The 140,585-nt window shown below is 41.2% G+C and overlaps 2 protein-coding genes and 16 non-coding genes across 24 annotated transcripts in view; 12 read left to right on the top strand and 6 right to left on the bottom strand.

The window, feature by feature from the left end:
* Window positions 1-2,291: 2,291 nt before the first annotated feature.
* On the bottom strand, window positions 2,292-2,363 carry trnat-agu. The gene has a single exon. It is a non-coding gene; the product is annotated as a tRNA-Thr (tRNA).
* A 19,305-nt stretch (window positions 2,364-21,668) lies between these two features.
* On the bottom strand, window positions 21,669-21,740 carry trnat-agu. The gene has a single exon. It is a non-coding gene; the product is annotated as a tRNA-Thr (tRNA).
* Window positions 21,741-22,703: 963 nt separating this feature from the next.
* On the top strand, window positions 22,704-22,776 carry trnat-agu. Its single transcript has one exon. It is a non-coding gene; the product is annotated as a tRNA-Thr (tRNA).
* A 733-nt stretch (window positions 22,777-23,509) lies between these two features.
* On the top strand, window positions 23,510-23,581 carry trnat-cgu. The gene has a single exon. It is a non-coding gene; the product is annotated as a tRNA-Thr (tRNA).
* Window positions 23,582-25,666: 2,085 nt separating this feature from the next.
* On the top strand, window positions 25,667-25,738 carry trnat-agu. The gene has a single exon. It is a non-coding gene; the product is annotated as a tRNA-Thr (tRNA).
* A 934-nt stretch (window positions 25,739-26,672) lies between these two features.
* Window positions 26,673-26,744, top strand: trnat-agu. Its single transcript has one exon. It is a non-coding gene; the product is annotated as a tRNA-Thr (tRNA).
* Window positions 26,745-27,175: 431 nt separating this feature from the next.
* Window positions 27,176-27,248, top strand: trnat-agu. Its single transcript has one exon. It is a non-coding gene; the product is annotated as a tRNA-Thr (tRNA).
* A 2,134-nt stretch (window positions 27,249-29,382) lies between these two features.
* On the top strand, window positions 29,383-29,454 carry trnat-ugu. The gene has a single exon. It is a non-coding gene; the product is annotated as a tRNA-Thr (tRNA).
* A 796-nt stretch (window positions 29,455-30,250) lies between these two features.
* On the top strand, window positions 30,251-84,275 carry rhbdf1b (rhomboid 5 homolog 1b (Drosophila)). 7 transcript variants are annotated; one of them, XM_034217140.1, is made up of 20 exons: window positions 30,251-30,525; window positions 55,960-56,101; window positions 56,603-56,736; window positions 57,019-57,165; window positions 64,242-64,350; window positions 65,623-65,829; window positions 68,029-68,151; window positions 70,947-71,089; window positions 71,233-71,487; window positions 72,038-72,149; window positions 72,281-72,355; window positions 72,698-72,859; window positions 77,292-77,392; window positions 77,590-77,653; window positions 77,809-77,903; window positions 78,015-78,090; window positions 78,932-79,032; window positions 81,373-81,526; window positions 81,923-82,146; window positions 83,180-84,275. In XM_034217140.1, exons 2-20 carry the CDS (start codon window positions 55,988-55,990, stop codon window positions 83,373-83,375), a joined length of 2,592 nt encoding a protein of 863 aa, XP_034073031.1. In that variant the 5' UTR covers window positions 30,251-30,525; window positions 55,960-55,987; the 3' UTR covers window positions 83,376-84,275. The 7 variants fall into 7 exon arrangements, with proteins under 7 accessions (XP_034073031.1, XP_034073030.1, XP_034073032.1 ...); XM_034217139.1 differs by having other exon boundaries at window positions 64,242-64,473; XM_034217141.1 differs by lacking the exon at window positions 57,019-57,165 and having other exon boundaries at window positions 64,242-64,473.
* Window positions 50,168-50,261, top strand: trnai-uau. Its single transcript has 2 exons — window positions 50,168-50,205; window positions 50,226-50,261. It is a non-coding gene; the product is annotated as a tRNA-Ile (tRNA).
* trnai-uau lies at window positions 52,535-52,628 on the top strand. The gene is made up of 2 exons: window positions 52,535-52,572; window positions 52,593-52,628. It is a non-coding gene; the product is annotated as a tRNA-Ile (tRNA).
* trnai-uau lies at window positions 54,222-54,315 on the top strand. Its single transcript has 2 exons — window positions 54,222-54,259; window positions 54,280-54,315. It is a non-coding gene; the product is annotated as a tRNA-Ile (tRNA).
* Window positions 55,157-55,250, top strand: trnai-uau. The gene is made up of 2 exons: window positions 55,157-55,194; window positions 55,215-55,250. It is a non-coding gene; the product is annotated as a tRNA-Ile (tRNA).
* trnai-uau lies at window positions 58,802-58,895 on the top strand. The gene is made up of 2 exons: window positions 58,802-58,839; window positions 58,860-58,895. It is a non-coding gene; the product is annotated as a tRNA-Ile (tRNA).
* trnai-uau lies at window positions 78,205-78,298 on the bottom strand. Its single transcript has 2 exons — window positions 78,261-78,298; window positions 78,205-78,240 (listed from the first exon to the last, which is right to left on the bottom strand). It is a non-coding gene; the product is annotated as a tRNA-Ile (tRNA).
* Window positions 78,711-78,804, bottom strand: trnai-uau. The gene is made up of 2 exons: window positions 78,767-78,804; window positions 78,711-78,746 (listed from the first exon to the last, which is right to left on the bottom strand). It is a non-coding gene; the product is annotated as a tRNA-Ile (tRNA).
* trnar-ccu lies at window positions 82,692-82,764 on the bottom strand. The gene has a single exon. It is a non-coding gene; the product is annotated as a tRNA-Arg (tRNA).
* A 55,920-nt stretch (window positions 84,276-140,195) lies between the features above and the next one.
* Window positions 140,196-140,585, bottom strand: part of foxj1b (forkhead box J1b) — a 4,643-nt gene continuing 4,253 nt past the window's right edge. Inside the window, exon 3 of the mRNA XM_034217147.1 lies at window positions 140,196-140,585. This exon is cut by the window's right edge and continues 1,679 nt beyond it. The gene's annotated coding sequence lies outside the window, so the exon portion shown is untranslated.

The raw sequence follows: 140,585 nt of genomic DNA, 5'->3' as shown, positions 1-140,585 counted from the left end.
ATCAACAGTATAGTGGCGATATGCTCCAAGTGGAAGCGATTCACACATTAACATATCCAACATATCCAGAACTCTGCTGCCCGCCTCCTCACCCACACCCGCTCCCGAGACCACATCACTCCCGTCCTCCAGAACCTCCACCACCACACCCCTTCCCGCTGCCTCCGCTCATCAGAAGCCAACCTCCTATCCATCCCCATCCGCACCAATCACCGGACCTGGGGGGACAGAGCCTTCTCCGTCGCTGCCCCCTCCCTCTGGAACTCACTCCCACAACCCATCAGAGACTGCACTGACCTCACCACCTTCAAACACTCACAAAAACTCACCTCTTCAATCTGGCTTTTAATGTGTGATTGTTTTTGTATGATTTGACTTTATCTTTAACTATATATTTATTTGTTGTTCCTTTCTTTTCTTTTCTCTTCACTATATCTGTAAAGCGTCTTTGAGCACCTGTGAAAGCGCTAACAAATTAAATCTATTATTATTATTATTATTATTATTAAAGCAAAGAAGAAGAAGAACTCCGCACAGTTGATCTCTTCTCCTGGAACCTATCCTGCTCCAGCGCAGGCTAGCTGTTAAGTTAAATAAGTCGAATTTAGTTATATAGCCCGTTAAAAATGAACCAGCTTCGTAGGACCGGAAATCCCAGAAGTTAGCTTGCTAAACGAAGCCCCTGGACTGTGACGTAAGAGTTTATTTTTCATCATGGCGATCTGGAATGACGGAACCGAAGACCAACTGATCAGCTTGATCCAGGAGAGGCCAGGGCTGCAGTCGAATAGTCCATTTAGCTTAGGAACCTTCCTAACGGAGTGAAATGACCCGGAAGTCCCTCAGTGGCAGCCATGATAAGTGCCGTTCAAATTCTCTAGAATGATAGGAAAGGAGGTTTGAAACTTCCTTTATAACCTCCTTTAGCTTAGGAACCACTGGACCTCCCTAACCGAAAGGAGAGGAGAAAAATGCTGCCCCACAATGCCTTGCAGCCGCAGCATTTGACGTCACACAACAGTCGGCCGTTCACGGAAACAATCGATTATGACGGAGAAATTATATCATGAAAGTTACGGTGCTTATTAAGCTTTTTAAAACGTATGTGGTAAGTTGCCAAAGTGCTTTGTTTTGAACGTTCATCAGTATTATAATCAAAAAGAGAAATATGAACGTTAGTTTTTACTGAAATTATCAAATAAAGTCAACATTTCACTGAGCTGTGTGGAGTTTGTTCAACTTTTAAAAGATGTTTGAATGGTGATGTACACAGTGATAGGTGTTGTGAGTTTCCATAGTTTCCCCACAGCAGCAGACGCACAAAATGACGTCCGCTGGCGCATCATAAACACGTCGGATAGTGAAAGTGCAGTCGGATTCTCTAAAGCACCGCAGTCTCTTCTCCTAAATCCTTTTGAATTCTCCTATCCACTATCCCTTAACCCCGTGACGTTTCACTCAGAGGTCAAGGAATAGGAGATAGGGTTAGAATTTAGGAGCTGATTTTTAAACTATCCGAACGCAACCCAGTTCTCCTGTTTATTAGACAGGCGCTTTACCATTAAGCCACAGCACCACGTTGTCAAATGTTGTTCTTCTCACTTACTGGGCTGAGTAGTGTTAATTTAGTTGACTACAAAAATGTTATCAGCCTGTAAAAATGCCATCAATAGCCATCACTCTTGCATTTTCTAAAGGTATCTGTTATTATAACCAAACCCTCTCCTATGCTCTAGCAGGTATGGCGACAAATGGCGGCCCGGGGGAACAGCAGAGTGCGGGTTGACAGGTGTCTGTGTTGACATTCCCCTTATTGTGCGTCAGCAGAGACAGGCTACAAGTGTCTTAGGTTCAAGTTAGATAACTAATGTCTGGGTTAGTGTTCATGACTTTATGTTTATGTCATCTTAATGGTTAATCTCAATGCACACACATTTTTCGTGCTTTCCAATAGGCTAGTTTCAAATAGTTGTATTCCACTTTTAAATAACCTGTTCAATACAAACATGCCACTTTAAAAATTAAATAACATTTCTGTGAACTGATATTTGTTTAGTGAGCTTATTAGAGGATGTTCCCTGAAAGATTGTAAAATGTCAATGAAGATGTCAGACTTCATTTGTTAATAATTACACACAATAGTCATAGGCCTACATGGAATTTGTGTGTGTGTGTTCCAAGTGAATCATACCATTAGTCGTTTTCAAGTACAAACTATACCAAACATTTACGATTGAATGTAATTGAACATGGTAACGATGAGAGCTTTATTATAGCTCTCGGCAACAAAGAGGCGCTGCTGGGAGTTGAACCCAGGATCTCCTGTTTACTAGACAGGCGCTTTACCGTTAAGCCACAGCACCACGTCTACGGCCGGTGCTCTTCTCATTTACTTTCCTGAAAAATATGACGAAATATGTTCGTCAACGGCTTTTTTTCCATGTTTAATACGAGACGATGTCGAGACGGCACCCACGTCAGTAAAAAATAACTGTAACGAAATCAACATGCAATATCGTTGACGAAATATTACGAGACGAAAATGTAGTTTACTAGATAAAAACGTTGCAAAAATCTCTCTTTACTTTCGTTGAAAGGAGGAGACGAAATATTATTAAAGATAACGTAACATCTCTGATAGTCCGTTTTTCTCCCAGCAGTTCCATTTCCGCTGCTGCGTCTGGGCAGCCGCTATGTGTGTGTGCTGCGCGCGGCGGTACATTTGAATTACACCGGGCCAGCGGCACACTGAACTATCAGGAAGACTCGGATCTACCTAACCTTATTTAACAGAAAATAAAATGGCAATAACAGGGCTTGGGAGCAGTGGTCGCGCAAAATGGTGGAATGAGCTCCCCATTGACATCAGGACAGCAGATAGCTTACACACCTTCCGGCGCAGACTGAAAACTCATCTCTTTCGACTCCTCTTCGAACGATAGAACTATTAACAAAGCACTTATATACTAATAAAGGGCTGGCTTATCTAAAGCCAGTTGAGTAGCACTTGAAATGTTTTTGCTATATGAAACCTGATGTACTTATATGATTCTGTTTTCCTCAAGTTTGTATTTTGTTGGTCGAACGCACTTATTGTAAGTCGCTTTGGATAAAAGCGTCAGCTAAATGTAATGTAATGTAATGTAATGACAACAACAGCTTAAAAAAAACTATTTCCCTCAAAGAAAAAAACAAACATGCCCTGTTGTCTCAAGAAAAAAGTGCAAAAGGAAACATCCATTGCCGTGTTGGCTCCCAGCTGGAAAAACGGAATGGGGTGGTTGGTTTCAGGTGCAGTTTTAGGTTGGTCGTATAGCTTTTGTTGCTACCTTTTTAAAACAAATGCAATATACCGGCAGCTCATTCAAGTCCGTATAAGGTTCGCCTTGTTGATTTGGCTTAATTCCAAAATATTCCCACACCGGAGATGTGGAATTAGGTTTTGCAACCAATTCCATTTAACTTTAAATTCCCCTCGAGTAAGTCACACGTTGTCTCCTGCTTGTCTCTATATTATTTATCTAAAACTCTGTGTCCTGACTAAGCGGCAAACTCTGGGGAAGAGCCGGGACGCCAATACGGAAGTGACACACACTGCAGTTCCAGTGGCGGCCGGCCCATAGGGGCGCTAGGGGCGCCGCCCCACCTCTTCCCACATACAAAAAAATATATTAAAAAATATATTAAATAAAAAATATATTTAAAAAAAAGAAATTGTTGAACAAGGTAAATATCATACAATTGGTATCAGTAAAATGTATAATCTACAATAAAATCTCATTTAAAATTGTGTTACGATGTCTAAAGTTACTGATAAGTCACATGTTTCCTGCCTGGCCTTGCCCGTGGCATTATTTTATCATTACCGGGCGGAGCCCCCGAGACAAACAGCAGCAACCAGCACGTTGCAACGAGGGCGCTCACGTTGGCGCCCACGTTGCTGACGTGCGTTGACGTGAGTTGACGTGAGTTGTTTTTTAGACTCGTGAGTGACCAAGGTGTTGGACGCAGTAGTTGGATGAGAATGGCTTTGTGTGCAGGTGGAGTCGCCGGAACTCGGGCCGGACCCAATTCCGTTCAAGAGCTAATCTCCAATCCTTTCGAAAGGAGAAGTTTGGGAGATAAACTGTTGCTTAAAGACCTTGGACCGGACCAACCCGATTTGTATATATCGCAGCAAGCTTGTGAAAAAGACAAAACGTATCAACGAGGCTTCTCACGTAGCTGGTACACCAGAAAGGCATGGCTAGCTGGATGCAAACAGGTAAATGCTGTCTTTTGTTTCCCATGCTTGCTCTTCAAACAGCCGGGGACAGATACGATCTGTTCAGAAACTAGACAAAAGTGAAACAAGTACAAACCACAGACTGTCTGTGTCATGGAGAATACAGTCGCTGGTTTATTTATGTCTGTATAGGCCGTTGTTGTGAGTGTGGACGGTCGGAGCTAACGTTAGCTTAGCCAAGCTCCATTTAGAAAACACGCATTTTAAAAGGGTTTTTCGCCTGTCGTCTGTCTGCAGACTTGTCAAAGCGTTAATTCATGGTTTTTACTAACCGGTATCAGTATGTTGTTACTTCGGCATCATTTTGAAACGTGTATTACAATTAAATCACGGTCAAATATGTTCATCTTGTTGTAGTTGTAGCCCCCTTGCCAGCGATTCTCTCTCTAGTTTAGCATGCTCAGCCCGACTCAGCCTGGTTGTTCCTGGCCCTAGAACCACGATTTTATGGGGCCAGAAAAACTGTGAATTAGGACCCGCTAGCCGGTACTAGGCCAAGTGGAAACACAACCAAAAACGGGCCCCGCACGGCTCGGCACGCTTAAAGCGAACTCCGCGCTGCACTGGAAACGCGCCATTACATCACCAGAAGTCCTAATTTAAGGGGTCATTTCTCCCCAAAAAAATGTTTTTACTCACTATATCAACAGCCCCACCAAAAATATTTTCCACCAGCCGCCACTGTGCAGTTCATATATTGGCCGATAGGGACTGACTGCAGAAAGGAGCAATTTCCATAGATCCCCATGTTAAAATGCCCAACTTTACAGCATAAAAAAACATGTTTCTACCCATGGATGCAATACATATTATTATGAATATAGTTAGATTCCACCTTCATGATTATGGATCTGTGAGTGAATTGTTTTCTAACACGACCTTTTTATTTATATTAGGTCTTAAAGTGTTTGCATAAATTAGGGCGTGATCACATTGAGTGACAGCTCTGTCAAGTGACTGCTGCTGCTAGCTTCTTGTCTCTCTGCTAGCTGCTCCGTGAAGCTACAGGCACTCTGCCTGCTCAGTTAATCCAGGGAACGCAACTTGACCCCGGCCGTGTTTGTTTGTTCTTCATGCTTATATATCGGACTATTGTGACTCTCTCTGCGGTTGAAACAGACGGTGCATGCATGCGGTTTTGCGGTAAGTGAAAATCGAGTACTTATTTATGTGTTAATGATTTTAATCAGCTACGTAATGAATGTTAAGGCTTGGGTTAGCGTGTAAGCGAGTGGTAGCTACATTGGTGCTTACGATGCTAATCGTAGCCTCCAAGTTAAAATCATAGACTGTATATATAAAGGTTAAAACGAAATAGACAAGTGTTAAACGTTAAGTGGGATAATACTGTTGAACAAACGGCTTCTGTTTGAGGTTGATAAAATAAGGTCATCCTTGTAACTTAGAGAGATATTTTATTATGTAGGTAGGAACTGTATGCATCGCTAAGGTTAATTTAAATTGGCTATGCTCAAGTATGTAGACAAGCTAATGTCGAAGTAGTGTATGTGAAATCAACCTCACAATAAGATGTATATTACAATTATTAATGTTGTAGAGGAAACTTCTGTGTAGCTATGCAGTGGGAGTCACCGACTCAGGAAGGAGACACGGGAAGAGCAGTAGCTTTGATGTCAAACACATGATGGTTTATTTGGAGTTAACGGCCGGAGGATTCACATCACAAGTCCAAGAGTCAGAGGTTCTGACTTCACGGTAGAGTTGCCACGTCAATTCTGGAGAGCCTCTCTCTTGCCAGCCCATCTAACTGGTTTCGCAGAGAGTAAACAACATATTTGAGAAGATAGCCTAAACAGTGTGGGAACACTGAGCTACTTGCCTCGGACACCTATGACCTCGAAGATTTCACCTTGGAGTCCACAAATACAGAGAAGGAAGTGTCCCAGTGTACCCACAACACAGACCATCTGTGACCCAGTATTGACCGGTCACAGAATGGGAATAATAACATTATTGGCTAAGCAGCCTGTGTCCTTAAAGAAGGTAAACAGACATCAAGGTTTGTCCTGTATGTTACATCTTGGCGTCTATGACAATTATTTCCATAACAGTCCTCTCTTTTTACATTTATGATAACCTAAAAACATTAGTCTAATAATAATTTGGTCAATAATTAACTCAATAGGCGTCTCCAGATTCGAGTGTGGTCTCACCTTACATTAAATACATCACAAAGTGGAATAAGATTGAAACATTCAATCACAATGATTGATACAGCCAATCATAATAGAAAAAATCATCTCTCATCAGTGTTTGATCATCTTTTGTCAAAAGCATAATAATGAACACACATAAAACACAGGTGCACAATGGCTAAATATTTGTTTTTAAACTAATATATTTTATCATTGACCATTAGTTAATTTCATTCATCAAACTATAAAATCAAAACCAGCTTGCCGCTTTAAAGATTTACTTCAAGGCAATCACTAGTCAAAAGCATTTTAAAACTCAGGATCGTAAGAGATCCAGCTACAAATGTACAGTTAGAGTATAGAATTCACACTGGTGATTTGATCAATCTGTAATCTGCAAAAGTGCAGTGTCCTCAATTTTAGGATTACTTTTACGTTTACTTAAATACGCTTTAGTCAAGAGTAAGGCACTTAGTGAAATCAATACATTCATTTTAGTCAAGTACATTGTTCAAAATCTGAAAAGGAAAAGTTAGGCAAATATTCAAAGACGTTTGTAAAAACCTGGAAAGGAAGGATTAAACATTTTTAAACCTTGAATTATTACATTTGTAAATGCTACCACTGATCTGTACCAAATTAAGTCTATCAATTATTCCTATTAGCCATACTTACCTGTGCTACTTATGGTACTTGGAAAGGATTCGTCTGTGTTTATCTAATGTTGAGAATATCAATTTCTTTAAATTATACTTCTCTAATTTGAGGATCGAATATGCTACATAATTGTTATATGAAATATTATAAATATTTGTTTTGGGCCAAAACTGAAATTAATCCAGTACTTGAAACATCATTGTAGGTCTTTCTATGCATGGATAATACATTAAAGAGTAGTGTTGTTAAGCCTGATTGCTGGATTCAAATCCACTAGAGTGCATGTACCTATCCAGAGGGGAGCCAGAACTTGATAGAGCTTGTCGCCGCACAACCAAACGTAATCTTGTGGCGAGCTAAACCCCACATCACTGGGCCAGGCCAGTTGTATTGCTCACGGTTGCGTTGTCGTTTTCCCAGGCGAGCCGTCATCACGAGGTGGGAATGCTCCATGGGGTGTGTGTGTATTCCTTCGGTCGATTTTGTGACACGGACAGTCAGACTCCGCACACCGGTAACACAAACGAGGAACCAGAGAGCATATGGAACCGCTCAGCTGGCACTCGCTTGTGACACCTTGTGTGTAGTGTGTTTTGGTGTATGTAGTGCAAGTGTGGTGCAAGTTGGTGATTAGGACACATCACTTGTTGTCATCTACTTTTGTTGGTGACTAGGACACATCACTTGTTGTCATCTACTTTTGTTGGTGACTAGGACACATCACTTGTTGTCATCTACTTCTGTTGGTGACTAGGACACATCACTTGTTGTCATCTACTTTTGTTGGTGACTAGGACCTTGCAGTGGCTGGCGTGGACCCACGTAGCTCTCTCTCTGACCCTTGGCCTTCAGAGCTGTCCTACTGTAGTTATTGGGTTAACACTTGATAGGGATGTTTTCCTGAGTGCAGACAACTCAAGGTAATGGATTAGCACATTATCATTTAAATACAAAAATAGGATAGGCCCCTCAGAATTATTTGGGAGCCTTCCTGAGACATGCACATGCATAAATGTAAGGTTTGTGTTAGTCATTTAACATGCAAGAATCATAAACTCATCAGTCCAAAGTAGAGAAATGTTATTGTAATTTAAAGGTGAGCTAGTTCCTGTGGATATCACCCCTTCTCAATGATTCTAAATGTTATATGAATTCACCATTACCGTTTGATAACATATTAGTTTATCAGAAATATTTTCCTCTTCCATAAAACAGGTTTGAGAAATAAATGTTCCAATATAAAATCAATTACTCAATATAATTGACTCTTCCCTCCCTTTTCTTACATATGTCACATATGAAATAATAACTTAGGAGTCTATTTAAGCATGGTGTAATCTATTACTCGAGAAGACTCAGTATCACCTGTGTGCAGCTTCCAAAAAAACAAACAATTGTGAGAAACATATATTATGCAGGAAATGCATACCTTTGTTAAAAAACAAAGCATATCTGATTTGGGAGGAAAAGCTTCATCCCCCTTAACATCTGAGTTATTACTGAAAGCATAGCATGAATGAGTGGGTGTCTGAGGGTGTTTTTACTGAGAAATGTCAAACACATTCAAAACCTTACATTTGAAAACAGGTTTGCATTCCTTCTCTTAAAATGACGTTATCATGGAAACAATAAAAGCTCATTGTTTTGATGTAGAATCTATCAATTGAATCGTTAGAGCAGAACAGAATGGTCGTATTGTAGCCTGAGTACCGTGCAGCCTTCAGTTTCACCAGGTGGAAACATTGTCCATATAATGTGAATACATGTAGAACTTAGAGGCTCCTGACATTAGGCCTATTTTAAAAATAGTAGGGGCTTTTAACAGCTTGCCAACCTACAGGCATCCTCTGCATAGCAGTATGAATAGCCTTAAAAAAAACAACCCACTCTGCGGTAACGAGAGTCATATTTCTGAACCAAATGCCCTAAGTTAAGCCGTTAGTCCCATCTGACTGACCCAAGGGTTGGTGCTGGTGTGACTGGGAGGCTTCCAGGTGTTCAAAGCGGATGTCAAGCTTTCAGTTCATGGCTTGGTGGGGGGAGTGGCCCACGTGAGACAGTATTGTTCAGTCTGAGGAGCGGCATTGTCTCTGGAAGCAGGTAATGGTGTCCATTCTCAGACCAGACCATTAATGTCATTTCATGTAGAGCAGCCATAGCATCTCTGACTGCACTCAGCCGGACTGTCAGAACTGGATGACTCTTAGTGAAATCGTCCAAGGCCATAGACAGAATGGAACCACGTACCAACAAAAGGGACACAAGGTCATCAATGTCTCTCTTTACCATTGGCCTAATTGCACAACAAATTAGTGGGAAAAATGTGGAGCACTAATCCATCATGTGAAATGTTGAGTTAATCTAAATAATTCCTTATGGGTTGAAATTAAATTAACATTAGAACTAAAGTCAGTCATAATTGGACTTTGCACGGATCCGAATCTAAGCAATACACCATTTCCCCAGCTCTGTAATGAAAAGGATAACAAGATTAGGTACATTACAGGAGTGTTCCACACCCAAACATGCACACTTATCTTATTCTAGTAGAGATTAGAGGACAAGGTCTAATATTGTGAACAAAATGATCAATTCAAAGTTATTTTGTTTATTATATGTTATGTACCTAATTTAATTTAATAATTAATCTTGAATTACTAATAACTTTACAAAAATTTTTTTTTACAATTTGGATGAAGTGATTACTCATCCAAAGTGTGTGTGTGTGTGTGTGTGTGCGCTTGTCTGCCCAAGGTTTCAAACATTTGGGACAGTACAGCAGTGAGAATGTTATGAGAACCAATCTGTTGTTTATATTAAACTCGAAGGAAGCTAGACTGGAACATTTTAAATAAATCAAAACACTTGCACATTAATTAAATACATTTCACATTTAGCTCGAGCTGGGTTCAATACTTTTCTTTATGGTATTAAAATTGGGCTCGAGTAGAACCCCTGGATTTGGCTTGCAACACAAAGTGATACTGATCTCTGTAGGACTTGGAAGTGTTATGATTCAAAGTGCCTGTGAAAGAGAGGCCCTTGGAAAACAACACCTATTTTGTAACTGTAATTACCTATTTTAAAGAAATTGCAACATTATACTTTTAAAGAATTGCTCAATTAATTTAACACATTTATTATGCACACAATAAAAACTTCAACAAATATATTGATCCTGGCTTAACCAGCAACCTTTACTCTGTTGTTCATAAGCTCGGTTTCAGAAAACTTGTCAGTAGTTTAACAACTATTTTAATTTTAGTAATGTCTATGGAGACCAATTGGTTGATACTAGAAATAATTTGGAGCAGTTTAATAAAGAATGTTAAACTATTTTTAAACTGTAATTGAACTTCAACTTATATTAATTCCCTGATTCCAGTGGCCAGTTGGAACAGAATAATTAACACAGTTTCCATTTTGCTGCAACAGCGCAAAAGGTTTCAACAACAATTAGTATTATGTCTGAGTCTAGTTCTGCTTTGTTTCGGAATGTGTTCAATACATTACGTTTTTATTCATTATTACTATACAATACATAGATTAAGAATAAATGAAACAAATAATACAACATTGACCTAAAAAAACAGATTTTGCAACCCTCATCTCCTCAGGCAGGTCTCTGAGGGTCTCGGGGCGCAGGACGGGGCATAGGGTTTATACAAGGTCACAAAGATATCTTAACATACCAGCAATACCATTTAAAATGGATTCTTAAAGCAATATAATCTTATTTTCTTCTTACACCTAGCGCTCACCCTGAACAGTGGCTTCTTGTTTACATTTTCCCCTGCACTCAGAGGCAGGACATAAAAACACTTTTTATTTTTCTCAAGTCATTTACTTTTGGTGAGATAACTACAGTTTAGTTCATTTTACCCTGTCTATGGACTGATTAATTATTGTTACAAAACATACACAAGACGGCGGGACAAACCAATATAGACCCCCATACAAACAATCAGACAAACAAAACATGAACTCTTAATAAACACCAGCGCGACAGCAAAGCTCATCCAGCTCAATTTAGTCCGGATTTTAGAGATCTTAGAGGGGGTGGGAATTCTCTCCAGTGCGGCGTCTTCTCACGCCTCACCCTTGCATACAAGTTATTTATCGGTGCCTAAAAGCCGTCCAAGAGCGGTAACTAGCTTATCCTCTTGCGACAACCACTAGGCTATTTGTTTCTAGTGGCGCTGTGCCCCCCCGATCGGAGCCCACAGACTTTTCCCCTGCCCTTTCTCTCCAAACAACAGCTCAGTTGACTGTAGTCCGTACGACCAGCCTATATCTACTCGCCATCGAGTTCACCTCAAGGTGAAACACAGTTTGCCTATGCTTGCTTGCCACTACACACCTCTGATCAATTAGCCTATAATTGTATGTATGCACTCCTGACCGCTACCTGCTCCAGAGAGCCGTAGCACATCGGGTGATGCACGCACTTCGCGCTGGCCCGTCTAACCATGAGAAAAGCGGTCCTAAACAACGAGTGCTTTTAGACCGTCCCGTTTGAAGGACGGCGGTGCCGTGAGTTAAAACCTATACAAAAAACTGTGATTTTCTCCCTCTCCGCCTGCACTGCTCCGCCCCACACACACACAGTGAGGTTTCACACACACACACGCAAGGCTGCAGCTGGAGCCGTGTTTTTACAGAGAGGTGATAGCAGTAATATCTCTGGTTGCTTATTTTCAACTGCTATGTTTGGCCGCTAAGACCCTCAAAATCCGGCGATTTGTCCAATACAAATCTTTTACATTGCTTACAATTCACACAGAAGCTCCACTTCACTGATGCTCTTTCCTTAAGGTATCTCTAAACATGAGCTGTGTATGCCTGTATGGCACTTCCGTCCCGAGCAGCACACACAGAGGAAATCAGCCAGGACTGAGTCCCCAGACACTGATCCCCTGGGTTTATCATCCCCAAATGTTCATTAACCAAAAGGAAACGCAGCCGATCAGTTTCACAGGTAATTTTAGGATACCGTCAATCACAGATTCTGATAAGGCAATGTCCAAAGTAGATTTGAAAATCACACTTACCAGAATCTGAAGATCTGTTGGCATCCTGCCGACAACGCCAATTTGTAGAGGAAACTTCTGTGTAGCTATGCAGTGGGAGTCACCGACTCAGGAAGGAGACACGGGAAGAGCAGTAGCTTTGATGTCAAACACATGATGGTTTATTTGGAGTTAACGGCCGGAGGATTCACATCACAAGTCCAAGAGTCAGAGGTTCTGATTTCACGGTAGAGTTGCCACGTCAATTCTGGAGAGCCTCTCTCTTGCCAGCCCATCTAACTGGTTTCGCAGAGAGTAAACAACATATTTGAGAAGATAGCCTAAACAGTGTGGGAACACTGAGCTACTTGCCTCGGACACCTATGACCTCGAAGATTTCACCTTGGAGTCCACAAATACAGAGAAGGAATGTCCCAGTGTACCCACAACACAGACCATCTGTGACCCAGTATTGACCGGTCACAGAATGGGAATAATAACATTATTGGCTAAGCCGCCTGTGTCCTTAAAGAAGGTAAACAGACATCAAGGTTTGTCCTGTATGTTACATCTTGGCGTCTATGACAATTATTTCCATAACAAATGTCATATTTCAAGATGATTACTTAGATATTACAATATGGTTGGTTGAGCTGGAGTTCATTATCGAGCTTACACGTTAACGTCACAGTCATCTGAAGAACGAACCCAAACCTTGTTGTTTTTATTAATTGCATTACCAAATGCGTATCAAATAAACAGTAAGCATTGGTAACACAATTTCCAAAGTTACAGTAAAATAAAAAGGACCCTGACTCGGACAATACACAATCTAACATGTTCAACAGAAGATAATAAGTTATATTGTTTGTACACATGGTACTTTACATATATATATCTGTTTGTTTAAGGTGTCCAGGTGATGCAGACAGGCTGGACCAGAGAGTGAGAGACAGAACTGGACTCCTCACAGCAGTGAACTTCAGCACAGGTACAAAGACTCTTTTTTTCATACTGTACAAAGAGGAAAGATATTTGTTTAAATGAATGAAGTATTGACTTGAATACACTGATATACATTCCATTAAACAATACTAAATACTAGATCACCTACACATCAGTTAAGTTGAGGGTTTTTTCCATGAAAAAAGTTACATTTAGATGTTAACAAGCAATATGACTTTGTCAGCTTTCTAATTTAATGTATTGAAGGCAAAGATATTTAACACATAGTGAGAACTGCTACTATTTATCTCTCAATATTGTCTGTAAAAACGTGGTAAAAGTTATTCTTTCAGTGAGACAACAGAGCAAGCTTCTACAGTTGCACTACGTTTTGTAACAGTTAAATATTATTTTGATAATAACATATATTTCATGTTGATGAACTTCATACTGTTCATTCATAATCTGATTGTCTTTGTAGCTCACTGTTGAAATAAAAAAAACATTACAATTACAAAATAATTATATCTACAGCCCCCACTGCTTTCATAAAATAACACACTTGTTCTGCAATAATATGTTTTATGTTTCCTGTAATTTTTGTTAGGAAAGGACATGCCTGAAAGTCTCGACATTTTCTCCTTCTCTGAGGGTCAAGAAGAACATCCAAGAGGAACATTAAAAGCTGATGTTATGAGATGTTAAGACCAGTACACTAAGAAACTACTTTTATTGTAAAAACACAGTCAGCTGATCGAATGCAGCTATTTCCACATCTACACTCCATCAACTGATTATTTCTATTTGCCTCACTTTATGAGCTTCACATCACTTGTACCGCAGAGTTTGCAATGTCACAAATAAATGGGGCCAATCTTCAGTCAGATGTGAATGTGTAATCTAACATTTTTAGTAAGAATAATGGACGAAAGGAGTGCAAATACAAATACAATTTATTGAAATGTGAACCAAAAGTTAATCAAACATGTTTTAAATAAAAAGCACATATGGACAGAAGGTGTAAACCTATTAAATGTATAAGTAAACACATTTAGTCAAATAAAGTGACAGACTAGGCCTGTGCAGTTGGTATCAGCTATGCCCAGCATGGGCTCCTCCATCAGGCCTGGTCCTCCTCGCTGAGGAAAGACCCTCAGTCCTCTCCAAACCAACAGACAGGACGTCCATCACACGGAGGTTTCTCCCTGAAGTCTCTGCAGCTCTCTGGACACCAGGCTGTCTCAATCCGTCCACACTGAATATGAGATTGGGAAAATGAAAATAATAAATGCTTTAGACAATAAGAAACATAAAGTTGACTGTTGAGTTGCTCAGTTTTTTTAGATTGTCAATACTATTACTGTATAACTAATATCTCAGGTTAAGAGGCACTTTCAAATAAAGATTGGTCTTTAAATACATTGTGTCTTTTTAATTGTTTGTCTAAAGTCAAGGATCTAGAACTGGTACTTAGTTTTAATGATACAGTCTGGTTATTATGCTGTTTGGAGGAGGCCTCACAGGTAAGAGCACTAACTAGCTACCATCACATGTACCTTAGCTTGACTTAAATGTATTAAACGTATAATTAAGTGATATCAAAATATAAATAACTAATGTCATGCAAACATATTAATATTTGCTTGATTCCAGTGTTGAATTTAGCACAATTGCATACACACGTTAAGGGATTTTAAGATTCTGAAGTATTATGTTAAAAACTCAATAACTTTATAGTTTTGCTGAATAGTTTCAACTTTCATGTCCTGTTACCTTAGAAACGTAAAATGCCACGGTAGTGTGCAGATGTGCATGTTAGCTTAGTTTGGTAGCTTCAGCTAGCTCTGGAACTTCCACCTCGGTGGCAGGAGGTCCCCGCCTCGGCTCCGCCTCTTTGCCCTTATTTGGAGCAGGCTGGAGAAGGCGCGAGTTGAACTCTGACGTCACTGTCGAGCCGTTAGTGGCCGACTCCGCCTACTAAGGCTTCTCTGCAACTCTGCAGAATCCTATGGGTGACGTCACGGACCCTACGTCCATTTATATATACAGTCTATGGTCCTGACCCCCCCCGCCCACAGCGCCCCCCGGGCCGGCAGCCAAAGCGCGCCTGGCCGGACACAGCGCACCGGGCCGGCAGCCACAGCGCGCCTGGCCAGTAGACAAGCCAGTACTCGAGTTGAGGGGGATGAGGGGGGATGGCATCCCCCCTGAAATAAAAACGGTCAAAAATCATCCCCCTTCTAAAACTGCCATTCCCCTTTCCATCCCTTATGTAATTTTATCAATGAACGTGGCACTGGTATTACTGCTATTTCAACATGAATTTTGCGCATTTTGAGTCAAATACTGTGGGCGAGGGAGCATGCACACACGCAATGACATTTTTACCAAGTCACTGACGCTATACTATGCGAGTGCCCTAGAGGGCGCCAGAGCGCCGTGATGCGCCTGTTTGATCGATGACAGAAGCGCAGGTAACGGTCATCACAATGGCCAAGTGACCAGGAGGACAACGCGATCTGAGGGACTTCATATTTAAAAATACTAAAAATAACATTTCAGGTCAGTCAAGAGTCAGTAATCTTAGTCATTACTCAATACTTTAGTCACCAAAGGTGGAATCTATGGACATAAGCAGCAATAACAACTTAGTTTGGAGTTATACGTTTTTCTCTCGTGTTAGCTAGCTGGTAAGACTCAAAACTGTTGATGAAATGATACCACCAGCACCAGAAGAGCTGAAACCCCTCCTTCAAGCAGTGAACACTCTGGTCATCTCCACAGCTGAGTGTGAACGTGGGTTTAGTCCAGTGGTTCTCAAACTTCAAACTTTTTTTTTCTGTCAGGCCCCCCCTTTGGAGAAAAAAAAAGTCGGGCCCCCCCAACACAAATAGTCAGGCTCAGTGGCGGCGCCAGAGATTTATTTTGGGGGTGCTGTGGGGTAGCTTGACGTTTCATAGAGGGTGCTCAAACATTTAGGGTTTCCCATTAATGTACCGGGCGCTACAGTGGAATTTTCTACTGCAACACTCCCCACGCAAATACACAGTGTACCCGCGACTGTTACAATGAAGGCTCGATAATCAGCTCACGGCATATAGGTGTAAGCAGGGGTAAAGTGCTATTTTTATAGGTGGTGCGTGGACCTCGCATAGGGGGTCCGGGGGCAAGTTCCCCCGGGAATATTTATTTTTAAATATTTAAGTTAAAAGCATCAATCTGGTGCACTTTGAGAGCAAAATGACGAGATCTATGGATACATCTCTCAACACCCATTTGAAACAGACTGTTAACAGATTTACTTTTTATTTATGGATATTTTACAAATCACCCTTTTAAACTTTATTCTTTTTTTACATATATTTCATACCTGTTTTTCATTTATTCTCTTATTTTGTATAACCATAATGATCATTTAAACGTGTGCCTCGGAAATAATTGTTTACATTAATGGTGACCAAAACGTTTGAGACCCACTGAGATAACACTGAGAGTCCTTTATCTCACTGAGTCTCTCAGTCTGACAGGAGAGGACTCTGCTCCACTTTGTTGTTGAAAAAACTCCTTATATCCGTTAGCTCTCTCTCGCTCGCGCACACAAAATGGCTCGTTACACACACACACACACACACACACACACACACACACACACACACCACACACACACACACACACACAACACACACCACACACCACACACACACACACACACACACCACACACACACACAGTCGAGCTTTAATGAAACACAGAGACCCAGACGTAATAGTACTGTACTGCATCATATTATTTTCGAATCAATAATTTTTCAAATTATGATTTTTTTTTTTTTTTTAATCTTTTTTTTTTATAACCATTTTTCCTCCTGGTCTCTCGCGCCCCCCCTGGCATGCCTCTGCGCCCCCCAGGGGCGCGCCCCCCCTTTGAGAACCACTGGTTTAGTCAGATGAACATTTTAACCACAACTAGAAGCTCCCGCATGTCAGCCTTGCTTTTCATCAAGTGTGTTGGCCCTCCACTGAACAAGTTCAGACCAGAGGTATATGTCAAGACTTGGCTTCAAAGCCATTGCTTAGCTAACAATCCGAAAGCAAGAGCCAGAAAAATTGAGACCAAAAAGCATGATTATGAAAATCTTTGGAAACTTCTATGAGATGGGGGAGAGTGGAGTATAGGCAGCCATTGACAACATTGGTCCTATTTTGTATTATCTGTATAATCTTTTTAATATTTTTCATATTTTGTAAACAATTTCAATTTGCACTTAATGCCCTGTTAAAAAAAGTAAATTGGGAATGTTAACGTAAAAATTTGTATTTGAACTGCAATAAAATGATGACGGATCAATATTTTCAATTTTTTTTTCTCAAATTTTTCATGAACAATTTACATAATGATTTAATATCATTATGATAAAAATGTAACCCTTTAGATACCAGTTTTGATCGTAAAAACACTATAATTCAATATTCTAAAAACAATTTTGACTTTATTATTAGTATAATCAGTTGATCCGATCTGAATAATAAATGAGGGACTGTTAACCACAAGATTTGTACCATATACTTCCATTATAACCACATTTTTGTATCCCCCCCCCCTTTCAATTAAAGTGAAAAAAAAGATTTTGCACTAATTGTCCTCTGCATTTGACCCTAAATGTTAGTGGTGCCATGGCAGCCCGGGACCGACTCTAATTCTTGGTCCAACACATCCTCACTCCCAGGTCGGCCTATGTTGACGTTATGTCAAGTCAGCTTTATGTTATGTTACGTTATGTCAAGTCAGCTTTTTCCAACGCAAGGGGGGGGACCTTAGCGTCCATTTTCAACGCAAGGGGGGGGGGCCTTAGCGTCCATTTTCAGCTTTCCGGGATGTCCATATGCTTCTATGGACGCTCATGGAAGCACGGCATTCGTTTGTGTCGGCTGCCCTAAAGGCAATGTGAGCGTCCATTCTCATTGGATAACGGAGAATTGACACACCCAAGTAAGTATTCCCCTTACTGTCGATTGATTTTACAGTGATATCTGCACTACTCATCGACTAAAAACACCAGATTATCCTTGTTAATTACACAACATTGATTGGTTTAAATTGTGTGCAATGCTTTTGTATTTTTCCCCTTCGATTCGGAGAAACAAATATGTTTTCGGAGTAAAGGATGGCAGAAGACACTACACTACCCAAATCCCCAGCTATCGTTTGGACTACACCATGTGCTCTGTTTGACGTCACGTGATCTTCAAATTTCTCCCTGAAGAAAAAAAAAACATGGCCGAACTTCGTTTTTTCTCGATGGAAAATGCCTATTTAAAGTTTAGTTGGCCATTAAAATGCGTTTTGATGTCATTTGATGCGAGAAATATGAGTTGTATTTCAGATTATGTGTGCAGTGGATGTACATGATCTTTAGTTTGCTAGTTATTACGAAGATTACTTCAGGAAATTGCGTCCATAACGTTTTCATTGTTACCAAGGTGGTTGCTAAGGACGCTGCTATCGATATTATTTCTGTTATGTTGTGTAACTGTTTAATGGTGTTATCTTTATTAATGCTACCCCCTTCCCCGTCAATGTATAGTGTTGGTCCACAGCGAAAACATATTAGTTTAACAAAATCCGCATCTAAAGATAGCCTACGTTATTTTCCCCTGTGCAATTCCAGTCTCACATCTCACAGCACATCGTCATTAACAAATCGGAAACAGACCGAAAACATTTTAAAAAAATACAATAATACTTTATTCCGAGTGTGCTTGCTTTCTCTTTGGAAGTCATCACATAACGGCATTGTAATAACGGTTCGGCTGCATTAAATATTACATATCTGCCGTAGTTCTGTATTTATATAGCCCTGATGAGAAACTTCTAGACAAAATATGAGGAACTGAAACGTGACGTGGATCATAAATATATCAGCCATTAAACAACATTTCTTTTCACACAACGTCTCCTTGCAGTATCAACACTAATTCGGCTGCTTTTATATTTGATCCAATTGGTAGATAGGCTGTATTACACCATAAAGGTGCACACCTGATATAAAGGGACACCTAGTGGTTAAAGCATGTTATTGAATTTTCATTATGTTTTCATTAGATATTAATAGGATCCCTATAAAGTATATTAATTACTCGTTATTCTCTACTAATAGTTAATTAAGACTGTATATAATGACTATTTATCACATCCCTTTCAAGATTTCAAGATTTTCTAAGGTTTATTGACATATCATATAGGCCTACACAACTATGGTGTAGTTATGCATTGAATGAAAAACTTGGGTCGCAGGTTCCTCAATAGTGCATTACAAGACATCTATCAATATTTGTGCGTACCTCCAGCAATGTTAACTATGTTGAAGCACTTATTTTAACTGATATTATACATAATGTATTATACTCTTATAAGATGTATGTAGATATTTCATCTCCGACCTTGTCAGGTATTGAACAATCAATAAATAGAGAACACAGAATTGTTTAATATAAAACACAATTTGTGTGATTATACTAAATGATTTACAAATAAACACCACTGCATAATTAACTGTTACACATGCTGATGTAACGCAAATGTTCCAACTTGAGATCAATAAAGTATATCTTATCTTAAGCTGATGATGGCTATACTGCCATATTTGCAAAATGTGCCTCTGAACCTTGACAAGTGCATGTTCAGCGGCTTATCAATTAATGTAATGTAATGTAATGTTACAATTAACAACAGGGGTCACAAACATAAGACCAGCTGTTAAATAAAGCTCTTCTGACCTTAGCTGGCATGTGTGTATATATATATATTAATGCTGCCCATTATGGGCACAAGCATTTTCACCCATTATTAATTATATGTTTTAAATGTGAGTGTTTCCTATCCCCTAAACCTCCAGGGATGTACACAGTTAATACTGGCAAACTTCTTATTATGGGAAATACGAAAACGTCTTTTAAAACTACACTCCCAGTAGAGACGTGCCATAGATACAGAACATGTTGCGAAACAGAATAGCCAGCATTTGTAGTTCTGGGGACAGGGTGGGGGAGGGGGGGGGGGACGCGTGGACCCGTAGAAATCCAGTTTTGGACAGTCTGACGTGGTTCCATCCCATTTCAAGTGCTGTTCGAGGCTCGGGCGTAACCTCGTAACCCTCGAGCACACTCTCCAATCACAGAGCTTGAGGACTATCACGGGGTTGTCAAACAGAGCACATGGTGTAGTCCAAAACGATAGCTGGGGATTCTGGGGTAGTGTAGTGTCTTCTGCCAATCCTTTACTCCGAAAAAAACATTTGTTTCTCCGAATCGAAGGGGAAAATACAAAAGCATTGCACACAATTTAAACCAATCAATGTTGTGTAATTAACAAGGATAATCTGTGTTTTTTAGTCGATGAGTAGTGCAGATATCACTGTAAAATCAATCGCAGTAAGGGGAATACTTACTTCCGGGTGTACAATTCTCCGTTATCCAGAGAATGGACGCTCACATTTGCCTTTAGGGCAGTCGACACAAACGAACGCCGTGCTTCCATGAGCGTCCATAGAAGCATATGGACATCCCGGAAAGCTGAAAATGGACGCTAAGGCCCCCCCCCTTGCGTTGAAAATGGACGCTAAGGCCCCCCCCCTTGCGTTAGAAAAAGCCGACAGGGGACTTGACATAACGTCAACATAGGCCGACCTGGGAGTGAGGATGTGTTGCTTGGTCAAGAGCAATGAAAGGAGTATCTGAACATCCATAACATGCATGTTGTTTTAGGAGTATAATAATGATCTTTATGCTGGTTGGTCTCCCACCCTCTGCGGGTTATCAGCACAAATTATGTCCCCATATGATAAAATCCACCATCCCCCCTGATTTTTTTTACAACTTGAGTACTGGACACAGCACACCGGGCCGGTAGACACAGCGCGCCGGGCCGGTAGAGTAGCCGGCAGCCACAGCGCGCCTGGCTCAAATGCTGGTCACATCCTTATGTAAACAAACACGCATGTAAACGGAAATGTATCGAGGTTAGAAAAGTTATCGATTTCATTTTTATTTATCGTACGATAAGTCAATTAATTGCTTATCGCGACAGGTGTGCGTGCAATATACCAGCGGGCCAGATCTAATAATAATTGGAAATGATCCTGCGGGCCGAAATTAAATCTACCACGGGCCGGATTTGGCCCGCAGGCCTTGAGTTTGACATGTGTGCTCTAGAGTCTTTTTTTTCAGGTTTTTTGTGAAAGTCAAAACGGGTGTTTCTTTTGTTTTTGGGAACACCACACCTCTATAAAATATGATTTTCTCAATTAAAGTTCCTTTATTCCTCCACAGAGGGCAGTTATTTGGGGCAATGTGCCGACGTATTTTATATTATTTATGCTATTTCGAGATCTTGCACCGCACCCTCAGATATTTACCTGTGGGCATCAGATAAATCTATCTAAAAAAAAATCTAATTTATCAACACAAACTAACCCAAACCATTACATCAGGAGTGGATGACAGTCAACTTTAAAATATAACCTAAGTTGTTTTCAAGTACAAACCTTAACAAACATTTACGGTTGAACATGGTAACGATGAGAGGTTTATCTAACTAGAACCTCTCTCTGCAACAAAGAGGCGCTGCTGGGAGTTGAACCCAGGATCTCCTGTTTACTAGACAGGCGCTTTACCGTTAAGCCACAGCACCACGTCAACAGCTGACGTTCGTCTCAGTTACTGGGCTGAGTAGTGTTCATTTCGTTGACTAAAAATGTTTTTAGGCTGTACAAATGCCATCAATAACACTCTTGAATTTTCTAAGCGTATGTTTCTGTTATTATAACCAAACCCTCTCATATGCTCTAGTAGAGTCTTTATTTCAGGTTTTTGTGTGGAAGTGAAAACTGGTGTGATTCTTTGCTTTTAGGAACACCCAACCTCTATAAATTATTATTTTCTCAATTGCAGTTCCTTATATAGATATTTACCAGTGGGCATCAGATACATATAGTTATAAAAATCTACCCTTATAAACACAAAACTAAATCCAAACCATTGCTTGATAACAGTCGACTTTAGACCATAAACGTAGTCGTTTTCAAGTACAAACTATACCAAACATTTTCGATTGAATGTAATTGATCATGGTAACGATGAGCGCTTTATTATAGCTCTCGGCAACAAAGAGGCGCGTGCTGGGAGTTGAACCAGGATCTCCTGTTTACTAGACAGGCGCTTTTACCGTTAAGCCACAGCACCATGTTAACAGACGTAGCTGTCCTCACTACTAGGCTGACTAGTAGTGTTCATTTCGTTGACTGAAACTATGACGAAATATGTTGGACAACGACTTATTTTTCCATGACTAAGACGAGACGATGACGAGACGGCACCGACGTCAGTAAACAATATGTAACGAAATCAACATGCAATATCGTTGACGAAAAATTACGAGACGACAAAATGTAGTTTATTAGATGAAAAACGTTGCCAAAATCTCGCTTTACTTTCCTTGAAGAAAAGGAGGAGACGAAATATTATCCAAAGATAACATAACATCTCTTATAATCAGTTTTTCTAAGCTAAGCAGTTCCATTTCCGGTGCTGCGTCTGTGAACGGAATGAAAGAAAACTACTGAATATATTAACTAGGAAGAACAGATTTTGGGGGGGTGCTGTGGCTTAGCGGGTAAAGCGCCTGTCTAGTAAACAGGAGATCCTGGGTTCAACTCCCAGCAGTGCCTTTTTGTTGCGGAGAGCAACACAATCTATTTAGATAAAGCTCTCATCATACCACGTTCAATTACATTCAATAGTAAATATTTTGAATGGTTTGTACTTTAAAACGATAGTAATGTTTGGGTTAGTTTGGGTGTATAAAGTAGATTGTTTAATCTAGATTGATTTGATGCCCACTGGAAATGTCTATATAAGGAACGGTAATTTAGAAAATCCTAATTTATAGGGGTTGGGTGTTCCTAAAAGCACCCGTTTTCACTTTCTACTGACAAATAAAAACCTGAAAGAAAGACTAGTCCAGAGCATATCGGTTATAATAACAGATACCTTTAGAAAATTCAAGACCAATGGCTATTGTTTTTAATATTATAAACATGTTGTGCTCCAGTGGCGCAATCGGGTCAGCGCGCGGTAACTTATAAAACATTCAAAGGATATTATCTGGGTTAAACTACTTGGAGTGAAGCAGACGGAGACCGTTTTCGGTGCTCATTAAATAGTAGTCATTAATTAAATCTCACAGGCCAAATATTGAAATAAGGGTTTGGTTAGTTTGGGCTTATATTAGTGCATTCCCCATATAATACTTGACCGGGACAGGATGCAAACATTACAGCTCAACACATTGTGGCTTTTGGGACTTTATGAATAAAATGTTATAGAGCCTGAAACATTTTTTGTGGAAATAAAAGGAAGCAATTGATGTTTAATTGAGGAGGTGGGAAATACGAATCATAAGGCGCTGTGGCTTAGTGGTAAAGCGCCTGTCTCGTAAACAGGAGATCCTGGGTTCAAATCCCAGCAGTGCCTCTTTGTTACAGAGAGGTTCTCTACAGATGAGTCAATTTGATATGGTTTATATAATCAGTCACACCAAAACTGCCATTGCAAAATCTCTGCATATGCAGACCTGCGCCGACTGTCAGCCGGTGTGTCGCACACAGTGGAGTGAAGCACATTGTTTCCCCTTCCAAATTGGTCCGCAGCAGCAGCAATCTCTCCCCCGGAGAAACGCTACCGCCGGTCGGTTAAGTTATCCCTGCCAGCCACACATCACGATGGAAGAGTATTTTCACTATCAAGCGTGAGCTCCACAGTAAAAGCCGGATGAAACCGCGGTTGTGTCTGAAGCACGCGGTGTTCTCAGCAGCTGTGTGCCCGCCTCACCGGCTCTGAGTCTCGGTGTGACTGTAGTAATATACCCGGTCCTCCACCCACGCTGCTGCTGCCGCCTGATGACAGCTCTCAGCCGGGACACCCCGCGCCGCCTACCGGTGATACCGAGGATCTGCAGGAATCTTGTCCATTATTACAAAATAAATGTAACATAACGGAAAATGATTGGTGCACGTGAACATTTTTGGACATCTGACCAAAAGTGTTATTTTTGTTTTGTTAAAGTCAGAATGTTTAGAAAAAGTCACTGCAGTATTAGCTGTGTTATCCACCCGTGAAGTAATTGTTTGGTTTAGTTTGGGTGTATAATTAGAAACTACACTTTTTGAACCACATTTATCTGATGCCCATTGGTAAATATCTGGGAGTGCAAGATCTCAAAAAGGTATAAATACAATGAGACAGCACTTTGTGACACATCCTATTACCTTGATGACAAATGTTAAGTACAGTAGTGGATTTGGTACTTTTGATATTACATATATATTTTTTGTAATGTTTCTGATCTAGTATTTTTTCAAGCGATTTTTCTAAGCGATTGGAGCATCCCCAGGCAGCACAGCAACCCATGGTGGAGACTATATGCCAGGACAACACGGAGGAAAAGGCACAGACAAGCTGCATGATATGCTATTTGATGTTTATTGAATTCCATTTATTACAATGGATGTTCCTAAAACAACACATTTAACATCATCATCATGCTGCTGCTAGTCCTTTGACTCATTGTGCTGTCAGTTGACAATCTTTGATAGGCACCTGTCGGTCTCCTGTCCTTTCTGAAAGTCATAAAGATTAAATTACTCATGTATATTACTTAGGTCCTCAATTACCATGGGATTACTGAAACCACCATGAATTAAATAAATGGTAGAAATGAATCTAATCTGAATTTTTAAACATTCCTTCCCATCCCCTCCCTCTAAATATATCAATAAACATTAGGATGTGATGCTCATGACTACCATACAGGTTTAAGAACAACATATTTATTTTAAAGAATTCAAAGCAATAAACAACAGCAACACGCTCTTTAACCAAGGCAACGATGGCCTTATGTTAACAAGGCAGGTAAGATAGCTGTTCACACTATCTATGTATATTTTCTACTTTTTTAATGCTATTTTATTTCTATTTTAGATGTTTACATTTTGGATTGTTTATTTCTAGTCTTTTAACTTCTCTTATGTACAATGCCTTGTCTTTTGCTGCTGCAAAGCAAACATTTCGCAAATTGGTATAAATAAAGTATTTAATCCTCAAATACTAGCAAATGTTACTTTTTTAAAACATATTGATCTAACTACATACACATATCGATATGTTGTATAAATATTGCAAATCAAACCCTTTATTGACTAATAATTACCAAAAATCGCAGTTCTATCTTCTGTTATTAACGCATTCAAATGAGCCAGCCGCCACGAACTTCCGGGAACTATCTGAGTCTCCGTGAACCACGTGACTATCAAGCATTTTGGACTTCCGCTGTCGCAACTCTCAAAACGGCTCTGACCTGACCGTGACAAACAGACAAACAGGATGCAAGATTACAGCTAAACATATGTTCGGTTCGGCACTTTATGAATGCACAATCACACAATGGAAGTTAAAAAGTAAGGATGGAAAAACGGGTGCTGTAACTTAGCAGTAAATCGCCTGTGAAGAATGAATGGAAACTACTGACTATATTTACACAACCGAACGGATGCGTGGGCGGGTGCTGTGGCTTAGCGGTAAAGCGCCTGTCTAGTAAACAGGAGATCCTGGGTTCAACTCCCAGCAGTGCCTCTTTGTTGCAGAGAGCAACAAAATATATTTATATAAAGCTCTCATCGTTACCCACGTTCAATTACATTCAATAGTAAATGTTTGGTATGGTTTGTACTTGAAAACTACTTTAAAAAACGACGTTATAGTTTAAAGTGTTCTGTTATTCACCTCTGAAGTAATGGTTTGGGTTAGTTTGGGTGTATAAGTAGATTGTTTAATCTAGATTTGTCTGATACCCCACTGGTAAATATCTTTATAAGGAACGGTAATTTAGAAAACCCTAATTTATAGAGGTTGGGTGTTCCTAAAAGCAACCGTTTTCACTTTCTACGGACGAATAAAAACCTGAAAGAAAGACTAGAGCATAGGAGAGGGTTTGGTTTTAATAAAAGTCCTGTTGTTGCCATTTTATTTTCTGTTAAATAAGGTTAGGTAGATCCGAGTCTTCCTGACAGTTCAGTGTGCCGCTGACCCGGTGTAAATGTATACCGCCGCGCGCCGCACAGACACACAGCTGCTGCCCAACCCCAGCACTGGAAATGTAACTGCTGGGAGAAAAACTGATTATCAGAGATGCTATGTTATCTTTGATTTCGTTACATATTGTTTACTGACGTCGGTGCCGTCTCGTCATCGTCTCGTCTTTGTCATGAAAAAATGAGTCGTTGACGAACATATTTCGTCATAGTTTTAGTCAACGATATTAACACGTGCAGGGATTAGACTAACTGAGAGGACAAAGGGTAGACATGGTGCTGTGGCTTAACGGTAAAGCGCCTGTCTAGGTAAACAGGAGGATCCTGGGTTCAACTCCCAGCAGCGCCTCTTTGTTGGAGAGAGTTTCTATTTTGTCATGGAAAACTAAGTCGTGGACCAACATATTTCGTTTTAGTCAACGAAATGAACACTACTAGTCACCATAGTATCTGAGAATAACGTCGGTGGATGTCACGGTGCTGTGGCTTAACGGTAAAGCGCCTGTCTAGTAAACAGGAGATCCTGGGTTCAACTCCCAGCAGCGCCTTTTTGTTGCCGAGAAATATAATAAATATCTCCTCGTTACCACGTTCAATTACATTCAATCGAAAATGTTTGGTATAGTTTGTACTTGAAAACGACTAAGTTTATGGTCTAAAGTTGACTGTTATCCACCTCTGAAGTAATGGTTTGGATTAGTTTGTGTTTATAAGGTAGATTTGTGTAAACTAGATGATGCCCACTGGTAAATATCTATATAAGGAACTGCAATTGCGTTTTCACTTCCACACAAAAACCTGAAATAAAGACTCTACTAGAGCATATAGGGTTTGGTTATAATAACAGATACATACGTTTAGAAAATTCAAGAGTGTTGGCTATTGATGGCATTTTTACAGCCTGAAAAAACATTTTTAGTCAACGAAATGAACACTACTATTCAACTGCCTAACTTAGACGAACAACGATCGTTGACGTGGTGCTGTGGCTTAACGGTAAAGCGCCTGTCTAGTAAACAGGAGATCCCTGGGTTCAACTCCCAGCAGCGCCTCTTTGTTGCAGAGAGGTTCTATTTAGATCAGGGGTGTCAAAACTCAATTTCATCGCGAGCCACATTCGCATAAAGGTTGCACTCAAAGGGCCGGTTGTAACTATATAAATATTTAATATATATATAAAATAATGTATTATATTACATTATTGCCTCTGAATTGGATTATTATCGGATAGGATAATAACTTAGTAATTAACTATGTCTGAAAGCAGAAGTCCAGGGCAAATAATTGCAAGTCTCTTCAGTGCGCATGTCACAAAACGAGATGCATTGTGGGACATGTAGTTTATGGGCAACGTGCTTCTGTAAAGCGGCATGTAACCGTTTAATAAACGTATTATATTCTTTGCAAGCTCTTCAAATGAAGTCGCGGGCCGGATTTGGCCCCCGGGCCTTGAGTTTGAAACCCCTGATTTAGATAAACCTCTCATCGTTACCATATTCAATTACATTCAATCGTAAATGTGGTCCATACTGAAAATGACAACATAAAGGGACATAACATAAACCTTTTTTTCATACATGTGAAAAAGGACATATTTTGCGAGGACTTCGTAACTGGCACCACATTAATTGAGCTGGATGAGGAGGGAGGTCTGTGCTTCAACTTTGAAAAATGACATAAGAGACACTGCTTTTCAGTGGAAAAAAGACAGTTTTTTTGTATTGGTTCAATTTGATTGTTGATTTGTTTGAGTTTGGTTTGTTTTTCTTGTTTATTGGTCATTTCAGGTTTTGGTGGAGGAGTGTTTGTTTTATTTTTTGCATTTGTTATTTGTTTACATTTTTGATTTAATTTGCCTGAAAGTGATGGTTATTTTTTGTTATATAGTAGTTTGCTATATTTATTCTTGTTTTATGTTTTGTCTGTTTTTCCATGGTTTCATACAAATGATGAAGCTATTATGATTTAAATGTGTGTATTTGTTATATGTTGTAAATACTTTATGTAATTGTGATGAACTGTTAAATGTCTATTTTTGATGATAAAAAATAAAAATAATAAAAGCGGTAAAGCGCCTGTCGAGTAAACAGGAGACCCTGAATTCAATTCCCAGCAGCGCCTCTTTGTTGTAGAGATTATCTCTACAGTACTCGATTACATTTACAAAACTACCCAAAACAAATTAGTCCCACATCCCACCACAGTCCACCCCAATCACATCCAACAAGGAGCAGATAAAAGTGGCCTCTTCATTTTTCTTTCAAACAAAGTTACGTTTATATTCAGAGTTACTCACCCAAACTCATTGTGTGGATCTATAGGGTTTAACAAACGAGTCAAATCAATTTCCTTTTAACATAAAAACTGTTGCAAAGCCGAGTGCTTTTGATCTAGCATTGTTTCAATCTGCTATCTCACTGTCTTTTTGCAATATAGATTGTGGTGAAGGAGGCACTGTAGCTTAGCGGTCAACGTGCGTGTCTTATAAACAGGAGGTCCTGGGTACAAATCACAGCAGTGCCTCTATGTTACAGACAATATATATTGAATTAAATGTGTTATCCAACTCTAAAATAAGGGTTTTAGAGTTAAAATTCAAGAGTGATGGCTACAGCACCCTCCCTGTCTATATTAGGGAAGATGCAGTAGCCATCACTCTTGAATTTTCTAAACGTATCTATAGGTAAAGTGTCTGTCTTGTAAACAGGAGATCCTGGGTCCAAATCCCAGCAGTGCCTCTATGTTAAGGAAACTGTCTCTTGAATCAGGTGTGTTATCCACCTTTGAAATAAGGGTTTGGTTTAGTTTGGGCGTAAACTATATTAGGCCATTACCAATCTAATACCTGACTGTGACAAGCGGACAAACACGATGCAACATGACAACTAAACATGTTATTATTTTGGGACTGTATGAATAAAATGTTTTACAGCCTGAAAGAACATTTGTAGAAATAAAGGGAAACAATGAAACTTAAAAAGAAAGAAAGTAGTATTATGAAAAAAAGGCTCAAAAATGGATAAATATAATGAATCAGCACTTTATGACACATCCTATTACCTTGATGACAAATGTTAAGTACAGTAGTAGAATTGGGACTATTATGAAGCCTGGAAATATTTGTTGTGGAAGAATGAAAGGAATCTAATGAGCGTAGTAAGTGAGAAGAACAACAATTGAAGATGTGGTGCTGTGGCTTAGTGGTAAAGTGCCTGTCTTGTAAACAGGATATTCTGGGTTCAATTCCCAGCAGTGCTTTCTCTGATACAGAGATGGTCTCTCCATTGCTGAATGACATTTACAAAACTACCCAAAAAAAGTCAGTTTGACATGGTTTATAATCAGAGCTAAAGTACTCACCAAAACTACGAGTGCAAGATCACAGAAAGGTATAAATACAATGAGTCAGCACTCTTATGACACATGCTAGTCATGGGAAAAAAGGTCTTTGACGAACATTTCGTCATAGTTTTAGTCAACGAAATTAACACTACTACAGTGCCTACTTCATTACAATTTCTGTTGCCAAAAGACAGCGAGATAGTAGTTTGAAAAAAATACTAGATCAGAAACATTACAAAAAATATATATGTAATGTCAAAAGTACCAAATCCACTTAACATTTGTCATCAAGGTAATAAAGGATGTGTCACAAAGTGCTGTCTCATTGTATTTATACCTTTTTGAGATCTTGCAATCCCAGATATTTACCAGTGGGCATCAGATAAATGTGGTTCAAAAAGTGTAGTTTCTAATTATACACCCAAACTAAACTAGTGACTTGTTCTCAAAATTCTGACTTTAAACTCAGAACATATTACAAAATAACACTTTTGATCAGGTGTCCACAAATGTTCACGTGGCACCAATCATCTTCAAATAAAATCTTCAAAATAAATGTAACATGTTCTGAATATGTTACATTTATTTTGTAATAATGGACAAGATTCCTGCAGATCCTCGGTATCACCGGTAGGCGGCGCGGGGTGTCCCGGCTGAGAGCTGTCATCAGGCGGCAGCAGCAGCAGCAGCAGCGTGGTTGGAGGACCGGGGATATTACTACAGTCACACCGAGACTCGGAGCCGGTGAGGCGGGCACACAGCTGCAGAGAACACCGCGTGCTTCAGACACAACCGCGGTTTCATCCAGCTCATATTTTTACATATTCTAACTGTAAGCACCTGGAGCTCACGCTTGATAGTGAAACTATTCTTCCATCGTGATGTGTGGTAGGCAGGGATAACTTATGAAGTGACCGACCGGTGGTAGCGCTTCACCGGGGGAGAGGTTACTGCTGCTGTGCTGCGGGAACCGAACTCATTTGGAAGGTAAGCGGGGGAACACTGTGTTTCATACCGGGCTGTGTCGCTCCTCACACCGGCTGACAGCTCGGTGCTCACGAGCTTTTTTGCCCCGAGCTGTCAGCCTCTGGATCTCGGTGCAGGTATGCAGGTTTGCTGCTGCAGCACATGGGGCTCTGGGTGGGGTCTCCTGAGGCTCAAATGGGACCCATAGGTGTCTTTAAGTGTGGGAGACTCAAATATATATATTTGTATGTATCCCTATCTCTCTAAAAATCTGCACAGCCCTCCACTTTATAATATACTATACTGCAGTCCAGTCCGTGCAGTGTGTTGAAGTCTTTGAGAGTATTACACATCTGGACTGGCTTTTCAAAATAAAATGTAATTGAGACTTGTGAAGCCTCTGGCTATATGTCATGGCACAATAGGAAATTAGGGATATTTATACTATTGTTCACTGTCTTTATACCGATGAATACTGTTCATACTGTATACAATTAGTCATATTTATATACTTATACCTAGGCATTACTGCTTTTCTTGCACTTCTGATTAGATGCTAACTGCATTTCCCTGTCCCTGTTCTCTGTGCAATTACAACAGTTGAATCTAGTCTGCATAGGGTTTTATGGCAAGTAGCCTACACTTTGATGATATGAAATGATTGAATTTCTCCATCCCATGATTCACTTTGTGTTATTGATGCCGTGCATTACTATGGCTGGAAGGCCAAGCCATGGGGAACTTTTTCAATGAGGTGTGTGAGAAAAGAGGCATTGAATACCTTGTAACACAGAAGCGAAATTCCCCTCCATACTCGAAAAAGGAAGTCATAGTTATACGGTACATAATGCACACACACACACACACACACACCACACACACACACACACACACCACACACACACACACCACACACACACACACACACACACACACACACCACACACACACAGGTTATAAGAAAGATACATCGATTTGTGAGTGCTGTTGAGATGAAAGGGCAGTTTTCGGTTGCTGGCTGCGCAGAAATCCCATTGAGGCAATTTAACTACTGACCCGTGTCATCAAGGACTTGTTTGGGCTTCCTTTTTGGAAAGACGATAGGAAGCAGACTCTTGGGCCAGATGGCAGAAGCATACACACATACACTGGAGCACCACACACACACACACACACACACACAACACACACACACACACACACACACATACACACACCACACACACACACACACCACACACACCACACACACAACACACACACACACACACACACACACACACCACACACACACACACACACACACACGCACACACACCACACACACACACACACACACACACACACACCTGGAACAGCCATTCAGAGTTCCTACCAAGAAAACAAGAGAAAATGGTTTTAAAAAAAGTAGTACAAAATCAAATTACACTATGCCCTCTATGTGTCCTTATTTTAACCTAAAACTACTCAAATAACCGTTTTGCAATAAAACATTTCCTGGTTTGACATTCAAAATTAGAACTGAAAGTGCTTCAAATGGTCTTACCACAAACATAGAACCCCCCCACACACACACACACACGCACACGCACACGCACACGCACACACACACACACACAGCTGCTAAGCAGGAAGGTGACAGCATCCTGCTACATGTGTCATCTCATGTAAACCGTCACTCTTAGCATACGTGTGAATACGTTCGGAATCAGTGAGCCAGGAGGCATTTTGCACGTGTGATTTTGATTTTGTTATCTCTTTACACTGGTACTGAGTGTGAAGTGAAGTATAAGGCATGTTTAAACACGTTGCATAGAAAAGCAGCAGTGACAATAGGAGGTTTATATTTGGGCCGCTGTTCTGGGAAGTGCATCTTCATGTTATTGGGAATCCTTCCAGGGAGAATCAGGATGTAAAACTGGTTTGGTTTTCCAGGAGCCCTCCAGCATTTTCAAATTGCATTTTTCATGGCAGTTTGCCCATGAGTAGATCTTATCCTGAGCCTACAAGCTGTTTATCTTTCTTACTTGTGTTTTATGCCACTGCACAAAGTACTTCTTACAGTACATCTGGGATGCTGTCAAAAATGTGTTGAGTGCTTTAGACCCTAACAAAAACAGTGAACAACAGAATATGGAGGATTGTGCACTGAAATGCCATGTTGTGTTAGGAGAGACTCTCTTTTTTCAATATCTTACTTAACTTTAAAACTTGCAATTTGCATCAGGTGCTTTCAGAGAATGAAGGCCTCGCTAATTAGCAAATATGATTGTGCTAACACGCTAACCTAACAAGTTGAATATAGGTATTATACCCTCAAAGCTTTGTTGTTTGCATGCAGCTTTAGCTAAACGTAAAAATACACTCTCAGCTAACAGCTAGCTTAGCTCCAGGTGTACTATAGCTGGACTTGAATATGGTGCATTCATGGACAGCCCTTTGGGGTTTAGGGGAGGGAGAAGTCTTAATTGTCTCTTGGGACTGTGTCAACGGTTTCTTCAACATGCTTGTTGTTTTACACTGCAGCGGAAATTATGCAGGATAATCCATCACCGACAAGTCTGCACTAAGGTGTCTGTGGTTATTTTGCATCCACCTGGTGCTCGTTGCACAGAACCTAGCCAGCATATCTGTTGTGCGTCATTGTGGCTTGATAGTGACATCAGCACGGCAATTAGAAAGCACAGATGGATCAGATACCTGCTGCCTTTAGATGGGTGTAACAGAAGGCATTGGTGTAAAGGGGAGCTGTCAGGAGAGGCTATTAGCTGTCATAGATAACAGATGCTGGTAAGAATCTCTTACTAACTCATTGAATCTTTAATTAGAATAAAGGTTCTGTGTGATCACATGTCAGTTTTCTGCAACTCTGTCCTCATTTCTTATCCTTCTGTCACTGTGTCATGATTTCTTTTTTTCACTCACACATGATCACGCTGAATCAAAAAAGTTAATACCAAGCATATACAATCTTAATAACAAAACAAAAATAATAACACATCACCATATTCTTTCTGGTAATCTCTCTTTGGCTCAACTATACATCTGTGGTGCTTATCTTCTTATAAACACCCAGTCGTATCTGTTTAATCTGTCAGTGGTTCGATTGTCCATTTGAAGCCTAGAGATACAGACACAAATACCTCTGTACATCAAACAGATTGTCTACGGTTAAAATGGAGGATTAGTGGATGTAGTATATGCACAGATGGGTCACTGACAGGTCACGAGTGGTTCATCGAGGGTATAATGACAGTGACGAACAATGGGCAGATTGTCATTCAGTCACTTTGTAACATCCATCTCATGAATCTTTTTAATAAGTGCAAGCTTGGCTCAAGCTGCAGGTTTTCTGACATTTTGATGAAGTTGTCAGGAACGTCTTTGAAGCGTTCACTAAGAGGGAAAGCTGCTTCTCAATGTGTCAGCTCGTACTGAAGGTATTTTATGGAAACTGTTAAATATTTCACAGCAGCCAGCATGGAGCATTTATACATGAGACAAAACATGTACGCATCACATGTACATACGTTCACTTTGTTCACCTGCTGTGCATTCATATTAACCATTTCAAGGTTTACCTCAGGGTATTTGTAAGCAGAGTAAATCCTGTGACAAAGAATACCACCAACAAATTGATCCTGACTTAAATGATTCACATTATTGCTTGCTTGCTTGCTTGCTTGCTCCATCTTTGCTGCAGTATACACCATCAAACCCAAATAAATCTGCTTCTAAAGAAATTAATTAAAAGGAAATGCTGTTTAAAACTATATTGTCCAGCAGAGATGATACTACAGTAAGAGGTAGGGATGTCAGAATGAGAGATAAACAAATGCATCTAACTATTGTTGGATATCTTGGACTTAACTCTTTGGTTGTTAGGTTTAGGGTTAGGATTACGGTTTGGAAATATAAGGAGGGAAACTCCAGAAACCCATCTTGAACTTGTAACAGGAGTTTGGATGAATAATTAATTTAATCTGCCTATTATGTGAAACTCACTCGTCTCCAAACTTGAATGTCCGCTTGATAACAAAGCTGTCCCTCCGCCAGAGTCCTTCTGATGGACTCCAGACTTCTCCATGAAGATCCTGAATGACTCTTCTCTGTTTCTTTGAAAACCACAATAACGGCCTCCATTTTTCCCTCTCAATATCCCTTCCTCTCTCCTCCCACCCCCCTCTATCTTACCCTACAGTGGCATCTGTGGGCAATTACCATTACGTTTTCATACAAGGCCAGCCAACAGAGGAAGCTGTTGTATTGGCGCTCTCAGCGTGAGTTCTTCTGGCTGCGTGGAGGGGTGGCAGGAAGGAGGGATGGATGTCTGCTGAGGATCTTTATTCATGTCTGCAGGCGAGGCCACACTTGAGTAGACCCTTATTGTGGCGGTGACCTTCCTGTCACCACACAAAGCAGCTTCATGAGGGTCAGCTGAGTCTCTCTTTGTTTCTCGTCCTGTCTGTCAACTCTTGACTCTCTCTCAATGTCTGCAGCACTTTACTATTTCAAGTCTCTTTATATAATCTATCAAAAGCCATTTGTTCTTAAATGACAGATTTAAAAGTCGATTTTGACGAGGTGACACAACAAAACAAAGACCCATAAACTATATAGTAAAACCTTGATGAAGAAAGTATTACGGATAAAATAGTTCATACTTCCTCATCATTTTGTTTTGCTTTTATCCAAAGCGTCTTACATTAAGTGCAACCAAGCGTGAAGATACAAACAGCAAGTCAATTAAGATAAAATCAAACTAAATAGGATTAAATAAACCTTTGTTAATCCATGAAGGGACTTTAAGGTGTCAAAGCAGAATCAGCAATAAGAGTGAAACACAGGGTAGGAAAGACAAGAGATTTAAAAAAGTGTAATAAATAAATAAGAATACAGGAAAGAAAATGGAGGTCTATATTCCATTACATTAAGTATTCAGGCACACTGTGTGTTTTTGGCTTTGCCGCTTTATTAAATATTGAGTCATAGACTAAGAGAGAGAGAGATGGGAGGACACTCTGACCCATGATCTACCCGGGAAGACATTAGCAAATTAGTAGTATATGAGTGTGATTTTCTAAAATATAGTATTAATGAGGGAGATTTTTCTACGATGCTCAGGGCACTTCATGTTTTAATAAAGAGTATTTCAGAGTGGACTTTCAGAGGTGGCATTCAGCACATCGTTTCCTCATGACTCATGGGGCTACAATTATCCTAATTCCACAGATGTGGTGTTTTATCACAAAAATGCTTAATAGTTTGGCTTTTTTTAGTGTTCCTCGTTAATGTTTTGGTACGTTTTTAGTTCTTGGCAGAGAATCCATCTCGACGGTCGTACACAGAGTGCTTCATCCCAGGTGTAGGAGTGTATACAAACTCTGTAATACTGTGTACATCTTAAATTGGCCATGTTATACAGAAGAGACTCTCTGCAGCCATAATATATAATACACATTGTAAATCCCCACAGGAAATGTAAAACTTAATGGCTCTTTGGCCTCAATTACTCTAATGCATAGGAAGGAATTTAATAATACTTAAAGAACAACATGCCAAGTAAGCTATAGCCGCTCAATATTCCCAGAACATGAAGTCGGTAAATACCTATTGACATTTTAAAACAGCCGATTCATTTGGTATAATACCCAGTTTGAGTATCAGGACAGGATAAAAGGGAGAATAGGTTTTACTGCCAAGTAAAAATAGCATGCATGTATGAACCTGCTTTTACTCTTTTATATGTTCTCTTGTAGTGCTGTGTCAGCACAGGTGTAGCTGTCATGCTTGATGTGGCTATTCTTGTTTTGATTCAGCAAGATAATGGGTGCGGAGATAAGAGATGTGAAAAGTACACACAGACACAAAGAGTTAAAGACATCCTGTTTCTCATCCTCTTCACATCGTCCTGCAGTCTCTAAAGGCGTCTGGGAGGGAGGCGTGTGGCGCAGTGGATAGAGCCTTGGTGTTGGGGTCACAGGTTCAAACCTACAGTCTATGGTTCAAACCCCCACTGCAGTCAGCATGTCGTTGTGGACACTTCACCCCAAATTGCTCCTGTGGGGATTGTCCACAGTATGTAAGTTGCTTTGGATAAAAGTATCTAACATGTAATGTCTGTCACCAGCTTCTACTTTAGAAAGAGGCAGAAGGAAAACAAAACTACTCGATCCTCTTAAGTCTCATGCCTGGCACAGAAGCTGAGAAGCTATTTTACTCCTTTCAGTGGCATTTTGGCAGCTGAATGTGCCATGAGGTGTTTGAGCCGTTTCAGTGCTGGCTTTCTTTTAGGGACTTTTTTTCCATTAAGTCATTTCTGCTGTATTGCCCTGCATACTCACTGTCAATCCTGAAAATGAGTTAATCACCTCATATGAACCATCACTCGCCTGTTTTCCTTGTATTTCAAATCACGAGTTTTGTCATTATGAAATACTGTAGATTTGATTTAATGAGTAAAAGGATGTTTTCGAGTCAGACCAGAGAACTCAAAGCTGCTACATTAACTTTGCTTCATTAACAATGGGTCAAATTACTTTGTGTAAAGTGACATTTCTGCTACCCCATTGTTCCCCAACAAATCTGCCCTGTAAGCATGTGTCTCGGAACGATCCTTCAGCACTCATTGGGTTAATAATACACAGACTAATTTAGGTTTACATGCACGGAGGCTTCAACAAAACCAAACGTACCCTTGAGACAGAAACGGTTAAACTCATGCAGATGTGTGGTGTGTAGCAGACAGTTTGATCCACACACTCGCCACATGCATAGAGCTGAGAATAAACAAGTACACACACATAGACCTACATTTTGTACTCATGCAGCAAGCCCACGCAGTGAAACTATGCAAATGGTTTTCGCGTGTTGTTTAGACACGCATGTACAAGGTAGACAAATGTTTTTGATTGAGATAAAATGTGTCTCTTGTACATCCGACTCCTTCCAAAATGTCATGCTGTTTATTCTAAGTTTTCTTGTTTCTTTCATCTTCTCCCAATATGTCATACAAGTTGTTCTGTCTCTCTCCATCTGTTGCTGTAGTTTCCTCTGCCCTCTGTCTCAAAGCATCCCAGGTCTTCTGCAGACAAGAGGCAGCAAGAGGCTTGTGGCCACAGCTTTGCTTTCGTTTAAACACTGTGGTAGAACATATCCAACCAACCCAAGGTCCCCGGGGTATTGTCAACATCTGATGTGTTTAGATCTTTACAGAAGCCAGCAGGTTTAATCAGATATCAAACCCTGCACGGAGCATACCACTTTCTTTTCTTCCTGTCATCCCGTGCAGACTGCTTTGCAAGAATCGTGTGGGTGTGAAAGTGAGTTGTGGTTTGAATACTGTGAAATGTAAAAGCTGCTTTCCCACAGGCCACACATCAATCTAGAAACACTTGATAGCATTAGCCTTTAATCATCTCTTAATGACATCCCTCTCACTGTGAAAAAAGATCTGAGACTTTCTGATTATGCAAAACCGGGAGTGTTGGAAGTCGTGGATTTTTGACTTTCTATGCTTTTGCAACGGTTTCAAGTTGTCAATTAAATCTCTCCTGCTGACACAGCTGAGCAGCAGAGGAGAGAGATGATTTCTCTCAGAGGCAGACACAGAGAGTATGTCTGCTCTTTATCTCTCTATAGTTAAGCAGCTTTTTCTATGCTGTTTGCTTATTTTTTTAAAGCCAAAAGACATCCTACGAGAAGAGAAGAGGCACTTTTTTATTAAAGGGGCCCTATTCTGCTCATTGTTAGGTTCATATCAGTATTTAGTGTCTCTACTTTAAAGAGTCCTCTCCTGCTGATGTTCAGGTGTATGTCAGTATGTAGTGTCTCTACTTTAAAGAGTCCTCTCCTGCTGATGTTCAGGTGTATATCAGTATGTAGTGTCTCTACTTTAAAGAGTCCTCTCCTGCTGATGTTCAGGTGTATATCAGTATTTAGTGTCTCTACTTTAAAGAGTCCTATCCTGCTGATGTTCAGGTGTATATCAGTATGTAGTGTCTCTACTTTAAAGAGTCCTCTCCTGCTGATGTTCAGGTGTATATCAGTATGTAGTGTCTCTACTTTAAAGAGTCCTCTCCTGCTGATGTTCAGGTGTATATCAGTATGTAGTGTCTCTACTTTAAAGAGTCCTCTCCTGCTGATGTTCAGGTGTATATCAGTGTGTATTGTCTCTACTTTAAAGAGTCCTCTCCTGCTGATGTTCAGGTGTATATCAGTATGTAGTGTCTCTACTTTAAAGAGTCCTCTCTGCTGATGTTCAGGTGTATATCAGTATGTAGTGTCTCTACTTTAAAGAGTCCTCTCCTGCTGATGTTCAGGTGTATATCAGTATGTAGTGTCTCTTCTTTAAAGAGTCCTCTCCTGCTGAAGTTCAGGTGTATATCAGTATGTAGTGACTCTACTTTAAAGAGTCCTCTCCTGCTGATGTTCAGGTGTATATCAGTATGTAGTGTCTCTACTTTAAAGAGTCCTCTCCTGCTAATGTTCAGGTGTATATCAGTATGTAGTGTCTCTACTTTAAAGAGTCCTCTCCTGCTGATGTTCAGGTGTATATCAGTATGTAGTGTCTCTACTTTAAAGAGTCCTCTCCTGCTGATGTTCAGGTGTACATCAGTATGTAGTGTCTCTACTTTAAAGAGTCCTCTCCTGCTGATGTTCAGGTGTATATCAGTATGTAGTGTCTCTACTTTAAAGAGTCCTCTCCTGCTGATGTTCAGGTGTATGTCAGTATGTAGTGTCTCTACTTTAAAGAGTCCTCTCCTGCTGATGTTCAGGTGTACATCAGTCTGTAGCGTCTCTACTTTAAAGAGTCCTCTCCTGCTGATGTTCAGGTGTACATCAGTCTGTAGCGTCTCTACTTTAAAGAGTCCTCTCCTGCTGATGTTCAGGTGTATATCAGTATGTAGTGTCTCTACTTTAAAGAGTTCTATCCTGCTGATGTTCAGGTGTATATCAGTATGTAGTGTCTCTACTTTAAAGAGTTCTCTCCTGCTGATGTTCAGGTGTATATCAGTATGTAGTGTATTTCCTTTAAAGAGTCCTCTCCTGCTGATGTTCAGGTGTATATCAGTATGTAGTGTCTCTACTTTAAAGAGTCCTCTCCTGCTGATGTTCAGGTGTATATCAGTATGTAGTGTATTTCCTTTAAAGAGTCCTCTCCTGCTGATGTTCAGGTGTATATCAGTATGTAGTGTCTCTACTTTAAAGAGTCCTCTCCTGCTGATGTTCAGGTGTACATCAGTATGTAGTGTCTCTACTTTAAAGAGTCCTCTCCTGCTGATGTTCAGGTGTATATCAGTATGTAGTGTCTCTACTTTAAAGAGTTCTATCCTGCTGATGTTCAGGTGTATATCAGTATGTAGTGTCTCTACTTTAAAGAGTCCTCTCCTGCTGATGTTCAGGTGTATATCAGTATGTAGTGTCTCTACTTTAAAGAGTCCTCTCCTGCTGATGTTCAGGTGTATATCAGTATGTAGTGTCTCTACTTTAAAGAGTTCTATCCTGCTGATGTTCAGGTGTATATCAGTATGTAGTGTCTCTACTTTAAAGAGTCCTCTCCTGCTGATGTTCAGGTGTATATCAGTATGTAGTGTCTCTACTTTAAAGAGTCCTCTCCTGCTGATGTTCAGGTGTATATCAGTATGTAGTGTCTCTACTGGGACATGTCTCCATGCTTTAATGTTCAAAAAGCTCTTTATTTTTCTCATACTGTCTGTGCTGCAGCACCTCTTTTCACCCTCTGTCTGAAACCAGAGTAGGGCTGCACGATTTTGGGAAAAAATCTAATTGCGATTTTTCTGACAAATATTGCGATTCGAATTGCGATATTTATTTTTAAGCGACCCAACGGAAGTTTATTGTAAAATGCGGCCATAACTCCGGCTAGGAAGGTCGTATCAACGTGCTCCCGTCTCTAGCACCCCCGCAGCCCGAGCTACGAGTGAAAGAACTAAACTTACATGAAACTTCCGTTGGGTTGCTTTAAAGTCGAGCTTCAGTTTAAGATTCACCCTGTCATAGAAACATGTGATGGAGCATTACTAACCTGACTCAGAAACCATCTAGGAAAGCTCCATTGGAAGCCCTTTGGAAAGGGCGGGCACTTTCAGAAGCACTTGGCAGGTGATTGGATCAATCTGTCTATCACCTTCTATCATGGGCCACTTTTGATTGATTAACAATGGCTGGTACATGTGGAGCACAGCACTTCTGATTGGTGTGGATGACTGACACACAAGAAAAAAAAAAAAATTGGAAAAAAAAAAAAAATTGGAAAAAATCGCAGGCTTTGCGATTTGATAATCGCATCATTTCAAATCGCGATTTCGATTTAAAATCGATTAATCGTTCAGCCCTAAACCAGAGCCCAGTGTGCTCTGATTGGTTAGCTGGCCGGCTCTGTTGTGATTGTTAGAAACGATAAAGGATGAAAATGAAAAAGCTGTATTGTTTGTTTGTAATCAAACTTCCCTCCTTCAGTTGCTTACATTCAACCATTTGAATGCTGCTATGTTTTGACCTGAGTGAATTATGCATTGGATTTTCTTATGTAGCTTTTTGCAAACATTTATACATACATGCTTACATTTTGTGTTGTGCTGCTCGTAGCTTAAATAATGAATGTACTTTTAATCATTCATTACTCAAATGAACAACCTTAACCACGTACGTACGACTCAGGTCTCTAACATTCATAAGATAAAGTCAACAACATGGTGAGCTGGATAAATAAACCATATACAAATATTGATGCACCCCCTAGAAAAGATGGTGCTTAGGATTCAATGTATATCTATTTGGGGAACAATGCAGGTTTGAGACAGGTGCATGCACTACACAGTTCTACACTAAGCCTGACCTTTATGATCACGGTCGTTATGTCTCCCATGCTGCAGCAGGCAGAAGTGAATACAGTGAAACAGGATGTAAGTTACTTCTCAGGAATGTGAGGCATGTCCTACCTACAGAGAAGCCGCACTATGAGGCCGGGTGAACGCAGGTTGCAGCCTATGAGGAATCTGTGATGAAGCTAATCTTTGTACATGTTAATCCTATATTTCTATACGAGATGCAAGAAGAAAGCAACTTGCAAGATTTCAACACACAGCAATCCGGGCATAGCAGCATCTAATAGCAAACAGCATTTTCTTATTGTTAGTTGTTTTTCAAATGCTTCAATAGTTAAACATCGCTAAACCGTTCCATGAAAAGGCACCTGGAAAATAGCATTTGTATTGCTACTGTTTTATGGCAGAGACAGGTGAGGGCACTGGGTTTCGACTAGACGTTTTTGAGAGTTTATCACAGTTGCAGATGGTGTAAGCATTGAAAGGCAGATGGAAAAAGGACTGAGTAAAGTAAATGAGAAAACCAAGTGGCACTGGAGAGGGCACTCTGTGCTTCAAATACCTTCTGTGACAGGAAGGGTTTTCATTTGAAGAAAGACAATGACTTTACCAAGCTATACTTGTTTTATTTCTGCATTCTTAGTAGAGAAGTGTCACATATTTATGTATGCTTTGAGTGGCTGCTTCCTGTGTTTGTGGTTTTGAACAGTACGTGGGTGGCACACTTGTCAGCACAGTGAAGTGAGTCGAGGCGTAGCAGCACAGCGGCTGATTGACTAATGAATCGCTCACTCTTGTAATCTGCAGTAACAAGATGAAAGACAGACGCCACAAGACAATCAAAGCGGTCTTTAGACAGATGGCTTAAAGTCCTTATGACCCCAGTGTGTGTTCGTCAAACCCATTCAAATACACATGGATGTAAGCAATAGGAATCTGCAACCAGCGTAGGGTCAAATTAAGTCGATAGCTGTATTTTTATAACATCTAAATGAATTTAAAGCAGAGATATGATCCAATCATTCCTGTACACTGTTCTTCAAACCCATCCTCTGTTTCCTGGTAAGATTACAGGAAACAGTTGGCCATATAATACATTTAATTATAATGTGAGGTCATGAAAGTCTGAGGAAGTCACAAAGTCAAATTTGATTGAAATATTGGCCAGGAAAGAGATAAACGCTCCTCCTGTCATTGCCATTTATTATTTTCCTTTCTGAGATGATGATTTCCATAACTGACATCCTGTTGTGGCAGATGTTCAATCCTTTATTAATGTTTGTATGTATGTGTAGCAGCAGATCACACACACACACACACACACACACACACACACACACACACACACACACACACACACACACACACACACACACACACTTGTACTACAGCAGGACAAACATTGGACTAGATGACCTGAGCTGGGTTATGACTGTAACATCTGGCGTAGATGAGAGCGTACGTCCTATGGTGGGGGGGCTGGAGGGGAAAAGCACACGGAATAACTCACTTTTAATCTATGTGATCTTGTTACATCACAGCCAACAGAACGATGGATACAAAAAATGCAACTGTACAGTTTTTTAGAATCCTCCTGATGCAGGATTTGTAGGATCTATAGAGCAGATACATGCGCCATAATGCGTCACAAAAGATTGATGTCAATATGAGTTCCTGTTGTACAGCACGATCGCTTCTCTGCCTCAGGAAGTGATGTATTTTAATTTAAGAGGAAAATCCCATGTCTATAAAGCTTACATTACAAATATTACATCCAAGTTCTTTCATATTATTTGGTGCAAAGCTTAACAGACTAAATGTCTAATGTAAAGTTAAAAACTTCAGCTTTCACTTGAAGAAAGCTATTTGAGGCTGCAGGAGGTCAGTTCCTAACACCTCTACCTCCAAAAGCACTGTCCAGAAAAAACAGCAATAACCTTAACGTTAAAATGGACCCAGTGGTGCGGTGCTGTTGGACAGGAAATACTGCTTATTAGAGCGGAGCAATGCCAGTGTGATAAAGTTCAAAAGTACCTGGACGGAGCATTAATCTGCTGCTCAGTCCCAAACCAATTAACTCAGAAGTTCTCCGGTAATTGTCAGTTTTACAGCACCTTCATCTTGTAGAGCAAAGAAAAGAGCACTTCATCCAATTTACCCCGCCCGATGATAATAAATATCTGTTTATGCATGAAATTCAGGAAGTATCTGCCTTGATACAAAAGTCTGCAAAAATGAAGCCAAAGCAGTTATTCCGGCTCATATACTGTAGGTCAAACTCAATTTCATCGCGGGCCACATCAGCATTATGGCTGCACTCAAAGGGCCGGTTGTGACTTTAAGACTTTATATACATATATATTTAATATATATAAAATAATGTATTATAATACATAACTTCCTGTGCATTGGATTATTACCGGATAGGGTAATAACTTCATAATTAACTACGTCTGAAAGCAGAAGTCCACGGCAAATAATTGCAAGTCTCTTCAGTGCGCATGTCACAAAACAAGATGCATTGTGGGACATGTAGTTTATGGGCAACGTGCTCCTGTAAAGTGGCGTGTAACCGTATAATAAACGTATTATATTCTTTGTATGCTCTTGCGAGCCACATTGAATTAAGTCGTGGGCCGGATTTGGCCCCCGGGCCTTGAGTTTGACACCCCTGCTGTAGGTCCAAGTATTTCAACAATAGAAAAGTTTGTAGGTGTTGTTTTGTTGTTGTTTATTTGGCAGGGACATTGCATATTAATAAACACTTAAAACATGAAATGTGCCAAGTGTAAATATGCCGGATTTAGCTTTGAGCTACTTTCCATCCCTCACATAAAACATTCAGAAAATGAAAATTACAAACATAGCAGTACAAATACATAAAGTGCAAGAGTAAGAGTAGAATACCCCAGTATTTATCGCAATACAATATAGCAGCATCAACACGTAAAGTGCAAGAGAAGATAGGATCAGGATTTGATTGAACTAAAACGCTTCTGAAGGAGAAATCTGTCCTGGGTTGAAGTTAGCAAAATGTAGTCAAGCGGGGAACCAAAATGTGATGGCGATAGTCCTGAAGAAATCTTATGATTGTGATTCTTAATCAGCCGGTATTTCCAAGGATAATTAGACACCAGGATCTTTGATTGTACAGATTATTTTGCAACCGGAAACCGAACAGAGTCGTTTATTTGGCTAGATTTATGATTCAAGGACCATTGATTATTTACTGGTGGGGTTGTGGTACTTCTATTAACTGCTCTGACAGGGTCCAATCTGGATTCGACTTGGACATAATTGGTGGTAATGAAACGGTTCCTGTGCTGAGCTTCGCTGGTGTCAGTTTACAAAATTGGACCCATGAAGAACTCTGTACTTCCCTAGAGAGACTCAGATCAGCAAACCATAATACTGGCAGTACATTAGAAGGCGGGGAGGAAAGAGTCAATTAAAATCGTGTGTGTTTTCAGAAAAATCTATCTCAGTATGCACGGAACAAAAACAAGAGAAGAACAGGGAGAGAACAAAGTAGGGGACGGGGGTTGAGAGAATGTGAACGGAGTAGAGATTAGGTTTTGGACTGCTTAACATAGGGATTCATTCATCCATCCATTGAGTATTAAAGCTTATTGACATGCAGTCCCAGTGAATCTCCATGCCACAGCGTCTGGATCAGGGAGCAGTGTCAGGACAAGTCTTGCTTCGGTGCCAAGGGGAAGCCTTTGTTTCATTATGCCACGGCATGTCGGGAAATGTCACCCCATCTAAAAAGGATCTGATTACGCCGCTGTTTTGCTCCCCTACGGGCAAATAAGGCTGCAGAGAATATCCATATTTCCTTCCTCCTACTCTTAAAAAGGTAACAGCTATCACTCACTGATAAAAGCTCAATTTTAGTAGGATAAAAAAGGGCATTTTGAGATGTTAAAGCCAAGCAGTTGACTCCCAATAAGACTATGTTATGATGATTTGTACCTTTACTGCTTTGAAGAGGAATTACTTCCTGCTAATGCCACCATGTCAGCAATATTCCTGTCCAATCAGGGGAGGGTATGATCCTCCATGTCCTGACAGCAGGAGTGATGTCATTTGGTTTATTGCACAGGGATTACAGATCCTAATCTGCCTGTCATATAAACCCAACTAGAGAGACATCACAATCATGGAATAAAAAATGCCGATCGTTGGGAACAAGATGACAAACAAAGATGGATTTTGGACCGCGCTGAGGCTCTTCTTTAGCAGTATGGATTATTGTGAAAAACCTGACCTGTGAGGCTGAAGCAAAGGCTGTCAAGTGACATGGGAATAATCGGAGTCTTTGCTCCTGAGTTTCCCCACCGCAGAATAAACAAAGGATGTGGTTATGGATTGTTCTGGTTTAGGTTTCTATTTGCACGGGTGTGTTTATCCTCACTGACCGTAAGACTGTGACCACTGACACCAAAACACACACTGACACTGGAGAACGGGAGGCAAAAGGAAGTTAACTTTGTGTAATCATTTTTTTGTGCCCCCGCCCTACATCTATATATTTATGTACAGCGTATCAACATGTTTGCTAAAAACGTCTCTTCAAAAGTTCGTTTGGTTGGGTCAAGATAAAAAAGCTTATGTGTTTTTCTTTTAATTTAGTTGCAATGTTTGTCTATATTAGTTTAGTGGGTGAGCATGCTAACATTTGATAATCAGCACTAAACACAGTGCAGCTGAGGCTGATGGGAATGTCATTAGTTTTGCAGATATCTGGTGATTCCCTTAAGAATTGGACAGTAATGATGGTGCTTGAGGAAGCCTCTTTTAAATGCTGGAGGAAATGATTCATCCCCAAAAGCTAAGAATTACCCACATTGTGGCGCTTGGTGGGAACATGAATGTCAGTGCCAAATTGTTTCGCGTAAATCCATTGAATAGTGGAGACTGGAGATATTCTAGCTAAATGGTTGATTGACCAGCCAACGCTGCTTATGTAGATACAATTATTTAAATAAGTACCTTTTATTTTGGCTAAAGTTGGACATGTTCAAATGCTTCCCATAGTAGCTTAACCTTAAGCATTGAAATAAGAATGTCCTTCTGTTTTGAAACTTATTTTATTACATCATAACTACTCTCATTATTGGGTGTTTTGTCTACTTTGAGAATAAAGGGATCCAGTATCTAACCCCTTTGTAAATACACATTGTCAGATATATTATAATAGAGAGAAATATAAACATCTACACCCTCAGTAACCTCAGTACTTCAGTATGTAAAGGACAAGCCATGATGTGTTTGAAAACGTTGAAACACATGAACAGCTAATGCTCTTTTTGTGTGCTACTACTTTCATCTATAGGTGAGTAATCACATCTTTGTATTTGCCTAAACTCCCACCTTACACTAATGTGAGACACAAGTTCACACCTTGTCTGGAAGCATTGCTGCAAAGCTTCCTGGGAAATGTAGGTGTGAAAAAGACACGGCAGTTTGGAAACACCAGCAATTTAGTGCAAAATAGGCACCAAACTGATTGTTTTCCACAAGTAAGAGTATCCAAAGGGAGATTCTTTTTGTAATGCAACTGTGATTGTCAGTGTGTGTGTGTGTGTGTGTGTGTGTGTGTGTGTGTGTGTGTGTGTGTGTGTGTGTGTGTGTGTGTGTGTGTGTGTGTGTGTGTGTGTGTGTGTGTGTGTGTGTGTGTGTGTGTGTGTGGGGGGGTTCTATGTTTGTGGTAAGACCATTTGAAGCACTTTCAGTTCTAATTTTGAATGTCAAACCAGGAAATGTTTTATTGCAAAACGGTACATCTACATGGAAGCACACCCCGCTCTGTCAAGAAGTGATTCAGCTGCCAGTAGGGTAACGGTTCACAGAAGTCACGGTTCGGTTCATACCTCGGTTTGGGGGTCACGGTTCGGTACGGGTTCGGTACAACAAGGAAAAGCAAAAAAAAGTCCCAAATGCATAATTTTTTTTGCTGTTATTTATTTTTAACAGTAGTGCAAGTTTTGGTATGAAAATAAGGAACTCTAACATTTGGAATCATTAACTGTATTGCACAGTTAAAAACAAACCACAAACACACTCACTCAGATGGCCATATTATTTATATTGGCTGATGTCAAACAAAAAGTTTAAATAAGCTGTACAACTGTCAATGTCTTGAAAATATTAAAATAAATAATAAAGTGTTTGAATCACAATCAATAAAAGGCAATACAGAACTGTATAACATCTCCTGATGTCAAAATATAAAATAAATACAATGATATAAAACAAAATAAAATGTGTACCTTTAGGAGCAATGTCTAACATGTGTAATTAACTTGTGAGTGTGTGAGGCCATTATGCCTAAATACAGGTACTCAAGCTTTACTCTATTTTCAAGTTGTTCTTCAAGAAGATGAGTTTGTCTACGTTGTCAGCAGTGAGGGCAGATCTGTTGGCGGTAACTATGTCACCTGCCGTCGAGAAAACCCTCTCGCGGGGACTGAGACTGACTCGGATGTGATTGAGCATGTTTGATGTGTTACCACCGTTACCACTAGCATACCGCACCGCTGTCGAACAACGCCGACACACCGTCCTCGTCCGATCCACAACTCGCACCCCATCATAGTTGTAGTCCACAGGGAACCCGAACTGTTCCCACACACCTGATTTAAAAGAAGCAGGTGGGTCTTCTAGCTCCTGTGTGTTGTGTGAACTCGCCATAGCTACTAACTGTTCTTCTTCATGTATTGTGTTCGTTTTGTTGCGTTTTGTTCTTGTTCTTCATTTGTTATTTACAGGCGGCTGGCTTTTAGGCGCAATACCGCCCCCTGGATTATATATAGTGTAGTGGATACTGCCCTGAGTGACAGACTTTTTTCCCACTCGTAAAAAAAGGCGTATTCGCCGTGTGACTGCATGTGCCGAACCGCGACGGTCCGGGACGAATACGGATACCGTTACACCCCTAGCTGCCAGTGTTGAATATCTTCCATCTTCTCAGACTCTACTTTTGCCAGAAGTTTTAATCTCATCTCCAGCCTAATGCATGATGTAGTAGATTGTGTAAATAAAAGGGGGAGTCCCTCTAATTTCACCACAGCAGTGAATGAATGATTCCCAGCTGACATCTACAGGAGCTCCTGTTGGTGGTCGCTCATTACGTCTCACCAGAGCCTCGTGCAGATGTCCTATTATCCAGTAATAGTCCATCCCCTCCAGCTCAATGACTTCCCTTTGGCTATAACCCGACAAGAGAAATACTAATGTTTTCTCAAACCAAGCTGCAGTACAGACACATTTTTCAAATTAGATTACAATGAATGGGGGAAATACATTTTTGTGTAGTCAGACGATAGAGAGAAGCAGGCATACAACTACCAAACAAGGACCCTTATTCATCTTAACAACAGGCCTTTACTAGAAGAAGAATATCATTTTCTTTGCCTGGTCCAGCATACCAAATTGCCTCTTTGAGAAGGAGTTTAACAATAGGCTTTCACATGATTTAAATATTATCATAAGAAGGTGTAAACAAAGCATCTGTAGAAACATCTGCATATTTTTTATTCTATTGTTAAAGATTATTTTTGGGGCTATTTTGCTGAAGCTAAAGATCAGGATGACATGCAACAAAAAGGCTATGGGTCAGAATCAAAAGCTGTGTTGCTTGGAAAAGGACTGAGACAAATATAAAGGCAGTCAAATGTGAAACAATGGGTGGAGGAAAGTTACCTACACATTGGGAAAAGTACCGGAGTAGTAAATTAATACTGCAAACATAACTACTACGAGTCCTTGGTGTTCGATACCGTTCCTATAATCGCCTACTTTGGATTATATCAGGCACTCTAGAGTCCATCTCTGCTTATGAGATTCTCCATCTTTTGCCGTTAAAAATGCGACTCAGTCTTTCACCGTCAGAGTCTCCAGTGGAGCAATCGGTCAGCGCGCGGTACTTATAAGACAGTAACCTGCAGAGTGATGCTGAGGTTGTGAGTTCAAGCCTTACCTGAGGGCTCTTCCTGATGTTATAAAACGCCACTTTACCTCTGTTTTCACATCAGAATTGTTTCCCGAGTTGGGCATTGAACAATATAAAGACATCAAATGTGCAACAGTTCATGGAGCCGGGATTTTGGCAAATAAGAAAAAAGTAGAAGCGGTGCCTTCAAGTTGACTCCATTATGTTGTTCACTCTGTTAGAATAAATACACAGTGCCTATTAAACACCAGGTCTGAATACATGCCATTTTTGTTATGGAGAGGTGTAAGAGCAAACAGGTTCTCCGGCACCAGGTAGCAGTTGGGGGTTTGGTGCCCAGTAGATGAAATGGCACCTCTCCATCTCGAACCAGTGTCCCCTTCAGTTCTAAAGCCAAGTCCCAACAGACTGAGCTAAAGTAGTCATTGACAGATAATAACAGATACATTTAGAACATTTAAGAGGAATGGCTGTTGTTGATATTATTGACATTGTGTGCTCCACTGGCGCAATCGGTCAGCGTGCGGTACTTATAAGACAGTAACCTGCAGAGTGATCCCGAGGTTGTTAGTTCGAGCCTCACCTGGATCAAATAGTTCTTCAGAGGGCTCATCCTGATGTTATAAAAAAGTGGCTTTATTCCCATTTTCACATTAGCGTGTCTCTGTGTTTTACAGGCGGCCAGGTTTCTGGTACCAGGTAGCAGTTGGGGGTTGGGTGCCCAGTAGGGGAACTGGCACTTCTTCAGATTGAACTGGCGACCCCCTCGGTTCCCAAGTAAAGTCCCTTCGACTGAAAGACTGGATATTTGTTTCCTTGAGTGGATTTCTACAACAATATTAAGCCATATTGACCAGCTCCAGTGGCGCAATCGGTCAGCGCGCGGTACTTATAAGACAGTAACCTGCAGAGTGATGCCGAGGTTGTGAGTTCAAGCCTCACCTGGAGCACTTATACTCCTGTGTTTGTTTGAGATTATTCTATAGTGCACGACATAAACCTGAACAGCAAGAATTTGTACCAAACAGAAACCTTTGTTGAGTTTGTAGCTATCCTTAATCCTATCTCAATTCAGGCATACATTAAGCAATGTTATGCAATCTGAATTTACAGACTATTTTCTATAATCTGATTTATTGTAAGATTTATTATGTGCCCTTTGAGACTGTTGAAAACAATCAATTGGACTTTGTGATGGTCATCGAAAAGGCCTTTTTATATACGGTTGTGCTGGTGATTTCCAAAGCCCCAGCACTTAATACAATTAGGAGAGGAGCTGAACGTTGCACACTAGAGTGCTGTTTCTATATGTGACACAATGAGAAGCAGGAAGGTTTTGAGTTTGTGCTTTACACGACAAGCTCAGCAGTTTGAAATGCATAACCCCACGGGAGTAGAAATGATTATTATTTGTGTTTTGCACCTTATATTAAAAAGTGTCACTGAAAACTGCATCATGTGCACTGGACTCCTCACAGGCTTTCATCAGGATGTGCGTTTATACTTCAACTGAAATGGTTACGCAGGAAAACCCCTGTACTGTAAGTCTCCAAATGCCTTCCCATGAACGCATTAACCAGCGAACACCAGGATGAGTGGAGGCTTCGGCTTACTCTTCTGTGGTTTCCCTCTGTTTGTGTAGCCCACTCATTTAATATGTCTGTTAGAAGGTGGGCTGCTACAGGAAAACCACTTAAACTTGAATGAAAAAGTCTGTTTGAAAAGGACACTTCAGCGAGAATTTACAACTCTTTTATAACTGTATCTGTTCAAGCATATATGTGTGTCGAAGTGTAGAGAAAGAGCGTTAGCTATGTGAATTGTAACGCCATATTGGAATAATATAAGTGTACCATTGGAATATATTTCTCATTTAAGGTTTCTACAGATGCTCCAGTGGCGCAATCGGTCAGCGTGCGGTACTTATAAGACAGTAACCTGCAGAGTGATGCCTAGGTTGTGAGTTCAAGCCTCACCTGGAGCTTTAATGCTTTAACTTCCTGTCAAGCAAGGGATACTCAGGTTATATCTATAAGATTATTCAGAGAGAAATTGGTTGTGGTTGTTGGTGTTGTTATTGTTTTTGAGAACAACAAAGAGCTTTTTGAACAATTGAAGCATGGAGACATGTCACAGTAGAGCAGTGGTTCTCAAACTTTTTCCGTCAGGCCCCCCTTTGGAGAAAAAAAAAAGTCGGGCCCCCCCAACACGAGTTAACATTTATTAAAATATATCAATATGAACGTGAGCATTCCTTTCAAAAAAAATAGAACAGTGATAATAAAACAATGCTCCATAAGTCCGTGGGCGGCAGATATTTTCTTTTGGGGGTGCTGTGGGGTAGCTTGACGTTTCATAGTGGGTGCTCAAACATTTCCCATCAATGTACCGGCGCTACAGTAGAATTTTGTACTGCAATAATCCCCACGCAAATACACAGTGTACCCGCGACTGTTACAATGAAGGCTCGATAATCAGCTCATGGCATATAGGTGTAAGCAGGGGTAAACTGCTATTTTTATAAGTGGGGAGTGGACCTAACATCCTCTAGGGGGGTCCTCGGGAAGATTCTTTTTTAAATATTGAAGTTAAAAGCATCAATCTGGTGCACTTTGAGAGCAAAATGAAGAGATCTATGGATACATCTCTCAACACCCATATGAAACAGAACTGTAAACAGATTTACTTTTTCTTTATGGATATTTTACAAATCACTCCCCTTTTAAACTGTATTCTTGTTTTACTGTCATATAGTATTTCATAACTGTTTTTCATTTATTCTCTTATTTTTTTATATCTATAATGATCATATAAACGTGTACCTCGGAAATAATGGTTTACATTAAACGTGACCAAACCGTTTGAGACCCACTGAGATAACTAATCTCAGTGGGTAATCTAAACACTGAGAGAGTCCTTTACCTCACTGAGCTGAGGTTATCTGAGCCTCTCAGTCTGACAGGCGAGAGTTCTCCCTCCACCTTGTTGTTGAAAAAGATCCTTATACCCGTTAGCGTAGCTCGCTAGCACCAGATGCTAACAGGCGGCCAGGTTTTCTGGTACCAGGTAGCAGTTGGGGGTTGGGTGCCCAGTAGGAGAACTGGCACTTCTTCAGATTGAACTGGCGACCCCCTCGGTTCCCAAGTGAAGTCCCTTCGACTGAAAGACTGGATGTTTGTTTCCTTGAGTGGATTTCTACAACAATATTAAGTCATATTGACCAGCTCCAGTGGCGCAATCGGTCAGCGCGCGGTACTTATAAGACAGTAACCTGCAGAGTGATGCCGAGGTTGTGAGTTCAAGCCTCACCTGGAGCAGAGAATTCTTCTAATTATCCCGTCCTGACATGTTGACGTAACTGCGTCCTTCCTGTTGTCATGTCAGAGCAGAAACAGTAGTATGTATTCATGTATTGGGTGGCAGTAGATCTAATAATATAAACACAATAGGCGCGTTCACACCGGAGTACTTTTTCCCATTTAGTTTTGTTAGTACCCCTTATGTCGCGTTCACACCAAAAAGAGTACTTAGTGCCGGGAGCTTTTACCCCCATTTTTAGTGCCTGCTGAGAGGTGGTACTCTCCTGGGGGGAAAAAAGTGCCCCAGTTCTGATTGGCTAGGCGAATTGCAAACCACGCCCGTAAAACTCTGAAATGTTTTGTAGAGCCGCCATAACATTATCCTCGCATTAGCATTATTAGCATTAGCATTAGCCCAGCGCACCAACGCAGAGAGAATAACTTATGGCAACACAAAAAAAAAACATGGGAGCGGTGGAGATGAGGAGGTGTCGGCGTTCTGGCGATTTACTTGGAAGGCTTCAGTAGAAGCTGCTGGGAGTCCCAGCAGCTTCTACTGAAGCCTTCCCCAACTCCGGGGACTTCCAGCCGGGGACTTCGGGTGGCAGTATACGCCGTGAAGTAGTTTGCGGCCTGCCAGTAAACCCAAAGCAGAAGAAGACGAAGTGACGTCAGCGGCTCATTTGCGTAATCTTCCCTCAGGGAACTTATTTCGGTGTGAACGCGATCGGCTCTTAGTTCCATGGGGGAACTAAGTGCTGGGAACTAAGTACGGCAAAGTACTTGGTGTGAACGCAGCTAATGAAACAATTAGTCTATGTGAAATCGCCCAGATTTAGGAAAGTAAGAGTGGAAGTATGACCTTCAAGCAGACTCCAGAGTATTATACAAGTAGTATAAACAGAATTTCTGCACGCCCTGGGTTTCAGCAGATGTCCGTGTATGCGGTCGCTTGGACATATATCAGGCCCTTAAGAAGACAGCTCTTCCTATTGAAATTCAAGCACCATCTTGTGCTGTTGAAGATGCACTTCTTTCCTTCCAAGAAACTGCTTGATCTACAACTTTAATCAACTCGTACATTGATTAGCTGAGGATTTCTCTTCCTGACAGAAGCTCCAGTGGAGCAATCGGTCATCGCGCGGTACTTATAAGACAGTAACCTGCAGAGTGATGCCGAGGTTGTGAGTTCAAGCCTCACCTGGAGCACAGGAGCTCTTCAGAGGGTTCCTCCTGATTTTATAAACAAGCCACTTTATTCCTGTTGTCACACATCTGTTTGTTTTACGAAGCGGTTCCTCGAACTATATAAAGACTTCAAATGTGCAACAATTCATGGAGCTGGGATTTAGTGGAAGAGCTGCCTTCAAGCTGACTCCAGACTCAATTAAGTTGTTCACTCTGTTATTATAAATACACAGTACCTTTAAAACAGTAGGTCTATACATTTTTACATATAGAAACACATTCAATTTTTGTTATTGAGAGGTATTAGGGCAAACAGGTTTTCCGGCACTAGGTAGCAGTCGGGGGTTTGGTGCCAAGTAGATGAAATGGCACCTGTCCAGCTCGAACCAGTGTGCCCTTTAGTTCCCAAGTAGTCTTTACCAGGCTCCAGTGGCGCAATCGGTCAGCGCGCGGTGCTTATAAGACAGTAACCTGCAGAGTGATGCCGAGGTTGTGAGTTCAAGCCTCACCTGGAGCACAGAAGTTTAGCTTCCATCAGGTGCGGTCACATAGAAATCTTTCACTCTTAAGTAGTTGATATAGAGAGTTTGAGAAAATGTAGATAGCGTACATGTCTTTCCTGGAGCATAGGCCGTTTCTCGATGTCGAATATACCTGCATAATGCATTTAACATGCATTTAAACACTAACATGCGGCGCCACTAGATGACGTAGTATACTTGAAATAGTGGCTCTGCAGCAGGCTTTCTCGACATTGAGAATCGGCCATAGACTCAGCTCTTCTGTCAATCAGGAGGGTACCTTGACATTGTGGTCATGATAATTCACTGAGCAGATAGAACTTGTCATTCTTGAGGGAGAAGGTACTTATACGGTTGTGAGTTCAAGCCTCACCTGGAGCAAGTTTAGACCCCTGTCATATACGCACACACTTACAAATCCTGACTTTCTACTTGGATCAAACCAGCCAGAAGGTGTCATTGTCAGGGAAACCAAACAGCTGTGTGTCTGTTGCAACAGTATGGACCATAGAGCTATCCTTCATCTGCCTGTAGCTTTTTTTGATGTTATTCTTGATGCAAAGAAGCTATCACCTCATCCAAATCAGTGTGTCCTCCTGAAAAGGCCCAAATCACAGCAAGTTATTTTCAATGTCTAGATGTACAGTCTGATTGCAAAGCGTCTGTGTTGTGATACGGTTTATCCAACACAGTGTAGCAACACTTTAATTTCAATAATAATATTTAGTTTTACCTACATTGGCCAAATACACTATTGTAACACACATTATGTTTCCTGTGAGCCCAAAAATAAGCCAAAATTACATATCAACTGTGAATGTTCAGTTCAATACAGATGCTCCAGTGGCGCAATCGGTCAGCGCGCGGTACTTATAAGACAGTAACCTGTAGAGTGATGCCGAGGTTGTGAGTTCAAGCCTCACCTGGAGCAGATAATCCTTTAACTTCCTGTCAATTGCGAGGGATACTCAGGTAATATCAGTAAGATTATTCCCACAGAACTCTGTTGTTGACGGACACCAATGAGATGGCGCCCTTCGCCTTTATATTCCTTGCTACTATCTAGCTACATTTTAACATTTTGGAATAGATGCAGGGGACGGCTGGCAGACTAGTAGCTTTAATTCTGTGGATTACGTGGTGAGTTTATTCAGGCGTTTTGCCTCCACTCTGGATCTGTCTGAGCCCACACCAGAAGACTCGGATTATAAACACACTGACTGTAATTACTCAATAAAGCCGGTCAGCTTTTTGGGCTTTTTCATGGTCTGAATCCTTTTTCCTGTGGTGTGTGTGAGCGTATTTTGACTGTTGCCCCACCAACAAATCAGACACTTTTTACGCTACTATGGACAGTCTTGCACTAATGCACATGTCTCAAAGTTATTGAAGTGACTGTTATTTTGTATATATTGATTGCTGTGCTTTTATTTATGTCTTAATGTGTGCATATGTATACATGTGTCTGTTGATTGTGTATATATAGGTATATACATATTTGTATATATATTTTTATATATATTTGTATTTTTGTATTCGGGATTGTGGGAAACGGTATTTCGATCTCTCCGTCTGTGCACACAAACTGAAAGATTGACAATACAGTTGACTTTGAAATCTTTGCTGTGTGTGTTGTCCAGCTGGCAGGCGTAGAGGGGGCTAGAGAGCATGGATGAGCCGGGCAGCATGAACAGCAGCCTGCAGAGGAAGAAGCCGCCATGGCTCCAACTCGACATCCCCATCATCCGCCTGACACCCGATGACACGCCCGCACTCACACAGGTGAAAATAAAAATAAATCACATACAATTCAGATTACTAGAGCTGTGTTGGGAATAGACAAAGATAAAATGTGGCTAATTGTTAGAAATTGGTAGTAGGGCTGCACAATTTGTCAAAAAAAACGAATAATTTTGACTGAAATTGCATTTGTAATGTGATTTGTGTCACTAACACAATATTTAATTAATATATTTTCACATATTTAACCTTTCCCAAATATTGCACTCTTATAGCGATTTGCTTACTGCACTAGTCCATATTTTTATGTTGTGATTTTGTTAAAATTTTGATTGATTTTGCTGCCCTAATATGAAGAATGAAATGTAATACTAGTCCTATATTGTTATTAATGTTTATACACATTCACATAACTTGTCACAGAGGGCATCATCTGATCGTGCGTGTGCGTGTGTGTGTGTGTATGTGTGTGTGTGTGTGTGTGTGTGTGTGTGTGTGGTGTGTGTGTGTGTGTGTGTGTGTGTGTGTGTGTGTGTGTTGCAGCCGGTAAAGCGCCTGCGCAGTGTCAGCATGCCAGGGGAAAACCCTCAGACCTGCATCGCTGCCTTGGAAACTTCCAACAACTACCTCAGACCCCCAAAGGAGAGACTACCGTCCTTCACACAGTCCATCAAGAGGTTAGACACACACACACACACACACACACACACACACACACACACACACACACACACACACATACACACACTCCCTTCTGTCTTCTCTGCTAATTTCCTCTCCACTAATAAATCTTAACAAAACTAATTTAAGCTGCAGCCACTTTTCTAATTTAACACAAATTAATCCTGCTCTCTTTTCTTCTCTCTTGTCCTCTCTTTGATTGTTCCTTCCTTTTTCTTCCTTTTTCTTTCCCCTTTGCTTCCCTGTCCTCTTCTCTACATGCTGCTCTGTGTGTAAAGTGGGAAACGGGTGCGTTTTGAGCGCGTCAACACGGTCCCCCCAAAGGGCCAGAGGCTGCCCCGGAGGGTGTTATCTGTCCGAAGGCGGTCCTGCATCCCCAAAATACTGAGCCGACGGCGGTCATCTATCCCCAAACAGATCATCAGGTACAGGAAGTGGAGCAGGGAGTTAAGGACGGCAGTTTGAATGTGTCCGGTTTTGGTACTGAAGTTTATATTTGAAACTGAATATTGGAGGGAAATCAAGTGGTTTCAAACCTTTATTACTTCTTCAGCTTTAATTCTAGTGACAAACGATATAAATACAATGCAATGTATTGTATACAAAATGGTATATACAAAGACAAAAAGAAACTACAGGAAAAATCTAAAGACAGATTCACAAATGACCTCAAAGGGAAGCATAAAACAACCACAAATGACAATCTGAAACCACTAATGAACTCAAAATAACAACAAAAGGACGAAAATAAACCAAAAAAGCAACTCAAAATAGCTACAAAGAAACACAAAACAAATACAAAGAGGGGCACAAAAGGCCCCCCCCACAATATTTTTCCCCGGGATATCTGTTTTGCACAAAAGTCCGCTGAGCTTGTCGTCGTCCCTTTAAACTGAGTGTTTGACACACAAGCTCTCTCATCCAGGGTGTGTCAGTATCAGTCCAGGTGGCGAGCGGGACGGTTTGAGGCAGACAAAATAACACAATTACTCACACGGACTATCTGTGATCCTCTCACTGCATGCGGGCCACATCAAAGCCTGGAGAGAATGTAAATGTTTGAACACGGGGGCCAGGAATAAAACCTGGAGACACGGGCTTCAAAGGAGCGTTCACCTTATCATGCCGTGTGTGTGTGTGTGTGTGTGTGTGTGTGTGTGTGTGTGTGTGTGTGTGTGTGTGTGTGTGTGTGTGTGTGTGTGTGTGTGTGTGTGTGTGTGTGTGTGTGTGTGTGTGTGTGTGTGTGTGTGAGAAACTGAATTGACGCTTTTGATGTTTATGAGAGAAATAATCGGATTTAGGGAAAGTTAGTGTGTGTACAGGAGGTTTGCAGAGGATCCTCCTCCTCTAAAGAGTGCATAAATACCGGATATATCCTCACTCTTTAGAAAGGCCCTATTGTTTTAGTGGTTTCCTTTAATATGTCATTTTGGTTTTTGTGCATGTAAATGGTCTGCAAAGTCCAATCTCCAACTGCCTGCATTGGACTCCTTCGCTTGCTTCTGAAACATAGTAACATCACTATGTAACACTTGCGCTTCTAACGGCTAGCCCACATGATAGGCTAAGGGGCGGGACATCTCTAAGCGGTTGACCAATCACAACAGAGCCGGCCAGCTAACCAATCAGAGCAGACTGGGCTCTGGTTTCAGACAGAGGGTGAAAAGAGGTGCTGCAGCACAGGCAGTATGAGACAAATAAAGAGCTTTTTGAACATTAAAGCATGGAGACATGTCCCAGTAGAGACACTACATACTGATATGAACCTACAAACTTCCATAATATGTCCTTTTTATGGTCTTTTCAAAAGATAGATGTACAATTTTGAAGTTTAATGGGTTCTCTTTTGATGTGGCTGTGGCTCAGTGGAAGTGTGCTGGACTTCAAATGAGGGGATTGCAAGTTTGAGTCCCAGTAACATGCAGTCAGCATGTCGTTGTGTCCCTGAGACACTTCACCCCAAATTGCTCCTGTGGGGATTGTCCACTGTACTGAATGTATGTAAGTCGCTTTGGATAAAAGCGTCTAACAAATTACATGTAATGTGTTTTACATTTTTGTGCTCCAGTGGTGCAATCGGTCAGCGCGCAGTACTTATAAGACAGTATCTTGCAGAGTGATGCCGAGGTTGTGAGTTCAAGCCTCACCTGGAGCAGTTAATGTTTAACTTTCACAACATCTGCAGGCAACAGGAAAGTTTAAAAAAGAAGCTGAAATCTGTGATTGTTCTCACGTAGCTATAACTCCACCACAACGACTAAAAACACAATATCACCTCAGTAAAAGCTACTCTAATCGAGCAGATTGAAAAATATGTGTGTTCTTTACAGATATTGTACTGGGCAAATATTTAAAAAAGTGTTTGCTGTCCACAATTCCAGACAGGTGCATCTCTGATGTGAAACCAGAAGACAACATGTACCTGCTACATGTACAGTAGACTTCTTTGTCTGTTTCTTTGATTTCTACGACGATATTATGGAATATTGACAGGCTCCAGTGGCGCAATCGGTCAGCGAGCAGTACTTATAAGACAGTAACCTGCAGAGGTTGTGAGTTCAAGCCTCACCTGGAGCACAGAACTCTTCAGAGGGCTCATCCTGATGTTATAAAAAAGCTACTTTGTTCCCGTTGTCTGGCACCAGGTAGCAGCTGGGTTTGGTGCCCAGTAGGTGAACTGGCACTTCTTCTTCATCTTGAACTGGCGACTCCTTCAGTTCCCAAGTCAAGTCCCTTTAATCTGATCCTTCAGTCTGAGTAACTGCAGTCCATATCAGTACTTAAAACATGATATTTTCCTAATCCATACCACACAATCAGCTCCAGTGGCGCAATCGGTCAGCGCGGGACACTATCCTGCAGAGTGATGCCGAGGTTTTGAGTTCAAGCCTCACAGCAGGTGAGGTAAACTTACAGAACAAATAACCTAAAGCAATTGAACATTAAAGCATGTATTCATGTCACAGTTGAGACACAAAATACAAATATGAACTTGTTAATGACCACAATATGTTTATAAACAAAGCGTATATCGAAGGTTGATTTGCTGACGAATCCTGCTTTGTAGGAGTTAATGGATGTTTGTTGAGTTCTAATGGTAAGAAGCCATTAATTTTGACAGATCAGGCACAGAGTTAATAATTTATCTCAGTCTCAGTAATGATAGGTGTTTAAATGAAGATCACACACATCCTTGAACTTCTATTCGCTGCAAAGCAAGGTGGGGTTGGAGCTAAACCTTATTTTGGTGCTGCTGCATGAGTGAGTGAGTGTGTGTATGTGTGTGTCACGTCCAGACATGTCCCAGTGCCCTCCCTCTGTCTCTACTCCCTCCTAATGTGTGTGATGTCCCATCCTTCTCTCATTTCCTGTGGAACGAACTAGTGTTTAGACACACTCCTGATAAACAATGCAGGGACAGATAGAAAGCGTTGAATAGTGAGGGGGGATTCAGTTTGACAAGGACCAGAGCTGCTGTCTTTTTTGCCCAGTAGGACACATCCTTTTTACGCGAACTCACAAGGAGGGAAACTGGGAGGCCTGCCAGACACTGACACATTCACACACTCACACACACACAGGGAACTCTCTGTGCAAGTGGGACGCAAGGTCAGAAAATATAACATCTACTTATCAAGAGAGTGCATCCAGCTGGTGGAAGTCCTATTTCCATCCCGAATGGATCAGATTCCCGTCTATACGAGGAGATAAACGCCGGCTTTTCCTCCGACCTTTGATTAATCGGGATGTTGCTCAGAGTCTGGACATGTGGTGATCATCCTCTCTTTGCGTAACGCTGAATGTTACAAGGTACTGCTGGCCTGGATATCAGGGAAATCCCCTCATGGATTGTGTATCTGTGATCTGCAGAGGATCAGGGTTTAATGCGGGGTTAAAGTGGGGACAGTGGTGTTGGTCATGATGGATGATAAACAGATCCACAGGCCATGCCCCCCTCTTCAGGTATGACCCAGACCCTCAACCCCTCCTGGAGCTCTCTGGACAGGTGAGTGTACTGCTGAGTGGGGAAAGAAGTAATAATAATACGTTTATTTAGTATAGCACCGTTCACAGAAATACAATTCACAAAGTGCTTCACAAGCAGGGGTGGTTCTAGCGGGGGGGGAACAGGGGCCAGTGCCCCCGTAACACTGACCTGTGGCCCCCCTTAAAAAAAAAGGTTACAATATTACAATTTATTGGAACTAAATCAAATCAGAGACCCGGATATACACTGGAGATTAAAACTGTTCATTACCTTATAAAAGCAAATACTGTTTATGTTTTTTAATTAAATTGTCACTTAAAGTTACTAAAACAAATACTCTAAATAAAAAAACTACTGACACAAAGGACTGTAACTTAAATGTACTAAAACAAATACCAATTACTGTATTTTATGTTTATCTTACACGATTACTTTATACTGTCTTTGTCTTTTTAACCCGCTTTTATTGTGCCCCTCTCATGAAATAACTGGCCCCCACAGTGAAATTAGTCTAGAACCGCCACTGTTCACAAGAAAGAACAAAAGTTAAAATTAAGACCACAGAAATATGAATATAATATCAACATGAGGCAGAAAAGTAAGGTTAACATAAAAACAAAACACAGACCACGGGGAATCCCGAAAAGAACAAACATAAGAACAGAACACATCTCAAGTATAAACAAAAGCCAATGTAAAAAGAGTTGTTTTTTAAAAGCTTCTACACAGGATGTAGCACTTGGAGCACTACTTCAACTAACTATGTAACTAAAGCTGTCAGAAGAATGTAGTTGAGTTAAAAGTACAATGTTTACCCCTGAGATGTAGTGTAGGGAAACATGAAAGGAAAAGACTTACATACTCAAACATGTCTCATTAGTGGATTTATCAAATGAGAACACTCAATACTTATCACATAGTGTTCATAATCCTCCTGTTCTCTGTATATTTGTTTATATTACACTCTGTTCTTCCCCTTGGCCTTTTCTTCCCTGATGAAATGAGTCTTGTCTAAGCCTGTGATTACATCAGATTGCTGCTCTATGTGAACCAGCCTTACCTTGAAGACATAAAAGCTAATTCATGTGGCTTAACATTAGTTTTAATCTTTTATGTGTGATGGATCTGTGCTGTCGTCAAGCACTCGGGAGTATTTGTATTTATTTGTTGTGTGTGGGCGAATATGACCTGCATGCTTGACGGTGCATGTGCTCACACAGAGACACATACCTGCTTATCTAAACAAGCCCATAAACAAACGTCATCTGTCTTTGAGCTTTTTTCATCCATTCTCAGTCTGATTCTCTTTGCCTTCCCAAACCTGTCTTCTTTCTAAAAGACCTTCCTCTCTGGGAGGACATCAATCAGGGACGCGCCGCCTCCCTCCTGCCCCTGTGCGTCCTTAAAAGGCTTCCCCAGCTGGCATCTCTCTTGATGATGAGTGTTTATTTCCGAGTGTCCTGCTCTCCAAACATTTCCCCCACCGTGGCCTCCCCCGCCGGTCGGCTAACACGCAGCCTGGCACTCAGGCACTGTTTCAAAAGAGGACCTCTATGCACATGTATTGAGTTTAAATGAGAAACACAGCCATGAAGTGCAGGACTGAAGAAGCAACATCTGCTTTTTTAACGAAGGCTTGAACTGAGGGCAGTGGGTCGCGTTAAGATCAAGACAGTATCTTTTATTCAGGCTCTTTAAGCTGATTGGTAGCATCCATACAATCACAGTCACAATGAAAGAGAAAGGAAAATGCTAGAAGGGGACTGGAAAAAGGAAGATTTTTTTGTCGTAAATGTTGCACAAAACACCGTTAATAACCCGATCTGATCATAGTGCTGATGATTTTTCAATATCTAACTACTGAACTGTAATCCAGATTACATTTTTAACTGATTTGGGATGTTAAAATTAAAACCATTCTATAAATCAAACTGGTCAAAGTTGCAATATTTTTTAATTATATGAAACCATGCATTTTGGCTTTCTATTTAGTGTCATAAAAAAAAGAGTGTTCCACATTTAAAGATTGCAGATGCTCGTTGACTTTCTACTGCTATGGTTCTCTTCATCAGTGTAAAAAGAAAACAATCATCAAATGAACCAATTAACAAGTTTTACATCCCCAACAAGCAGCTGCATCAATCAAGTAATCATCCTTTTGTTCTGCTAATCTTGAGGGATTTACGGCTCAATGCGCCCGAGAATATTCAGTGTGTGTGTGTGTGTGTGTGTGTGTGTGTGTGTGTGTGTGTGTGTGTGTGTGTGTGTGTGTGTGTGTGTGTGTGTGTGTGTGTGTGTGTGTGTGTGTGTGTGTGTGTGTGTGTGTGTGTGGCCTAGCATTACTATACTTGTGGGGACCTACATCTGTTTACACAGTCACGTGTGGGGACTCGCCTCCCTTATGGGGACAAATTGGAGGTCCCCATGAGGGGAATCATTAATTTTAGGGTGAAGACTTGGTTAGGTTTAGGGTTAGGGTTAGGCATGTGTTGGTTATGGTTAAGGTTCGGATAAGTCTCCAGGAAATGCATGTAAGTCAATGTAATGTCCCCTGAAGTGATGTATACATGGTATGTGTGTGTGTGTGTGTGTGTGTGTGTGTGTGTGTGTCAAGATTTGTTCAAGGCTTCAACAGATTATGTATACAATTCAAATGTACAACGACTTCAGCAATGTGATTCTTATAACACATGTGACATGAAAGTTTGGTTAAGCCCATTCATGGTCATGACTTTGTTATGATTTGATTTAATTGCATTAAATGGTGCACAAGGGGGCATAAGTAACGTCATGATGCAAAGCTGTAAAAAGGCTGAATTCATGCTTTTACAGATCTTTCTACAACACAACAAGAAAACAACTTTAAAAATGCTTGTTTTCCGAATGGATTTAGGATCGACCAGGGCGTTTCTAACATTGTTGCTGCTCCATTCACTCTCAATATAACAGTGTCTAAATTAGGCATAATATGGCAGTGATGATATCCATTATCCACTGTGACTTTGAAATGTCACAAGAATGTCTTGTTCCTGTGGAAACATTTGCAAGTTCTCTATGATTCATGTTGATTTTTGTATGTAATCGTGCCCTGGATAACAGCCTAACAGCTACCTGAAATCCACAAAACAGCTGCCAGGCAAAGTCAGAATTAATTATATTTCTCATATGTGGAACAGCCTCCCAGTTCATATCCGGGCTATTGAACTTTTAAATCTCAGCTAAAAACTCACCTCTTTGCACTGGCTTTTAATACTAGTTGAACATAACATGTTTTCATTTGTATGTGTTTTTATCATGTTTTTAATGATTGTTTTATTATTTTACTCCCATTGTGTTATTTTAGATTGTATGTATTCCCTGTACAGCACTTTGGTCTTCCGAGGTTGTTTTGAATGTGCTATATAAATAAATAAAGATTGAAGATTGAGATATACCACTCCCAAATAAAAAATAAACCTATATGAGGGTATGCAGTGTTCCCTTGTTTCCTAACCAGCCCCCCTCTCTCTCCAGGGGCACGGCTGACTGGTTTGGGGTGAGCAAAGACAGCGACAGCACCCAGCGATGGCGGAGGAAGAGCCTGCAGCACTGCAGCCATCTGTACGGGGGTCTGAAGCCTCAGGTGATGAGGGAGATGGAGCTCCACAGCCAGGACAACCTGTCCCTGGCCAGCACTGAGACCCCTCCTCCCCTCTACCTCCCCCCCCACCACCACACCCACCACCACCACTATGGCATGCAGAGGGTAGGCCAGCGCCACGTTAGAAACATGGAGGAACAATTATCACCTTTTCCTCCATCACTTTTTCTATTCATTGAGATCTTTGGCGCTTGCTTTAACTCTCTGCTTTGTCATCTTGACTAGGGTTCAATTGATGTCTTTTTCACACATTAAGCATTTATTTTTGAATATTACATGCCAAAAATGTCTAATTCACGCATGATACCTGGCAATAACAACTTTATCTAGTTAAACTAACAATACCGCCAATGCTACGGGCCTAACAACTACTTTTGCACTGTTAGTATTACCATCTGTTGCAAAAGGTTACAGTAAAATCAGTTCTGATCACTTCAGTTCTGGTAGATATTTAACAAATATATCATATGTAAACAGCAATGGGTTTTTAGTTACAACTATCCTACATTGAAACAAATATACGGAAAGAAAGGTGTAATGCTAGGATAGCCAGCAAGCTAGGTCGCTTTCATAGCTTAGCAGTGCTTTGTGTTTACCGTCTCAAAAAGTAATAACAAAACATTTTTGAAATAATCGGCAGCTCACATTTTTACTGTGAGACATTTATTTACTCTCTGGACTTATATTTAACACTTTAAAAGTTGACATTTTAAACGAAATGTTCGCTATAAATTCTAGTTAACATGTTAGCATAGGTAAGTGCTAGTTAAAGTAATGCAGTAGTAATAGTTATCTTGGGCTAAAACATTTCAGATAAAATTACAATAAAAAAAATAAAAGTTTCAAGGAAGTGTCCAATCTAGCATGCACCCTTTTAGCATGAAGCTGGGTGAGGGTGTACATTTAGAGTTACTGTTGCTACTTGAAACTGGAAATGGCCTACTAATATCATCTATCTACTACTAAAACCTGCTCGTTAAGCACTTTTGTCTCTTAAAAAAAACCTCTAACATCAATCTAACCCTATTGTCAATGTGAGTTATCCCTGCTTTTCACTTTTCTGCTGTTGTGTGTTAACTGTTATATGTTGCTTGAGTACAGAGTATTGGAAAACAACTTTGTTAAACCAACACTTGCTTGTGTGGTGTGTGTGTGCGTGTGTGTGTGTGTGTGTGTGTGCGTGTGTGTGTGTGTGTGTGTGTGTGTGTGTGTGTGTGTGTGTGTGTGTGTGTCTGTGTGTGTGTGTGTGTGCAGATTGTAGACCCCCTGGCTCGGGGTCGTGCCTTCCGCATGGTGGAAGAGGTAGACGGCTTCAGTGTCCCTCAGACTCCCGTCACGCCCGGCACCGCCTCCCTCTGCTCCTTTTCCAGCTCGCGCTCCGCTCTGAACCGGCTGCCAAGAAGACGAAAACGAGAGTCTGTTGCCGTCATGAGTCTGAAGGCTGCAGCCGCACTAATGAAGGTGTTTTTTTTTTTTTTGGTTATGCAGGAAATGTCACCTCAAACTTTGCAAAGTCTGTGCTTCAAACTCTTCGTCCTTTTTCCAGCTCAAAGCTTACTGCCAGCCCATGCTTTCGGAAATGAAGTGTGCTTATTTTGTATGCACAATGAAAGCAGCTTTAACTTTGCATTATAAAAGTTTTTGTAATCTGTTTAAAGGCACTGGAAAAAATAAGCAGATCACCATATTCAGTCTTAAACAGACAGAGGAGATTGAGCTCAGGGGTCTCATTGTATAACATTGTGTAAATCTTTAACCCTTAGATGCATAAGTGGGTCTTTTTTGACCCGGTGAGGTGGTTTTCTTGAAGTATCTTTGTAATTACATTTTTTTATCATTTCATATTCTAGCTATTCCTCCAAAAACATGTTTTGGATATCATGCCATTCAAATTTTAAATTTAAATGTTATACATTTTAATAAATTGTAGTTTTTGTATTTCTACCCCAAGCTTCCACAAGTGGGTCAAAAATGACCCGCATGCATTTCCTATGGGATCCTATGGGAACCTTTGATTCTTATCACCTGTTGTTGTCAGGACTACATTCACTGTAGACCACACAGACGACATCACAAGTGACACCTCTCAGGAAGATTATTTTACACAGCAAGATCTGATACCTGTCAGTATGATAATACATTATATTTGTATAGGGCTTTTCAAGGACTCAACATCGCTTTACAATATAAGCGAAGGTTAGGGTGGGGGGGGGGGGTATAGGACTATCAAACTTGATCAACCGGCATGGATTGATGGGGGTTTTGAGATGAGTTTTGTGAATACTGCGAGGGTCTCAGAATAGCGGAGATCTTTGCATCAATATGTTCAAAAGGTTTTTTTCAAAATGTAATTTTTTTTTCTAAAACGATAAATAGTGAAAAATGTAATATAAAATATTTCTAGTGTGAACCAAAATATAATACAAAATATTATACACGTGATTTTTCTTAACCAAAATGATAAAAATGGCATAAAAACACATATTATTCTAATACGGGTCCTTTTTGACCCACTTATGGAAGAGTGTAGGGTCCAGTCACTCTAAGGGCATCTAAGGGTTAAGATGCAGAGTTTAGTCAGAAAACACCCGCATGCTTTAAGAGGACAGCGTATTGTTAAGTTACAAGAAAAAAGGAGATACAGAGCATGAGGAGGGGGGAATATTCTGAAAAAACAATCAACATTTTTGATAAAGACTTGAATATTTAAGTCATATATTTGGGAGAAAAATCTCAGACATTTTGTGAGGCTCGGAACACTAAAAAACGTTTAATGAAAAAACATCAAACACCTTATAATTAATACAATAAGATGCTTTGATTTGTGTCTGTATGTTATCACAGATATCCGTAACTCAAATTTAGCCGGTCATGATTTTTCGAACAATAAAAGTTCAATAATTCCTGTGAATATCATTGTAAAGTCTCTTTATCTTAGGAAATATCAAAGTTATTTTCTTGGAAAATCACAACTTAAATCCTGTAGATTGTGAGATTTTCTCTGAATATTTCCCTACATCCGACAACCTACAAATGCTCTTTATACGCCATCATTCTTTAATCTCTCCCTCTAGATATTCATAGAACATTTTATTTTCTGACATATCCCTGTCTCTTACATATGCGCATGGATCAGCTGCATCTCTATATCCGTGTGTGTGTGGGCACATTACATAACATTTTAAATCAGCTTGTCTTATCGTGGATTAAACGCAGCTGTAATATTTACAGTACTACAGACTCGCACATGTAAATAAATGTTAAGTAAGAGTGTTTGCTAGTGTGTGTTGGGCGGGAATTACTGGCAGATGGTCCTGCGATAATACACACCTAATGCTCTGCTACTGTATCTGCGGGATCAGAATATTGCAGCAGTGCAGAACTAATCCACACACACTCAGCCACCGGACGCTGGCATTAAGGAGGGGATTCCCCCAGATAAACTGTCATTGTCTTCAGTCTGTCGTTGATAATCATAAAGACGTGTTGTGTGTGTGTGTGTGTGTGTGTGTGTGTGTGTGTGTGTGTGTGTGTGTGTGTGTGTGTGTGTGTGTGTGTGTGTGTGTGTGTGTGTGTGTGTGTGTGTGTGTGTGTGTGTGTGTGTGTGTGTGTGTGTGTGTGTGTGTGTGTGTGTGTGTGTGTGTGTAATTTTGTCCGTAGGGCCGGACGATAGGCGACGGCGCGGCCGGGCGATGTCGCAAACGGAGTTTCATGCCCCCTAGTTTCTTTGAAGACGACACCATAGACTTCCCTGATGACCTGGACACTTCCTTCTTCACCAGAGTGAGCAGTGGACACAATAACACACAATCAGGGGCGCCGTAAGGGGGTGAAAAGTTAGGACGATTCTAAGGGCCCGTGACTGACAGGGGCCCAAACTATTTTAGAACATTAAGATAGATAGATAGATAGATAGATAGATAGATAGACATACTTTATTGTCATTTCAACAAGACACAGAGTGTACTATTAAAACGAAATTTCGTTGTACTGGCTTACAGGAACAGGACAATATAAAAACTTGCTAAAATTGTACATATAAATAAATAATAGTGACGTGGTGCTGATAAAATTAAAGATAAAGTGTGCATTTAAAATATAAAGACTTACTATACATATAAATTAAATAGACATACTATATAAAAAAGATGTGCTCTTTACACAGCGTAATCAATCAATCAATCAATGTTTATTTATATAGCCCAATATCACAAATGTTACATTTGTCTCAGTGGACTTTACAGTTTGTACAAAATATCAGTATGACAATACGACACCCTCTGTCCTTAGACCCTCACATCGTACAAGGAAAAACTTCCGAAGAAAACCCACAGTTTAAAGGGAACATGGGAGAAACCTCAGGGAGAGCAACAGAGGAGGGATCCCTCTCCCAGGACGGACAGACGTGCAATAGATGCCGTGTGTAAATTGAAAAGATAATACATTTGCAACATAGGTAGTCCAAATGTTTGGAAATGCATGTGTGTATAATAGGAAGATGAATCCACAAGGATATCCATCCAGGACCTATGATCCAGGACCACAGCCACGACTCAAGATCCAGGGCTCGCGATCCAGGACAGAGGAGCGCAGGATCATCCATGACTCCGGATCCCGGCGTATATAGACACCAAAAAGAAAGACATTTGGGGAAGCTGGGTTAATCGGAACATGAGAGTACACAAGTATAGACAGAGAGAAGGAAGAAGTAAGATGTCCCCCGACAAACTAAGCCTATATCAGCAAAACTAGGGGCTGAATCTAATCAGCCCTAACTATAAGCTTTATAAAAAAGGAAGGTCTTAAGCGCACTCTTAAAAACGGATAGGGTGTCTGCCGCCCGAACACAAACTGGAAGCTGATTCCACAAATGTGGAGCTTGATAAGAAAAGGCTCTGGCTCCCATTGTACTTTTAGAGACTGTAGGAACAACCAACAACCCTGCATTCTTGGAACGCAATGCCCTAGTAGGACAGTAGGGTAAAATTAGTTCTTTAAGGTAAGATGGCGCCTGCCCATTAAGGGCTTTGTAGGCGAGAAGAAGAATTTTAAATTCTATCCTGTGTTCTATAGGGAGCCAGTGTAAGGCAGCCAGAACAGGAGTAATGTGGTCCCTTTTCCTAACTCTGGTTAGTACACGAGCTGCAGCATTTTGAATCAGCTGAAGCGACTTGACTGACTTCTTGGTACACCCTGATAATAAAGAGTTACAATAATCCAGCCTTGAAGTAACAAATGCATGGACTAGTTTCTCTGCATCGTTTTGAGGCAAGATATGCCTGATTTTGCAATGTTACGTAGATGGAAGTAGGCGGTCCTTGAAATTGATTTTATGTGGGCGTTAAAGGATAAATCCTGATCAAATATAACACCAAGATTCCTTACAGTCTCACTGGAGGCCAAATTAATGCCATCCATAGTTAGTATATCCTTAGATAATTTGTTTCGTAGATTCTTCGGGCCAAGTACAATAACTTCAGTTTTGGTCGTGTTTAACATCAAAAAGTTTAAGGTCATCCACGTTTTTAAGTCCTTAAGGCAGTCTTGAATTTTATTTAGATGATTAATTTCATCAGGCTTGATTGATAAATATAGTTGAGTATCATCCGCATAACAATGAAAATGTACAGAATGATTCCTTATAATATTGCCTAACGGAAGCATATATAATGTGAACAAAATAGGTCCGAGCACTGAGCCCTGTGGCACTCCATGGCTAACTTTGGTTTGCGTGGAAGATTCATAGTTAACACGTACAAACTGAGAGTTTTCAGATAGATAGGACCTAAACCAGCCTAAAGCAGTTCCCTGTATGCCAACGAAGTGCTCTAGTCTTTGCAATAAGATATCATGGTCGATAGTATCAAATGCAGCACTGAGATCGAGCAAAACAAGAATAGAGACACGTCCCTTGTCTGAGGCTATTAGAATGTCATTTGTGACTTTAACCAGAGCTGTTTCTGTGCTATGATGTGTTCTAAAGCCAGACTGAAAATCTTCAAATAAATCATTGTTTTTTAAGTAATCACACAACTGTTTTGCGACCGCTTTCTCAAGAATTTTTTTAAATGTAATGTAATCTTTATGTTACTGGTCTACTTGTTCAGCAGTCTGATGGCATGGGGGAAAAGCTATTGCAGAATCTGGCTGTTTTGCTCTTAATGCTGCGGAACCTCTTATTAAGAGTAATACCTTAAGTATTAAGAACAATATTATCCCCAACAAGTAGCCGATCTCTATTTTCTAGAGCCTGCAAACACAAGTGAATTATTTTTGTAGGAAGTCTATTATTTTGATGCTTGAAAGCACCTTCTTGCATGCACTAAATAATATTTGTTGTATGTAAAATGGTGAGGATTTGACATATGCATATTCAGTTACAAATAAGAATCACCTAGAAAATGTTATTAATCATCCTTCCAATGCCTATAATATCTTATCATTGTTTTGTTTTGGCCTTTTTTAACTTGTCTATAAGGTCTTTCTCTACTGTTTCACGACCCTGTTACCCTCTTTTAAACTGAATATATATTGGCAGTAGCTTTGAACTCCTCCTCACTTCATTTATATCTTTGTAGGAAGGCCTGCAGGATGAACTGTCGAGCTACGCAGACGATGTTTTTGAGACGCCATCGGAGGCCGCCATCGACCCGCTGGACGAGAGCGATCTTACAGGAAGTGCGCTGGATAAGAACGAGCTGGAGAGGAGTCACCTCATGCTGTGGGTTTATATTTTTTTGCGAAGGGGAGTTGTGAGGAGACAAACTCAAACTTTCTATCACTCAAGATCTTATGACATCAAGATATCAATATATTAAGATAAGAGATCAATGTTTTCTTCCACTCTCCGCCTCCTGTATCCAGGCCTTTGGAGAGAGGATGGAGGAAGGCGAAGGACGGCCCTCTGGTTCACCCGAAGGTGCGTCTGAGACAGGAAGTGGTGAGCGTCAGCAGCCATCAGCAGCGAGGACAGCGGATCGTAGTTCCTGTGAAGAAGCTGTTTGCCAAAGAGAAGAGGCCGTACGGGCTCGGCATGGTGGGCCGCCTCACCAACCGAACGTACCGCAAGCGCATCGACAGCTACGTCAAGAGACAGATCGAAGACATGGACGATAACAGGTAAGGAAATTCTTCTCCCATGTTAATTTGAATAAAGGTGTTGGGAATCTACTAGATAATTAAGCAGGAATTGTCCTTCTGTCTTCTCTTAAGTCCCCTACGTGTATTGGGGTTACAGATGAGGTCCAAAACTAGCAAGCCACATGAATGTCTGGGAGCAAATTAATTGTATATGCGACACAAATTGTGCCAGGATCCGTTAAATTTTCGGAATATTGGGTTGCAGATTAACATTTTCCAAAGGGGGGTTCGTTTAGCATGGAATAAGTTAAACAAGAAAGTAGAAAGAAAGTGAGGTGATAGAAAACTATTTCTGCTAAAAAGTGAGCAATGATTGAGAGTCAGACCGAAACATTTCAGGTGTGTGTATCTCACACTGCACTGTAACTGTAATTCATGTTTTATTATCTTTGCTTTTAAATTATTGTTTTTAAATGCCGTGTTATAATATGTTTCTTAATGCTCTTAATGTCTTTCATTTTTGTAAAGCACTTTGAATTGCCTTGTGTTGAAAGGTGCTGTATAAATAAACGTGCCTTGCCTCACTTAGGCCTTTTTTTACCTACTGGATCACTTTTGTCCATCTGCTCATCACCATCCTGGCCGTCACCATCTACGGCATCGCCCCTGTGGGATTCTCACAGCATGAAACTGTCGACTCTGTACGTTTATTCAGCAGCGTTTATTATAGCTGCATTGGTATATTGTCTGTCAACAAATTGTGTTGAAATTCGGCTGAACATTGTTGACAAAGCATGTTGGTAATAAAGCTTTTTTCTTTGTCTCTTTGGAGGTTTTGAGGAACAAGGGAGTGTATGAGAACGTTAAGTTTGTGCAACAACAAAACTTCTGGGTGGGTCCGAGCTCAGTAAGTATCTTCATTTAAGTATCTTCTATCTATGATTGTGCTTTAAAGCATGATAGTCAACATGGGAAAAGCTCAAGTGTATTACAATGATTTATGGCTCAACTTATTAAAAAAAAATGCTTATGCAGTCAGCTGTTTCTAGTAAGCAAGAAGAAGAGAAGTCTTAACTGTTACTTTAAAGTAATGAATACATAATTGAAATAGACAATGCCAGCTAAAGTAGAGAAATGTTGATAATAGTGTCGAATAACTATTTAAAATGCCTCACATGAACACATATGAGCATAACAGGTGGTTTATAAAGGGTTACTTGATCTCATCTAAGACCGTACTGTCCTGCAGGAGGCGCTGATCCACCTGGGAGCAAAGTTTTCTCCGTGCATGCGTCAAGACGAACAGATCCACAAACTGATCCAGGAGAAGAGATCCAGAGAGGGGGAGTCGGGCTGCTGCGTGAGGAACGATCGCTCCGGCTGCCTGCAGACCTCACAGGAGGACTGCTCGGTCTGTCACCATTTCACTCACTAAAGATCACAGCCGTCTGACGCTAGATAGAGTAGTCACCACCAGAGATGGCAAAGTAAACACATCCTTTACTCAAGTAGAAGTGCAGATACTCGTGTTTAAAAATACTCTGGTAGAAGGACTAGCTAAACTTCTTTACTCAAGTCAAAGTAAAGAGGCTTTGAAATGTACTTCAGTAAAAAGTACCCATAACTAGCAGCTGTTTTAAAGAGTACCTGACCTCCCTTTATATTAATAGAACAATAATGTCATTGTTAGCTAATGAATGTTTCCATGCTGAACAACGGCAACATGACAACGTTTCCATTGGTCCCTCTTCTTTAGAGAAGACCAGGAAATGATGGATACACGGATCGTGTTCAAATCAATAGGCACGCAATGACTCTAAAGAATAATGATCACGCATCAAACACACATTCAGACTAAAGGAACCAGCTGTTTGGGAAATGAGAGAAGTAGAAAGTACAGGTACTTGAGTTCAACATGTAAGAAGTAGAAAGTACAGGTATTTGTCTTCAACATGTAAGAAGTAGAAAGTACAGGTATTTGTGTTCAACATGTAAGAAGTAGAAAGTACAGGTATTTGAGTTCAACATGTAAGAAGTAGAAAGTACAGGTATTTGAGTTCAACATGTAAGAAGTAGAAAGTACAGGTATTTGAGTTCAACATGTAAGAAGTAGAAAAGTACAGGTATTTGTGTTCAACATGTAAAAGTAGAAAGTACAGGTATTTGAGTTCAACATGTAAGAAGTAGAAAGTACAGGTATTTGTGTTCAACATGGAAGAAGTAGAAAGTACAGGTATTTGGGTTCAACATGTAAGAAGTAGAAAGTACAGGTATTTGTGTTCAACATGTAAGAAGTAGAAAGTACAGGTATTTGTAGTATACATTACATGTAAGAAGTAGAAAGTACAGGTATTTGTGTTCAACATGTAAGAAGTAGAAAGTACAGGTATTTGTGTTCAACATGTAAGAAGTATAAAGTACAGGTATTTGTGTTCACATGTAAGAAGTAGAAGTACAGGTATTTGTGTTCAACATGTAAGAAGTAGAAAGTACAGGTATTTGTGTTCAACATGTAAGAAGTAGAAAGTACAGGTCTTTGTAGTTCAACATGTAAGAAGTAGAAAGTACAGGTATTTGAGTTCAACATGTAAGAAGTAGAAAGTACAGGTATTTGAGTTCAACATGTAAGAAGTAGAAAGTACAGGTATTTGTGTTCAACATGTAAGAAGTAGAAAGTACAGGTATTTGAGTTCAACATGTAAGAAGTAGAAAGTACAGGTATTTGAGTTCAACATGTAAGAAGTAGAAAGTACAGGTATTTGTGTTCAACATGTAAGAAGTAGAAAGTACAGGTATTTGTGTTCAACATGTGAGAAGTAGAAAGTACAGGTATTTGAGTTCAACATGTAAGAAGTAGAAAGTACAGGTATTTGAGTTCAACATGTAAGAAGTAGAAAGTACAGGTATTTGTGTTCAACATGTAAGAAGTAGAAAGTACAGGTATTTGTGTTCAACATGTAAGAAGTAGAAAGTACAGGTATTTGTGTTCAACATGTAAGAAGTAGAAAGTACAGGGTATTTGTGTTCAACATGTAAGAAGTAGAAAGTACAGGTATTTGTGTTCAACATGTAAGAAGTAGAAAGTACAGGTATTTGTGTTCAACATGTAAGAAGTAGAAAGTACAGGTATTTGTGTTCAACATGTAAGAAGTAGAAAGTACAGGTCTTTGTGTTCAACATGTAAGAAGTAGAAAGTACAGGTATTTGAGTTCAACATGTAAGAAGTAGAAAGTACAGGTATTTGAGTTCAACATGTAAGAAGTAGAAAGTACAGGGTATTTGTGTTCAACATGTAAGAAGTAGAAAAGTACAGGTATTTGTGTTCAACATGTAAGAAGTAGAAAGTACAGGTATTTGTGTTCAACATGTAAGAAGTAGAAAGTACAGGTATTTGTGTTCAACATGTAAGAAGTAGAAAGTACAGGTATTTGTGTTCAACATGTAAGAAGTAGAAAGTACAGGTTATTGTGTTCAACATGTAGATAGAAAGTACAGGTCTTTGTGTTCAACATGTAAGAAGTAGAAAGTACAGGTATTTGAGTTCAACATGTAAGAAGTAGAAAGTACAGGTATTTGAGTTCAACATGTAAGAAGTAGAAAGTACAGGTATTTGAGTTCAACATGTAAGAAGTAGAAAGTACAGGTATTTGTGTTCAACATGTAAGAAGTAGAAAGTTCAGGTATTTGAGTTCAACATGTAAGAAGTAGAAAGTAGAGGTATTTGTGTTCAACATGTAAGAAGTAGAAAGTACAGGTATTTGTGTTCAACATGTAAGAAGTAGAAAGTTCAGGTATTTGAGTTCAACATGTAAGAAGTAGAAAGTACAGGTATTTGGGTTCAACATGTAAGAAGTAGAAAGTACAGGTATTTGAGTTCAACATGTCAGAAGTAGAAAGTACAGGTATTTGTGTTGAACATGTGAGAAGTAGAAAGTACAGGTATTTGAGTTCAACATGTAAGAAGTAGAAAGTACAGGTATTTGTGTTCAACATGTAAGAAGTAGAAAGTACAGGTATTTGAGTTCAACATGTAAGAAGTAGAAAGTACAGGTATTTGTGTTCAACATGTAAGAAGTAGAAAGTACAGGTATTTGAGTTCAACATGTAAGAAGTAGAAAGTACAGGTATTTGAGTTCAACATGAGAGAAGTAGAAAGTACAGGTATTTGTGTTCAACATGTAAGAAGTAGAAAGTACAGGTATTTGAGTTCAACATGTAAGAAGTAGAAAGTACAGGTATTTGAGTTCAACATGTAAGAAGTAGAAAGTACAGGTATTTGTGTTCAACATGTAAGAAGTAGAAAGTACAGGTATTTGAGTTCAACATGAGAGAAGTAGAAAGTACAGGTATTTGTGTTCAACATGTAAGAAGTAGAAAGTACAGGTATTTGAGTTCAACATGTAAGAAGTAGAAAGTACAGGTATTTGAGTTCAACATGTAAGAAGTAGAAAGTACAGGTTTTGTGTTCAACATGTAAGAAGTAGAAAGTACATGTATTTGTGTTCAACATGTAAGAAGTAGAAAGTACAGGTATTTGTGTTCAACATGTAAGAAGTAGAAAGTACAGGTATTTGAGTTCAACATGTCAGAAGTAGAAAGTACAGGTATTTGTGTTCAACATGTAAAAGTAGAAAGTACAGGTATTTGTGTTCAACATGTAAGAAGTAGAAAGTACAGGTATTTGTGTTCAACATGTAAGAAGTAGAAAGTACAGGTATTTGTGTTCAACATGTAAGAAGTAGAAAGTACAGGTATTTGTGTTCAACATGGAAGAAGTAGAAAGTACAGGTATTTGTGTTCAACATGTAAGAAGTAGAAAGTACAGGTATTTGTGTTCAACATGTAAGAAGTAGAAAGTACAGGTATTTGTGTTCAACATGTAAGAAGTAGAAAGTACAGGTATTTGTGTTCAACATGTAAGAAGTAGAAAGTACAGGTATTTGAGTTCAACATGAGAGAAGTAGAAAGTACAGGTATTTGTGTTCAACATGTGAGAAATAGAAAGTACAGGTATTTGAGTTCAACATGTAAGAAGTAGAAAGTACAGGTATTTGAGTTCAACATGTAAGAAGTAGAAAGTACAGGTATTTGTGTTCAACATGTAAGAAGTAGAAAGTACAGGTATTTGAGTTCAACATGTAAGAAGTAGAAAGTACAGGTATTTGTGTTCAACATGTAAGAAGTAGAAAGTACATGTATTTGTGTTCAACATGTAAGAAGTAGAAAGTACAGGTATTTGTGTTCAACATGTAAGAAGTAGAAAGTACAGGTATTTGAGTTCAACATGTCAGAAGTAGAAAGTACAGGTATTTGTGTTCAACATGTAAAAGTAGAAGTACAGGTATTTGTGTTCAACATGTAAGAAGTAGAAAGTACAGGTATTTGTGTTCAACATGTAAGAAGTAGAAAGTACAGGTATTTGTGTTCAACATGTAAGAAGTAGAAAGTACAGGTATTTGTGTTCAACATGGAAGAAGTAGAAAGTACAGGTATTTGTGTTCAACATGTAAGAAGTAGAAAGTACAGGTATTTGTGTTCAACATGTAAGAAGTAGAAAGTACAGGTATTTGTGTTCAACATGTAAGAAGTAGAAAGTACAGGTATTTGTGTTCAACATGTAAGAAGTAGAAAGTACAGGTATTTGGGTTCAAAATGTAACAAGTAAAAGTAAAAAGACGTCAGAAAAATAAGTAGTGGAGTAAAGTACTGATACCATAAAAATGTACTTAAGTACAGTAACTAAGTATTTGTACTCCACTAATTCCCACCTCTGGTCACCACTACACAATCAAAATACAGAATAATGTTAACAATGATTTATCTCCCTCCCTCTCTTCCTGCAGAGCACCCTGGCGGTGTGGGTGAAGTGGCCTCAGCACCCCAGTGCTCCTTATCTGAATAACACTCTACGGCAACACGGGGCCGTCTGCCATCAGGACCCCAGGTAGCTTCAAATAAACACCTTGTTCATAACAGTCACTATACATTTAAGGGGCACTTTTGCAGGGGTCATATTCATGTAAATACATAACAGACACATCTATTTATTGCATGTATGGCTTATGTATGGTTGTGGCTCAGTCCCTGTAACAAGATAGGAATGTTTAATGTTATTTATTTATTTTAAACTTTCTTTTGTAGGATTTGTGTGGAGCCGGCCTCAGTTTCCCCTCATGAGTGGCCTGATGACATCACCAAGTGGCCAGTGAGGACATTTACATTTAACAATTACATTTGGCATCTACGTTTATTATGTCTCGGAATACTTTGATGTACCTATCTGTCTCGTATAACATCTAAAACAAGTATAGTGTCTAGGTGTTTTGTTTAAAATATGTTTCCTCTGCTTATGATCTGTAGGTTTGTACACGGTACAACTCTGGGAATCACACCAACCTCCCCCACATCGACTGCACCATCACAGGCCGGCCCTGCTGCATCGGGACCAAAGGACGGTAAGAATCAACGTCCCTGAACGCATCAGGAGAACAGCATGTGTCTATTGTGTCTACAGTCTATATTCTGCGAGGTGTTTCTTCATAAGCTTCATGTGTTTCATGCTGCAGATGTGAAATCACTTCCAGAGAGTACTGTGACTTCATGCACGGCTACTTTCACGAGGAGGCTACTCTCTGCTCACAGGTACGACAAACACCTTGTGATTTCCTCAAACGTGTCTGATATTCATTCACCGACTCCATGCAACATCTGAGTGTGTATCTGAAATGCATACAGGCAATTTAATTAAAACTTCTCTGCTCCAGGTGAGGCTTGAACTCACAACCTCGGCATCACTCTGCAGGTTACTGTCTTATAAGTACCGCGCGCTGACCGATTGCGCCACTGGAGCCTGTTAATATGCCATAATATCGTCATTGAAATCCACTCAAGGAAACAAACATCCAGTCTTTCTGTCTTACTGAATAATTAACATGACATTATGAAATAGATTGGCTGTGGTGCATTGGGTGGATTGCACTCAAATCCTTAAACCTATCTTATCTTGTAAATGAATCTGTTGCACCAAATTTCCAGGTGAAAACGAAAATAATTGTACATGGAAGTCTACATACATGTTGCAACTATTTTGAATTGTGGACAGGAAACACTTTTATTGTATATATTCCCGGTATAATATCTGTAAAGAACACACCTATATGTCAATCTGTTACTGAGGTGTTTCTAGTGGTTGTGGTGGTGTTCAGGCTACTGGACAATACATGTTCATGTTGCCTGCAGATGTCTAGAAAGCTAAACTTCTGTGCTCCAGGTGAGGCTTGAACTCACAACCTCGGCATCACTCTGCAGGTTACTGTCTTATAAGTACCGCGCGCTGACCGATTGCGCCACTGGAGCCTGCTGACACCTCTGAATTTAAAGGACTTTGGACTAACACTCTCACTGTCCTCCACAGGGTGGCAGTGGATCTGCAGACAGACTGATAGCACTTCCTGTCCTGACTGTTTCTTATTCTCTCTTGCAGGTGGCCTGTATGGATGATGTTTGTGGTTTGCTGCCTTTCCTCAACCCAGAGGTCCCAGACCAGTTCTCCAGACTCTGGCTGTCTCTCTTTCTTCATGCTGGGTGACTCTACTCTTCTTTTTCTTTATCCCATCTCATATTAGGCCTCACTATCAGAATCAGAATACCTTTATTAGTCCCACAGTGGGGACATTTACATTGTTACAGCAGAACAGAGCCAAAGACAGCCTAATGTCACCTAAATAGCATCCATAGTAGCGCCAATAGAAAACCACTATAGTGATTATAGTTGCAGTGATCAAACTCTTATAAGGAGCCAGAAGATCCAGCTGTACAAATGCTGTTTAGATATGCTGTAGTTTGTATCTTTTTGTTCATTGTTGGTCTTTTTATACATAACCCAGTATATGGGTGAATTGTTAAAAACTACAGGTATTCTCAGACTGCAAGGAATCTGGGTGTGATCCTAGATAACAAACTGTCCTTCACTGCAAACATAGCTGCCACAACCCGTTGCTGCAGATACACGCTTTACAACATCAGGAGGATGCGTCCCCAGCTGACTCAGAAAGCGACGCAGGTTCTGGTCCAGGCTCTCGTCATCTCACGCCTAGACTACTGCAACTCCCTCCTGGCTGGTCTACCTGCATGTGCCATCCGACCTCTGCAGCTCATCCAGAATGCAGCTGCTCGTCTGGTCTTCAACCTTCCAAAATGTTCCCACACCACGCCGCTCCTCCGCTGCCTTCACTGGCTTCCGATAACTGCAAGAATCCACTTCTCTGTCTCTTGGCCTCTTGAACGCTCTCCCTGCGGAGATTCGCAACATCCCCACACTTGACGCCTTCAAAAGGGCCCTCAAGTCTCATCTGTTTGCCAAGGCTTTCGGCCCCTAAATCGATCTGTTGTTTTGTCTGTCTGACTTTTGTTTTGATATGTTTGTTTTTGCCCTATTACTTGTAAAGCGACCTTGGGTCCCTTGAAATGCGCTATATAAATCCAAGCTATTATTATTACTTCAAAACAATGGTACTTGCGTACCATGCTGCTAATGGATCTGGCCCTTCCTACATCCAGGACATGGTTAAACCGTACACCCCAGCGCGTGCACTCCGCTCTGCATCAGCCAAACGGCTCGCTGCACCCTCGCTGCGAGGGGGACCCAAGTTCCCATCGGCAAAAACACGTGGGTTTGCTATCCTGGCTCCAAGATGGTGGAATGAGCTCCCCATTGACATCAGGACAGCAGATAGCTTACACATCTTCCAGCGCAGACTGAAAACTCATCTCTTTCGACTCCACTTCGAGCGATAGAACTATTAACAAAGCACTTATATACTAATAAAGGGCTGGCTTACCTAAAGCCAGTTGAGTAGCACTTGAAATGTTTTTGCTCTATGAAGCCTGATGTACTTATATGATTCTGTTTTCTTCAAGTTGTATTTTGTTGGTCGAACGCACTTATTGTAAGTCGCTTTGGATAAAAGCGTCAGCTAAATGCAATGTAATGTAATATTCTACTTTGTTGTCCCATGTTACTTTAATATATAAATATGTTTCTTTTTAAACTCATGTACACAACATGGTTTAGTAGTACATTTGCACGATACAGTTTGAGGTAGAGGTTGCGCTAGACTTTTTTCGCTGCCCGTCATTTTGACGGACAGGATCGTAAAACTTCCGTCAAAATCCAGAATTACCCGTCGGCCTTTACACAACTCTGGGGGGGGGGGGGGGGGAGGAAGCATGCTCGTGAACTGTCAACGGGGGGGGGGGGGGGGCAGTTCACATGCGCCGTGTTATGCATGGCTGCTGCACCTCGCGGGAGCGTGCACAGCGTAAAGCCAAAACTCACAGACATTTCAATGATCTGTACGGCACAGTTAGGTTTGGAAACGGTATGATTTAGTTTTTGGAGGGCATGCATAACACCGGAGCCTCGCTGCGGGGAAACTTAGGCGCTTTTCCGAGTTTGTTCTAATCAGTCAAAATGACGGACTGCTTTCAGATTTGTCCGTCATTGTTAAAAAAAATCCGTCATAGACGGAAAATATTCGGTTAACGCGACCTCTGGTTTGAGGATACAGCAGGATTTAACTTTAAAAAAAAGTTTGCTATATTTTGTAACCAGTACTGTGATTATTGTGGATTTGAGTTAAATACTCTAGTACAGTCATTTTCATTTGTACTGTACAGTATTTAAAAAGCATTTGAATAAGCTGTACTGCATTCAAAACATCAAGTATATGTACAAATTCAGCAAATAGAAAAGCTGTCAATTCAATTAATGTATGCAATAAATATACAAATGTCAATTGGATAGTAATCTGTATTAGAATTAAGGACAAATAATAACATTGTATTACAATAATCATCTGCTTAAAGTGATCCCGGTTACAACTTGCATACTTATAACAGTAAGTTATCTGTCTGTGTGTGTAGGATCCTGCACTGCCTGGTGTCGGTGTTTTTCCAGATGACGGTGCTACGGGACATCGAGAAGCTGGCGGGCTGGCTGAGGATCTCCATCATCTACATGCTGAGCGGCATCACCGGAAACCTGGCCTCTGCCATCTTCCTGCCCTACAGAGCGGAGGTACAGACTAGTGACACCTCCTGTGACGCTGCATTAGAGACTGAAAACTCTAGTCATCACATACAGAGCATCAACTAGTTCCTGAGCAGTGTCCTTCACATGCTGATATCCAAGAGAGGGAGTTACACAGTCACAAGATGGAGGAATAGAAAGCAGTATTCAATGTTTACTTCAGATTAGCTCCACGTCAGAAATGAGCATGCTTGATGTCTCTCTCCATAGAGGCTGAATCATCATGTTAATCACATAGCTATCATCTGCCTCAAACAGTCCTTATGCTCTTCTAGGTAATCACACATCCTGTCATGTTCACAGCTACAGTTGGGATACCTTTGTTATCAAGTTACTCTCAGATTGATAGAGTACATTCAGTATTTTCCCAACACTGTGTTTCAGGTGGGTCCTGCAGGCAGTCAGTTCGGCATCCTGGCCTGTTTGTTTGTGGAGCTGTTTCAGAGCTGGCAGATCCTGGAGCGGCCGTGGCGAGCGTTCACCAAGCTGCTCGCCATCTCCGTCTTCTTCTTCTCCTTCGGTTTGCTCCCCTGGATCGACAACTTTGCCCACATCTGCGGATTCGTGTCGGGATTTTTCCTCTCCTTCGCCTTCCTGCCATATATCAGGTAAGAGAAGGAAGGCGTGTGTGTGTGTGTGTGTGTTGCTTATCTGCTTTCTTTCCCAAAGAGTTAGACAGTTTTGTGCTAATTTGTACGAAACAGTATCTAATTTTACATATTTTTATATTAAATCTTACTTATTTGCACCATTATGTCTATTGCAAATTTGTATAGCATTTTTTTGTCTTTCTGAAAGAGCTTGAGACTCAAGATGTTCATTTAGGCTGAAACATGGCACGAAAGAAAATAAATACCAGCATCTCTGGATCTTATTTGTATTTCTCTCGCTTATTCCGGCTGCCTCTAGTCGTTCATTTGAGCTCAGCTGTAGTTTGTAAATAGTCTCTTTGGCTTGTTCTGTAGAAAGTCAACATTACATCCCTTTTTTATGGAGAGTTATGAAAACTTAATTTTAAAATAGAATAATGCTCTGATTTGATGTGTCTTGATGGTCCCAAGTTTTGGTATGAGAGGGTGAGGTTTTGACTTCTAGACAACACCATGGCTGTTTATTCTATTGATTATTTTAGTTTTCTTTCATCCAAAGATATCACCCCAGATGGGACTCGAACCCACAATCCCTGGCTTAGGAGGCCAGTGCCTTATCCATTAGGCCACTGGGGCTTTGCACTCCACTGTTTCTTCTGACTCAGCCAAAATATATCCTGTTGAACTGTAAATCAACAATGCGGGGAACACAATATGTGGGTTTAAATGAGACAACAACGGCCCCTAAAGCTGCTGTTCCTCTTGTTCTTGGCTCCCAAATGGTGGAACTAGCTCCCCATTGATTTATAGGACAACTTCAAGTCCAGCAATCTTTCACCTACATCTTGGCCATTAAATTAAACCTTACAAAATGCTTTTTAAAAATGACAGCACTTCGAATGGTTTGGCCTATTTGAAGCTAATGCCTGTTTCTGGCTGTTCTGAGCTTGTATCTTGATATTTTATCCAACTTATAAGTCGCTTTTGATGAAAGCTAAATAGAATTGAATATAATGAAGTGCAATGAATAACACAACACCCTCCTTTTCAGCTTTGGGCAGTCGGACATGTACAGGAAGCGGGTGCAGATCTGCGTCTTCCTGCTGGTCTTCCTCGGTCTGCTCGCAGGGTTGGCCGTCCTCTTCTACGTTTACCCGGTGAAGTGTGACTGGTGCGAGTACCTCACCTGCATCCCCATCACCGACAAGTTCTGCGAGAAGTACGACCTGAACGCACACCTGCTATGAACATCAGCCCGGGAAATAAAAGCACAGACGCTAGAAGAATACATGTCATCTGTACGGACGCTGGACTGGATGTTGATGACGTTCAATGTGGAGCTGCTTGTTTAATTTCCTGGAATAATAACCAGGATTTAATGTGGATGTGTTTATTTCGAAAGGTACAACAGTCCCATTATGAGTAAAGGCTGCGCATGAAAGCCTTCAGGTATTTAATTAAAGGTATTTATATGCATGGGAGACAAACTTTCAATGGATTTTTGTGTGATTGATCTCTAGCTGGGCTAATCAATGACAGTCACACTGGAGGAGTTGTTTCCTGACAAAATATGTACCTTATTTTGTGTTAAAAATGGACTGAACAGCACCGCTTAGTGGCCAAAAGGAGCCGTGCAACCAGAGACACTGAAGGGAATAAGCAGGGACTTTTGTTTTGTACTTTTGTTTACTGATGTCCAAACAATTTGTTCATTTACTGGATCTTCTCAGAGTTAAACATGTCAAGAAATTAGTCTACAAAATGTGCCTTATTGACACAAAACCCCACACACATACACATCTTTGTGCCATGAATCACTTTGTGGCAACAGTTTCTGATGTTTTGGGTCCTCTTTCTTGACCTTTCCGGAAACTGCATCACACAATCAGACAAAGTCATTTAAAAAATATTTTCACAAAGTATTTGATGGCTGAATTTAAACTTTTTTGTTATTTTTGTACCACCCTGAAAAGTTTCCGCCACAGCCTTTAAAGCACTTCAATCACAAATGCATTTTTATTTTAATATTCGCCAAGTGTTTAATCTGTAAAAATCACCCTGTATGTTAGTTGTGAATGGCTGAGGTGTGTTTTTATTCAATATGGTGGTGTTTTAGCTACCTGACAATAAACACAACAAAGCACAGAGTTCATCTCTTCTTTTTAAATGTATATATCTGTTACCTGCCTACAAAGGATATGTTCTGTAGGCTGATCTTCTCTGCTCCAGGTGAGGCTTGAACACACAACCTCGGCATCACTCTGAAGGATACTGTCGGTATAAGTACCGCGCGCTGACCGATTGTGCCTTGACATTAATTTGACTAGCATCAATGAAACATCGGAGGTGCCATCGTCTCTTCACCAGTCATTGTTGCTTTATTGAGTCTTTCTACAGAGCAGCCACTGACAATGCTATTTACACCCGGGTGTCTGTAGCTAACAATGATATTTACACCCGGGTGTCTATAGCTAACAATGCTATTTACAGTCTTCTGAAATGTCCTGTTTATATGTACAATGTAAACGACAGTACCGTAAATGTGTGAGTACCTGTACCTGGGTACAGTGACGAGCCCATACCCAAATGGACCAATCCGTGGAGCCATTACGTTACGACTGCGGAGCCGTTACCTGCCTCACACACACACTCAAGCCGTTTCTCAATCTCGAGGATACTGGCTTCCAAGCCAATATTTCAAGGATACTACGTCATCAAGTGGCGCACCAGGTTCCAATGTCCAGCATACTTGGAATTCCACCGAGGCCGCGTCCTTGGTTTGGGGGAAAATTTCGAGGCTGCACATGGGTAGACTTCGCGTCCTTAAAATCCCCACAATGCTTTGCGCACGGACCAATTTCAAAAACCCTTGTGGAGAATGGCCGAACTGACGCAGCACACATTTAAATGTAAGTAGGCCTATGTAGTGGCGTAGAACATGTGTTGGTAAATATGTTACTTTGTTACATTTGTTATCACCAAAAATGTGTTCCCTGACAGTAAGCAAGTTCATAATTAGATAGACATCCATTCTTTTTCGTTTTCCGAAGCCGTGGCTGTTTCTCAATCGCGAGGATGCTGGCTTGGTAGTCGCGTACTTCCAAGTCACTTCCTTCAGAAACAAAGCAAGTATACTTCCAAGCCACGGCTTCGGAAAACGAAGAAGAATGGAACAGGCTAACAAGTGTGCCACTCTCTCTAACGGTTTCAACATAAACTGTACCGAAAATAAATACCTCACGATGTCTATCTAATTATGAACTTGCTTTATTTTCACGGAACACATTTATGGTGATAACAAACAAATGTAACAAAGTAACACATTTACCAACACATGTTTTACGCCACTACATACTTACATTTAAATGTGTGCTGCGTCGGTTCAGCCGGTTTTTGAAATTGGTCCGTGCGCAAAGCATTGTGGGGATTTTAAGGACGCGAAGTCTACCCGTGTGCAGCCTCGAAATTTCCCCCAAACCAAGGACGCGGCCTCGGTGGAATTCCAAGTATGCTGGAGATTGGAACAGTACTTCGGCGGCACTCAATGACGTAGCATCCTTGAAATATTGGCTTGGAAGCCAGTATCCTCGAGATTGAGAAACGGCCTGTGGCTTGGAAGTATACTTGCTTAGTTTCTGAAAGAAGTTACTTGGAAGTACGCAACTACCAAGCCAGTATCCTCGAGATTGAGAAACGGCCTGTGTGTGAGCACACACACAAACTCCCAGCCAGGCTGCGGGTGTGTGTCTGTATGTGCTCGGGCTGGTTTCGGGCTGGGCTTCGCTGTGTCTCGCTGTCTCGCAGACGAGAAACCAATGTGAGTTTGGAAAATTGCACAATATAAATCTATTTTAGTATACCTCAACAATGGAATTATGATCAGTAGAAATGGCCATGACATGGGACCTTTACATTCTAGGTTTTGATATATGCATGACCATTAATAAAATGCCATTGCTCAGAAGCATGCATTCTCTACTGTGGTATAAGGTGACGTCACCCCCCGTTCAGTCCAGTAGGAGGCGATAATTTCTGGTTGAGACCTGTAGAAGAAGAGAAGAAAATGTCCCCGCCTGGGCTCCGTATTTTTAGCACAGTGGATGAGTGAGAATAGTTGTTTGAAGAACACACCTGTGCACGTGGACTGACAGCTCAAACAAGACTAAGATGACAACATAACCTGGTAAATCCTAATAACTACACTGCTTGTTTTGAACGGCTTGATTATGATTGAAGACTAAAACGTTTTTTACCTTCATGCAACAGCTGACTTTATAAGAGAAAAGTTGTGCACGTGTGTTCATTTCAAGAAAGCAACCATGGCTTTGCTCCTTTTGACTTTTACTACCCCTTAATAGTACTGTTGCATGCAGGATGCAAACTACTTATTTCTAGCTGAGTGCCTCTCTCATGCCTTACCTGCTGTGCAAAGGATTGTGGGTAAGTATTGCCAGAAAAGTTTACTTGCATGCATACTAGGCAAGACACCAGACCAATCAGAGAGTTGCATGGAAATACAGTACAAGTACTTCTGGGTCTCTGTGTTTCATTCAAGCTCGGCCCTGTGTGTGTGGCAATAGCGCATTTAGTGTGATTGAGCGAGCGAGAGAGCGCACCGGTGCCAGTAGGGACCGTGTTGTTAGCATCTGGTGCTAGCTGCACTAACAGACATAAGGAGCTGTTTCCACAACAAGCTGGAGGAGAGTCCTCTCCTGTCAGACTGAGAGACTCAGGTGAGCTAAAGAACTCTCTGACCGTACGTCCACACGGCAGCGTTGCGTGCTTCAATGGAGACGCTTCCCATTCACTTTGAATGGAGTGACGTCACGCTTTGCCGAACTGCATTGTGGTTCCGTCGCGTCGCTTTGCCTCCGTTGCTTCGCTTCAAAAGTTGAGAAAAGTTCAACTTTTCAAGCGTCGACGGAAGCGCCAGCCAATCAAATCATATGCCAGTACAATCTCTAGCCAATCAAACCGCGTGCTTGTGTGTCCGGGGCGGGAGAATAATGTGATTGGTTGTTGGTCGAACGCCAGACACGCCCACCGGCAAGCTTCAAACGCGACGCTGCTGTGTGGACGTACCATGAGTGTTTTAGATCAGGGGTGGGGGAACCTCCGGCCCCCGGGCCGTATACGGCCCGCGAGACCATTTGGTGCGGCCCTCGAGGTAATTTATTAACACGCAAAAAAGAAAAAAATTAAAGAAATCTAGACCGCAAAAAAATTAAACAAGCGAGTGACTGTTTTTCCTGGCCAAGGTCAGGGTCCTTGAACACAACACGAGCCTAACGTGTCATCACGTGGTATATGTCTTGTCTGACAGGGGTGCAGTTCTGATGGAGAGCACCAGAACGTTGCTCCGGCCAAAAATGTCAGTACCCATAAGGAGCCGTACACATGCCGCAGTTTTTGCGTGGCTGTGTCTTTAGTTGTAAGGCCAGTGGCGATCTGTTCATCTGTCATACTGATCATACAGTCAATAACTTTGTTGTTATTAGCATCTGGTTAGCTAGCTATGCTAACGAATATAAGAAGCTTTTTCTACAACCAGTGAGGTAAAGGCACATCTTTATATGATCATTATAGTTATAAAAAAACAAGAGAATAAAGTAAACAGGTATGAAATACTATATGACATTAAAAAAAGTTGTTATTAATAAACAAGAATACAGTTTGAAAGGGAAGTGATTTGTAAAATATCCATAAAGAAAAATAAATCTGCTTACAGTTCTGTTTCATCTGGGTGTTGAGAGATGTATCCATAGATCTCTTAATGTTGCTCTTAAAGTGCACCAGATTGATGCTTTTAACTTCAACATTTAAAAACAAATCTTAGGTTTCCCCCCCCCCCCACTTAAATCATTGTCCACATAGGAAACTAAATACATTGCACCACATCTTGTGTCCATATCTTTCTATTTAGGTGGTCATGCCACAACCGTGCACGGGCATGCATGCGCGAGTCATGGTCAATATCTTGGATTAAGAGGTTGCTTTTTCTTTACACAGCATGAAAGAAAGGCCAAATGAATGGGCTGTGATTTTAGTTTTTTAAGCAGAGGTCAATCAATTTGTACGGCCCTCGGAGGATGTTGAAAAAATTGAAATGGCCCTTGAGAGGAAAAAGGTTCCCCACCCCTGGTTTAGATATGTTAACTTTAGTCTAATTTATCTCAGTGGGTCTCAAACGGTTTGGTCACGAATTATTAAAAAGATTATTTCCGAGGCAAACCTTCATATGATCATTATAGTTCTAAAAAAAAAAAAGAGAATAAATGAAAAACAGTTATGAAATACTATATGACAGTAAAACAAGAATAACGTTTAAAAGGGGGAGTGATTGTAAAATATCCATACAGAAAAAGAAAAATGTGTTTACAGGTTCTGTTTTCATCTGGGTGTTGAGAGATGTATCCATAGATCGCTTAATTTGCTCTCAAAGTGCACCACATTGACTCTTTTAACTTCAATATTTTAAAAATAATCTTCCCTGGGAGCATGTCCCCGGACCCCCCCCAGAGGATGTTAGGTCCACCCCCCACTTGTAAAACATAGCACTTTACCCCTGCTTATACCTATATGCTGTGAGCTGATTATCGAGGCCTTCATTGTAACAGTCGCGAGTGTACTGTATATGTGCGTGTGGTAGGGCTGAACGGTATACCGTGTCATGGCGATAACCGCGGTATGCACATGCGCGGTATTCACACCGCAGGGACGTGCGGTTTTATTCATTTTTTTTTTTAAATGCTAACGCACTTTAGCACAGAATTCAAAATAAAGATACCCTTATCACTTATCGAAACTACACATACAATATATCCGATTAAAGCTGAGACTCCACAGATTATTTAAGTATAGTATCTAAGCGATCCGATCTCGCAACAGGGGAAGCAAACAGACATCACAACACGTACCTTTTACGGAGCTTTTAAGGGAGATCGTCTCACCGTAGCTGTCAATCTGATCAAAAGACGTGTTCAATGGTATTAAAAACGAGAAAGAAAAAAACGCGGCTGAATCAGTTGATCCATAGGTTGATAATGGTATGGCTTTGAAAGCAATTGTTTATAATCCATAATTCAATTTGTATGTAAAAATCGGAGCACAAAAGTTAGCTGCTAATGGTAGCCACCGGTTGTTGGCTACGCGTCACTCTCACCTCCTTATTTGTTCATTGTGTTGGTGTGTGTAGAACTTCCCCTGCATGCACAGCAAACCACCAATCACAATCATTCTTGATCAGATCACAGCAGGCCCCGCCCCGCTAGTTTGCAGACCATCAAAAACACTGGTAAAAAATGAGCGATAAAAGCGGTAAAAAGCGTTAGGAATCCAAAGTACAAAATAATAAGTACTCTGTATCAAGATTGATGCAAAACAAGTGATATTTGACCTTTTTAAGACAGATTTAGCAAAAAAAAAAACAACTCTTCTGGGGCCATTTGGGTGGATTTTCCATATCTCTGGCCCACCTTACTGGATTGTGACATGTGACATCTCTTTCTGACCGTCAGAGCCAATGGAATCGAGGGGAATCACACATTCCTTATTTGGTAATGTGTGTTGTTGTGAGACTTCCGGATCGCCAAGACCGGAAGCAGCAGCTACCATTGCAGCTACCAGTGGGCTACCATTAGCAGCTAACTTTGTGCTCTGCGATATTTACATAAAAATTGAATTATGGATTATAATTAATCATTTTTTTATACAGAGACGTTAAAAACCTATGGATTAACCGATTCGGCCGCATTTTTTTCTTTCTCGTTGTAATGCCATTGAACACGTCTTTTGATCAGATTGACAGCTACGGTGAGACATCTCCCCTAGAAGCTACGTAAAGGTACGTGTTGTGATGTCTGTGTTTGCTTCTCCTGTCCGAGTTCAGATCACTCAGTGATGATACTATATACCTAAATAATCTGTGGAACCTCAGCTTTAATCGGATATCTTGTAAATGCAGCTACGATAAGTAGTAATAAGGGTACTTTTATCTTGAGTTCTGTGCCAAAGTGCGTTAGCATTTTTTGCTCAGGGGTAATTTAGATGCTTCTTATGAGACTTGTGTTTTGTTTTGGTATAAAATGGTTTGTATCGTCAGTTAGCTGAGATTATTCTCGTTAATCTGGTATATACACATTAATAGGTTCTTAAATATTACGATCCCCTGAGACACTGTCGTGAAAAAAAAAAGTAAAGTACCCGCCGGGACTTTGGGGTTTAACAGGTTAAAAAAACCGCGATATATACCGCAGGGGGGGGAAAAACCGCGATGTCAGTTTTTTTCAATACCGTGCAGCCCTAGCGTGTGGGGAATGTTGCAGTAGAAAATTCCACTGTAGCGACTGGTACATTAATGGGAAACCCTACATGTTTGAGCACCCTCTATGAAATGTCAAGCTACCCCACAGCACCCCCAAAAGAAAATCTCTGGCGCTGCCACTGTGGGCTAAACCCCTAATGTTATCAGGTCCAGGAAACGCCCCTGCATCCTGGTATTGTTGTCATTCTGTTTTGATATTGCTGATATAGGCTTAGTTTGTCGGGGGACATCTTACTTCTTCCTTCTCTCTGTCTATACCTGTGTACTCTCGTGTTCCGAATAACCCAGCTTCCCCAAATGTCTTTATTTTTGGTGTCTATATACGCCGGGATCCGGAGTCATGGATGATCCTGTTGCTGCGGTCCTGTGTCCTGCATCGCGAGCCCTGGATCTTGAGTCGTGGCTGTGCCTGTTGCTGTGGTCCTGGATCATAAGTCCTGGATGGATATCCTCGTGGATTCATCTTCCTATTATAGACACATGCATTTTCAAACATTTGGACTACCTATGTTGCAAATGTATTATCTTTTCAATTTACACACGGCATCTATTGCACGTCTGTCCGTCCTGGGAGAGGGATCCCTCCTCTGTTGCTCTCCCTGAGGTTTCTCCCATTTTTCCCTTTAAACTGTGGGTTTTCTCCGGAGGTTTTTCCTTTTTCCCTCTGTCTAAGGACAGAGGGTGTCGTATTGTCATACTAATATTCTGTACAAACTGTGAAGTCCACTGAGACAAATGTAACATTTGTGATATTGGGCTATATAAATAAACATTGATTGATTGATTGATAATATACAATGCATTTTGAACATACTAACACTTTTTCTGGCATACTTTTGGTGCTCAATACTGTCAAACTATAGCCATGTTTTCTCTTAACACTGCCATCATATTACTCTGAAACAATTCTTAACCCTTCTTTCTGAAAATGGCCTTATCCACACACTGTTTGGTAAATTGGTGTGGTTTTATTCATTAGGTTGTTAGTGATGATAATTGGACATTTCTACAGCAGCTATTTTGATATGACATTGTAGGGTAAATACAGCTGTAATTTATAACATTAGTTAGGCCCTGTTCCATTTATTTTATCTATTTATCAACACCTTTGTTTAATATGCAATTTAAAAACAGCTGCTGTGAAAAGGACTTACAGCTGAGGCATTGTTTTCTTTCATTGGACTTTGGTGACATTTTTACTGAGATTGTTGTAATCTCAGTGTTTAGCATTTGGCCACTAGATGGCATCCCATCACCAATCACTCACAGATTGAACCTGATATCAGGGTACATCATGATTCTGCTTAGGGTACTAATCATAAATTGCTTTGTTGTTCTTTGGGATTTGGATGTCATTAATTCAAGCAGTAACTGTATTATCGTGCAGGACTCTTGTTGGTGCTCCCTGTGCGACCTGCTCGTTCTCCCCGTATTTCTCTGTCAGTGGCTCTAGCATTCATTAAGGCTTGTCTGTAATTGGGTCTAAATAAGTGTGTACTCATGTTGGAGAGGAGCTCTGAGACCACAAACACAGACGGCACTGATCTGCATACAAAACACAACAGTATTTGCATGTAATATTATTCATTTAAAACGTAATAAAAAGGCCATACTTGAGGTCAGACTCTGGAAATGTTTAAATATAGGCCTACATACAGTTAGGAAATAAAACGTTTTTACAAGGATGCAGTGTTTACTTTCCTTTCTCCACACACACATACAGATAGACAGAGGGTGATGGAGACCTTTGCAATGGCTAGTCTGAGTTATTGATTGTCAAACCATTTGACATTTTGGTCATCTGGTTATTTGAGGGCAGAGGGGATTTCTGTTCAACTTTTGTGATGACCTTTTTTATGAAGCCTTATCATTCGGGTGTGTCCTAAAGACTGCATATTGTTGACATTTTACAAATCAAAAAGAGAAACAAGTGGCCTTTTACAAGAGGTAGTTTGACATTTTGTGAAAACCACTTTCTTTGTGAGAGTTCAATGAGAGGATTAGTGCAGCTCTTTTGTCTGTAGTGTATGATTTTAGCTAGCACTAGCAGACATTAGCTAAGCTTAGAACAAATACTTTTTTTTACATTTCTGCGTATGTACAAATTAAACACACATGACAAAACATGTTAATAGGTTAGTTTATAGATGTGAGAAAGTAGGATGATTTTGTAAAGTGAACAAAGCCAACTGTTTCCACTTATTCTTTCACACACAGTGACGTCATGAGCTACCCACAATGCAACACGCGCCATATAAATATATATAAATGCGCCATTTTCCTGGAGGTGCTAATATCCTGGAAGTGCAAATATAAACAGCTAGTTTATGTTGCCAGGCAAAGCACAGTAGGTTTTTTTTCTGAATTAACGACCGAAGAAATCGCTGCATGTCTTCGGATTACATCTCTGGACTTGAGGGGTGTGCTCTAGGTCGTTACCAGCGTGAACTAGAGCTGTGTGGGTTGTTACAGACTGCCTGCAGATGTATGGAAAAACGACAGTGGCCTTCGTCGATTTTGGCTGCATCTACGTCTAATTTCTGCAAACACCAGGTGAATACCCCACTTTGTCACAATAATTTATCATGCCATTGCATATATGTGGTATTTTAGAGTTGACTAGATATGATTAATGGCAATAGACTATGATATTCAGTACAGGAAGCTTAGCAACACCTAGACGGTGTACGGCTGCTTGCACCTCGCGTAAAACGGCGCAGACCGTAAGTACGGTGTCGCGCTCGGCCCAATACCCGTATGTGTGTGTGAAAGAATTATAATCTAACTAGGCTAACATGCTAGCCTGGCTGTATTTAGCGTAGAGTAGGCAACAAAGACTCTTGTGTTTTACGTTTCTGCTTATGTACAAATTAAATAAACATGCTTAACATGTTACTAAGTTAGTTTATAGATGTAAGAAGTTGGGTCGATTTTGTAAATATTGGACAAAGCTGGCTATTTGTATAAACTAGGTTAACAGGTTAGCTAGCCAACTGGATGTAGCTTAATATTTAGCGTACAGCCCAACTTTCCCCGTCTATTTAAAGTTTACAAGAAACATTATGCATTAAACAGATTGATACAGTGACATTTATTTGGTAAATCTGTTTCCATCACACTTTCTTTCATTTAGCTTAATCAATACCTCAAGTTTTTAACCTGAGACCAGGGTAAAAATGTTTTTGCAAGATCTATTTCAATTTAGCTGTTTCTGCTCCTTTTGTATTGTGCACAAAACGTGCATGTAAGCAAGTGGTTTGGAGAGAATATATTGTTATAATATAAATATTGAATATGGTAGTTTTAACCAAAATCGACTGTATATGTCATGAATCACACATACCACTATGTGATCTAATACCCTCGGTCCCCCTCCTCCTTTTGTCACAATAAAACCTGGTGGAGCAGCTAATAGTGACAAATTAATGACCCCGCCAACATGCAGATTGTGACAAATCATTTCGCCACTTCTTATTCTGTCATCTCGTGGGTGCTTGGTCGTAAAAAGAAGCAGCACCCAAAGCCATTAGAGACCCTTCCCCCAACTCAGTGCCTCCCCCAACCCCTGCAGACGTCTCAAAGGAAATTATCTCTCCTCCCACCTTCCACCTATCCTCCCCCCACACACACTTGTCTCTTCTCCAATCTAAGTCCATCCTGTCACGTTCTCCTCCTCCTGTCCATGTCATGCCTCCCAATTTCCATCACTCATTCATCATTTGGATTTTCCAACAACGTCTCCACAACCCCCCGACTCTTCATCATGGCTCCTATAGAGATGGTAATGTGACATGAAGAGGATGGTATCTACGAGCTATTGATAAGCATCAAAAGAGACACACTTAGATACCCAACAGAACCCCCACACACACACACTTTCTCCTCATCATCACGTCTTTTAATAGATGCATGTTTTGCGAAGGAAATTAACTCAGGTTTCACAGGTTGAAGGAGGGAGGGCATATACTTAAGATGTGTATAGGCCTACTGTATAGACCAAACGGGAATAATAAGTGCAAATAAATGGCATGTCAATTTCAAAATGCATACCCATGTTTCTCTATGAGCCCGCTAACAATACCGTATTCAAAACTTAAATATTTCTTTGCAGCCTTCTAAAAAAAATCTCTAGCTGTTTTGATTTGGGAATATTTGGGATAGCCCGCTTCTCATTTAGAGTTCAATTTGTTTATTATAGTAAAAGATAAGATAAACTTTTATTAATCCACATCGTGAAACTCAGGTGTCAGAGCATTAAGAGTGGAAAACAGGATAGGTAAGAGTTTAAATAAGACTAATAAGAATTATTAAAAAAAATCAAGTTCATATCTTTGACAATAGATAGGAACACATGTTGGGATTTAGAACAAAAAACATGATTAATGACCTTTCATTTAAATCTGACAATTAATAAACTTGTAAAAATGTATACTCCTGTCTGTTAATTATATCCTATAAATGTATGTGTATGTCATATGTTGTTACGCTGCAGGTTGGTAGAGTTTTTTTATGTGGGGGTCAAGCCTTGATTGTGGTGGCATAAACAATTCATTTAGAACAACAACAAATCCATAATTGCGAGACAGTGTAAATGAAACATTTTTGATCGAAGGCAGGAACCACAACTATTGTTTCATTTGGTTGGCGTTTGTGGGGGTTATGTAAAATGCGAAAAATCAGGAAACAAATATCCTGTATTTTAATAAGAATAGATAGAGAGGATAGATAGGTGGTCGGATGTAGCTGCCTGTCGGTCTCTGCATGGAAAGGCGACCCCTGAAAACGGGACCCTGACAGCTGGACAAACAGGTGGCCACTGACAGACCGCGCTCTTCATGTGCCTGTAAGACTAACACACACACACCCACACACACCACAACACAACACACACTCACTCAGGACTCAGCACCCAGGACATCAGGTGGAAGGACCAAAGGGGGGAGGGGGTGTGTGTGTGGGTGTGTGTGTGTGTGTGTGTGTGTGTGTGTGTGTGGGTGTGTTGTGTGGTGTGTGTGTTGTTGTGTGTGTGTGTGTGTGTGTGTGTGTGTGTGTGTGTGTGTGTGTGTGTGTGTGTGTGTGTGTGTGTGGTGTGTGTGTGTGTGTGTGTGTGTGTGTGATGTGTGTGTTGTTTGTGGTGTGTGTGTGTGTGTGTGTGTGTGTGTGTGTGTGTGTGTGTGTGTGTGTGTGTGTGTGTGTGTGTGTGTGGGCGGGCGGGAGGGAGGGGGGACGGGAGGCCAGGCCTAGCCCGCACCCTGTCTGATCCACCTATAACAGAGCTGATGGAGAGTAATGTTATAGACCCACATGGTCCCATACACCACCTGGACTGACTAGCCTACCGTGTGTGTGTGTGTGTGTGTGTGTGTTCCATTGAAGTGTTTAAGTCAAATGACATAATCCTTTTTAAATTCAGCAATTACAAAAGTTAACCCTTCATTCTCCACATTATCATATATAGTTATTGTTCATATTTTGCAGATTCTTATTTCAGATTCTGATTTTTTTTTTAGACTCCAAAAACATAGTAACATGATGTGGATCACCAATGAAAATACCATCAAATAAATAAATAAACCACTTGCAACAAGCAGGGTGGAAGTGACTTTAAATGCTGGCTAATCTGGCTGGAAAAACAGAAGTTATTTAGACATAGATTGGCTATTTTAATCATCATATTTAGGCACACACCTAATGTACATTATACAGTATTTTCTTTTTACCTCACAAATGTATGATTGTATGTAAGCTCTATGTACTAGCACTCCAACACATTTTACATGATAAACTAAGAGGCGGGACATCTCTAAGCGGTTGACCAATCACAACAGAGCCGGCTTAGCTAACCAATCAGAGCACACTGGGCTCTGGTTTCAGACAGAGGGGGAAAAGAGGTGCTCACTTTCGTCATACTCTCCACAACTCTGAATTGTTCAAATATAAAAGCTGCTGTGCTGCACTTTATCAGAGGTGAGGAAGGTAACCAGTGAAGCTTTATCCAAACGAAACGTCTTCGTCCTTGAAGCATTTTCTTTTTGTAAAAGAGAAAAATACAGTTTGAAAACATCTTAACAAGAAGGACACATGGAGAGCGCAGAACTCCACCGCCAAGACTAATCACACAAGTGAAGAATAATGTCTGTATTCATCGAACAATTCATGTATGCTACTCAATATAGTGGCTTCTAATAGGCGTGTGGCGCAGTGGGTTAGTGCGCTGACCTTCGAATCAGAGGATAGCAAGTTTCAGTCCCACTGCAGTCGGCATGTCGTTGTGTCCCTGAGACACTTCACCCCAAATTGCTCCTGTGGGGATTGCTCACAGTATTGAGTATGTAAGTCGCGTTTGGATAAAAGTGTCTAACAAGTAACATGTAATATAATAACCCATGTTAAGTTATATGAAAATACAGTCTGTAGTTTTTCCATCAATCTTTCTAACAGAGACACATTACACAGCTGTCGAAGCAACTGCTATTCATTTATTGTTGTATTCAATTGTCATTCAAGATTTGAAGGTTTATGAGGTTAATCGTTCATGTTTGTTCTAGTGGTTTTAAAAAGTAATGAGTACTTTTTGGAAATTTGCCTGTTGTCTCTGTTGTTTTCAATCATGTGTCACAATCACAACCTTCAAACAAAATCTACCTACAGGTACAAATAAATACCTTCAAGCTGAAATGAAACTGCAAATATAAACTTGTTAATATATAAAGCCCACGTCAAGGCATAAAAGATAAATAACTTGAATGACTCTCTTTGAACTGCAGAGTATGGTTATCATGAAAATGTCCAACTTTAAAGGTGTCCGTAAAGATTTGCAGGTGTTGCTTTAACAGTCTATCTTTTTACCTTTTGATCCCCTCACTTTACACGGAAACCATTTAGATTTTCTTTTTAAACGTAGATTTCAGTTGTAGTTATTCCGTAGGCAAAGGAAACAAGGTTGTAATCTTGAGAAACCTTTTAACTGAGTGTGTGAGCTTTCGTTGACATAAAGTTTGTCATAAGCAACGCCGACATCAGGTTGCACTGAACTCTTTGGAGATTTGCATCAACAAGGAGGATAAAGCCAGGGGAGATTTCTTACTTTAACTTACTTCCTGAGTGCCCCCCCCCCTGCCTACACACACACATTTCCCTGTCATCTCCAGAGGACAATCCTTCTCTTCCTTGCCATGTGTCCTCCAGCCGTCTTGAAGGCCCGCTCTTATCCTCCACTCATTGGCTCCCAGTCACTAATCACACACACACACACACACACACACACACACACACACACACACACACACACACACACACACACACACACACCAGGTGCACCTACTGTACACGTGCACACACCTCATTAGTGCTCACTCTAACAATGCTCCTTCCCTGAATGCCCTCTCAGGATCTCTCTCTCTGATGGTTGGTAATTCTCTCTTTCTTTCTCTCTCTCACTCCACGCACACGATCTCCCCCCCCACCCCTCTTCCCCTCTGTGTGGGTTACGTCTCACTGGATTCGTTTTCTTTGAATTGTTATCTGATATTTGCACGGCACACTTTGGGGAAAGAGAAGAGAATGTCAAAAGTAAATGACCAAAATTAAGGTAGAAGATGAGATGATAGAACATGTGAGTTTCACACCTGTTGTGTTCCCATTCAAATGTCAGGTGAATTATATGAGAGCAATGCACATGTTTATCTGCCAACATTTCCCCCGTGTGTGTGTGTGTGTGTGTGTGTGTGTGCGTGTGTGCGTGTGCGTGTGTGTGTGTGTGTGTGTGTGTGTGTGTGTGTGTGTGTGTGGCCTAGCATTACTATACTTGTGGGGACCTACATCTGCTTACACAGTCACGTATGGGGACTCGCCTCCCTTATGTGGACAAAATGGAGGTCCCCATGAGGGGAATCATTAATTTTAGGGTGAAGACTTGGTTAGGTTTAATGCAATGTCCCCTGAAGTGATGTATACACGTGTGTGTGTGTGTGTGTGTGTGTGTGTGTGTGTGTGTGTGTGTGTGTGTGTGTGTGTGTGTGTGTGTGTGTGTGTGTGTGTGGTGTGTGTGTGTGTGTGTGTGTGTGTGTGTGTGTGTGTGTGTGTGTGTGTGTGTGTGTGTGTGTGTGGTGTGTGTGTGTGTGTGTGTGTGTGTGTGTGTGTGTGTGTGTGTATGAAAGAGTTTGGTTTGGTGTGTGTGTTTAATATTTCACATGGGAATATGGTCGTGTTTTGTTTCAGAGTGTTTCATATTTGACATCTATGTCTATTTCACATGTTCATATGAGTGCGTTTCCCATCTTTTTCTGAGACTATTTCACATATTACATGTGTATGAGGCTATGAGCGTGTTTGGTTTAATTGTTGTGTATGAGAGTCTTTCCGGTGTGTATGCGAGTTGCATTTCTAAATAATGTCCAAAGGGCCCTTTCATTGAATTTCATGGATCTGTCGGGTTTTATGTACTTGGTTTTGTCCGGGGTGCAACAAGAGGAGGGGTCTGGTTTTATGTACCCAATAGGATAGACTTGCACTTTGAATGGACAGGAAAACTGTTAAGGACAAATTGTTCGGCGTTTAAACTTGAGAGGAAGAATAAAAGGAAACGGGAGATGACCAGATTGTTTCAAGACCAGACGTGGTAATAAGAGTCTGAGTGCTACGCATTAGCATCGTCCAAGTCTACTGTTGTGTATTCTTTGGTCAAAATGATAACGATAAAAGAGAAAACATGTTAGTTTTATTCATATTTCTGCCCTGACAGCTCCCCTGACTCACACTACTGGTACTCTGATTCAATATCTGTGAAGGCAGACACTAAAAATACTTTTTTATATCACCTTGATGGCCACCGGATGTTATTCAGAACCAACACTGCTTTCACTATTTGTTTTGTATTTCTGTTTCATTGTGTTGCACTGTTGGTGGAGCCTGTGACCTAAGATTTTCATCGACATAACTACACTGTGGGTGTTTCTCAACGAAGGACTCAGTCCTCGGTAGAATTCCGACACATATTACATGTGTATGAGCGTGTTTGGTTTAATTGTTGTGTATGAGAGTCTTTCCGGTGTGTATGCGAGTTGCATTTCTAAATAATGTCCAAAGGGGCCTTTCATTGAATTTCATGTACATTATTTTTAAATTATTTTTGTAGTTGAAGATTCAAAATGACTTAAAAGACGCATTTGCATTGATAACTTTCTTTAATAATCTCAACATAAGATGATCCCACTTAAAAGAGGGAAAAGTGAATGAGCCCCGTCACATTTCCAGTATTGTACCCAGTCCTCACAGTAATCAGAGGAATGTGGCTCTCCCACGTTGCACACTTTTTGTTCTCAATTAAACGGTCCGGTTCCCCTTCTTCGTTTTGTTCTTTTCTCAGTTAGTTAGCGATGGGTCAGTGGTGCTGTGAGGCTGTGAGGAGGGAGCTTTGTGTCCGGTGTAAGACTATCAGGATAATGATTGTAGAGGCGAGTCCGGGCCTGCCTGAACGGAGGAGCGGCTGCCGGCTGTCTCCAGGTGAGAGGGTGTGAGGGGCCATGATGACTCAGCACAGGTGGAGGTGAAATCACAAAAAGCTTGCAGTGTAGTTGCTGGTATCTCAAATTAGAATTGAGCATTTCACTTTGCTTCTGTATTTTATTTACTTTTTGGTTCAATCTGCCCAAGATGTGAGTGCCATATGGTTTATTAAAGTAACTCAAGGACATTATTTGAATAATATTTTCAGGTACTCGTGTTTTACTGACTTTTTCCAATGTATTACTTCATACTGTGCACGTATACTCGTTGCTAATTACTTTGCAGATCAAGAGTATTTAGTATTACGTGTCGGCGTATGGAGGGATTGGGGAAGACTTTCGTACAGGGATCACTGTTAATGTCCTTTATTAATTAAATAGCTAACTTTTTTCACACAACAACACATTTTTATTTGGCAATCCGTAACATAACCAAGTCCTTTTGATTCCAACCATTAACCACATGTTTATAACGTCCACTGTTAGACTGTGATGAGTTGGGAGCCAGAACAGGGCGGTAAATGGCACCCGAAATGTAATTTGCTAGCCTTCCCATAAGATTATTTCGCTCCATCGCCGCAAACTGTATCAATTAATGATAATACATCACTGGAAGGAGCTTAACTATCACTTTGATCATCTAAAACACTGTTTCCTGAAAAACAACCTGTAATTTATTGTCAGAATTGGAGATACACTTACACAAACCTGGCCTGTTGCTGCATGACGTGGCTTGTTTGATTTTGGAAATTCACAAGTCATAATACCCAACATAATATACCTTGCAATCTTGCACATATTAACAATTATAACGCAGAGAAACACACGCACACAAACCCTCACTCCCTATACTGAAATATATTAACTACAGGCTCATCAGAGCTTCACGTCTCTCAGCAGGACGCGGCGTTCCACTTCCCCGAGCATGGGACATTTCTGCTGGTCAATCATCAGCCTGTTTCTCAACAAGACGATTCTGATTCTTTATGTTTGGTTCTATTAATATTTAACACATTTATGCAAATTGAGAGCATTCACTTTGCATTTCTGTGCAGAACACAATGCAAATCAAGCTCAATTTCAGTTCCCTATGATCTCTTTTTCCCTCATTATTCCTACATAGCAACAAATCAGCTGTCCAAAACACAATCTGACGACCAAATCAATGTCTCATGAATATTTTTGGCAGTGTGCTCCATAAAATGAGCCCATTTTAAACACTGTCATCAACCTATAATCTTCAAAACCCCATATAAAGCACAATTTCTTTCTCCCCGACTTTCCATTTTGTGAGACGTATTACAATATTCTGATGTTGATGGGCCTCAGTCTTGATTGGTCTCCTCTTCTTAGACATTTCTCCTTGAACTTGAATCGTCTAATCATCTTCTGATAAGTCGAGAATCAATCTAAAGTCTGTAACTCTAGAGCAGGGGTTCTCAAAGTTTTGATGAGTGAGGGCCAATTTAGGTACCCAATATTGGATTGAGGGCCGCCCAAGAAAAAACGGAACACAAAATAATTCCAAAACAAATCCTTTCTTTGTTGTACTAACCAATTACCGCAACTCGCGAGATGCCTAGTTGCCATGCAACCAGTAGTCTAGCAAACTTTCCACAAGCTGTCATTCATAATTTAGGAATGACAACCCAGGGGGCGCAGTTTTACCATTCTTAAATTCCATTCTAATTCTTACTAGATACAACCATGGAGGATTAAAATATAACGCATGCATTTCAGCGTGTCACATTAACTATCGCGGGCCGCCAGAAACATTTCAGAGGGCCGCCATTGGCCCGCGGGCCGCACTTTGAGAACCCCTGCTCTAGAGGAAGTAAGAGGAAACGTTGTATTTACTGTGTGAAACCAGTGGAAAATTCCACATGCGACCCCTCACCTCCAACAGATCTCCACGTCTGCAACAGCTTCTGTCAATATGTTTACAGGGATTAGGGTTAAATCAACAGCACACTCTTTCCTCTCATTGCTTATCAGGCGACATCTGTAAACTCTCCTTTGGTTTGTTGTTTAATCATGTTTCTTTATAGGAGTTCTGCCTGTGTGAGGTATCGAGGGAACACACACACACACACACACACACAACCTGTACTGTTTTATCTCGCATCACCTGCGTCAATAACGGTTGGATGCCACTCTTCCTCGAGATAAGTGCCTTTTGTTTTCTCATGTTTCTCTCAATGGAGCGCAGATTTAGTAACAGACAAATTCCAGTATAAGCGTGGCTGGATCATATGTCAGCTTTTGTGTGGCAGGTGTGTGTTTGCACCTCCATAAGAATCACTGGTTGTGAGTATCCTCCTTCTGCTTCTCGCCTCCCATCATCTTTCATTTTCTGACAGGCTTTGTGGCATCACCGGGGCAAGTTTGGGCTTGTACAGCCAGCCCTCCCAAGGTCTGAGGCATGCACACACACACACACACACACACACACACACACACACACACACACACACACACACACACACACACACACACACACACACACACACACACACACATTCATACACACAAACACAACCTTTTCCTCCAATCACACAATCCCTCACAACTAAATTGCTGATTTTTGGAGAGAACGCAGCTCTTCAGACGAGACCAATCATGTGTGTTTTTGCTAAAGAGGCTGTAACCCGTCTGACCTCCAGCCCTCCTCAAGGAGACGTTTTGTGACTGCCTTTTTTTATACTAATTTGGCAATCATGGGCACGAAATCACATAAAGAATCTGTGCAGCACGCCATGGGTAGAACCTACCATGGGTGACAAAATATGTCCCTGTCCAACTTTAACTGTGTCCCTATTAGCCTCATTATCAGGTTCATATTAGTATTTAGTGCCTCAACCGTGACATGTCTCCATGCTTTAATGTTCAAAAAGCTCTTCTCAGACTGCCTGTGCTGCAGCACCTCTTTTCACCCTCTGTCTGAAACCAGAGCCCAGTCTGCTCTGATTGGTTAGCTGGCCGGCTCTGTTGTGATAGTTAGAAATGTTCAGCAGTAATAATAATAATAATAATATATTAATTTTATATAGCGCTTTTCTGGACCCAAAGACGCTTTACATTTGGGAGGGGGGGTATACAAACAAAACAAAACAAAAAAAAACAGAGACAAAGCCAAAAAGAAACAAAACACAACAGAAAAGCAGTCAGGAGGAAGTTGATTAAGATAAAGAGTTGAAGAGGTGGGTTTTGAGGCGGGACTGGAACAGGGTGAGGGACTCAGACTCACGGAGGTCTTGGGGGAGTGAGTTCCAGAGCTTCGGGGCTGCCACAGAGAAGGCTCTGTCCCCGAAGCTCCGGAGTTTGGCCTTGGGGATTGAAAGCAAACCGGCAGAGGTGGATCTGAGGGACCGGGGTGGTTGGTAGAGGATGAGGAGGTCAGTGAGGTAGGGGGGGGCCAGATGGTGGAGGGCTTTATAAGTGAGGACCAGGAGTTTGTAATTGATGCGGTGTGTAACGGGGAGCCAGTGGAGTTCTTTGAGGACCGGGGTGATGTAATGCCATGATTTGGTGTGGGTGAGGAGTCTGGCGGCTGCGTTCTGGACACGCTGGAGTCTACTGAGGGAGGTGGAGCTGATGCCGTAGAGGAGTGAGTTGCAATAGTCAAGGCGGGAGGAGATGAAGGCGTGAATGAGTCGCTCAGCTGCAGGGTGGGTGAGAGAGGGACGGAGTGGGTGTGTGGGAGAGAAACACAGGGATTGTAGCCTTTGCAGACCATTTACATGCACAAATACATGCACTACAGGAAAGGGAAACCCACAAAAGAGCTATTAGGGACCCTTTAAGGATAAACATCACAGCAAAGCCACAGAAGTTGTTATTTTCTTAATAAACAACTAATAAATAATAGGGTTAAAATGTAAATCAATGGCACCAAATTCCATGTATCTGTATCAGTTTAAATGTGTACATGTAAACTGTAGTTACACTATCTGTACCTATTTCATCTTTATTTTATCTACATATGTTTCTTATTTATTGTTAGACTACTAATTTCCCCTATGTCCCTATGCTGTATCAATGTAAGTGTCCCCGCTGTGGGACAAATGAAGGATTTCTGATTCTGATTTCTATGCATTGAGCTCAAAATCACTAATGTTAATAGCAACATCAAGGTTCAAGGCTTTTATTTGTCATACTTACATGAGGTGTTTCTCAATGTCAAGGAAGGATCCTTCAGAGCCACTATTTCAAGGATGCTACGTCATCGAATCCCGCCGAAGGACTGTTCCAATGTCCAGGCTCCTTGGCATTCTACCGAGGACTGAGTCCTTCGTTGAGAAACACCCACAGTGTAGTTATGTCGATGAAAATCTTAGGTCACAGGCTCCACCAACAGTGCAACACAATGAAACAGAAATACAAAACAAATAGTGAAAGCAGTGTTGGTCCTGAATAACATCCGGTGGCCATCAAGGTGATATAAAAAAGTATTTTTAGTGTCTGCCTTCACAGATATTGAATCAGAGTACCAGTAGTGTGAGTCAGGGAAGCTGTCAGGGCAGAAATATGAATAAAACTAACATGTTTTCTCTTTTATCGTTATTATTTTGACCAAAGAATACACAACAGTAGACTTGGACGATGCTAATGCGTAGCACTCAGACTCTTATTACCACGTCTGGTCTTGAAACAATCTGGTCATCTCCCGTTTCCTTTTATTCTTCCTCTCAAGTTTAAACGCCGAACAATTTGTCCTTAACAGTTTTCCTGTCCATTCAAAGTGCAAGTCTATCCTATTGGGTACATAAAACCAGACCCCTCCTCTTGTTGCACCCCGGACAAAACCAAGTACATAAAACCCGACAGCGTCCTGCCTCCGATACGCAGACACAACAAGGGGGGTGTCGCTCGTTTACTGGGGGTGGGGGGTCGGGTCTGCCAGGCTCTTTATGGTCTGGGGTGGCAGTGAATGGTTTCCTGCCAGGAGCCAGCGGTGGTCGGGGCTTTACATGGGAGAGGGTCTCTGCCGGCAGCTATTGTGATGGTAAACGGGGGATTGAATGGAAGAGGATGGGCAGGACACACACATAAAACAGAGGGAAACATGGAGGGGGGGGGGAAGAGACACCCGACCACCTCAGAGATGGCACACATGGAAGACAGTGTGTTTATCTCTGTGAGGGACTTCAGTTCAGAGATATATATTACACTATACCCCTCACCCTATACTCGAAACCTATTGTGGGGTCTAAGTGCATTTACGAGAGTTCAGTAACATTTTGAGTTCAGTCAGACAACTCACGTGTTTCTTAATATGTTTATTATAAGCAGCATATAGTTTGAGTTTGGCGTCTAGGCTCGGGCCTCATCACTCCACAGATTTACATAGAACATTGAGTGATGATTAGATAACTATCCCCCGAGCCTACAGGTGGAAGCTGGGGCGGAAGCTGGGGCGGAAGTGGAAGCTGGGTGGAAGCTGGGGTGAAAGCTGGGGTGAAAGCTGGGGCGGAAGATGGGGCGGAAGTGGAAGCTGGGATGGAAGCTGGGGTGGAAGCTGGGATGGAAGCTGGGGTGAAAGCTGGGGTGAAAGCTAGGGCGGAAGCTGGGGCGGAAGATGGGGCGGAAGTGGAAGCTGGGATGGAAGCTGGGGCGGAAACTGGGGCGGAAGCTGGGGCGGAAGCTGGGGCGGAAGCTGGGGCGGAAACTGGGGCGGAAGCTGGGGCGGAAGCTGGGGCGGAAGCTGGGGCGGAAGCTGGGGCGAAAGCTGGGGCGAAAGCTGGGGCGAAAGCTGGGGCGAAAGTGGAAGCTGGGATGGAAGCTGGGGTGGAAGCTGGGACGGAAGCTGGGGCGGAAGCTGGGGCGGAAGGTGGGGCGGAAGCTGGGGCGGAAACTGGGGCGGAAGCTGGGGCGGAAGCTGGGATGGGGTGGAAGCTGGGGCGGAAGCTGGGGCAGGCGAGCAGCAGCAACATGAAACATGAAACACAGCAGCAGGAACATGAACGTAGCAATAGCAAGTAAACACAGCAGTGGCAGCATAGCGAGGCAGAGGCAGGAAGACCTGGCAGCTTAAATAGAGCGGCATGTTTAGGAGAATGTGTGTGGTTGGTTGTAAGAGGGACGAGGTGCGTCACGTGTTAATGTATCATTGGTGCTCGAGTTGACTGCCTGAACTAGCTCGCAGGTTTCGCCCCATTTATTTTTACCTGAGTATTCTTAGCTTTATAATTCTACTCTAATACATTTTGGAAGCCAGTATTTGAGTTTTTACTCCGCTTCATGTATCTGACAGCTTTAGTTACTCTAACGATTTAGATTATTAGCTAATATATAGATAGATATATAGTAATAAATACAAATCGACATATAGGTTAGATCAGGGCTACTCAAACTTTTTTATTAAAGGTCCACTTGTGAATTTTATACAAGGTCCCTGGTCCGGATCAATGCCAATAAAGCATTAGAACGTCAAGGTAAACTTGCGGTCTGCAATGTGTGTCACGCTCGCGCACACAAGTAAATATATAAGCACGTTCATTCTCACAACGCGTCAGACACAAGAAAATATACATTAATAATCAGAATCCGAAAGTTTTTATTTTTTATCATTTTTATTTTTTATAATGGGACACAGGGTTCGGTCCGGATTGATTTGCAGTTCGGTCCGGATCCGGATCTTAGTCCGGAGTTTGAGAAGCCCTGGGTTAGATTAAGGGTCAATAATAGCTTCACATGGACCAGTTGTTATAGTCAGACACATTAAGGCATCAATCATAGTTTTATATATATGATTTTTTTAAATGGGCCATTAGGCTAACATTTTGATGCTATTGCTACTCAAGCGTAAATTAAGTTATCCACCATTTCTTTAAACACAAACCTCTATAAGTGAAAACCAAAAACAACTCACTTGTTGAGGATCAGTAAAAATGACCCTGGTCCTCATAGCCATCTATGCATTTTCCCCAGTGATCCTTAATATGAAAAGCAGCAGGTTATATTAAGAAAATAGTGAAAAAATATCATGGGACAACTTTTGAAACCTGAAAATCGATAGTTTATCAACTAATCGTCCGCCCCACCATCAGGGTAAGTGAAATGAAAATGTTTTTATTGACTTTAACCCCATAGTGTACATTGAGCTAAACTATTTCCTGTTCTCTGACCCTTTTTAAAGGTGTGTAAATTATGAGCTGTTTTCCTTCTGCTAATATCATAAATCAGATCATCTTAATCAGTCACATTGACGCAGATTGGACAGTGAAAAAGACCATAATGAATGCAGCTGAAACATTGACGATTGTGTGTGTAGCCTCTCATAGATTTGGTAAAAATATTGCATCTTGCACCTTTTATTTTGGGATGGAGACGTAATTGAAGCCTTTGTCAGCTGGGAGCAGGGAGGGCAGTGAAAGGGTTAAAAGGCTCCGGCTGCCTGATAATCCTCCTCCGTTAAAAGCCCTCAGAAAGACGTGATGTGTCTGAGGTAATCAGTAAAAGATTCAAGTGTGCCAGAGAGTGCGTACACACACTGGCACCCAAACACACACACACACTGGCACACACACACACCCCGCTGAAAGGACAAAAAGGGAGGGAAAAGACCGAGTAGAGGAGGGAAGGAAAGGAGAATAAACACTCCTCCTCTCACTCTTTCTTTTTTGGCTCAGGCTTTTTCCCCTCACTCCCTGCTGTGTCAATACAATGTGACAGAAATGTTCACTAGTTCCCTCTCAATAAAGCAAACACACACACACACACACACACACACACACACACACACACACACACACACACACACACACAGCTGATTTGACCTTTTACTTTTCCCCATTCTTGCATTCTTCTTCTACTACCACTCCCTCCTTTACTTCTTCTTCTTCTCTTTGTACCCATGTTTTACTCAAGTTGTAACGCATTTCAAAACCGTGCTAATACTTTTAAATGTTTAAATTAGGGCCGGGACTTTAACGCGTTAATTAAGATTAATTAATTACACAAAAATTAACGCGTTAAAAAAATTAACGCATTTTAATCGCACTTATTTTTGCACCGCGGAACGTTTCTCACTGGATGAGTTTCAGGCGTACCGATTATACTGGAGCACCAACTAACGTTCATGACTTCAGACAACAACAAACCACAGTGAACAACAGTGGGAAATGTTGTTTTAAAAAACGGACGGATGGAAGCGTCGATAAGAGCACGGTTGTGTGCAAATTATGCAAAAAGGAATTCGCATATCACCGCAGCACATCAAGCCTCAAGTATCACCTCAATGCAAAACATATAGCAGCTAGCGTGGAAGCTAGCCTCTTTTATCGCGTTCACACCAAAAAGAGCCGGTACTAAAATTAGTTAATGAGAACCTTTTTACCCCCACGAAAGTCCCTGCTAGAGAGCAGGGACTTTCGTACGGCTCTCTTGTGAGAAAAGAGCTATATTTCTGATTGGCTGGGCGGATTGCAAACCACGCCCCGTAAAACTCCCAAAAAGTTTTGTGAAGCCGCCATTTTATTATCCTCGCATTAGCATTATTAGCATTAGCCCAGCGCAGAAACGCAGAGAGACTAACTTATGGCAACACAAAATAAAACATGGGAGCGGTGGAGATGAGGAGGTGTCGGCGTTCTGGCGATTTACTCGGAAGGCTTCAGTAGAAGCTGCTGGGAGTCCCAGCAGCTTCTACTGAAGCCAGTCCCTAACTCCGGGGACTTCCTGCCGGGGACTTTGGGTGGCAGTATACGCCGTGAAGTGGTTTGCGGCCTGCCAGTAAACCCAAAGCAGAAGAAGAAGAAGTGACGTCAGCGGCTTCATTTGCCTAATCCACCCCCAGGTTCAAAGAGTTCTCATGAACTAAATTCTCATGAACCTTTGTGGGAAAAGTACTGCGGTGTGAATGCGCCTAATGGTATACTAAAATCCATGTGAACAAAATTGCTTCTCACTGTTCTTAGGTCAAATATTTATATGTGATTAAAAATGCGATTAATTTCGATTAATTAATTACAAAGCCTCTAATTAATTAGATTAATTTTTTTAATCGGGTCCCGGCCCTAGTTTAAATATAAACCTCAACTTTACATTACATTGCATTTAGCTGACGCTTTTATCCAAAGCGACTTACAATAAGTACATTCAACCAGGAAGACACAACCTTGAAGAAAACAGAATCATATAAGTACATCAGGTTTCATAGAGCCAAAAAATGTCAAGTGCTACTCAACTGGCTTTAGATAAGCCAGTCCTTTATCAGTATATAAGTGCTTTGTTAAAAGTTCTATCGCTCAAAGTGGAGTCGAAAGAGATGAGTTTTCAGTCTGCGCCGGAAGATGTGCAAGCTATCTGCTGTCCTGATGTCAATGGGGAGCTCATTCCACCATCTTGGAGCCAGGATAGCAAACCCACGTGTTTTTGCCGATGGGAACTTGGGTCCCCCTCGCAGCGAGGGCGCAGCGAGTCGTTTGGCTGATGCAGAGCGTAGTGCACGCGCTGGGGTGTACGGTTTAACCATGTCCTGGATGTACGAAGGGCCAGATCCATTCGCAGCATGGTAAGCAAGTACCAGTGTCTTGAAGTGGATTCTAGCAGTTACCGGAAGCCAGTGAAGGGAGCGGAGGAGCGGCGTGGTGTGGGAGAATTTAGGAAGGTTGAAGACCAGACGAGCCGCTGCATTCTGGATGAGCTGCAGAGGTCGGATGGCACATGCAGGTAGACCAGCCAGGAGGGAGTTGCAGTAGTCTAGGCGTGAGATGACGAGAGCCTGGACCAGAACCTGAGTCGCTTTCTGTGTCAGCTGGGGACGTATCTTCCTGATGTTGTAAAGCGTGTATCTGCAGCAGCGGGTTGTAGCAGCTATGTTTGCAGTGAAGGACAGGTTGTTATCTAGGGTCACACCCAGATTCCTTGCAGTCTGAGTCGGGGAAACAACTGAGGTGCCGATGTTGATTGTTAGGTCAAGAGTGGGACAATCTTTTCCCGGAAGGAAGAGCAGCTCAGTCTTGTCAAGGTTGAGCTTGAGGTGATGAGCAGACATCCACTGAGAGATGTCAGCTAGACAAGCAGAGATGCGTGCGACGACCTGGGTCTCTGAGCGGGGAAAGGACAGAATTAATTGGGTGTCGTCAGCGTAGCAGTGGTATGAAAAACCATGCGGGCTAATGACTGATCCGAGCGAGTTTGTGTACAGGGAGAAGAGGAGGGGACCAAGAACAGAGCCCTGAGGGACCCCTTTAGTTAATTGACAAGGGTGGGACTCAGACCCTCTCCAAGTCACCCTGTAGGTACGGTCTTTCAGATATGAGGTGAGGAGGGAAAGTGCAGAGCCTGAAACTCCAAGTTTTTGGAGAGTGCGAAGGAGGATCTGATGATTCACTGTGTCGAATGCAGCAGACAGGTCCAACAGGATGATGACAGAGGAGAGGGATGCAGTTTTGGCAGTGTGCAGTTCCTCCGTGACAGCAATGAGAGCAGTTTCTGTGGAGTGACCTGCCTTGAAACCAGACTGGTGCGGATCCAGAAGGTTGTTCTCATGGAGATAACAGGAGAGTTGTTTAAAGACAGCGCGTTCAAGTGATTTAGACAGGAACGGGAGGAGAGAGACAGGCCTGTAGTTTATAACATCAGACGGGTTGAGAGTAGGTTTCTTTAGGAGAGGGTTTACTCTTGCCTCCTTGAGACTGTTTGGAAAGTGACCAGAAGTTAGAGAAGTGTTGATGAAATGGGTGAGAAACGGTAGAATATCAGGAGCGATAGTCTGAAGGAGGTTTGAAGGGATAGGGTCCAGAGGACAGGTGGTAGGGCGGGCAGAGGTAATGAGGGTAAGAACCTCACTTGGAGAGAGAGGGGAAAAGGAGGTTAGTGTGTTGGTGGAAGGAGGGTCTGGTGACCCAGTGGTGAGTAAAGGTGAGTCAGAAAAAGAAGAGCGAATATCATCAACCTTTTTTTCAAAGTGGTTAACAAAGTCGCTTGGCAAAAGTGAGGAGGGGGGAGGGGCTTTTGGAGGGTCCAAGAGGGTGGAGAAGATGGAAAATAGTTTTTTCGGATTGGAATAGGAAGATTGGATCTTATCTTGAAAGAAAGTGCTTTTTGCCTGAGAGATCGAAGCCGAGAAAGAGGAGAGGAGAGCCTGATAGGTTAGGAGGTCGTCACGGTGTTTGGATTTCCACCGTTTCCGCTCTGCTGCCCTAAGGATGGTTCTATTAGCACGCAGTGCATCATTTAGCCAGGGAGCAGGAGGGGACTGACGAGCCTGCCGAGATGTCAGAGGACAGAGAGAGTCCAGAGTGGATGAGAGAGTAGAGAGGAGAGATTCTGCAGCAGAGTTTGAAGGCAGGAGTTGGAACGAGTCAGAGGAAGGGAGGGCTGAGAGCACCGACGAGGCAAAGGTAGAGGGGGAGAGGGAACGAAGGTTACGGCGGACAAGTGCAGGATGAGAAGAGATTAGTTTGTTATGTTTGGAAAGGGGTAGAGAGAATGAAATGAAGAAGTGATCGGATGTGTGGAGCGGGTTTACAGAGAGGTTAGAAGTAGCGCAGTTCCTTGAGAATATGAGATCAAGGACATTGCCAGCTTTATGAGTCGGTGGGGACGGAGACAGTGAGGGGATGTTAGTTCGTCTATCTTCCCCGTCTGGAGGTTGAAGTCTTCGAGAAGTACAGCGGGAGGGCCAGTTTCAGGGATGTGTGAGAGGAGATTATCTAATTCCTCCAAGAAGTCCCCCAAGGCGCCTGGTGGACGGTAGAGAACAACTATGGTCAATTGTATAGGATGGGTTACTGTGACGGCATGGAATTCAAAGGTGGAAGGAGTGAAGTTAGGTAGCTTGAAGAGGGAAAAGCTCCATTTGGGAGAGAGCAGGAGACCAGTGCCACCTCCTCTGCCAGTTGGTCTGGGTGTATGGGAGAAGGAATATGCAGTGGAGAGAGCTGCTGGGGTGGATGTGTTGGATGGAGTAATCCAGGTCTCAGTGAGAGCAAGGAAATCCAGAGATTGCAGGGAGGCGTAGCCAGAGATGAAGTCAGCCTTAGGAACAGCTGACTGGCAATTCCACAGGCCACCTGAAACTAGATGTTGGATCTCAGTGGAGCATGTGGGATAGACGAGAGCAGGCCGGTTATATCGATTACGAGATACACGGGGCCAGTGATAATTGCGAGAAGACACATGAACAGGAATGGAGAAAATACACATGATTATAGCATGAGGGGTGAGAAAACTAAAGAAAAGAGAAATAAGACACCAGCTCAATCAGAGTAGGATTTGCCTCCTCTTTGCCTCCCTCGTGACTCCAATGTCTTTGTCAGTCTTAGCCTGTCTGACGCTTAAGCTGACGCTCCAGGAAAGAGCTACCTAAAATGGACGCCTGATTGCTGAGTTCTCACAGCTGTAGGGGCACGCACCTCTAATTAGTTAACTATCTACAGCTGATGGGCGACAATAGACTGGCCCTGCCTATATTATAATGCAGGATTGAGAGCTGAGACCTGTGAAGCAGGTTTCGCCTGAGCAGATCTGAGATTTAAAATCTCTCAAAAGCGATTTAGCCGTTTTAGCTACAATAACTACAGAACAATTATACAGAGTCGAATAAATGAAACAGAGAAGTCTAATTAAACAAGAATATAACTTACAGTGGTTGCTGCGTCAATAGGAAATGTCGTAACCCGGTCAGATGTACACTGAGTTCATCAGATTTTAAATGCGGTATTTAAATGCTTTTTTAAGTGAAAGATGACTGAGTCACGCGGTTGTACTTCACGCAATCAATAGACTGGCCCTGCCTATATTATAATGCAGGATTGCGAGCTGAGACCTGTGAAGCAGGTTTCGCCTGAGCAGATCTGAGATTTAAAATCTCTCAAAAGCGATTTAGCCGTTTTAGCTACAATAACTACAGAACAATTATACAGATTTGAATAAATGAAACAGAGAAGTCTAATTAAACAAGAATATAACTTACAGTGGTTGCTGCGTCAATAGGAAATGTCGTAACCCGGTCAGATGTACACTTTCCACTTGAACCATATTCGTTCAGAAACGCCATTATCATCGTCCCCTCCCGGTCTCTGGTCAGCGATCTTCATTTGCCCTCTGTGTCACGGCATCAAGCATTCACAATTTGGCATTTAGATGTTTAATTGACTGTCACCGATAATGGGATTGTGTTCATTCAACCAGGGTGTTACGAGGGGAGGCTCGAAGCCAATGAAACTGTCAGAGAGAGGGAGGCAGGGATTGAGTGGCAGAAAGAGAGAGACACCTTTTCATAACAGAAAATAGTCCATTGTAAGTACTTAAGTAGGAAATGAAGGCAGAGGTAGTCTGTAGTTTCTTACTCTTAAGATAAGTGTCTTATGTACTTTGAAACTAAAACTATAATGGGGTTTCAGAAGTTTGATTTAAGGACTGTATGACAATTACTTCAAAGGGTCAGAAAAGGGGTATGGTTATGTTTCTTTTCATAATTGTTCAAGGAATAGTTGGGAGAGCATGGCAGTCTTTTACCTCTTCTCAACCCCTACTTTAATTGATCCTACAAATATAAAAGTAAATAAAACAAAAAGATATGTAGCTTCTGCTAAAGCAAAATCCACTCTCATTTTCTACGTCTTTGGCTTATTCTTAACATATCCAACAATTTTCATGAAAATTGGGCCGGTAGTTGTTTCATTTTGACACACAAAGCAACAAACTGAACCTAAGTTATAACCAGAGGGGGGAGAAGTAATCAGATCTTGCACTTCTTTTGTTCTTTCTACACATCCCAATAATTTTCACACAGTCCCTTAGCTTTCTGTGCATTAAGACCATAGACTGTATATATAAATGGACGTAGGGTCCGTGACGTCACCCATAGGATTCTACAGAGTTGCCGAGAAGCCCTTATTAGGCAGAGTCGGCCACTGCCGTCTCGACAGTGACGTCAGAGTTCAACTCCCGCCTTCTCCAGCCTGATCCAAATAAGGGCAAAGAGGCGGAGCCGAGGCGGGACCTGCTGCCACCGAGCTGGAAGTTCCAGAGCTAGCTCAGACTAAGAAGCTAAAGGAAACCTTTATACAAAAATACATGAAAAGTTACATGTTAGGTGTGTAGGGTTACAGACTGCTTAACAAGCAAAACATAGAACTTAAATTAGTGGTGCAATGCTGAAATGTAAAAATGTGACAGTCAAAAAGCATAGGTGTTTTAATGCCATATTCACTTAATAACGCATGAACAACTTTTACAAATATTTCTATAGTCTGTGTTGCTAAATGTCATCTACGTTGCACATTTCCTGCTGAAATACATGCATACCAAGTTGCTGCGTGGCACTTTGGTTTTGATAAAACAGTGTAGTTCCCCTATATAAACGTTACATTCATAATCAAACGAGACAATCTGCAAGAGAATTAGCTATTTTTTGTTATTCTTAATGCTTGTCATTCACACGTTAATAAAATAAAATAAGTAGGCTACCGATACATAACAGAACAATTGTGGCGATGTTCAGCTTAATAAGCCTTGTTCAACATAATTTCTTTAGCTAATACTATAGTGGGCTGCAGGCGAACCAAATCCGCGTTTCGCTGCATTCCTTGATCTCCAGTTATAACGCCGGCCGGCGGACTCCGGCGGCCACCACTGGGATAATTGGGCCACCTTTTAACATTTGCTCCCGTTTAGCATTATGGGCGTCATAGACTAAACTGTAGTACAGTAACTACAACTAGCTAACGTTGTAGCCTAGCAGAGTGGACAAGTTGCTGTTAGCTGACAGTGAGGCACGTACCTGTCCATCAAAGTGACCATGCCCTAATTTATGCAAACACTTTCAGAACTTATATCTTATAATCTAACTATATCCCTAATAATTTGTATTGCATCCAGGGGTGGAAACATGTTTATTTCTGCTGTAAAGTTGGGCATTTTAACATGGGGGTCTATGGAAATTCCTCCTTTCTGCAGTCATCGCCTATCGGCCAATAGATGAACTACAGCTTGTGGCACTTCCTTATTGGCCTCCCGGCTCTGCCCCAGAGTTTGCCGCTTGATTAAGACACATTATTTTAAAGGTCCACTTCCTTAGTGTTAGGCGTCCCATTAACTTATTAACACCAGTTCAACTTGTTCATGTTTTTGATCAACTTTTACTTCTAAATTAGTTTCATCCACAAATGTTACATAACGTAGCTTTAGCAATAAGGTAGATCCTTGGTTTGTAAGCCATGATGTACCTTACAGAAGTACGTTTTTTTACTTTAAGTACTTTAATTAATCGTAACCTTTAAACATCCCATGTTGTATTAGCATAATGTTAAAGATCAAGTGCAACCTATTTGTAGTTATGCTACTTTTACATATGAAGCCAATGTAAAGTACAACAAATCCGCTCTACTTTTCTATTTGTATGTTTATATTATATATTATATTTGTTTTAGCTCAGCCTTAACGCCTCTGTATTACCTTAAGGATTTCCATGCACACAAAAGGCTGGCTGCACAGGTACATCACACACACACACACACACACACACACACACACACACACACACACACACACACACACACACACACGCACACATACGCACACACATACCCACACCACCCACACACACACTCACACACACACCTCCATGCCCTCTGCAGTTTGCGGGTAGTTGGCCTCGTCCCTGCAGCCTCCCGGAGGAACATAGATGTTAACTGGCGTTGTTGGGGGGCTGAGCGGAGGGCGGGTTTTAATAGCTCATGATTACTCTGGAGAGGGGAGCCCATAATTACAACCACAAATGATTTCACGCCCCTCACCCCCGCAATGTGCTCTGAACCTAATCACAGGGAAGCACAGGAGGGGTGTAGCGGAGGAATTGGAGCCTCGACAAAAGAGCCTTCCCCTTTGTTTGCTGACAGGAAATCTAGAAGATGAAATGTGCTGCGTTTCACGTAAATGCACTGTATTTTCATATTTTCTGATCACAGAGCATTTGGGATCATTAGGGTCAAAAATACACTAAATACTAATATTTACGTGAGACAATGCAAGATAGAACATGCACGGTTCAATTCAGAAAGGTAAAATGTGTCAAACGTAGGTGTTTGTTCTACTAACTTTGTCTACTCGGGTCTCTAGATTTCTCCTTTATTTACCAAATGTTAGCATAAGATAATGCCTTGTTGGGATATTTGAACCCCACTTTCAGAAAATGTGTAATAGTTTTATTATGCTCTCTGGGTTTGCCCTTTCCTGCAGGGATCACCAACTACATTTGTCCAAGGGCCAAAATTATTCCTAGAGACACTTTCAGGGGCCAGTGAATTTTGAAGTTGTTGAGCGGGGGGGGGGGGGGAGAATCACGTCTTCTTCAGGGCAGGGAAGGCTACGCAGTACGCAGGCTACGCAGTACGCAGGCTACGAAGTACGAAGGCTACACAGTACGAAGGCTACACAGTACGAAGGCTACTGTCCCGCAGCTGCTGCCTCTCTGTTGGACTCCGGTACTGCACATTACTAAAGACTTTGTAAACAAAAATGGAGTGGGGGGCGAACGCACTAACCACTCCGCCAGCGTCACAGCGCGTGCCGGATGAGAATGTCTGGCGTGCCAGATTTGGCCCGTGGGCCGCCAGTTGATGGTCACTGCTGTTGTGTGTTAAATAGTATTGTGTGCTAAAAGGCTAAAATCCCAGTGTTCCCAGAGGGCACTTCTCCCCCCTGACAGAAATGCCTCCATTGGACTCCTTTGTTTACTTCCGGCACATGCATACATCACAATGTAACACTTGCGCTCCATTGGCTAGCGCTCCAACACATTGTACGTGATAGGCTAAGGGGCGGGACATCGCTAAGCGGTTGACCAATCACAACAGAGCCGGCCAGCTAACCAATCAGAGCAGACTGGGCTCTGGTTTCAGACAGAGGGTGAAAAGAGGTGCTGCAGCACAGGCAGTATGAGAAAAATAAAGAGCTTTTTGAACATTAAAGCATAGAGACATGTAGAGACACTACATACTGATATACACCTGAACATCAGCAGGAGAGGACTCTTTAAAGTAGAGACGCTACAAACTGATATACACCTGAACATCAGCAGGAGAGGACTCTTTAAAGTAGAGACGCTACATACTGATATACACCTGAACATCAGCAGGAGAGGACTCTTTAAAGTAGAGACGCTACATACTGATATGAACCTGAACATCAGCAGGAGAGGACTCTTTAAAGTAGAGACACTACATACTGATATACACCTGAACATCAGCAGGAGAGGACTCTTTAAAGTAGAGACGCTACATACTGATATACACCTGAACATCAGCAGGAGAGGACTCTTTAAAGTAGAGACACTACATACTGATATACACCTAAACATCAGCAGGAGAGGACTCTTTAAAGTAGAGACGCTACAAACTGATATACACCTGAACATCAGCAGGAGAGGACTCTTTAAAGTAGAGACGCTACATACTGATATACACCTGAACATCAACAGGAGAGGACTCTTTAAAGTAGAGACACTACATACTGATATGAACCTGAACATCAGCAGGAGAGGACTCTTTAAAGTAGAGACGCTACATACTGATATGAACCTGAACATCAGCAGGAGAGGACTCTTTAAAGTAAGGCAAGGCAAGTTTATTTATATAGCACTTTTCAACACAAGGCAATTCAAAGTGCTTTACAAAAAATGAAAGACATTCAGAAAAAGTTATTTAAAATCAGTCATTAAAAAGAAAAGCTAATAAAATAAACATTAAAAGAAAAAATACATGGATAAAAGTTACAGTACAGTCTAAGATATGAATAGTTCAATTAAAAGCAGCGACAAAAAGAAAAGTCTTCAGTCTGGATTTAAAAGTAGTCAGAGTTGCAGCGGACCTGCAGGTTTCTGGGAGTTTGTTCCAGATATTTGGAGCATAATAACTGAACGCTGCTTCTCCATGTTTAGTTCTGACTCTGGGGACAGAAAGCTGACCAGTCCCTGAAGACCTGAGAGATGTAGAGACACTACATACTGATATACACCTGAACATCAGCAGGAGAGGACTCTTTAAAGTAGAGACACTACATACTGATATGAACCTGAAAATAAGCAGAAATAGGGCCCCTTTAATCCAAGGAACCTCTGTCCTAACTCTTCTGGTTGTTTTCCTCTGCTGATTTTGATCCAACCCTCTGAATTCCCGTAAATGTAATGTAAGTAAATGCTAAAGCTTTGGGTCTCTGTCAGGTCTCTGTTGTTCCCGTTCCAGAGTTTTCTCTCTCAGACTTAAAGAGTCACACAATGAAAGGAGCAGAAGTAGAACAGAAGCCCTATTTAACTGGTTTTGCTCCTGCAGGGCCAGTTTATGCGTTCCTGGCCAATCTCTATTGAGCTCCGGCTGATGTGTGCAGACGTTCGCTTTTCTCCGTCCTCTCTGCAGCATTCCTCTGTTTGTCTGCCTCCCCATTAAGGACATGTAGTCTGGCCATTATGTGTTTGTGTGTCTGGCTGGCATGCAATGGGCACAAGAGACGTGTGGTCTGAATGCTAACGCCGTCTGATTGTTCTGCATATCAAAGAGTGTGAAGGGGAATGTGTGTGTGCAAGATTGTAGCCATGTCTGAGGTCAACAAGGTCAAGATCAAGGTTGTTTTTGTACACAGAAAACGTACTTTTAATTGAAATTGTGGTGCATCTTGTTTTAAAATCCAGCAAGTTGGGAGTGGTTTGTTTAGCAGATAAAAGCGGCAAACACAAATGAGGCAAAGACAAACAAATTAGGCTTTTTACGGGAACATTTGAAAGGATGATGTCAATAGGAACGAAGACAAACACATGTGACGGGGTAGAAAGACAAAGGCAATTAGAAGTGATGTGGACAAAGTGAAATGTCTGGGAAATGGGAGTCTTTATTCTGGCTTTGGTAAGAGGAGTGCATCTCATTGATATGTATTTCATGACAATAAGTGAAGAAAATTGCTGCTAATCCTCTTTGTTCTCTGAATTAGGTGTTTATACAGCTTTACTTAGTATAATTGAATGGGAATGACTAAATGTAATCGTCACCTTAAAATGTTTATTTTGTATTACAATCCAACAATGTATGTAATGTAATGTAATGTATGTAAGTTACAGCTGACTCTATATGTGTTTTTATTTTATTTTTTATTTCCAATTCTTTAAATCATATAAGGTAAGGCAAGGCAAGTTTATTTATATAGCACCTTTCAACACAAGGCAATTCAAGGTGCTTTACAAAAATGAAAGACATTAAGAAAAAGTTATTTAAAAACAGTCATTAAAAAGCAAAGATAAAAAATAAACATTAAAAGAAAAAAAAGTACATGAATACAAAGTTACAGTGCAGTTTAAGATATGAATAGTTCACACAGAAGTTCCATTTTACTGATGCCTTTCTTTAAGGTTTCTCCGAACATGAGCTGTGTACGCTTGTATGGCACATACGTCCCGAGCAGCATACACAGAGAAAACCAGCCAGGACAAAGTCCCCAGACACTGATTCCCTGGGGTTACTAGCCCCACATGTTCATAATCTATATATATAAGCTTAGTAGGCCAATAGTGGTAATGTTATCCTGCCAAAAAATAGAGGAAAAACACCTTTTGAATCAAGAAGAAGTCAGACAGGTGGATTCAGGTGCAGCCAAACAGGAGTTATTCAATACTTCGGTACAGTTCCTGACTCTGTGTGCTCTGGTCTTATTTTATAGCCTAACATTAACCTTTATTTCTATCCTATGTTTTAATACGGTATCGATTGCAATCAGGGTCACAGTGACATGTTCCTAATATCCTCTTACAGTTTATTGTTGGGCAGTGTGTGTGTGTGTGTGTGTAACATTGCTCAATACCTTTGACATCTGCTACTAATACACTAATACCTATTTTATTCTGCTACAAATAATCAAAAACCTGCTGAAGTTCAGAAGTGACCTCACTCCCAAATGCTGCTGTAACTCCTCAGTCACAACTCAGTTACCTCAGATCTTTCAAGCATTACATATCTAATTTTAGAGCAGCATCCAATGAAACACAGGAATCATTTCATGTCACGTTTTCCTCGTTAGTATGAGCCCTAACGATGGTGTTGGAGGAGCCCCAGCTGCCTCTTCAGGAGTAAACGGGCTGAGAGCTGCAGCCGAACACTGATCTGCTGCTTCTCTCCTGCCACTAATTGACCATCGGCCAGAGGACAAACCTCAGTCCTTCTGCTCCCTCTCATCCTCTCTTTGTGCATGTCTCCCCTCAACGCTACCTTCCTGAGTTTCAACAGTCACATTAAAACTGTTACTAAATCAGCCTACTATCACCTAAAGAATATATCTAGGATTAAAAGACTAATGTCACAGCAGGATTTGGAAAAACTTGTCCATGCTTTTATCTTCAGTAGACTCGACTACTGTAATGGTGTCTTCACAGGTCTCACTAAAAAATCTATTAGGAAGCTGCAGCTGATTCAGAACGCTGCTGCTCGAGTCCTCACTAACACTAAGAAAGTGGATCACTCCTGTTCTGAAGTCTTTACACTGGCTTCCTGTGTGTCAAAGAATAGATTTCAAAAATACTGCTGCTGGTTTATAAAGCACTGAATGGTTTAGGCCCAAAATACATTTCTGACCTCCTGCTAAATTATGAACCATCCAGATCTCTCAGGTCTTCAGGGACTGGTCAGCTTTCTGTCCCCAGAGTCAGAACTAAACATGGAGAAGCAGCGTTCAGTTATTATGCTCCAAATATCTGGAACAAACTCCCAGAAACCTGCAGGTCCGCTGCAACTCTGACTACTTTTAAATCCAGGCTGAAGACTTTTCTTTTTGTCGCTGCTTTTAATTGAACTATTCATATCTTAGACTGCACTGTAACTTTTATCCATGTATTTTTTCTTTTAATGTTTATTTTATTAGCTTTTCTTTTTAATGACTGATTTTAAATGCCATTTTCTTAATGTCTTTCATTTTTTGTAAAGCACTTTGAATTGCCTTGTGTTGAAAAGTGCTATATAAATAAACTTGCCTTGCCTTGCCTTGCCTTGCCTTGCCTTGCCTCTCCCGGTTTCCTCCCGGGGTCATATTTCTCCCTCATTTCTCCCGATTTCTGACAAATACAGATTTACTCACGACTGTTTCCACTCAGACTTTAATACAGCTACATCATTGTTTGGTTTCCATGTTAACGCGTCTCTTTAGTAGCGGACACAACTCAAAGTCTGAGATGGTGAGGAAAATAGTCACAGAAAACTGAACAAGAATCGACAGCTCGACCCTCTGCTCACTCCTTTCCTGTAAAATACAGGTCCAGCCCACACATATACTCCATGGTGCTACAGGCAGTGCCCTTACAACTACAATAAGCATGTAAATGTTAATATACAGCTCCGGCGATCCACTAGCACCCGAGTCTCCACCTGCAGACGCAGCCATCCTCATCAACTACTGACTGTAGCGTCACCTTGGATACGAATCCAAACAACCCAGTCTCACATATAAACGTGTAATAACTACGTTGGTCCACAACTTGGGACGTAGTATTTCTACAAAAACGCCTCTGACATTGTAGGATCCCTACGTTTGTTTCACCATTAATTTCCAATGACTGGCGTCTATGTCACGTGATCTTCAAATTTCTCCCTGCAGAAAAAAAAAACATGGCCGACCTTCGTTTTATTCTCGGTGGAAAATGCCTATTTTAATGTTAGTTTGGCCATTAAAATGCGTGTTGATGTCATTTGATGCGAGAAATATGAGTTGTTATTTCAGATTATGTGTGCAGTATTGCTAGTAATTACGATTACTTCAGGACATTGTGTCCATATACAACGTTTTCATTGTTACCAAGGTGGTTGCTAGGGACGCTGCTATCGATATTATTTATGTTATATTGCATAACTGTTTAATGGTGTTATCTTTATTGCTACCCCCTTCCCTGTCAATTTATAGTGTTGGTCCACAGCGCAAATTTATTAGTTTAACAAAATCCGCATCTAAAATTGTGGCATAGATACGTTATTTTCCCCTGTGCAATTCTCCAACCCTGTCTCACATCTCACATCACATCGTCATAAACAAATACCGGAAACAGACACAATTTCCTGAAGTAATTTTCATAATAACCAGCAAACTAAAGATCATGTACATCCACTGCACACATAATCTGAAATAACAACTCATATTTCTCGCATCAAATGACATCAAAACGCATTTTAATGGCAAAACTAACTTTAAAATAGGTATTTTCCACCGAGAATAAAACGAAGGTCGGCCATGTTTGTTTTTTTCTGCAGGGAGAACTTTGAAGATCACGTTCTCCCTCACGTGACACGTGACAAAAAATTAAAATAAATATTTAAAAAATATATATATTTATTTTAATTTATTTTTTATTTTAAATGACAATCAAACATGTGGGAAGAGGGGGGCGGCGCCCCTAGTGCCCCTATGGGCCGGCCGCCACTGGTTACAGGTTGTGTGAAAGGGGCACTTCCTGTTAAGCGTTTACACAAGTATAGAGCTGGTTCTGCTGCTACTTTATCAGATTATTCAAAGCTGATTACTGAAATGTTATCAGCCTACAATGAGGATCAATTCCCCTGAATCTGAACCACGGACAAACACAAAGTTAAAAGACAGAAGACAGAAACAGACGGTTCCTTTTCTCATTTCTACTCCTGGACTTGAACAAAGTGCTTGACCGTGCTTGACTGGTTTTGATACAGACTGAAAAACAACCACTTTCTCCTATAAGCCGTCTAGTTGGGCTTTGTACGACTTCTGTGTCATGTTAAGGAGCTCAGTCGAGACTACGAGAACCTGTCTGCCTCTTCATTCGCAGCTGCTCACCCCTGACTGCCTGCACGGCGCTTTCAAACCCACTTTATTGGCGAGACCTCAGCTGAGATAAAGAAAACAGTCTGATTTCCTTTATAGTCAGTTTGCAGTGCGCAGATCTACCGTTTCTCACGTATTGAAATTACAATCATACACGTTGGTATTGCAATAATGATCTGCCTGCTTGCAAACTCATTTTCCTCAGATTTGATGAGTAATGCAATTCACTGTATGTTGAAAAAGTAAAAGGACTGACCCAGGGGTGAAGTACAGTTTCAGGTCACGCCAAGATTACATTTGGTTACTAATTGGCCATGAAGGGCAGGCGGCTCCATCAGGGACCACATGTTTACTCTCTGCTTGTGTTCTGTCTCAAGTTATTCTACTGCTAATATCTGTGAACATGCTTTGAAATGCATGATATCTTAATATTCTAATCTTTTTATAAACGATAGTCTTTGAAATATATATCTAACTTGAGCTAAAATAGCTTAACTTGAAGCTTAAATCATCAAAGTGGTCTCCTCTTCTGCAGAGGTGGAAGAAATACTCTGTGGAAGAATACAGACCTTGTACTTGAGTAAAAGTAGAAGTACTCAGATCTTGTACTTGAGTAAAAGTAGAAGTACCAGAGTGTAGGAATACTCTGTTACAGTAAAAGTCCTGCATTCAAAATGTTCCTAAAGTGAAAGTAGAAAAGTATTCTCATCAAAATATGCTTAAAGTACCAAAAGTAAAAGTAGTCATTGTGCAGATTGGTCCATTTCAGAATAATATATATGATATGTTTTATAATGATTGATCATGAAAGTGTTCTCAAAGCTGGTGAAGGTGCAGCTAGTTTGAATGGCTTTGTATACTGCAGGGTAGCTGGTGGATTTACTCCAGGTGGAACTAAAGTCTGATTTAACACTTGATTATATTTCACATCATTCATCCACATCTGTGAAGTAACTAAAGGTATTCAATACATGTAGTGGAGTAGAAGTACACAGTAGCAACAAATTCAAATAGTCAAGTAAAGTCATAGTATCTCAAAATTGTACTTCAGTAGTGAACCTGAGTACATGTACTTTACACCACTGCTCTTCTGGAATACGTGTCATGTGTCCCCTTGTTATACCCTTATTTCCTCACTCAATCCGGCTCATTTTGCTCCAGTATCGGTCTCTACAGTATTCCCCCTCCCTCAATTACGTTTTCAATTTCCCCGCTAGTATTTTCTCCGACTCATTTACAACTCTCTCCGTCGTTTCTTCGCCTCTCATCTTCCTCCTCGCTATCATCTACGTGATTTTCTTCCTCCATCTCCATCTTTTTCCCTTCACCTTTTCCCAGCAGACTTCTTGGATCAGTTTGATCTCCAGTGGCTAATTTGACTGTTCTACTTGCCAACCTAGCAGCGGGATCTCATCGTGTGTGTGTGTGTGTGTGTGTGTGTGTGTGTGTGTGTGTGTGTGTGTGTGTGTGTGTGTGTGTGTGTGTGTGTGTGTGTGTGTGTGTGTGTGTGTGTGTGTGTGTGTGTGGCACCTCTCCCCTGCCAGCTGCTGTTATACAACACTAGTTCTTGCCTCTGCACACAAACACCTCCCTTGCCAGTAAATATGCACACACACACAAAATCACAACCTTAATGTGTGCCATCATGTTTTTCATCACTGTTTCATTCATGCATTTGACTGTTTACATGAACGTGCGCTCTATCAGCGTCTGTGTGAGCTGTAAGGACACTTTTTATATCGATTATTCTGATTATTATTCTCCATACTGTATATGTGGAGCAAACTCCCATAATCCTTCAGGTCTGCTGCAACTCTTATTATTTTAAATACAGGCTTTTCTTTCTGCTGCTGCTTTAATTTAACTATTCATTCTCCCGCTGCACCATATCTTGTTTTCTTTCAGTTTTGTAAAGAGAAATAAAGCATGAAGGGTTTATGCGTGTGTATTGCACACAGTTTTATATTCACTGGCAGGTAATATCGTGTGTGATCTCTGTTATATTGTAGGTGATGATCTGAGGTTTAAACTGTATTTGTGTCTCCTCCTCCAGTGGCTCTCGACATGACGGGCAGGCAGACAGGCGTGAACTCAGAGCAGAGCCGCGATTGGTTCCAGCCAGCGAGGTCTAATCAGCACATCAAGCGTGAGCCCCTTAAGTGGCTCTGAAAAGAAGGGACACGCACTAATGATATGCATACGCGTCTACAGACACAAATCACATGCAAATGCAGAGTTAAATACTGAGGGCCACACACACACACACACACCCACACAGAGAGCATCACACACACACACACACACACACACACACACACATACCATGTATACATCACTTCAGGGGACATTACATTGACTTACATGCATTTCCTGGAGACCTATCCTAACCTTAACCATAACCAACACATGTCTAACCCTAACCCTAACCCTAATCCTAAACCTAACCAAGTCTTCACCCTAAAAGTAATGATTCCCCTAATGGGGACCTCCATTTTGTCCCCATAAGGGAAGCCAGTCCCCACACATGACTGTGTAAACAGATTTAGGTCCCCACAAGTATAGTAATGCTAGGCCACACGCACGCACGCACACACACACAAACACACACACACACACACACACACACACACACACACACACACACACACACACACACACACACACACAGAGCCAGGGTTGGGAGGGTTACTATAAATTACATTACAGCCTAATCTGAGAATCAAAATATAATGTAACCTGATTACTTTACGTTACTTTTGGATTACGTCAATACCAATGTCCTGCTAGTAATCTCTATTAGGGCTTTCACACCATCGCGATTCCAGTTCTAGCTCCGTGCTAGAGCTTTTCTGGTTCGGAACCGGTTTTTCTTTTCAGCCCCCGTTTTGTTCACGCCGCCCAGAGCCCGACTGGTGCTGCCGCTGCTGCGTCATGACGTCACCGTTTACGTCGCTACAACAACAACAATGGGGAACTGCTTCGGGTCGATGATCGTGTTGCTTTTAATCACACAAAGCCAGATTAAATTAAATGACGACTTCTCCAACCTTATACTTTTCTCCAGAGTGCCGTGGTTCATTGTTTATTAATGTGTTTCAGCGGCATTTACTGACCGCTGCAGTGCAGCTCTTCCACGGGAGTTTATTCTCCGCGACCGATGTAAGTTCACTGTCTGACTGTCACACAAGCAGCTGATACATATCCCCAATTCCCCAAGTTACTGTGTTTCAGTATGAATTGACGCTGTTTGGCATCACAACGCTGTTATTAAAGTTTCTCTGGTATAAAATGGGTGATGTTAGCATAGCAACCGAAGCTAAACTGAATATCTTGACTACTTGTTGTTGCTATCCTATTGTGGCATAAGCCGTTTTCTACAGGCACATTTTACCGGCGTATTTTTCATTATGATTCTACTTGTCTACTTGTCACTTTGCTCAGCACTACTGCTTGTTACAACTTCTATTTGCCGTACTCGCCTTTAACTGTTAGATCAGGTTAATCTCACCCCCCTCCGACGAAAGCGTGACGTATGCGATTCTTGCTACTAGACCGAAAAGTGTTTGGTGCTTGAAACGAACCGGATTCCGGAGTTTAGAGGCGGCTCCGCTGCGGTGTGAACAGGAAAAAACTGTGCTTTTCAGGCTCTAGCTCCGAACCGGCCCTGGAACTGCGTTGGTGTGAAAGCCCCATATATATTTTTAAGAGGAACAGTAATCTGATTTCTTAACTGAGTTGTTGTATCCTGATTATGTGATCTAGTTACATGTAATCCATTGCTCCCCGAGCCTGCTGATCATTGCGCTTTAATGGGACTGTTTGAACAGCATAGCACAGGATGTGCTTACACACACATATATCCACACAGTCACACACACACGGTTCATATGAGCCCGATACCTTACCTGTCAGAGGCAGGTGTGTTCTCAGAGGACCCAATCAGTTTTAATTAACCCCTTGTGGTGGAGGGAGGGTGGGGGAGGGTGTGGGAGAGCAGAGAAACCCAAGTGAGGAGAGATTTCTGCTCGTCATTGCAGGGGGAGATATGGGAATTAACAGAAACACAGCACGAAGAAATAAACAGCCACGTCTCCTGAACGAGATGCCATTGATGGAATATTTACCTGATGACTCACAGTGCATTGTTTTACTTTACCTGGACATTTAGGTTGAAAGACTTGATTTCTGTACCATTAAACTGGTAAATATGCAGCCTTTGATTTGGCTATCCACTACATTTCCAAGCTAAATGTAGGCGATTGAAGACATAAATTCCTCAGTGGATGCTTTACCAACGTAATCTGCAAATCTGTTTTTCTTTCTGCATCCAGCAGCGTAATTTGTCATGACAGTGACGCAGTTTGATGAAGGAAAACTGCAGGTTAATGAAACTTTCATTTCGAGTCTAGTAATTAATTGCTGCATCTACCATGAACACTGATTGGACATGCATACAAAAAGTAGCACATTTTACCTTCAAGGGCTCATTTAGGCGGACAAATTGGGATTTTTTTTATATTAGGCCAAATTATACCAATGAGGGACAGAACAGATTTAGCAAAAAAGATTAATCTTATTGTTAAAATGTAGGATTACCACCTTGGAGCCAGTTTTATGGGCGGATAGAATCGACTATACTGTACATCCCTTGCACTGGGCCAAATGTTGCGTTCATCCTTGTCCACATCCAAATACCAAATTGTTGGTTAGTTGGATCAAATGATATGGTTTTGCTTCTGGGTTTAGAGTTACATAAAGTCTTCTCTCTTGTAATGACATACTGAACATACTTTGGTGTTTAAAACATGAAAACATAGCTGTGTGTATGCCTCTCCAACAAGCTTGATATCACATGAATGTACAGGAACCATCCAGATGAGTTAGACATACCTTACAAACCTTAGCCTAATAAATCCATCTATAGGAGACTTGCTTCCAGTGCTCTCCACCACCATCATCTAACTGTACACACACACACACTTTACATCAGTTTCCTTTAATCTGTCTCCCCTGAGGAATGAAGACAACACAAAGGCAGTCTGACATTGACAGCCGTTGTTTGTTTTGTGCCGTTTTCACGCGGCCTCTCGAAGACACGCACCCTCTCCAACACATTGACCTCACATCCATTATTAAGGGAGATGGTTAGTGGACCTCGGCATCAGGAGATAGGGTGTCGCTCCGCAGTCATCCTTATGTAATCAGAGGTGATTTCCTGAGATGGCGGGATGAGGTCATGGCCAGTAAACACACATTGGTTAGTCACCATTAAAGGACCTGTTCAAAGGGAAGGCTGTGAGACACCTGTTTGTAGTTGTTTTTTGTTTTAGTCAGGATATTCATTTGTGAACCATACACATTTATGATAATAATAATAGCATAGCTCCTCACTTCATAAAGGAAAAGGTTGGATCAATCTTAAGGAAGAACTACATGTGAAATGTGCCTATGAGCATGTATCCTGTGTGTGTCTCTGTGTGTGTTTTGTCTAAGAACCCCCGCATCTGTTTCTGAAAGTGTGTGTGTACAGCTTCCCCGGTGAGACAAATGCTGCTCCACTGCTTCACAAAGCAAATCGCAGCTAATCAAATAAGAGCCCTCAACAGCGAGCAGACATAGCGAGAAGAATGGAAGAACAGTGTGTGTGTGTGTGTGTGTGTGTGTGTGTGTGTGTGTGTGTGTGTGTGTGTGTGTGTGTGTGTGTGTGTGTGTGTGTGTGGTGTGTGTGTGTGTGTGTGTGTGTGTGTGTGTGTGTGTGTGTGTGTGTGTGTGTGCGCCTAAAGGAGGGGGTGGTTGAGGCAGTCTAGTGGCTTGAAGAGGTCTTAGATTGTAGGCGGGGGTGGACACACACACTCACACACACCTGCACAACCTTGTGCACACACACATATGGATGAATGCACATCTTCATGCATCACACACACACACACACACACACACACACACACACACACACACACACAGATACATAAATGAAGCATTCAAATGCATACATATGTCCAGGCTCTTTTGTCTGTTTTGTCTCCATTTCTCTGCTTTTCAGTAAAGATCCTTGACTTTCTCTGTCTTTCGTAAGCAGCCTTTGGGGAAAATGAAATATTGATTGTGAAATAGTTAAATGAATTCAAGGTTTGAGTTACTGCTGCCTGTGGGTAGCACGTTGACTTATTCCATCTAAATGCAATATATGGTTAAAACTTGCATCTTTCCAGATCACTGATGGCCCCCTGGTACTTCTGCAGTTGCAAGGGGATGGGAGAAGATATGTTATATGATATATATTCATTTATTTGTTTGTAAAGAAAGAAAACATAAATATCTACATAAAATTACAAATCTGTGTGATATGGAGTAAATGGACTGTTAGCAGCTACTAAGCAGACTGGCTGTGAACCCACCTGAGGGCAGTATAGCGCATGTAATGGATAAATTATTAAAGTAGTTAACTGAACTTAATTGTTCAACTTTTTCCATAATAAGCTTAGTTAGTTATGATTAACAAAGGAGGGCAAAAGTTAGGTAGAAGTCTAGATAGCTAAATAGTTAGCTAAATATGCATGTAAACGGTTGAAATAATTAGCATCCTGTTCAGGAAGAAACTGTTAAATTGTATTGATGAAGCAGTGAAATAGTTAGTCAAAAGAATAGGCTAGATAAATTATTTGATAAGTTAGCTTAATATGTATGTTTATACTGTTAAAATAGTTAGCTTAAAGTTACACATTAATGGTCAAGCCAACAGTAATGGATGGTTTAAATTTAAGGGGACCTATCATGCAAAATGCACTTTTTGATGTCTTTTATACATAAACATATGTCCCCGGTGTGTCGGGGAACTCACGCAGCGTCAGAAAATAAAACCCTCTCTTTTCCTCCGTACCCAAATCTCTAAAAACGGGGAACAACGGAGCTGATCCAGATTTGCGTCCGATATGACGTAATATCTGAAATGTGGACCCACGGCCCAATCAGAAACGTTGCTATCAGAAACAATGCCCGACTGTTTTGGACGTAATGTGGTCAGTGTTTACATTAGCATCGCTAACACTCAGAGCTAACCTGTACTGGAGAGCATGTGTGTGAAGAAGCAGGAAGTAAAAAGGAACTCACCTTGTGGTATAACCGGCAAGAGAGAAAGCCTTTGAGCTCCAAACTGTTTCAGAGAGAATCCTTGATAATCCATGATATGGCGTTTTATCACGGCAGCATTTAGTTTAGACAGTAGCTGCCGGGTCCCGCATGAGCTCAGACCCTCCTTTTTTTTATGTATCAAGTTTTGTTTTTGTAAAGCTTTATACCCAAAATCAGCACTTTAGAAACAGGAAGTGAAACAGAGGGATATGAGGCGTGGCTAGAATGGGTGATCTGTTTGGTATTTTGAGCAAAACACTTCATAGACATGTTTTTTATATATTTTTATACATCTGAGACCTACGCTATTGCCTACAAATAGCATGATAGGTGACCTTTAAGCTAAGATAATAGGCTACAAATAGATGGTTAAGGTAGTTAGCTAAAGAGTTATGGATTTGCGGACAAACAGTCGTCTAAAAGTGATGGATAGATGATCATGCTAATACTAATAAATGATTGTACCAGTTAGCTTAAAGTAACAGGTATACATTCTTAAAAACGTTCAGCTTCTGCCACTCAAGAGGAAGTAGAAAAAATGCAACATTTATCATTTTTCAACCTAAACACTGACAGTTTAATTGTATGGGAAAGCATGTTCACAATGTCCACTCTTTTAGCTTAATTTAACACATTAAGACCATGGCAATGGTGTACATGAAGATGTTCTTGACTTCCTCCGATAGGTATGATGGGATATTTAATGAATCTAGACGACCAACAAGCCAGACATAACAACAACAAGAAATTCAGAAGCTGCACATTGTAACTTGAACCTGGCGAGATTCTCTGTGCCCATGAGTCCCTTGATCTTAGCAGGAGTTTTCTGGCTGTGAATCAGGCGGAGCAGCGGGCCAGAGTGAGGAGGTTGGTCCAGACTTGTTTTCTGCTCGTTGGCACATATCTGGACGCTGTGTGATGGCAGACCTCCAGTCCTGGCTCTCTCTCTTGAGCCTCGTCTAGCTCACCCTCCTGACACGCTGCCCTCTGGCCACCCCTCAATGTGTGGGCAAGCGTTTGACGGAGTGAGGGTTGTGCAGTTGTATCTCCATGCCTGAGTAATCTGTGACTGGCTTGAAACTGTGTGATACTATGCGTGTGTTTGTGTGTGTGTGTGTGTGTGTGTGTGTGTGTGTGTGTGTGTGTGTGTGTGTGTGTGGTGTGTGTGTGTGTGTGTGTGTGTGTGTGTGTGTGTGTGTGTGTGTGTGTGTGTGTGTGTGTGTGTGTGTGTGTGTGTGTGTGTGTGTGTGTGTGTGGCAGCTGTGGGACAATCAGCCGCTCCCTGCGACCACAGAGACCGAAGGCACGGGGCAAGAATGTCTTTCAGTGACCGAGTGTTGGATGCCAAGGTGCATACACACACACAAGCCAAAATAACACACACATATATGCTGACACACAGGTTGCTTTCTTAAACATCCATACAATTTTATTATGAATATCTTCCTTTCAAACAAGAAAACGTGTGTTCTGTATTTGGAAAGCCACATTTTTTTTCAGGCGAATGTTGCAGGGAATTAAAATGTTCATTTCAGGTCCGGTTGACCAATGGAAGCTTTCTTAAGAGTGCTAACATAACGAAGGAGGGATGCAAAGCAAAAACAACGGCTAGATAACGCAGCTAATTAGCCATGTCGTGCTGTACACTTCTTTAAACAGTGTTCTGCAGTCAGTTGAGTCAATTTTACAAAAGAATAACACTTAAATAGAAACCCATTATGCTTTTCCAGACACGTTACCAACTCTTTATGTGTAAAAATACGAATTGTTAAGAAACTAATTCAAGGGGATGCAAAAAACTGCACCAGACTTCATATGATGGCTACTAGTCCGGCCCTCAACAGCACTATGTCAATTAGGGGATGTCATCATATGCCGTTGCCATGGCGACAGATCCCTCACCATGAAACATGGTGTTGTCCTAACTCAATGGAAAAACGTCCAAACGGCACCAGATTTCAGATGATGGCTAATGGTCCGGCCCTCAACACCACAATATGACAATAGTGAGTTTTCCTCAAAAGCTGTTGCCATGGCAACGCATCCCTCGCCGTTAAGCACGATATTGCTAGAACTCCTGTGTAAATGGTAAAAAAGTGTTCAAACTTCACATGTGCTAACCGTCAAGCCCTCTAGACATATATGTATCAGTTTTGAGATTTCGTAAAATTTCGTTGCTATGGTAACAAAATGGTCGCCGTGAAACATGGTTTTCTCATAATTCCAGTTAACATGCTCCAAACGGCACAAAACTTCACAGGTTTGATAACGATGTAGCCCTCAACACAACTAAGCATATTATGGGGTGTCATCAAATGTCGTTGCCATGGCGACAGATCACCCGCCATCATACACAATGTTTGTGTTACTGCTGTAACTCAAAGACATTGTCGGCCTGAAACTTCCCACGTTTTACAACGGCCGAGACACCTAGACACACACGTCGACGTGCGGACAACAGCCTGCGGAGCGTCAAAGACCCGCTCAACGCTGCTTGCAGCTTTAATTAATATTGCAATTACATATGATACAAAACAATTGGCATCTACAGGTGCAATATTATTTGAATTGCTCTGAAAACATGATCCCATATATCAAAACTGTATACTTGCAAATATCACATGTTAGGAGATAGGAAACGATAAGACATCCCATCAACTTCAAGACAGTGGATATTTAGGTCACGACAGTAACACAGCAGCACAGGAGTGGCTTCAGTCAAATGATCCCAATGATCCACTGACTGACGGATGACACCAGAGAAGATGTGCAGTGGACATTGAATGTGTTTTACACGACGTCGACCTCACTGGAGTTCCTCATCCTAACCAGCAGCAGCACTGTCATTAAGAGTCTACTCTGTGGGGTCGACAGGAAAAATATAAAGGTCTATGTCCTCATGGGAAAGGCACTCTGAGCACTTAAGAGCCGAACAGATGTAATGGAAATGGTTTGTGATGTTTTTGCTGCTTCCAGAAAATGCATACTCCTGAGAGTACGAGTTCCAGTTACATCTCTGAAGAGAATCGTTACAGAAATGCTGCTGCGAAAACCAGGACAGAAAGACAATGCTTTTGAATGGGGAAAACTAAGATTAGCTTGGGGTTGGTTTTTTACCCGCGTGTACACCACCTGCATTAGTGTAGTTAGAGTCCTATGAAACTCTGGTTGTTTGATGGGCGAGGGAGAGAGCATGGCAGCACCTGAGTGTGATATATAAACAGTAATTGGAAGAAATTGCCAAGGGGGAGTAGTGGTGAAATAAATGGTGGGTAAACTGTAAATGTCCCCAGGCTACTCTGACCAATGTCAAGTTATAGTCCGCTCAAAACAAGGTGGAAAAAGTTGCATTTGGTAAGTGTAAGTGCTTTGGTATAGTGGTAAGTGTGTTCATTTCCCTTCACTGCATCCGCAATACCGCAAATAATAAAATAATCAAAGCTTTTGCAAAATGTTAAGATTTAAAGAGCCAGATCTTATATTGGACATCCTCGCAAACATCCCATCTTTAAAGGTGCCCTATTACGCCAATCTTGAAGTTCATATTTTTTTAGTATTTAGTGTCTCTACTGGGACATGTCTCCATGCTTTAATGTTCAAAAAGCTCTTTATTTTTCTCATACTGCCTGTGCTGCAGCACCTATTTTCACCCTCTGTCTGAAACCAGAGCCAAGTCTGCTCTGATTGGTTAGCTGGCTGGCTCTGTTGTGATTGGTCAACCGCTTAGAGATGTCCCGCCCTCTCAGCACGTACAATGTGTACAATGAGCGCTAGCCAATAGAAGTATGAGTGTTACACAGTGATGTCACAGGAACTGCCTCTGGATTTTAGCCTTTGCAGACCGTTTACATGCACAAAAACCTATATAACACACTCAAGGGTGTAACTTGGTTTGAGAAGTGGGGGGGACACAAAACAGGGGGTCCTCCGCAATGAAACATTGTTCTTGATTTAATTCCATCTCCTGCCTTTCTACAAATATATATTAGGGACTATGGTGTTAACTAATCCAAGAAAAATGTGTAGTGTATATAATGAGTGCGCAAACTTATCTATCCATGAACCTGTTTTATTTGTGATGACCTCACATAGGGATTTTTTTTCTTTTAATTGAAGTTAAAGGCATCAATCTGGTGCACAAATGAAGAGATGTATGGATACAGCTCTCAACATATGAAACAGAACTGTATATATTTAAATATTCAAAAAACCATTTGAATATGCTCACAACCAATAACAAATCATTGATAAACTCCTCTCTCCTATCTTTATCTTACCTAGTCTGCATTCTTTCTTTTTATTTATGCATATTTGACTAATCACTCTCCTTTCAAACTGTGTTTTTTATTGTTTACTGACATTGGAATAATTGTTTTACTTATTTTGAACAACTATATTAAATAGATGTAAATATTTGTTGTTTACATAGATGACCAAACCGTTTGAGAGCCACTGAGATAACTTAGACTAAAGTTTACAATCTAATCGCTCAGCGAGTCCTTTACCTCCCTGAGCTGACGTTATCTCAGCCTCTCAGTGAGTCCCACAGGAGAGAGCTCTCCCTCTCCTTATTGTTGAAACAGCTTCTATCTCCGTTAGCTCCGAGCTAGCACCAGATGCTAACAACAACCGCCGTAACTCTCTCTGTCTCTCTGTTTCTCTCTCTCTCTCTCTCTCTCTCTCTCTGTCTCTCTGTCTCTCTCTCTCTCTGTCTCTCTCTCTCTCTCTCTCTCTCTCTCTCTCCTCTCTCTCTGTCTCTCTCTCTCTCACACAAAATGCGCTCCTGCCACACACACACACAGACGCTCCTCCGTGACGATGACCGCTTGCGTAAAAAAAAAAAACACATTTGAAAAGTGGGGGGGACACAAACGGGATTTTGAAAAGTGGGGGGGACATGTCCCCCCTGTCCCCAGTGGAAATTACGCCCATGAACACACTACAGGAAATAGGGCCTCTTTAAAAGCCAAAAATTAGTTATTTAGTTTTATTATTTTATTTTGCAAGTCACTTAAAATTGTTAAATGACATCTGATAGAGGTTGCCTAAATATAATCACTTTAATGCGGAAAATATATAATGATACGTTTCTTTATGAAAGACAAAAAATGGGGTAGCCAAATTACTTCCTGAATAACGGGGTGCATTTGCTCCACAACCTTAACTAAGCTCTATACGTATTGCTAATTGCCATCTGTGTGTGTGCAGTTGTGTTTACGCTCATTTGCAATCCTGCATTTGTCTGCACGACATGCCCCAGATAAATAAAATTAGCACATCAAAACAGACACAAAGTCTGGAGGGTCTCAGTGTGGGTTCATGTGGCGATCCAGTCTTCATTAGTCATCTCCACGTTGGGAGGAATAAAGGCGCTCCTGGACAAAAAAACCTCCACCGATAACATAAGGCTTTTGTGGTGGGATAAAGCTAGGTAACATTCAGTTCTTAGAGTAATGATCCTGTTCTTAATGATGTAAACATGGCCATGTGCACACTTTGACCAATTATGCAAGTAGGTAAAAGCCTAATCTCCCGAAAATGGAAGAAAACCCCCTTCACCTTACTGCAGTCCTTTTATTCTAATCCGCAATTCCTTTCAAAATGGAACAGGCAATCTAAATGGAAACCTTCATTAGCATTTCATACATAAACAACAGCCTGTTGGAAAGACTGTTTAGGTGTGTTTCCTGTCCAAGTCCTCTTGTATCTGGAGAGGCTTTAATGGTACGACAGACCGCTGAATATCACCCCAGTCTTTTTCCCTTATCAATATGTGATGAGGGTTTGGAAACCAGAGCTGGACGACAATTTCCCGCCACTTCAGAGAGACGAAGGTCACTCCCGCTGAAGGTCCTCTTCCTATCGTGTGATTCTGGATTCATTAGGAAATTGCATTTATCAGAGTGATCTAACGCTGATTTGTACATGTACCCACTCACTCTCAGGGTGTTCCTCAGGGGCTATAAAACAGGCTCAGGGCGTTTTCCACTGCCACTTTTTGCTTTGTGCCACAATGAAAGATCTAATTAGTGCGGGACCCCCATCATGTGTCTTCTATTAGCTGTCCCCCTTTTAAAGAATAGCCCTGCATCCATCCCAAATAAATGGAAAGTGTCTATGTCACGCTGGGAGGGGCGCTTCTTTAGCAAAGCCGCTTGACCCTGTTTGTGCTTGACTCTAATCAGGAGCGGTCCAGAGGGTGCCATGGTGGCAATAAAACACCGAATACACCCCCTTCTTGTCTCTTGCCCTCCTCTGTGTAACCCTTTCCCAGCTCACACACAAACACATGTTGCGGAGCTCCCCGCGGGGGCACTAAGGAGGAGGTTATAAAGCATTATAAACCAGGTTAGCCGACAGTGACAGCCCAGCTTGTTGCTTCTTCTTTGAGCATGTCCGCGTGCTGGGCAGTCCCCGGCCTTCATCCTCAGCGCTGAATAGAACTGCGGGGCTCTGGCTCCACAGAGATAGTGTTATCTGGGTCGCCACGGGGCTCCAAGAACACACACTCTCTGCGGGGAACACACACATCAGTGGGGAGCGCAGACAAAGAAGCCTGTGGACCAACACAAACATTACGGGCATATAATGTGACCGCATACAAGCACATGTACTCAGACAAAACAGAGACAAATGTGGAAGTTCACACACACACACACACATACCATGTATACATCCCTTCAGGGGACATTGCATTGACTTACATGCATTTCCTGGAGACTTATCCTAACCTTAACCATAACCAACACATGCCTAACCTTAACCCTTACCCTTAACCTTACCCTTACCCTAACCCTAATCCTAAACCTAACCAAGTCTTCACCCTAAAATTAATGATTCCGCTCATGGGGACCTCCATTTTGTCCCCATGAGGGAGACGAGTCCCCACACGTGACTGTGTAAACAGATTTAGGTCCCCACAAGTATAGTAATGCTAGGCCACACACACACACACACACACACACACACACACACACACACACACACACACACACACACACACACACACACTTGTTGTATTTGGGTACAAAGGATGCCTCTTTAGCCTTCAACTTGAGTTTGACAGTGACACTGATGTTGCTGTCCTAACAGTTCTTCCTAAAAAAGACGTCCCCCTTAGGGCTCTAACCAGCATAAAGTGACTTGCTTATGAGACAATGGCCCCTGGGCACAGAAGTAGGAGCAAGTTAACAGACTTTGTGGGAGTTTTGAGCCTCTTCTATGGTTGCTTTGTGTCTTTTTACCATCATTTCTGAATCTGTTTTAAGCCATTGTATGTCTTTTGGTCATTTTACGTCTATTTCGTTGTGTTTTTGTGTCTCTTGGTGGCATTTTTTTGGTCCCTTTTAAGCCATTGTGTGTCTTTTTTGCCAGTTTTACGCTATTTTGTTGTAATGTCTGTCTCTGTGATTTTTTTGCACCTTTTTGAAATTATTCTTTGCAGATGCTTTACTTGTCTTTTTAATAACTATTTGTCTCTTTTGGTCATCAGCCGCTATTTCTAGATTTGGGTCGATATGTGGCCATTTTGTGATTCTTTGTGTTTATTTTGGCCCTTTTTGAAGTTACTTTGTGTCTGTTTTCAGTTACGTTGCATCTGTTTTTAAGTAATTGCTTGTCCCTTTTTGGTTTTAAGCCCCTATTTGTATTGATTCATGTCCCTTTGTGGTCCTTCTGTTTCTTTGTGGTCCTTCTGTCTTTTTGTACTTATTTCTGTGTATCTTGTAGTTGTTTTGCTCTTTTTGTGTCTCTTTGCCATTGTTTTGGCTCTTTGTGAAGTAGTGTTATGTTATCTTGTGCACATTTCATTCAAGTTACATTTCACAGCCAATGCTCCTGACATTTCTGGCCCCTGGTCCAGTGGCCGGTTTGCCCGTTAGGTAATCCATTAACGCCTGCAGCTGTTGCAGGATCAGCCTCTCTATTTGCTGCAGTGATTTTTTCTCCACGCATGGCGACCAATGGTCACACACCTTGGGCCTCGATCAGCCTGCAGTCCTGCTGTTTTTAGGAATCTGAGTTATTCCACCCATTCCTGGAGATCTCCACACATGAGCGGTCGCTGCTGGGAGCCGCGGGCCAGAGGGACGGGGATAAGCCGCATTTCTCCCCTGTTTCATCCAGCAGTTCAATTAAAAAGAGATTTGAGGTGGAAAAGCACATTTTCATACAGGGCGTGCAACTGAAATCCTGGATGTTGGTGAGATGTGGTGTGGTGGTGCGTTATGAGGGCAGTTTCTAACAGCTGTGAGACTTGATAGATGCAGGGTCAACTGGCTTCATTGGAGTTGCAGTGTTGTTTTAGAGATATTTGTGCACTTATTTGACTAATTTGATCCTGAATGTTACTCGGTAGAAAAAAAGATTATACTTTGAAACACTGTCTATTATCAGACTGCACTATATTGTAGAGCTGTTATAAGTATGGTATGGTATATGTATGTATGTATGTATGTATGTATGTATGTATGTATGTATGTATGTATGTATGTATGTATGTATGTATGTATGTATGTATGTATGTATGTAGGTAGGTAGGTAGGTAGGTAGGTATGTATGTATGTATGTATGTATGTATGTATGTATGTATGTAGGTATGTATGTATGTATGTATGTATGTATGTATGTATGTATGTATGTATGTATATATGTATGTATATATATGTAAGTATGGTATAAGTATGGTATGTTCAAATACCAAGAAGGTCTAGACTTGTCCGTGCTAATTAATGATCAACAAACACATGTTATCTCTTCATTGCACACATGGAGATTTAACTCAATACTCCTGACTATAGCTATAAAGGGGCTCTATTATGCTGATGTTCAGCTTCATATCAGTATGTAGTGTCTCTACTGTGACATGTCTCATGCTTTAATGTTCAAAAAGCTCTTTATTTTTCTCATACTGTCTGTGCTGCAGTACCTCTTTTCACCCTCTGTCTGAAACCAGAGCCCAGTCTGCTCTGATTGGTTTTTGGTTAGCTCTGTTGTGATTGGTCAACCGCTTAGAGATGTCCCGCCCCTTAGCCTGTCAGGTACAATGTGTTGGAGCACTAACCAACAGAAGCACGAGCAGTACATCGTGATGTCACTATGTTTCGGAAGTAAACAAAGGAGTCTAATGGAGAAGTTTCAGGCAGAGGGGGGGAGTGTGTGGGAGAGAAACTCCCTCTGGAGGGAACACAGGGATTTTTGCCTTTGTAGACCATTTACATGCATTAAAACCTATATAACACAGGAAAGGGAAAACGCCGAAAAGCAGAATAGGTTCCCTTTAAGGACTGCACTCACACACTCTTTGATATTTCTCAATGACATGTGAACTCATGTTCCGAATAACCCAGCTTCCCCACATTTATTTTTCATGTCTATCTACGCCGGGATCCTGAGTCGTGGCTGTGCCTGTTGGTCCTGGATCATAAGTCCTGGATGGATATCCTCGTGGATTAATCTTCCTATTATACACACACGTATTTCCAAACATTTGGACTACCTATGTTGCAAATGTATTATCTTTTCAATTTACACACGGCATCTATTGCACGTCTGTCCGTCCTGGGAGAGGGATCCCTCCTCTGTTGCTCTCCCTGAGGTTTCTCCCATGTTTCCCTTTAAACTGTGGGTTTTCTCCGGAAGTGTTTCCTTGTACGATGTGAGGGTCTAAGGACAGAGGGTGTCGTATTGTCATACTGATATTCTGTACACACTCTGAAGTCCACTGAGACAAATGTAACATTTGTGATATTGGGCTAAATAAATAAACATTGATTTATTGATTGATTGAACGTTTTTGTTATTGTTCTTTCTTTAATTGACACCATTTATTGCATCAAGGCATGATTGCATTTTTAAACAGCTTAAAAAAGTACAAATTAAAATAACATGGTAGGATTAAAGAGCTCGTATCAACCTCGATCAATATGATACAAATAAGAAAATCTGGCCTTTAAGAGTTTATGTATCTGCTCATCATCGAGTTATTATATTCTCAAACACATTTCAATTTCAGATTTGTGAAAACAAACCATAGAGATTTAAAAAAAAGACATACACCAAATAAATCAATAAGGACCGATCCATCACCCAGTGACAGAAAACAGATGTTTTTCTTATTAAACAACACAGATCACCATAAACTGCATATTCCTCATCAACAAATTTGGCGAAATATGATCAACAAATGCCTAGTTTTGTATATATTTGGAAAGAAAAACAGTAAATATAAGCGACAAATTAAAAAAGCCCATTGACTTATTGCAGCGTTGAGTTCATTGTTAAAAGACAAACTGATATGGATAATTACAGCAAATGCATCACTTTCATTATGGTCAGTAAACTTTTAGGAAACATTTTAATACAAAATTAAACTAAACAACCTGGAAATAAAAGCGGTCTTGCTTTCCTAAAACTGCTGCCTATCAAAGTGCATAATGTTCGATTTTCATGACAAGAAGGCGTTTCATTTTCCGGTCAAATGGCAAATATTCCTGCCTAGCTTCATGCGATAAACTTTAGTGAATATATATTAAATCGACTATACAACAAGGTCATAAATGACTAATCTCAGTCTATGACTTTAAAGTCTCCATCCTGATCTAATGAATGATGAATGGCTGATTTCGCTGCATGTTAGTAAAAAAAATGTTAAATGCTAATGTAGCAAAAGTAGAGTCCTGCACGTTTTCTCAGTCCAGTGCTTTTTCGTGAAGAGTGCTTTAAAGGAG

This window comes from Gymnodraco acuticeps, unplaced genomic scaffold (genome assembly GCF_902827175.1).
Source record: "Gymnodraco acuticeps unplaced genomic scaffold, fGymAcu1.1, whole genome shotgun sequence".
Taxonomy (NCBI): domain Eukaryota; kingdom Metazoa; phylum Chordata; class Actinopteri; order Perciformes; family Bathydraconidae; genus Gymnodraco; species Gymnodraco acuticeps.
This window is presented reverse-complemented; position numbering and strand designations above follow the sequence as displayed.

Excerpts from the sequence above, each read along its gene's own strand:
- rhbdf1b (XM_034217139.1), top strand. The coding sequence starts at position 55,988 with ATGGATGAGCCGGGCAGCATGAACAGCAGCCTGCAGAGGAAGAAGCCG. Across the intron at positions 68,152-70,946 it reads ACACTTCCTTCTTCACCAGA|GAAGGCCTGCAGGATGAACT; the intron begins GTGAGCAGTGGA and ends ATATCTTTGTAG. Across the intron at positions 71,488-72,037 it reads GAAGACATGGACGATAACAG|GCCTTTTTTTACCTACTGGA; the intron begins GTAAGGAAATTC and ends TGCCTCACTTAG.